Raw genomic sequence first — 125,268 nt, 5'->3', positions numbered from 1 at the left:
AATAAATATTTTGTTTGTGCTAAAATAAAAATAAGAAGTGTAACAATACATATATTAGCGACAATTGTGGCAAGCGTAAGTAAGTAGTGAAATGGGAACAAGATTGTACACTTGACGTTTGTGCGTGCTTAGAAAAGCTTTTAAAAGTACCTGAAGATACTAGAAAATAGTAATACAATATAATTTTTTTTCACTCATATTTTCTAGAGATACCGGTTATAAGTAAAATGTGATTTTGGCGATTTTTGAAGTTAGCCTCCACTAGAAGAAAACTTCGGAAGAAAAACATGCATATTTATTTATAGAGTTTTCAAAATTAAAAGCGACTCTTTCTAAAAGCCTCTTCGCACAGAAGCTAATTGATCAATTAACCGGCCTTTGCTCGATTAAAGCGCTGATTTAGATCGATTTACCATAGGAAATAAAAAATCTAATTTTTTTACATTAATTTTTAATCGAATTATAATCGAGTTGAAATTCAACTCTGCGACAAAGAACAAATTACAAATACATTCCTTGTCTGTTAGTTGTTGTTCAGGCTCTCGACGGTAGATGTCGCTGCTAGATATACATCATCGAATAGCAATAATCTGATGAAACTTATCAACTTCTTCTTAAGAAAAGCAAAAGCAAAAATGTGTATCAACTGATCGATTAAATAATAATAAATTTTAATTGATCAATTAATTAGACTGTGCGAAAAGGCTATAATATGATAATTCAATTTGGCACCTTGAACTCTGTTATTTCAGATGATATTGCCTTACAAAAAATAATCATCTCTCTAAGTGAAGATTACAAACATAACTAAAAACATCTAATATATAACTAAACTCGTTTGATTAGTTCAGAGGGTGAGGTGTTGGAGTAGTTTTTTAATTTGAAATTGACTTAATTGCAATTGAAAGAAGTTCGAAAATAAAACACTCATAAAGTCAACGAACATTTTTCGTAAGTATCTTAGGCATATGCGAAGATGATAATAAAACCCGCTCCACCGACCGATGGTTCTATGTAACCGAAACCTACACTGATTTTATTTTATAATATTTTTTATGCCGCCACAACGATAACAGAAATACAATTCAATAAAACATGTAAGGAAGGGCTAAGTTCGGCTGTAACCGAGCATTTTATACTCTTGCAGTTTATTTATTTGGTGTTATTATGATTACAGACAAATCGTTCTGTATAAACGGCATGTATTAACTAGAATAACAAAAACCATTATATTGTAGTATAAGGGGGCTGGAGTAATTACTAACTTATTTTCAGCAACATGCAGTATATCTAGGACTATACGTTCACTTCGTTTAGCAAAGGTATTACACATATTAACCGATATACGCTTTATAAAGCCCACCGGAAGTTTGATAAACCGAATATAAGGTATATGGGGGCTAGGAAAAGTTATACCCCGAATTTAACTGTTTTTGTGCAGAGACACACTAGAAGAAAAATATTTCCTCTGAATTACATTAAAATACCGATTTTTCCGGTAAAAATTTGTCTTGGGCAACGAGTTCTTCATACTCAATATCTGGGGTCTTGAAAAGTTATAGTTCGAAGGTTATTATTGAAGGTTGTCAAGTAGTTAAGTAGATTTAGAAACTACGAATATAATAAGTACTACTTAAAGTTACTTAAAAGACGGGTCTTCCATTTGGATAGGAAACTATTAACATAGGTTAAATTGTGTTGATAGATCTAATAATGGAATGATCGGATTATTTCGGATTTCCAAAAATTAATATTAATTGCTACATCGATATGTTTGGAGGAACTAAATAAATATTTTTGAAGTGAAAACCTCTCTAAAATTATTTAAATCTAAAACACCATTGTTGAATAATATTTGTTAGAGTAGAGATGGCTTAAATAAAATACATGAAAACAATATCAATTTTAACCAACTAATCGTATCGTATGAGTATATATTTTGCGTATCAACTAAAAACATAACGAATTCAGGGAAAGCCTACACTCCAACTATTTAATATTCAAAATTTCCATTTCTTTTTTCAATTCCACAATCTGGCCACTAAAGAACTGCTAAAAACTGCTGTTTAACCAAACATTTGTGGTGGCTTTCAATATTTGTTTGTGAAAGCCACAGCAGTGAGCACTATATGCATGCAAGAAAACGTTAAAAAAACTACACACAAAGTAAAAAAAAGCTTTCAAAATGTAACGAAAAAGCGTTACTGCACTGCAATGAAAACAAAAGAGTTTACTAGTACTCCGCGCGTCCAGCAAAAACTGCGAGTGCATAAAGGGAGTACCCAATTTCACTTTGGTCGCATGGAAATTGGCGCATGCATGAATACCCACTGCTTCCTCGCACTGTTTTTGTGGGCATATGAAAGCGTGGGAGTAAATGCAGCACTTCCAAAAGTAATTGCTGCAAAAAATTTGGCGTTTTAGCCGCTGGTTGCAGCGGTTATATTTAACTTGCCTCTTTTCCTTTGTGGTTTTGCGGCACTTAGAAGTGAAAACAAAGGGAAACGTATACATATATCAGTATACATAAATGTGCTGTGATTTTGTCATGTATAAAATAACTCTCCAAAATGAATACCTGAAAAGAATAATAAATTTAATGAATATATTATTAAAGCTTGAATAGACCTGCTTTAAATTGTAAAAAAATAATTTGTGTTTAATAATTGTTAATTATCGAAACACACTGCAGTTTTTGTTCAAGTATTCAAGTATTTTCTATTTTATATTAATATTGTTTATAACTGCATAAAATGTTTACTGTTGCCAGCTCACAAACAGACAAACATTACATTTTGTTGGTTCTTGCAAATATTTGCTGTCATTTATTAACTCATTTTAATCTAGGGAATAAAATTTTAAACAGTTTAATACTTTTTCACAACAGAAACAATTCGAAAATTAACAAGAAAGGTAGAGCTAAGTTCGGGTGTAACCGAACATTTTATACTCTCGTAATTTATTTATGTAATGTATAGGGTCTGGCTGGAGAATTATGCGAAAAGCTCATGACCTACATTCTTGAAAGTTTCCATTGACGCAAGAACTGAAGCCGCTTGACCACCGGAATCGTCGTATGTTGGGCTGAGCAAACAACATAAAAATGATCCGGATTTTCATTGAAAAATAATCTTCAGCGATGAGGCTCATTTCTGGCTAAATGGCTTCGTCAATAAGCAAAATATGAGTTATTGGCCAGGCGCAATCCACACGTATCTACTCGATGAGGGACCATTGCATCCCGAAAAAATTACGGTTTGGTGTGGTTTGTAGGTCGGCGGCGTCATTGGGCCGTACTTCTTCCAAATACTTCGAATATTTTCGGCCCGAATTGGATGGTTTGGACTTGGACTATATATGTGGTTCCAACAGGATGGCGCCACAAGACACACAGCGAATGTTATAATTAAGTTGTTGAAAACCAAGTTTTGTGAACGTGTTATCTCACGAAATGGCCTAGTCAATTGGCCGCCTGGGTCGTGCGATTTGACGCTGACAAGTCTATAATCTATGCCAACAAGCCAGTGACGATTGATGAACTTGCAGTAATATCGGTCGATTTATGCTTGAAAACCGTCGAAAATTGGGTTTAGCGTTTAGGACTTCTGCAAACGTACCCGTTGTGGTCATGCAAAAGAAATCGAGTTCGAATGTATTATACTTTCACGGGAATAAAGAATATTAAGAAAAACTTAAAAGAAAGAAATTATTTAAAAAGCCTTATTGAAAGCGCTCTTATTGAAAAATCCATTATATGCAACATGTTGCGAGAGTATAAAATTATTAATTATTTTTTTATCATAGTGTGCATTTCACCTGTTGGTTTAGCCATAAAGTCAACAGAGAAAAATGGTATTCTTTTTTTTCTAGCCAAACATTTGCTAAGCGCGTAGTTATTATGTACCATATTATATTAATGAATAGCGTTTTAGTTAATTATGGTAAACAAGATAAAATAATAAATTATACTAAAAAATCGAGGGGAATAAAATGTTGAAAATAAAAAGACACATTATTTACTTTAGCTTAATTGCTGTCCAAAAAAGTGTGTTAAAAACGCTCATCAGGGCATATAAGTAATAAACCAGCTTCATATTAACAAACCAAACAAAACAAAAAAGTGCATAACAATAAACAATATTTAATACACAATTTATAACAGTAACTGTAACTGTTATAGTTGTTTAAAAACTAATAACTCATATTTTTTAATGCGAATAATTAATGTATTGCCGTAGCAATTGAAGCATACAATTTCCTTAATTGAGAACAATATTATATTTAAATTGTATATTAATGGCTGCAATAAATTATATGTGATTATTAATTCGTTTTTTATTATTTTTTATTGTTACTAAATTATAAATGCTTATACATTTTTTTTTTTCGAACTTGATCAGTCCTGGTTTCCCGGTTACGAAATCATTATAACGGGTGATTTTTTTGAGGTTAGGATTTTCATGCATTAGTATTTGACAGATCACGTGGGATTTCAGACATGGTGTCAAAGAGAAAGATGCTCAGTATGCTTTGACATTTCATCATGAATAGACTTACTAACGAGCAACGCTTGCAAATCATTGAATTTTATTACCAAAATCAGTGTTCGGTTCGAAATGTGTTTCGCGCTTTACGTCCGATTTATGGTCTACATAATCGACCAAGTGAGCAAACAATTAATGCGATTGTGACCAAGTTTCGCACTCAGTTTACTTTATTGGACATTAAACCAACCACACGAATGCGTACAGTGCGTACAGAAGAGAATATTGCGTCTGTTTCTGAGAGTGTGGCTGAAGACCGTGAAATGTCGATTCGTCGCCGTTCGCAGCAATTGGGTTTGTGTTATTCGACCACATGGAAGATTTTACGCAAAGATCTTGGTGTAAAACCGTATAAAATACAGCTCGTGCAAGAACTGAAGCCGAACGATCTGCCACAACGTCGAATTTTCAGTGAATGGGCCCTAGAAAAGTTGGCAGAAAATCCGCTTTTTTATCGACAAATTTTGTTCAGCGATGAGGCTCATTTCTGGTTGAATGGCTACGTAAATAAGCAAAATTGCTGCATTTGGGGTGAAGAGCAACCAGAAGCCGTTCAAGAACTGCCCATGCATCCCGAAAAATGCACTGTTTGGTGTGGTTTGTACGCTGGTGGAATCATTGGACCGTATTTTTTCAAAGATGCTGTTGGACGCAACGTTACGGTGAATGGCGATCGCTATCGTTCGATGCTAACAAACTTTTTGTTGCCAAAAATGGAAGAACTGAACTTGGTTGACATGTGGTTTCAACAAGATGGCGCTACATGCCACACAGCTCGCGATTCTATGGCCATTTTGAGGGAAAACTTCGGAGAACAATTCATCTCAAGAAATGGACCCGTAAGTTGGCCACCAAGATCATGCGATTTAACGCCTTTAGACTATTTTTTGTGGGGCTACGTCAAGTCTAAAGTCTACAGAAATAAGCCAGCAACTATTCCAGCTTTGGAAGACAACATTTCCGAAGAAATTCGGGCTATTCCGGCCGAAATGCTCGAAAAAGTTGCCCAAAATTGGACTTTCCGAATGGACCACCTAAGACGCAGCCGCGGTCAACATTTAAATGAAATTATCTTCAAAAAGTAAATGTCATGAACCAATCTAACGTTTCAAATAAAGAACCGATGAGATTTTGCAAATTTTATGCGTTTTTTTTTTTAAAAAAGTTATCAAGCTCTTAAAAAATCACCCTTTATAATTAACATGTTTCTAGGAGGTTATATGTACTTTTACATGAAAAAATTAGTCGTATTTCAATGGTTTTGTTGTAAAAAAACTAATATTTAATTATTTTTCTTGCCTTAAAGTACGCAATTAATGAGAGATCATTGAAATTATTAAAGAAAATATGAAAATCTCTTCGTTTAAGTGAAGATAAACTGTGCTAAAGACTTGTCTAAATTTTCATCAATATTGGTTAAGCAGTTCACGAGAAATAAGAAAAAAACTAGCTTGATTGGAATAAAAAGTTGTATGGATCGCTCAACTTCCTCCGACTGAATCTCTGAAACTAGTACTCGGATCAAATGAATATTTTTTTTGAAACCGTGAAACACTTGTAACATCTATCTCTCTCTCTATTTTTGCTAAGTTAACTGTAGTAGTGATATTTAATAAATGTTTATTTGGGACACTGTAGCAATCCTTGATTTAATTGAGAGCAATGACTTTACTGTATCCAGCAAAAAATATTTTAATTATTCATATTCATTTATGTAGATCTCTCTTGTTCAACAAGGCATGTTTGTAATATAATATATATTTATAGGATTAAATGATGCCATGTGATTCATCAGAAATTAACAAAAATATATTTTTTTAATTTCTCTACATTTTTTGTCGCAATTTAATAATTTCTTAGTTGTTAATCCAACAATTAAAGCAACACAGTGAAAATATTATTATAAACGAATTCACTAACAACAATGTGATTCATTACTTTACGCAGATTGGTTGACAAAAGGAGTACACAAGAAATGTATGCAAATAAATGTAAAATTATGCCGGTGTTTAACGGATAGTCAACCAAAACTATAAAAACTGAAGTCGTTGACAAAACATGTTTTTAAATTCTTGTTTTTCTAACTTTAAACACGAACAAAATATTGTACATATTGAAATAGATTGCACTGCAAAAATGATATTATATTTAATGTTTTTAGAAAACATTATTGCTGTAGGTTTATTTTACTTATTATTATATGAAAGTGCAACATTTGAAGGATACTTAAAAAAAGTTTTATCGAAAAATAGCGAGGAATAACGGATTTATCGTCGATCTCTGCAGGCACCTCGAAAAGAAGTTGTTGTGCGGTGACCAGCCTACAGCATCACTGGATCTTCCGAAACCAAAAAATCAAAATGCTTTCTTTAGTTTATTAGTTTATCTTTCAATTGACGTCGAGTTTTTTTAATTTTTCAATTTTTCAATTTTTGGTACCATTTTCAAGCCAAAATGACGATTTTAGACGAATAAATCGACCTATTTGTTATTGTAAAATTTTTAGTAATTAAAATTTTTGGAAAAACTCGACGTCATTCGAGAGATATATGTAGAATATTTGTTCAAAATTTCATGATGCAGTAGTTTTTTCTGTAGGCTGGTCACATATTTGGGAAACTCGATTCAAAGTTTTGTACACTCAGCGCAGGTAGCTGGAGGTACCGCTATTCAACCTGCTGTAACTTCGTTAGTTTTTCTCCGAATGACCTAAACCTGCACACAATATTCTTGAGATGTTGATGGTTCAGAAATAAAATAAAAAAAAATTGTCAAACCTTACCCACAACCCCCTCCCCCCGCTTAAAGCTCAGCATAGTCGGAAGAACGAGGTGACAAAGTACATACCGCTCATTTACTTGAATAGTGTCACAACTCAAAAAACACGATTTTTGAGTTGAGTATGCAGAAATTTGCGCAATTTCAGCGTCCATATTGTATAAAAATTTCATTGCGATAATATTGTTCGGCTAAGATAAGTTGATTTCAATTACAGTTAATATAAAAGCTTCACGTAATCTATACTACTATTATAAAGAGGAACGATTTGTATGTATGTTTGTAATGAATAAACTAAAAACTACTGTACCGATTTCAAAAATTCTTTCACCATTGGAAAGCTATATTCACCCGAGTACCATATAGGCTTTATTTATTGCTAGAATCTCAAATTTCTAGAAATAGTTCCCAGGTGAGGGTATCAAAAAGACTCCGTGATGGAGAATCTTAATCTGAAACTGAAAATCGACCTGAAAATCATTCTCTTCGCATCGCAATCGCGTGCCAGGGATTATAAATATATTTAAAAGCTCGCACTAGGCCGTCGAAATCTGAGCATTCCCAACGCCTTGTTGTGTGTAAAAACTTATAACTTTTGAAATTGTTGTTTAAGCCCGTGCAAAACCGTAGTGGTCTGCTAGTACCTTTATATAGATAAAAAACTAAAAAAAATTATTTTAAATTATTAATTTGAACACGATTTTTATTGTGTAAATCATTTTAAGAAATTATATATTTTTCAATTGAATGCAATACCTTTTCTCAACTTTCGGGGAAGAGATTGATTCCATGCTCATACAATTTTTGATCATTGCAGGTAAAAACCTGTTCAAATTAGTTTTTGACGTCCAGATTTAAGACTGGAGGTGAACACTCTCCCATGCAAGATATTTTGCAGAGACCGGAACAAGTAATAATCCAAAGGTGTCATATCTGGAGAATATGGTGAGTATGGTTGAACAACCCTTTCAAGCTGCAAAAGTTTTTGATGAACCATTAAATTTGTATGAGTTCTTGCAATATCCTGGTGAAACACTACAATATAACCTTTTTTTGAAGTGATTTGAGATGATTCATCGTTTTTAGACCATAATCTGTTGCGATTTAAATACTTTTAAACATGCCAACCTTCGACATTAGTAAGAATTTCACATCGAATGAAATTGAAACCTTACAAGAACGCAACAGAGCGCTGTGGATTACTATTTAACTGCGAATATATTCGAAACGTGTTTTGTAGTATTTTTAGATAAACATGAGCTGCTTCTAAGCATTTCATATTCAAATTTAAACGAAATACTTCTTTTCCAATTTTTCTTGCATACTTACCTTATTTTCGAATAAAAAAAAATAATAATAAATTTCCATTTCTTCACAATATTCTGCAATTTTATTTCAATCTCATTTTCATCCAGTATTACACCACTATAAATACATACACTTTTTTTTGCAAAGCATAAAATTAATTTGCTTTGAATTTTAACAACGTCTGTTATTTACATGATTTATTCTACATATTTGTATAGAATTCTCACAAGCACGCTCTATCGTTGTTCTCTTCTTTCATTATTTTTCAGCTCAGCTTTATTAATGCTATTTGTGTTGAGATTATTTCAACTATTTTTCATTTGCTTAGCTAATTAAGACGAGTATTTTTGTGGTTGGTAGTACCTTTGTCGGTAGTTATTTATACATATTTGTTGTTTTATTTAGTTTGATATACTTTTATTTACAAGTCTGCTGTGTTCTTAATGCTAAGGTTTTTATTACATTTGCTTGTAAATGATTACACTAATAAATGCATGTAAGCCGCACTTCAATGGGGTTAAATTGAAATTGCAAAGAAAATTAAATATGTATTTATAATATTTAATAAAGGTATTTAAAAATATATATATATATTAAATGTATCATATACTATAACTTTGCCGCTTAAAATGGAATGTGGTACAGCGGGGCGTATGAGTAATGAAATAGTAGGTGCGTTGTAATCTTTGTCATTAAAATAATCATACCAGTTGTGCATTTACAGCGGGTTGGGGTCATATGTGGAAGTTCACGTAGGCGAGGAAAGTTCTTGATTGCCATTCACTTGAGAGTGGCCAGGAACGACTCTTTTGCATATGACTCACGCAGTTCACGACTTCCGGTTTTAGACCAAGTATTCCCTGAGTAGCCAACTGACCGTTTGGAGGCGAAACCCGATGGGTTTGGCACCTATCACATAAAAAAAAACCACGTTGTACGGATGGATGAAAACGCTCCAACTCTGAAAGTGTTCGATGCAGTACCCGCTGGAGGAAGCCGCGTAAGAGAGACTATAATCGCATACAGCGTTTCTACGCCGAATATATATACATATATATAAACATGTACATAAGAACATGAATATTTTTCTGATAAGCAATTAATAACAATAATGATAAGCAATTAACTATAATAAGATTATATTGATTACTAGATACTGATATATATATTTATATATATAAAACATTACCCTAGTAAACGGTAAAGCAAAACTTTTTTTTGCAAAATTCTAATAAAAATTTAGATATTTTACTGAAATGGAAGTCGGACCATTTACATGACCATAAGTAGACATGTAGACATGTAGTATGGGTCGAATTGCGCGTTACCTAGATAAAATTTCAAAATAAAATTGCGAGTATTTCAATTATTCTGTTACAACCGAACTTAGTCTTTCCTCACTTGCTTTGTTTTGAGTTAAGGGTTAGCCACAAAAAATCGATTTTTTTTTTGTTTTTTTTTGCTTATTGGAAAGTTTATATACATCCCGCGTAGCGGTAAGGTCGTATCTTGAATAGTTTTTGAATGTCAGCTTTCTAAAGATCGATCGCTCGATGGTTTAAACCGCTATAGTCAAAACTTTAAACACGTTTTTCTCGAAACGACATTTTTCAAAATTGTTGACATCATAACTCAAGGAGAAATTGACCGATCTACTCAGATCAAATTGAAACTGATTATTCCTGAATATATCACTATACAATGACCTACCATCTTATTTTGGTGAAAAATTGTAAATTTGGCATTAAAAATATTAGTCCATTTTTTACTTGATATTGTTTTTTTAGTACAACGCCATTTTGTTTATTCTTGATATAGGAAATACCTTAAACTTTAATAACTGCTTGATTTTTTTTTTGTTTCAGCTACTCATTCGTCCGGAATCATGTCAGCAGTTGGGGAACTAAAATAAAAAAAAAAAATTAAAAATAAAATAAAATAAAATTAAATTAAATTAAATTAAAATTAAATTAAATTAAATTATATTAAAATAAATTAAATTAAATTAAATTAAATTAAATAGGTGTGGGTCTGTATATACATATGTATGAATATTTAACACAACCAACATTACAATGAAGTGTTTTATTTACAAATTTGGATTTAAAACAAAGATAGAGACTGACCTATATACATTAATGCTCTTGTCTCAAACTTCCAAGGTCTAAGTATACGGATATATTTACTTAAAAATACATGATTTTGTCACTTTGTCACTGCATAAATTTTTTTTTACCTACAGTAGTATTTTTCAAACTTCAAGTTGACTTAATTAAATTATATTCACGTCACATATTCTTGCAATTTTTCATTGAAAATAATTGAGTTATCGCTTGTTAGTAATTTTTTTTTTTACAATTATTTTTATTATTTTGGTCGTTGTATTTAAAATTTCACATACAGTGTGCGACAAAACTAAAGCGCGGAATCCACCTTGTCGATATTTTTATGTGAAAAATTCCAAAATTTTGGTGCGACAAAACTAAAGCACAAAATGATTTTTGGAAAAATTTTTATATTTGTATAATTTTGTATAAATCATTCAATGTTCAATTCATGATTTTATTCATATAAATACCGACAGGGTGGATTCCGTGCTTTAGTTTTGTCGCACACTGTATATATTATCAATGTAATATTAATATAATATCTTTGGCGATATGCGCTGCATGGGCGTGGCAAATTTTGCTTGTCATAAATTTGTCTTAATTGAATTATAAATAATTTTTATTTTTATTTTTTTATTAATTTTAATTTTTGTTTATATTTAAACTCTCTTGCTGTTATAATTTTGAATTAAAAACAGTGCAAAAATGCTTAAACTACAAATAAGTCTTAAGCATTGCCTTTAATTTACTTCCATTCATTTTTACACTAAATAATATTTGCATTTTTTTTTTGCTTTTTTAAGCTCGCCAAAGCTAAACTACTTAATTTTAAAATACTTTTAACATTTTTAATTTTGTTTTTCATTAATTTTCCTGTTTTTATAATAAACTCAGCAATAGCTTTAACAATTATGTATTAAGGTATTTTACCGGAGATACACAGCACAGCAACAGCTACATATACAATGTACACGTAGTAATTATTTGTTATACTAATGAATAATGATAATTCATTAGCGTTTTAATATTTATATACATTCGTGCTTTGCTTATGAGCACCTAAAAAGCCTAAAACTATACACAATATGCGGACTAGCATGCACTCAACACTGAGTTTTTTGTTTATTAGCTTTAATTTAATCTATACACACGCTTGATTTAATCAATTTATTATTAATTATGTTTGTTATTTAATTATTTTACAATTAACTTGCAAAAAAATAGGTTATTTTTTAACCTACACTGTTTAGAGAATTTTGCTTCAAATTAAATTTCTATAAATAGTTTCCCTTATTTTCTAAGCGCTTAATATGTAATAATATGGCAAGCTCATTTTTATGTATTTTTAATTTTTTTGTTTTAATTTTTACCATTAATTTCAATTAAATACCAATTAATTTAGCTTAATAATTAATTTACAGTATTTGGTCTGCAGCCTGTTTTTAATTTACTCTATTTTCTTTTCCAGCTATTATAGGCATAGTAGCTGCTACACTCGCACACTAAATATGAGAAATATCGCGATGGAAACATAATTTAGCAGCGCATGCGTATTTGCTGTTCTACACGCTGCATCATGGCTGGCATCGTCGGTATCTGTTAGTGAGTCGGCATCGTGTTTGCTCGTCGCTGACTTTGTATCACTGCGGTAGTTACTGTGATCGGAAGCTGAAAAGATAAAATATAAATTTTTAATATCTTAATTTTTATTTAAAGAGCTTTCTTAGTTCTCTATAGTTAGGAAAATTTGTATTTATGGATTCAATAATTTTTTAGTATACTCGTATTACAATATTAAGGACTATCTGAGCGTAAAAATAATATTTTTAGTTCATCGATGTTAATATTAGGTATTCAAATAATAGCAGCAATTTCAGATTATACTAATAGCCTTTTCACAGCCTAGTTAATTGATCAATTACAATTTTAATTGAGAAACCAATTCGCACTGCAGGCTACTCGATAATCGATCAGCTGTTAAACATTTTTGTTTTTGCTTTTCATAAAAATTTGGTAAGTTTCCAGCAGCGACATCTACCCTCGAGTGGCGTGAATAACTACTAGCAGATGAAGAATTCAAATACGTTTTTTGCCGCAAAGTTATAGCCTTTTCATATATTAGCTGAATAAATTGTTCAATTTTAATTTTCACACTGCCGTTTACTCGATAATAGATCAATTGTTAGACATTTTTGTTTTTACTTTTCATAAGAAGTTGGCAAGTTTTATCAGCTGATTGCTATTTGATTATTTATTTCCAGCAGCGACATCTACCGTTGAGTAGCGTGAACAAGAACTCGCAGACAAAGAATTCAAATACGTTTTTTGTCGCAGAGTTGCATTGTATTTTCAACTCGATTATAATTCGATTAAAAACTAATGTAGAAAAACAAGATTTTTATTTTGTATGGTAAATCGATCCAAATCAACGCTTTAATTGAGCAAAGGCCGGCTGAAAAGGCTAAAAGTATGTCAACTGGATTTATTTTTATTTTTCTAGGAAATTAACAAATTTAATACCCCATATAAAATTACAGCTTGTTGTAACTAATATCTTACGAGAACCACAAAAAATTACTAAGTACTTAAAAAAATGTGAAATATTGGCGATTTTTTATGCAACATAGTGTATTGTATAATCCTAAAGCATCTGAAAAATATGTGCTTTGGCGGTCCGTAAGGTAAATCAACGGTCTGCGACATCCTTGTCATTATACTGACAATTTTATTCGCTAAATAAATACTGCAAGTGTGGAAATAAAAACGTCGTACAATGAAGAAAACTGTGTTTGGGACAGCAGCCCAATTCCAATTTATTTTTCTAATTCGACCATGTAGACCAATAGGAAACAAGTTCATTGTTTCAGATTTCGGCTACGCTTTGATCTCTGGTGTGCTCAAATGCATACCAGAATTAAAAAAATTACACCGAAAACCCTTGGGTAAAGTATTCTTATGAATGGGCTTGTAGTCCGTGGTGAACAATTGAGTTGCAAAAATAATATTTCATAATGTATACGGTCTGAGCTATCTGGTATTCCAATACAAGATCTAGACTTTTGTTATTTTATAAGCCATGGTTACCGTTTTCAAAGCACCTACAGCAAAGAAATTGAGTTAAGAATCATTTAAATTTTTAAATTTTCACACCAATGACACCTTTTATTATACTCTCGCAACAAATGTTGCTAAAGAGAGTATTATAGTTTTGTTCACATAACGGTTGTTTGTAACACCCAAAACTAAACGAGTTAGATATAGGGTTATATATACCAAAGTGATCAGGGTGAAGAGTGGAGTTCAAATCCGAATGTCTGTCTGTCCGTCCGTCCGTCCGTCCGTCCGTCTGTGCAAGCTGTAACTTGAGTAAAAATTAAGATATCTTGAGCAATGATGATAATGAGCAAAATCGGACCACTGCCACGCCCACAAAATGGCGAAAACCGAAAACACATAAAGTGCCAAAACTAAGCCATAAATAAAGCTATGGAAATAAAATTTGGTATGAAGGATCGTACTATGAAGAGGCATATTTGGATGTAATTTTTTTGGGGAAGTGGGCGTGGGCCCGCCCCCTACTAAGTTTTTTATACATATCTCGCAAACCAATAGAGCTATATAAACCAAACTTTCTGCAGTAGTTTTCTTTAGCCACTTCCTAATACAGCCCAAAAATGAAAGAAATCGGATCATAACCACGCCCACCTCCCATACGAAAGTTAGGTTGAAAATTACTAAAAGTGGGTTAACTCACTAACGAAAAACGTCAGAAACACTAAATTTCACATAAGAAATGGCAGATGGAAGCTGCACTCAGATTTTTTTACAAAATGGAAAATAAGCGTGGCATCGCCCACTTATGGGTCAAAAACCATATCTCAGGAACTACTCGACCGATTTCAATGAAACTTGGTTTGTAATAGTTTCCTTACCTCCCAATAATATGTTGTGAAAATTGGCCAAATCGCTTCACAACCACGCCTACTTCCTATATACCAGAACTTTGAAGACAATCTGAATCGTTTACTTTACAATATATGACGTAAGTACTAGTAAAGATATCGGTGCAGAACTTTGCACAAATACTATGTTAATAGTGTGGCAGCCCCATTCAAAAAATCGCCGAAATCGGACCATAGGTTTTTAAGGCCCCACATATCGAACACAGGACCTCGGTGCTTCTAACCTAATATTATGGTTTCGAACTTTCAATGGACTTTATACAATATATATGACGAATATGTGGGTCAAATTGTGTATTATATAATATAAATAAAGTTAAATAAATAAATTGCGAGAGTATAAAATGTTCGGTTACACCCGAACTTAGCTCTTCCTTACTTGTTTTTTTATTAATTTCATAATATAAAATAATGAAAAACAAAATAAATTAATTTAAGCTAAGGAAATGTGGAAAAAATAAAAATGACCTTTCCTTATATAAACTCAACAAACTACTATCTTACATCACGAAAATCACAACTTCATTAAATATTTTCCTGCAATTTTCTCTCACAATGCTTTATTTGGCTGTGCGACCTTGTCTTGCATATTTGATAATCGAAAGAGTTGACAGGCTGTAAAGCAAACTTACACACATACATTTATATATGTATAAATATACAACAGCATTACCTTGGGTATACAAATATTAACTTATATCATTGAGCAACACTTGTTGGGCCACAATTACTGCCAACAGTCAAAAAAGAACACACACTGTGTAAATATTATGATATGAAACCCATAATAATATACTTCCGTCAACAATCACGACATCAACAGACACACCAGCATCCCTTTAGTACATAATTTTTAATGTGCACACAAGTGAATTTAACCATGAAAGCTCAATTGCACATACGAGCGAACACACACTGCCGAGTTTACACACATTGTTGGCTCCCTCAGAGTAAATGATCTGTCAGTCATTTGAGTGATTGCTGCTCACATCACAATTTTCCTGCGGCATCGACAGTTCTTTGAAATTCAAGTTTATTGTAAGTGCTGTCAGCTTATGTGAAATATATGTATAGTTGTGGAAGTGTGCGCATGACATTAAATAGAGCTGAACAAATTATGTGAAACGTTTAAAATTATGACATTATTACTCTGTGGGGTTTTATGTGGCTGGACGAGAAAGATAAATCCTTGAAACTTTCACTGATGGGAAACATTGTCATTATTATTTGTTAATTATTAAATATGCTTAAATTCAGATAATTTAAAGTAATTTTTGCAAGAGTATAAAATATTCTGTTACAACCGAACTTAGTTTTTAGTTTTTTAATCATTTATTTTATTACTTTCAAAGAAAGAGTAACAGATAATTTTTAGTGCTCTAGACTGGCTTAACTCCTTGATTGACTACTCTCATACAGCACTTTTCAAGTATCTCCGCAATTCAATAAAACGCAATTTCACTTCACACAAATCCCAGCTGCCGCATGTGGCAACAGTCAATTGCCAAAAATTCAATGACAACGCCAGCCAACGTCCGATTGCAGGAATCAAGTGAAAATGACATGCAATCAACCGTTCGCCAGATTGCCTTCCACGCGAAGGCGATGACAATGGATGCTGTAGCAACATATAACGACCTCGGCCAACAGCAGCAAATAACAATAATTGAGCGACTTCAACGGAAGTGCGAAAGCATGGAAATGGCGAAGGGAATGAATATACACATTTATGTACACATACTATGTATTTACATATGAACATATGAAGAAGCCAAGGAAAAGCGCATGAATGAATGTATACAAACTGCACTCTGCGAAAAAGTAAATAAATAAATAAAGAAATAAAATAAAATAAATGAAAAAACGCTTCTCTCCATTCAAGCGAACCCTTCTGACTTGCCATTTTATTTCGCTGTATATTCATGTGTTATCTGAGGATATAAGCGAGTATCTCTGTGTTTGAGTGTGCGCATGTTTTCGTTGGAAATGAAAAAGTTTTATTTTTCACTTTCAACATGACCATTTTGATCAGTTCGTTGCGTAGATACGGCAGCAAGTGGCGCACTTTTCAGTGTTATTGTAATATGTTATTTTTGTAGTTGTTCTTTTTATAGCTGAAATTATTTATTTTGTAACATTGTTTTTTATTTTCGTTGATTTTTGTGTACTGAGTTTTTGGTGGATTTGCTTGCAGTTCTCTTTGTTTTCGCCACTCAATTGCTTGGCACTTATTAAAAGTGGTTTGAGTGTAGGGACTGCTCTTATGTCTGTATACATGCATGTGTGTTTATGTGAATTCATCAATGGGTTCATATGCTTGTATCTACCAATTTGTTAGTTTCTAGTTTATTTACAGTCTTAGTTTGAAATCATAAATCATAACGTGAGTTTAACTAAATATTTAGCAAACTAATAACTAAGCGGAATCTGACTACGCCAGACATATTTGGTATCGCTTTATAAATCGACTAAAGTTAATAAGTCTCTAAGTTTTCTGTTATATGAAAAATATTCCTCATACAAGAAAGTTCTTTTAACTAAAATTCATGCTAAATAATACATTTTGAATCACTAATTTGTTCCTTAATTAATTTAATTTAATAGCTTAGTTATTACTTATAACTGCAACTACACGCAACACCTTAAACATCTATACGGATGGCTCTAAAATGGATGATGGAGTTGGTGCAGGGATATACTGTCCGGAGTTAGCACTGCAGTATGTTTCAAGCAGAGATCTTTGCATTGTTAAACGTGCAGATCTAGCCTCCAATGCACCAAATCGATACTCTAAAGTGAATGTCTACGTCTACGTCTGGCTGCCCAGGCAGCAATCTAGGCAATAACCTCTTTTCGAATATCGGCCAAAAGTGTTTTGAGTAGAACGGCAGCAGTGAAAAGTGTCGCCTGGAATATGCGACTACACTTCTACTGGGTGTCAGACCATAAAGACATCGAGGGTAACGAAATCGTAGACGGGATTGTTAAGAGTGGTGTACAGCTCTCACCCCAAAACATGATTCACATTTGTAAATCCATGCACTGTCTATACGACGACATGATAAGAAAAATCAAAGCGCGCTAGAAGGATCTACCGGGTTTTGAAACCACAAAGGTCATGTGCAAAGCGGTAGATCGAAAATATTCGATCGAGACGAATGCAGGAAGTGTCAAGAGCGGGGCACCGTGGAAACAATGGAGCATCTCTTGTGCGATTGTCCTACTTTGGCTAGACAACGATTCAGCTATTTACTATAAGTTGGAGAAGATATTTGTCAGTGAGGCTTCATAATCTCTAAAAATTCACGTCAAGCGCAGGCATTATCGTTTAGTTGACTACTACTCTGGGAATAAGTGAAGGCAGTCCATTTGGTATCGCTAAAGACCATAACTGGTCTATGCGTGGCCTACAGGCCTACCAGACCAACCTATAGCACTTATTATATGTAGTCACTACTCTCGTTTACATAAAGCTTCCATTTTGAGTTATATAAATAGCTTTAAGCAATTTCAAGAAAAACAAATAAGGAAAGGCTAAGTTCGGGTGCAACCGAACATTTTATACTCTCGCAATTTATTCAGAGGTTTACCTATAATTCGGTGAAAAATTACCCTTAGGCACTGAGTTCTTCATGTTTGATATCAGGGGCCTTGAAAATTCATGGTTCGATTTTGATAATTTTTCCACAAGTGATGTCAAATACAGTATTTGTGTAAAGTTTTATTTCGCTATCTTTATCGGTTCCTTATGTATGCATTATATAGTGAAAGAATCAGAAGGATTCAAAATTCAGTTATATGGGAAGTAGAAGTAGTTGTGAACCGATTTCGCCCATATTCCACCAGTGTCATCAGGATGTCAAGAAAATATTTTGTACCGAATTTCATTGAAATCTATCGAGTATTTCTTGAGATATGGTTTTTGACCAATAAGTGGGCGACGCCACGCCCATTTTCCATTTTGTAAAAAAATCTTAGTGCAGCTTCCTTCTGCCATTTCTTATGTAAATTTTGGTGTTTCTGACGATTCTCGTTAGTGAGTTAACGCACTTTTAGTCATTTTTAACCTAACCTTTGTATGGGAGGTGGGCGTGGTTATTATCCGATTTCTTTCATTTTTGGACTGTATAAGGAAACGGCTAAAAGAAACGACTGCAGAAAGTTTGGTTTATATAGCTTTATTGGTTTGCAAGATATATACAAAAAACCTATTTGGGGGCGGGGTCACACCCACTTTTCCAAAAAAATAACCATTTATCTAACTCGTTTAGTTTTAGGACTTACAAACAACCGTTATGTGGACAAAACTAAAATACTCTCTTAGCAACTTTTGTTGCGAGAGTATAAAAATAATAATAATCTAGTGTTAAATCACAATGATTGGAGCAACAGAAAACAAAAAAAATATTATTTAAATGGCGAATGTCTGGAAAAAGCCATTATTGCAACATTCTCCGATTTTTCCAAACTTTTAAAATAGTAAAAATCAAAAGTTGGGGACGATGTTTCATGATGAAGTTTGGCTTCAAATTTGGATGTAAAAATTTTGAATTTCGAAAAATCTTCTGTTGGTCATATTCTTAAATAGCTATATATACACCAAAGTACACACTTAAACTATTAGTTTTACAAGTTTTGTTGACTATACATATGTATATATGTATATGTTTGTCATTTTACCGAACCCAAATCACATCTACTTCCATTTCAGTATAAATGTATGTGTGAAATGTTTCCTTTCCTTCAACCTCTTGGGAACAATCGTTACAAATTTTTATTGCTTAGATGTCTCTAAGGTCCTTCTGAATGGCCACCAGCGTATTTGCGCAACTCGTTTAACATTTGGCAACCCGCGCTTACACCACCATCCTTTAGCACTATTTTTATTTTGATAAGATATCAGATGTTTGCCACTTTCAAACATTTGAGGCAAGCAATTTTTGCACCGTCTTCAATTTCTTTTCTATTGGTTACGAATAGACGTATGTATGTATGTGCGTTTGATATATAACAAATTGCGTCAAAAGTATTGCATTTCAATTTAATGGTAACTATCACTGCAATGTTTTCCAGAAAAAGCAATCAATTATTGGTTGGTCATTTGTTTGCTGTGCTCAAAAACTTTCATTTTACGCTAGTCAATGTATGTATTTTATTAGCTCGTGCAGCAATGTGGCATAACTGCTGTTGTAACATACAAAATCGAATCAATATAACATTCCTGGTAACATTTGATTATGACAAGAACAGAGAGCGTTGGAAGAAATCACTAAGATCAAATTCAATTGGCGAGCTAGTTTGTTCTTATGAAATTCCCTCTAGAAGACTACATTTCACGTAAATTAGGACACACAGCAAAATGACATCACTGATGAAGTGAGACAAAACTATTCTGAGTAAAGAGTTTGACTAGAAGAACCTGTTCGACAGTTCTATTTAATTTTCTTGAAACAGATATCAATACCAGTCTCTTTGATTTTTTACTAAAAAGCAATTTTTTGTTGGTTCATTTCGAGGTATATTGCTTTTAAACAACTAAAAATTATGTTTTATAGCGAAATTCCCAATTCACAATATTTATGGTTAGTTAATATTCAAGCAAAATTCAAATCACTAAAATCAAACCATAACATATCAAAGTGGTAACATTCAGAACAACCAAATAAAAACAAAGCGAACTCCAGAGATAACCAAAAAAGCGCAACGCCAATCAATGTGCGCCAAAATCCAATCGACAACGATAGTGTGTGATTGCCAACGGCTGGCAGACGGTGTTCGAGCGCAACTAAGCGCCGTAACGCTTCATTGCTGCCACATGGCGCAGGAAGTGCAGTTATGCTTTGACAGTCAAAGCTGTCATCACTAAGCGACGAAGCATTGTCGGGGAAGTGCAACATGATTCGGCAAAAAAAAAAAAAAAAAAACAGTTGCGAAAAAGTGTGAAAAAGAGCATAGTGCAGCAAGAAAAAAGAGAATATATGTACATACATGTATATGTTGGTATTGTTTTCGTTTCGCTCGTAGTATGCTATAAATCCGACGCACCATTGCCACATATCGATTAACGCTAAACCTACACTACGGCAGTTCAAGCGACAGCTGAAAATCTAATCACCAGAAAAGAAAAATTGTCGGAAAAGCGAAAAAAAGTGTGAAACACTTTTTGGTACTTGTATCTAAGTGAAAATGGCTTCGCTTTGTTGATATGCATGTATGTATGTGCGGCATGCAAATTGCGCCAATAAAAAAATGGAATGCAATCGAAATTTTTCAGCTACCGAAAATTTTCAATTTTTAGAAACCCAATGTGGGCAATACACTTTTGTGTATATATTTTCTTAACCCAATAAACGATAATAACATTTTCGCACAGCCAAACTAATTTAATATAATGAGATTATAATTGAGAGATCATTATTTGCAGATTAACTCGATTAACGATCAGCTGTTATACATTCTTGTTCTTGCTGTAAATTTCATCAGCTGATTGTTATTTTATCATAACCACAATGAATTTTCCAGCATGGGCACAACGTGCAGAATTGAATTTCAGTTTAAACTCAATTTGTATTCGATTAAGTCTTAATGTAGAAAATTTATATTTTTTATTGTATGTCAAATTGATCTAAATTAGTGCTTTAATTGAGCAAAGGACATTTAATTGATCAATTAATTCCCGCACGAAATTAATTTATAGAATACTAGTAAAGAGGCGACTGCATCATCTTATTGCATAATGTGAAAACATTGCTCTAGCTCATTTGAACTATATAATTTATATATTTTAGAATATCAACCAAGTAATAATATAAACCAAGTAAAGTTTAGTGACATGTTAATTTAAATAATTTAATTGAAATTAGTCATATTTTGGTCAACTCTACATGCCTCACTAATCACATTGTAGCATGAAAATAGGTAACTGTTAGCACGCTTATAGGAGGATATGCGTAACAGCCAAAATAATTGATCAATTAAAATTTTGATTGAGAAACTAGTTTTCACACTCGATAACCGATTAGCCGTTATACAATTTTGTTATTGCTTTTCATGAGAAGTTGGTTAGTTTCATCAGCTGATTGTTATTTTCAGCAGCGACATCTACCATCGTGTAGCGTGAACAACAACAAGCAGACACAGAACGTATATATAAATACAAAAACGGTCTTTGTCGCAGAGTTGCATTTCATTTTCAAGTCGATTAAAATACAATCAAAAATTAATGTAAACTTTTATTTTGTATGGTAAATCGATCTTAATCAGCGCTTTAATAGAGCAGAGGCCGGTTAATTGATCAATTAGCTACTGTGTGAAAAGGCTATATATCGCTTTTTGTAACATTTTAAAAAATTTTCGACTCAATTACAACTTTGTTCGCTGGGTTACATGAGTGAAAACAATTAACAGACAGTTATATGCAACTCGAAAAAATTCTATCTGCCTATAAATGTCAAAGCCTATAAATCTAAAACTACGCCCATCGACGAACCAATAATTGAAAAGAGCAAATAGTGTACAATAGGATTACTATTGCACACAACATTGCGGCATTGTTGCGTACAAAATGAAAAATCAGAAAAAAAGTAATAAATCTATACATATGTTTGGTTCACCACTATGATTCCAACTTAATCCCATAGAAAAACAACTATATTACAGAAATTTTAATATTTTTATACTCTCGCAACCTGTTGTACAGAGCACATAACGGTTGTTTGTGTCACCAAGAAATAAAAGAGTCAGATATGGGGTTATATATATATAAATGATCAGGATGACGAGTGGAGTTGAAATCCGGATGTCTGTCCGTCCGTCTTTCCGTCCGTCCGTGCAAGCTGTAACTTGAGTAAAAATTAAGACATCTTAATGAAACTTGGAACACATATTCCTTGGGACAATGAGAGGGTTGCTTTCGAAAATGGGCAAAATCGGTCCACTGCCACGCCCACAAAATGGCGAAAACCAAAAACACATAAAGTGTCATAACTTATCCATGAATAAAGTTATAACAGTAAAATTTGGAATAAAGGATCGCATTAGGAAGGGGCATATTTGGATGTAATTTGTTTGGGGAAGCGGGCGTGGCCCCGTCCCTACTAAGTTTTTTGTACATATCTCGCAAACCAATAGAGCCATATAAACCAAACTTTCTGCAGTCGATTCTCTTACATACCCCACCACACACCATGAAAATAGTTGAAATCGGATAATGACCACACCCACCTCCCATTCAAAGGTTAGGTTGAAAATTACTAAAAGTGGGTTAACTCACTAACGAAAAACGTCAGAAACACTAAATCACATAAGAAATGGCAGATGGAAGCTGCACTCAGATTTTGTTACAAAATGTAAAATGGGCGTGGCGTCGCCCACTTATGGGTCAAAAACCATATCTCAGGAACTACTCGACCGATTTCAATGAAACTTGGTTTGTAATAGTTTCCTTACCTCCCAATAATTGGCCAAATCGCTTCACAGCCACGCCTACTTCCTATATACCAGAACTTTGAAGACGATCTGAGTTGTTTACTTTACAATATATAAAGTAAGCACTAGTGAAGATATCGGTGCAGAACTTTGCACAAATACTACGTTTATAGTGTGGCAGCCCCATAAAAATCGCCAAAATCGGACCATATGTTTTCAAGGCCCCATATATCGAACATGAGGACCTCGGTGCTTCTAACCTAATATTAGGGTTTCCAAATTTCAATGGACTTTATATAACATATATAACGAATATGTGGGTCAAATTGTGTATTATATAATATAAATAAAGTTAAATAAATAAATTGCGAGAGTATAAAATGTTCGGTTACACCCGAACTTAGGCCTTCCTTACTTGTTGTTTATTAAAATCTTTAGAATTATTTTTTTCTGTCGTTCATATTCGTCGATCAAGAACGTACGAAGGTATCGGAATAAAACGTTGCACTAATATCACATTGGAGGTGTAGCATAACTCATTTAAAAATTGTCGAAAGCAAATTTTCAAAGTTCAAATATCGAACATGAAGATCTCAGTGTCAATCGATAATGTTAAGGAAGATACCGGGAAATGTCTTAGATATTTTAAAAGAAATTCAGGGGGAATCTTTTTCTTCCTATAATATGTCGCTGTACCGATAATTGATGACATTTGGTCACAGCTTTCCTTAGATACCACATATCTAATATTAGGAATTTGCGGTAGTATTAAATGTTACACCCGAATTTAGCGCTTGCTTTCTTGTTAGTAATATCATTCCTATGAAGTACGATGATAATATATTTTCAGCCCTTCCATTGTAATGTCTAATTCAACAAAATCATATGAGAGTATGAATTTTAATTCCTAGAGCAATGTTTACTAATGTTCTGTTATTATAGTAAAAAGCGGATATATGCTCTGCCTTCCGATTATCAATCAACCTCATTTACGGGCGGAACTCCCTGTTTGACAATAAGAAGGCTAGGTTAAAACAAACACTCATCCAAATAACTACCCTTTGGAATGAAAAATAGGGCCAGATTCGGAGCACGGATAATTTGCTCACACTAAGGAACTTCACGTCTAGATCAAGAGAAAAGGGTTTATTGTGAAATTGAAGTTAAATTCCTACACATGTGGGAAAAAGCTATGCGTCCTGAAGCTTTGTATTTTATCAAAGTTGACACAGAATACCAAAAAATTTATTTCGTGATAAAACTTTGAAAAAATTAAAAATATTTTATAAATTTGTGAAGTGCACAGAATACTATTTATTTAAGGTATACTTTTTCTTCAAAAGGAATAGATTATTAATATATTGTAAATATATAATATATTTCACCGTACCATGATTCCACCGTAACCGAATTCCTATTGCGTTCATAATAATATGTATTGCAATAGAATATTAAAATAAAGTAATACTTGTTTCTGACTGAAAATCCTGAAGATTCTCGGTACCGTATGCTTTTCCGCATAAGCCGAAATCGCAAATCCATTTTGCAAGAATTATTTTAATGCATTTAATGCAGAACTAAATTCTTGATAAAATAAAGAGCTTAGGAGAATTTTCGGAAAATGTCTGAAGAATTGAGAAAAGCAAAACTGGAAATCTACGGAAATAGTATCAAAGCTTACGTACATACATAAGTGGTGTATGTTGAAGTGAAGCTGTGAATCCATATGTATCGAGGGATAAGCCGAGAACGAATGGATGCTGCGTGAGCGAATGCATATGGTGAAAACACAGAACAAGCAAGAACGGGCTAAAAAAAACCAGCAAAGGCATTTGAAATCAATAAAAAAATAAACAAAGTTTTCCTTATTCACTTATCCTTGCAGAAATTCTTTGAATATTAGAATAACGACAACTTGTATTTGTGTGCCGGGTTGCATTGACAGCAGGGTGCTACTATAACTTGTCACCTAAGCCAGCTAACAGGCAAGACATCTACATTAGCTAGGCAATGCATATGCGCCAGAAATGCAAATCGAAAAGGAAATAAGCTGTTAACCCATCCACTTAGACAATATAAAAATTACATATATAATTTTGATTTCTCCGTTAGAAATATATTTCTCATAAGTCTGCTGACAGTCTAATTATCTAAGTGTCGCCCGGCATTACCCGCATGGAAATGCATTTCCTTAGTTATCGATGTTGTAACTGACAGTTTGCTAACAACAATTTGAAGTGTTGAGCGTGCGACGCTGATTAAAGAGAACAAGTGCCAGCTGTTAACAACATTCAATTGACATAATCGTTTGTCATATTGGCATGACTGAAAGTGTCACGTCTTTGTTGAATGCAAATCATGCGGAAAGGCTTTGAAACTAAATATGTCGGAATAAAATATATTTATTTTAAATTGAAAATCGGCTCAGTCGGCTCATAATCGACTAAAAGTTCTTGGATAAAATCAAACAAAATAAGAATTTCTTAAAATAGTTGTATTGTATTATTTTCAGTTGCGGATAAATTTTATTTATTCATGTACTATATAAATATTCTCAGAACCTTTGCTTAAAATTTATATATTGTAATAACTTCCCTCTTATAGCCTTTTCACACACCCAAATTAATTGATCAATTAAAATTTTGATTGAGAAAGCAGTTTTTGCGCTTCACACTGCCGGCTACTCGATAATCGAACATCTGTTATACAGTTTTGTTTTTGCTTTTCATAAGAAGTTGGTAAGTTTCTACAGTGGATTGCTATTTCGGCAACGACATATACCGTCGCGTAGCGTGCACAACAACTCGCAGACAAAGAACCTATATGTAATTATAAATACGGTATTTGTCACAGAGTTGCATATCATTTTCAAGTCAATTAAAATTCAATTAAAAAGCAATTTAAATTTTTATTTTGTATGGTAAATCGATTTAAATTGAAATTGTGCAAAGGTCGGTTAATTGATCAATTAGCTCCTGTGTGAAAAGTCTTATAGTATATACTCACATTGATGATGCTCTCTCCCCGTATTATGTTCCTGCGAATTCCATAAGCTCGATGTGGCGCCAATATAAACATTATTCAATGACGAAGACGATGAAATATCGGCGACATTGGATTTTGTGCGATGAACTTTTTTGCTAAAACGTTGATCTGCTTTGTCCCATCACATGTAGAGTTGTTGGTGGTTTGTAAAGAAATAAGATAGATATATGTAATAAGCAACATTATTGAAAAACATACATATATTATAAGCATATTGATTTAGTTTTGATGTCTCCTGCTTAAATCTTAGTTATCCTATTCTGCGTTTCATGCACTGCACTCATCTAAAGACTAGAAATATATGTATTGATACATCTGGGGGATTTTTTCAGGATGTTAAGGATACTGATATAACTATTTATGTATATCTAATAGCTTGTTGTGAGGAGGAGAGTATGCGAGGGGTTTAGGAGCAGCAAAATCATGTGTAAAAAATTGTGTTTAAGTTAACTTATATTTTGCCGTCTATAACAATGGTACGCACCTTTGTTGTTGTACTTCGCAATTACCACCGGCACGGTATTGAGTGCCACCGTCGGTGCTATCGTAGTTATTGTCGTCGTGTGCGGAATGTCTGCAATGAAAAAAGTGAAAATATAGGAGTGTAGAGGAGAGCGAAGTAGAAAAGAGAGTCCAGAAAATGCTAATCATGATAATGTAAAAATTAAATAGAAATAAATTTCTGTTACTCTGTTCGATATCGAAAAAAATTAATAAAATATTTATTTAACTGATATGTAGTTTTTGTAGGAAATTAAAGTTTAGATTCGCACTTTCCTCCTCATAACAATAAAATTCAACCAATTGGGAATTGTATAAATATTTTGTTTTAATGCAGTATTTAACTTAATGCAATTTGAGTTTCCACTTAGATATTAAAAAAATTATACTTATATATGTCAGAAAAATTTTACATTCCAAATGAGATTAAAAAAATGCATGAAATGGAATAGTTTGTCTCCGACAGTATATCTGCAATGAAGATCATTTCACAAAACCCTTTAACTCTTTGGAGGTGTCTCAAAAACTTGTAAAGCTCTTAATTCTTTGATTAAAAATGAGGTCAATGAACATAATGTGAAGATGAGCAGACAAAATCTCAATTCTCTAATTAACCAAAAAAATTTGATTATGGCTTGAGTATAATAATATCTGAATTGATAATCCACTCACTCATTACCCAAATATTTTACCCTATCACACTCATAATATATATATATATTATCCTATCACACTTATAATACACATATATAAGTATTTCTAGATTCAATTAATTGCGAACCGAAATCTTTTGATTTAATTTCTAACACCAAATTAATATTTAATACAAGTTTTCAATTCACAAACTGGTCAGCCATACAAACAACTTGACTGTTGACCCGAGAGATTTTGATTTTTAACTATTATATTTTGCAATGAGTTCTACTTGAGCTCTTAAACTTATGTTTTGTACTTTCGTATACACTTTGGTATATGTATATATGTACCAAATTCCATTACAATTAGTGCCACATTAATTATGCAATACTTCTCGGTTGTTGGCAGCTAAGCTACAACCAAGTAAATGTAGTGCTAAAGGACTTTAGAAATTGACCAAAAGCCACAATAATGCAAGTATGCTAAGACACTATAGTTGCCAGGCATTCACATATTCAATTCTACATTTTGTAATTACTCGAAAAGGAAGCTTACTATAAGTTACTTAACTAAAGCTTTAGCTTGAAGCAATAAATTTACAAATAATACATTTATTTGCAAGTTTGCTTTCAAGAAGGAGAACAATTGAATTAATATTATTTTGGTATTTTGGTGTTCGGTGTGGCTTGCTTATAGGTTCTCTGTTTATTTTACCTCGCTTATTTATCCACCTCGGAAGTTATTGTGTGTAATTAATCACTTAGTGTAAAATATACCAACATTTGCCTTATATGGGAGACAATGAGGATTAATTAAACATATGCATGTTTATTCAATTGGCGATTTGATGATGCTCCTTTAAAGACTTCCAGTTGATTTCCTAAGATCAGAAATGGTTTATAGTGACTACAGACTGTGAAGTCCAAACGGCATAATATAAATTAGTTACCCTAAATAAATAGATTTCTTTATTTGATTTGCTCTAGTAGAAGAGATTTTTTCAACTAAAAAAGAAAAAATTATTATTTATTTTCAGTATGTATTGCAATCGCGCTAAGGTATACGGTCGTTTAAAACATATGAACGGTTTCTGAAGTTCAAAGCTTGAATAAACGATTACAAAGACCTCATTAATTCACAAATATATGGCAGTGACTCATCTCAGTTGAAGAGTATTGGCCGGTCTGATCATTTAGGTTTCCATTTCACCACAAAAAAGTTGCGACTTTGAAATGTTGATTTTATTTTAATATAAAAGTATTAACATTGTATTATTAAGTTGTAACTGTACATTCGATCAGCATCTTTCCGAAATATGTTCGAAAGAAAGCAGGCCCGACGATTGAAATCTAAGTGTACTCTGCCCTATCCACAAAAAAAGAAACCCCACAATATGCGCCAACTACTGTGGGATAAGTCTCCATAACAACGCGTATAAGGTTCTATTGAGCGTACTATGTGAAAGCCTAAAGCCCACCGTCAACAAACTGATTGGACCTTGTCAGTGCAAAACCAATACGGCTGTGTAAGCTGACGTTGAGCAACATCAAAAGCTCCGTCAGGATCGGGAAGGACCTCTCCGAGCCGTTCGATACCAAACGAGGTTTCAATCAGGGTGACTCACTATCGTGCGACTTCTTCAATATATTGCTGGAAAAAATAGTACGAGCCGCAGAGCTAAACACAGAAGGTACAATCTTCTATAAGAGTGTACAGCTACTGGCGTATGCCGATGATATTGATATCATTGGAAACAACACACGCGCCTTTTGTTCTGATTTTTCTCGCCTGGATAAGGAAGCGAAGCGTATGGGTCTCCTGTCATCAAACAAACAGTCAGCGCATTCGCGTCTTGGCTCCCACGTCACTGTTGACAGCCATTACTTTGAAGTTGTAGATAATTTCGTCTATCTGGGAACCAGCATTAACAGAAATAATAATGTTAGCTAGGAAATCCAACGCAGAATTACTATTGTCAACAGATGCTACTTTGGACTGAGTAGGCAATTGAAAAGTAAAGTCTTCTCTCGGCGAAAAAAACTAAACTCTACAAGTCCCTCATCATTCCCGTCCTACTTTATGGTGCAGAGCATCGACGATGTCAACATCCGATGAGGCGACGCTAAGAGTTTTCCAGAAAAAGGTTTTGCGGAAGATTTATGGTCCCTTAAACATTGGTAACGGCGAATACCGACGACGATGGAGTGATGAGCTGTACGATTTATACGACGACATTGACATAGTTAAGCGATTAAAGAGATAGCGGCTACGCTGGTTAGGACATATTGTTCGAATGGATGAAAACATTCCAGCTCTGAAAGTGTGCGATGCAGTACCCGCTGGTGGAAGCAGAGGAAGAGGGAGACCTCCACTCCGATGGAAGGAGCAGGTGGAGAAGGACATGGCTTCACTTGGTATTACCAATTGGCGCCCAACTGCCAAAAGAAGAGATGCGTGGCGCGCTGTTGTGGACTCGGCTATAACCACGTAAGCGGTGTCTACGCCAGTCAAGAAGAAGAACTGTACATTCGAACTATAAAATATTGTATTTACTAGTTCACTTATCCAGCTTGCTACAGCAGCTTCATTGATCATTATTAATTAAGGAATTTATTTTACTAGAGGCTTTAGTTTATCCTAGACTCCCAAACAACAATTTCTTTCAATACCAACTTATATTATTTGGTATACCCACTCATTTTAAAATTGCCTAATTAGTCAAACACTCAAAATTACAACTTTCACAACTATCACAACATCCATTCAAAGAAATACCCACAGCTTACTTCTGCATACAAACATTTTCAAAATATCATTTTGCGAATTTAATATAAAAAGTCCTATAAATTTTAGTATATAAATCAAGTTAAAACCTTTGCTTCAAATCATGTCAGAAACTCATATATTTCATTTATAAAATGGTATAGGTGCTCTTATTCATATATATATATGTATATATGTATGTATAAAGATACAGTAAGTTATTCCTCATTCACTTACGATAGAGTTTAATTGTACCATCTGTATCGCCTAGTGAGTTCTTCGCCACACAACGATATGAACCGAAATCCGCTATGTTAACATCGTTTATGGTTAATCGCATTGTTATTCTGTAGCCAGTCTCAATGATGTCGGATGCAAAATGTTCACCTGCAAAATGCAATGGAAGTGTGAGAAGTAAGTTAAAAGGGGCATTTATATGTGGGAAGAAATGGATGTAATTAAATTTTTTATAATTTCTTATATATGTGTTTGTAATTAATTACCCCACAGTTGGTGTGTTTTTCTTCGGTTTATATATAATAATGTTCGAATAAAGCCAAAGTAAAACCAGTTAACTTATACCCATTTAATTCACGTAAGTATTATTTTATTCGACCACTATTGATGTTTGGTGTTTTCTGCATCATTATCAATTCAATATATATGTATCTGTATATGTGTATTTATTTAGTGTGATAGTATTTTTCATTAATTTCCTGTTTGTTTATCCAAATGAAGTATCTCGTTTACAACGCACATTCTGATGCTTTTACGAATTGGGTGGAAGCTTTTAAATAATTGCATCGCTCAATGATGGACTGTCTACATACCTGTCTCTGTCTGTTCTGTTTATATTTGTCAACTCTAGTATGAAAAGTGCGTATATACTGTAGCTGTCACTTGTTTGATGACTTTTATCTCACTTAACTTTCACTACTAACTGCTGTTTTTACGAATATTTACACGGTTGTATAGCAAGAGTTATTTCTGGGAACGTATGAGTTGTTTTTGCTATTCTTCATATATGTGAGTGTGGTTAAAAAATGGCTGACAAATGTTAATTAAACGTCTCTTGTACTTTCTGTTACTTTAGTTGACTATGATATACTTCATATTTATTTATATTTAATTTATACTCTTTATATTCATATTTATATATATACACTAGCAGACCCGACCACACGTTGTTGTTGCTAAGATATACATTAAATTAAGTTGGTCCAATCTTGGCTTCGGCGACGATATTGATTACTCGAGGTCGATTTATGTTACGCAGCATGATGACAACTCACATTACTTTTAATCGCAAAGTGAGTGGTGATAGTACAGGCAATTTTAAATAGTTTGGGATAATTGATTACGTCATCCTGATTCGTCAACTGTGCTGTGTCAACTCTCCTGGACCGAAATTCTAAATTGTCGCATTAAGATCATCGATTACTTTGTTTTTTTACCACCAATATAGGTCATTCAATCAGTCATTTCATGGTTATCATATATCAGGAAAACTTCTCTTTCAAGTCAATGAAGTGACAGAAATCTGTTGGAAATGCTATTAATCCATCGAGGCGTCAACTGCCAACTGCTTCTACAATCGTAATTTGATATTGTTGCAAAAACACTCATATGTTAGTTGTTAATTGGCGATACTTTATGTGTCGCCACAAATTAAATGACTTTAGGCATGCGATTAGCCCGTCAGTAACAGTTGATCCAGGAATAATTGGAAGAGTCTGGCTTAAATCACCTGTTAACAGAATCCTGGCTCCACCAAAAACGTTTATCGACAATAAAGATCTTTTAAAGTCCTGTCCAGCGACTTCTTGAATATTTGGAAAATCTTCGTTATAGCGTTATTTTTGGCCGAATGTGCCGTTTGTTTGCCTACTAACAGGTGCCTATTCCCGTTAACCATGGAAATCTTGGAACCTTGGCGAAAATGAGTGATATTGGTTCTGGAATTACATCAGCCCTCATATACTATATATGGTGTAAAATGTTCGGTTGGACGTGAACTTAGCCTTTCCTTATTTGTTACAAATTGTTCTGGGCTTTGACATTACAATTGATCAATAACAAAAATAGTTTAACAAAGCAACAATGACAACCTTCAAAATACTTTTTTTTTTGTTTTCTCTTTTTATATTTTTCTTGTCAACTCGAATAAAATTCTCTTATTGATATCTTCCTCGCAATTTTTCCATATTTACTCTCTTTCTAATCTTTTTCTGGCCTTCCACGAATATTTCAAGACTAAAATTAGCAAGGAGGATGGAGTCATATGTAGAAGTTCACGTAAGTGAGGAAAGTTTCTGACTGTCATTCACTTGGGAGTGGCCAGAAACGATTCTTTTACATGTGGCTCAAGCAGCTCACGACTTCCGGTCTTAGACCAAGTATCCTCTGGGTAGCTAACAGACATCCGTTTGGAGGCGAGCTAAAGTGAGAAGGCGAAACCCGCCTATGCGGTTGTGCGTAGGGTTTGGGACCCACCACATAAAAACACCCCCCAATGAAAAAGAAAAAACAGCCTCGGATGAGAGACCCCAATTTTGATGACGACTACTGCAAACGTTTAAAGGACTACGAAATAAGGGCATGCATCTGGAATGTCCGGACCCTTAATTGGGAAGGTGCCCCTGCCCAGCTGGTTGATGTCCTCGTAAGAGTAAAGGCTGACATCACCGCAATCCAAGAAATGCGATGGACGGGACAAGGGCGGAAGAAGGTGGGTCCTTGTGACATCTACTACAGCGGCCATATAAAGGAGCGCAAATTCGGTGTGGGATTCGTGGTGGGAGAGAGACTCCGTCGTCGAGTCCTGGCATTCACTCCGGTGGATGAACGTCTAGCCACAATCCGCATCAAAGCGAGGTTCTTCAACATATCGCTGATTTGCGCCCACGCCCCGACGGAAGAGAAGGACGAAGTGATCAAAGATACCTTCTATGAGCGCCTAGAACGTACCTAGGAGCGCTGCCCCCTCCACGATGTCAAAATCGTGCTTGGCGATTTCAACGCTAGGGTGGGTAAAGAAGGTGTCTTTGGCACAACAGTCGGAAAATTCAGCCTCCAGGACGAAACATCACCAAACGGTCTGAGGCTGATCGACTTCGCCGGGGCCCGAAATATGGTCGTCTGTAGTACTAGATTCCAGCATAAGAAAATCCATGAAGCTACTTGGCTGTCCCCGGATCGAATCACTCGCAACCAGATCGATCATGTTGTGATAGATGGACGACATGTCTCCAGTGTTTTTGATGTGCGTACGCTTCGTGGTCCCAACATCGACTCGGACCACTATCTTGTAGCAGCTAAGATACGCACCCGCCTCTGTGTAGAAAAGCGCACACATCAACAAACACAAGGAAGGTTCGACATCGAGAAGCTGCAATCACAACCGACAGCCGAACTATTTTCTACTCGACTTGCACTCCTGCTCTCTGAGAGCACTCATCAGCATCTCGGTATAAGGGAGCTGTGGGACGGCATATCAAACTCCTTACGTACAGCTGCAACCGAAACCATTGGTTTTCGGAAAAGTCAAAAAAACAGCTGGTATGATGAGGATTATCGTGTCGCAGTGGAGAGAAAACAGACTGCCTACCTCGCAATGTTGCGATCGACCGCAACACGAGCGGGATGGGAAAGATACCGAGAGCTGAAGAGGGAAGCGAGACGCATTTGCAGACAAAAAAAGAAAGAGGCCGAAATGCATGAGTATGAAGAGCTTGACAAGCTGGCCGACAGGGGTAATGCTCGAAAATTTTACGAAAAGATACGGCGACTAACTGAAGGTTTCAAGACCGGAGCACACTCCTGTAGGACCCCCAGAGGTGATCTAGTTATTGATGACCAGAGTATACTGAGTTTGTGGAGGGAACACTTCTCCAGCCTGCTGAATGGCAGTGAAAGTACAACACCAGGATATGGCGAACCCGATTCCCCAATCGACGACGATGGAGCAGATGTTCCATTGCCCGACCGTGAAGAAATTCGAATAGCAATTACCCGCTTGAAGAACAATAAGGCGGCGGGTGCCGATGGATTACCGGCCGAGCTATTCAAATACGGCGGCGAAGAGCTGATAAGGTGCTTGCATCAGCTTCTTTGCAGAATATGGTCGGAAGAAAGCATGCCTGACGATTGGAATCTCAGTGTACTCTGCCCAATACACAAAAAGGGAGACCCCACAATTTGCGCCAATTACCGTGGGATAAGCCTCCTCAACATCGCGTATAAGGTTCTGTCGAACGTATTGTGTGAAAGACTAAAGCCCACCGTCAACAAACTGATTGGACCTTATCAGTGTGGCTTTAGACCTGGAAAATCAACAACGGACCAGATATTCACCATGCGCCAAATTTTGGAGAAGACCCGTGAAAATAGGATCGACACACACCATCTCTTTGTCGACTTTAAAGCTGCTTTCGACAGCACGAAAAGAAGCTGCCTTTATGCCGCGATGTCTGAATTTGGTATCCCCGCAAAACTAATACGGCTGTGTAAGCTGACGTTGAGCAACACCAAAAGCTCCGTCAGGATCGGGAAGGTCCTCTCCGAGCCGTTCGATACCAGACGAGGTTTCAGACAAGGTGACTCACTCTCGTGTGATTTCTTTAACCTGATGCTGGAGAAAATAATACGAGCTGCAGAGCTAAACAGAGAAGGTACAATCTTCTATAAGAGTGTACAGCGTACGCCGATGATATCGATATCATTGGAAACAACACCCGCGCCGTTAGTTCTGCTTTCTCCAGACTGGATAAGGAAGCGAAGCGTATGGGTCTGGTGATGAACGAGGACAGGACGAAATATCTCCTGTCGTGAAACAAACAGTCAGCGCATTTGCGTCTTGCGTCTTGCGTCTACTTTGAAGTTGTAGATAATTTCGTCTACCTGGGAACCAGCATTAACAGCAATAACAATGTCAGCCTGGAAATCCAACGCAGAATCACTCTTGCCAACAGGTGCTACTATGGACTAAGTTGGCAATTGAAAAGTAAAGTCCTCTCTCGACGAACCAAAACCAAACTCTACATGTCTCTCATCATTCCCGTCCTACTTTACGGTGCAGAAGTGTGGACGATGTCAACATCCGATGAGATGGCACTAGGAGTTTTCGAGAGAAAGGTTTTGCGGAAGATTTATGGTCCCTTAAGAATTGGCAACGGCGAATACCGCAGACGATGGAACGATGAGCTGTATGTGTTATTCGACGACATAGACATAGTCCAGCGAATAAAAAAACAGCGGCTATGCTGGCTATGACATGTTGTTCGAATGGATGAAGGTGCTCTAGCTCTGAAAGTATTCGATGCAGTACCCGCTGGTGGAAGCAGAGGAAGAGGGAGACCTCCACTCCGATGGAAGGACCAGGTGGAGAGGGACCTGGCTTCGCTTGGAATAACCAATTGGCGCCAAACTGCCAGAAGGAGAAATGCGTGGCGCGCTGTTTTGGACTCGCCTATAACCGCGTAAGCGGTGTCTACGCCAGTCAAGAAGAAGAAGAAGAAAATTAGCAAGATCGGTTTGAACTTCAACAACCAATAACTTCCCGATTTTAGAAAATTTTTAAGTTTCTTCGCGGAAAATTAAATAAATATTGTGGTGGACCACCCTTAACATTTAGGAGGATGAAAAATAGATGTTGTCCGATTCTCCACCCTAGCCGATATGCACGCTAAGATTCACGAAAATCGGTCGAGCGGTTTCAGAGGAGTTCAATAACGTACACCGTGACACGAGAATTTTATATATTAGATTATCTTGCAGAGAATTGTTTTGGTGGTTGACTTAGCAGAGTTAAAATGTGTTTCCTCTTTTAATTTATGAAAGGTTTTAAATAATATTTCTCTTAATAGAAATTGCCATAAACCCATTCACTATTATAATAATTCATATCAAAGTAGTTGAAAATCATTTTGTTTTAAATGGGTCCTTTGAAGTCTAGAGTGTAAGTAGTATTATAATATAAATAAAACATTTTTTTTTAAATCTTCTTCCTAACAATCACCATTTTAACTACAATATAATAAGCTTGTTTGTAGGTATGTGTCCAATTTTATAAAAAATTATTTAATATACTCTCATTTCTCACTTACCCGGCACAATGATCGTGTCATTTTTCGTCCAATAATTAATTGACTTCGGATATGCTTCTGACTGACATTCGAGTGTTATATTTTGTCCAGTGGCAGCACCAACTAGCTGATTTTGTATCCAAATCATTGGAGGGACTGCAAATAAAATCATAAAAACATAAATATATAATTAAAACTTAGTACTTAAAAGGCAGTTTGACAAAATATTTGAGTCTGTGTCCTGTTCTCTAATAACAATACTAACAACAATATTGTGGCAAAGCTATTAATTATGTCATATAAATCATAAAACCAAGCGATAACACTAAATTCAATTATAGTGAAATCGCAACTGTGAGTGAGAACCTATATCAAAGACTCTTGATAGTCGTAATTTCCCTGAAAAAGACTATCTCTACCGAATTTTAAATTGAAAACATTTTTTTTTCTTTTATTAATCTCTTTCATTAAATCTTTTGAAAAATTAATTAAAATTTAAGCCTGACTATAAATACTTGTTTAGCAACTAATCATACTGTCGACCGCACATTTGTGATTCCATTGTTTTACGATTATGGAGACCTTCGTTTCTGTTTGTTATTTAATGCAAAAACAATTTGATGCTTTGATAGCACCACCACTTTATAACTCTACATTACTTTACTATTTCACATTTACTACATTACTTGACAATTTTCACAGTTAAGGTGTATTTATAATAAGTCTCAGGCAAAAAGTTGGCGCGTAATATTCTTGTGCTTCGTCACGGTTGCACTCACTTTAATAGTAAGCCTGTGGCTGCAGGAAAAATTCAACTGTGAAAACACAGTTAGATGCAAAAACTTGCAACGCGCCGTTGGCTGTCAGCTGCCAACCACTTTTTATTTCTATATAAGTTGTGCAACAACTTGACGTCAAAAATTTTAAATTGAAATGTACACTAATACAAAGCATACATTTAGGAGCATTTGTAGGCAACTATAAACGTGCTTCTTCTTGGTTCCATTGCTACATATGTACTTGTACAATTACGGAACGGAAAATCAACATGAAAAAATTGAATTAAAACTGAATTAAAAAATTAACTCTTTGTATGACATATTTACATTAAATATAGTTACTTACAGTGCACAATTAGCATTACGCGCTTGCTGACCGATGGTGGTATGCCATTTGAGGCGATGCATAAATATGCGCCCATATTGAGGCGTTGTACCTTAGTGATCGTGAGGAAGGAGCCGTTGTAGGCGATGACTAGAAACAAAGAGAGGAGAAATTGTAAATATGACAAGAGCTATTAAAAGTGTAGTATGTAGTATCAAAGTAATTTTTGAAATTATGTAGATATATGAAAGTATGATATGTATTAAAAATATAAAATTTATTAAATTTGTTACCGATTTCATGTACATATGTTTAACATTACTAATTATTCTGACGAGATACATTTTTTCTTCAATTACTTTCTCATTGTACATGTCGTATGAGTAATAATTAATTTATTATCAATACTGACTTATGATATACAAATGTATAAAAGCGCATATATTTGATTAAATTAAGGGGTTAGGGGTAATCAGGATTTTCAAAAACTCACTTTGTTTTGCATTTTCGTTAAGTGTAATATCTTAAAAATATTCTCTGAAAATTTGAAATTGATCCGATAGTAACTATTCGAGCTATTTGTCTTCGTGCCAAAAATGCGTGAAATCCTGTCATAACTATCCATATACTTAATATTAGGGTTTTCAAAGTTTCAAAGGATTTTATACTATACATATATGCCGAAAATGTGAGTCAAATTGATTATTCTGTTAATTAAAAAAAAAAAATAAATAAATTGCTCGCACATCTAGAAAAAAATTTTCTGAGGCTGCAATATTGTTAATATTTGATTATCAATTTTTTGTTTTATTTGATTGAATATGATTGTCTATTTATAAAAGTTATTTTTCTTTTCAGTTAGATTTTAGATGATTCTCAAAGGACTTATGATAGTCACCGCAAGGACCTTTTTTTGGAAATTTTCAAATTTTCGTGACTTCAAGTCAAAACATTGTATAATAATGTCTTATTATTACTTTTGTAAAATAACATGATTTAAAAGCAAAAAAAAATAAGTGATAATTCCCACTTTTTAAAATAAAATTGTATTCAAAAGATAATTAATTTATTATGCACTCAAGAAACTTATTTTATATTTAATGCCAGGTAAAACTTAGTCAGTTAGTTTAGATAGTTATTTCCAACTATGTACTATATAATATTTTAGTGATATATGTTTGCGGAGTGGACAATAGAAGATAGACAATATTAAAGATAATTTCTCAATAAAATACGAATCACTTTATTTTGTTTATATATTGTCTATTTTTTCTTGAATAAAAAAAGATAATATTTTGAACTAATAATGAGTTTATATCTGAAATAGTTTCTGTTTTACAAAATATTAAAATTCTATCAATAAGAAGCTTTTCTCCTTCCCTTTTTTTGGGAAAGATTTATTCAAAGTTTCAAAAGAACTGTCCTCTAACACCGTTCCCAAAGTCATTCCAAGATAGATAGAAATACAATTAATTTAAATCATAAACTGTACATTTAATCTGGATAAAATTAAATCTATTTGTTATTAAACAAAAGAACTGCAACATTATTGACAAATATTATTAGGGTAATTTAGTAATTAATTGTGTATTTCACAAATGTGAGTTAGCCACACCATTACTACTATTGGTTTCATTGTGACCTCAATATTAAATTGTTTACTGTCACAAGTGAATTTAATTATTGCATAACCTATTATGCCCATTTTTCATGTTTAGCAAACGCTGTCAACTGCTTCTGATCCTTATAGTGTTTCCAATTCAATTGACTTGTCTCAAGTGTCTGAGATAGTATTCACATTGTTGTATTATGCTTATTGCTGCTTTGTTGTAGTGTGTCTAACCTCATAATGAGCAATGTGCAATATGCAATTAAAAGCTACTGTCTCTGTAAACGTCAGTGCATTGATTGAATTCAATACGCTGCTGTGCGCCATAAGAAACCGCGACACCTGCCGAGGCTTTTAACAGGCTCTTGATGTAATTAAATTGAGAGCAGGGTAGCTTGTCAGAGTAATACTTGTTACCATTACATAGGTCACAGTTGTGAGTTCGTTTTATTCACATGATGATAAGATGTTTTCATATCTCTTGAAGGAGATATTCTACAAGTATATCAACTATCACAATCGGTATCCGAAATCGCAATCTAAGAACCATTCATGCGAACTTAAAATAAAATATAGATTTACCCACAGTCTTAGTTATTTACTTCGCAATAAAGTTTTATTTAAATACATTAAAACTTGTGTTCGCCTACATATATAGGAACCAGTTTAAAATTTTTCCTTAATAGTAAAATTTTAAATTTTGTATTATGCCCTGGTCAAAAACATCGATTTATATAAGGAAATTTGTAAGAAATTTTACTTCTATCGTCATGGAGATCTTCGACTTATAGATGTTCGAGTTATGAAAGTTCCACAGAATTTTTTAATTAAATACGCTTATCATTCACTCACCTTCAGTATTATTGGGTAGCGGTATGGGTTCGCCACCTTCACGTCGCCACGTTATGGTCGGTGTTGGTGAGCCAACTGCTGCACATTTCAGTGTTACATTGGAACCTTCGCGTACTACCATATCGGTGCTGGTTGGATAATCGAGGATATCAGGTGGCACTGCTTGCGAGAACAACAGCAAAAATAACAATGAAAGGGATGTTGTTGTAATATTGTAAAGATTTTGTTGATGTTGTAAAGTTGATGTGTATAACGTTGCCGTTATGTTCACAGTCATTGTTATGTTGTCCAACAAAGTCATCATTGTTGACATCACCATGTTGCAGCAGCACGTTTTGATGTGGTGGATGAGCAGCAGCAATAGCGTTGAAATATTATCATTTGTGAAAGATACAGAAAGGAGAAAATCATTTTGTTAGTTAATTAAATATGTTTAGGATATGAAGACAACAATACTAAAATTTAATTCTAATAATATTTTTCACTAACAAGATTAATTGATTGATGGAATAATATAGTAAATAAAATACAAGATAAAAAAGGTCGGAGTTTCAGAGAGAATAGAAAAACAATACAAATAACGAGCGATATGCTCGATTTATAAAAGCTAAATAATTGATTGATTTTTTCTCCTGAAAAAATTTATTTTTTTAGTTATGGCATTCTTTATGTAAATGAAGATATATCGCTTACGAATACCGATCATTATAATAATTTCACATCGTTCTCATAACCCCTTGATTCACCAAATTTTTTTTTTAAAGATGCGTGTTCTAGAAGAATGTTACTTCTAAGAGATTTTGTAGATATAAGGCAACGCACTGCCTTCTTTGTCAATTCAGGTACTACAGTGCGTATAAGTAACATGAATGTTTTCACGTTTCAATATCGTGCGCTGAAAATCGATAGAATGTTTCCTTTTGGATTTTGGTGCACAAACAAAGTGGGACTACAGTAAAAAAGTCAGCAATGAATGCATGAAAGCAGACACGCAACTATCGGTAGATTGATACTCGCTTTAGTGCTTGAAAATGATTTCAGTCAGGATTAAAATGAAAATACAAACACAGGTGAGTATAAGTTAGTGCTTTCACATAGTCATACATATGCGTTTACATGCTGCCGTTTATGTGAGAATGCTTCTGTTATATATTGTGTATACATATGAGAGGACGTACGTGTACGCGCATATGATGTTTGAAGCAATTTGCAGACTAACTTATGTACATACATATATATATGTGATGATTGAGTGTACTTTCAGTAAATTGAGTGCAAAGCTAAGTGTACTTGCCGTTAACAAGATATATACTCATATATGGAGATATGAACAATTCTCTCCATTTCAGGCATTTAAATTGACAATTGCTAACCAAGTTGGTTTCCATTCATTCTGCAAGCTTATTTCCTCCACTCTACATAGTACCACTTTAAATATAATTTTATTTATTTAATAATTTTTTATTTTCCTATTTGCACACTACTAATACAAGTCTGTAATCTGTAATCATTTTCTTTATTTTTTTATAAGTTTACTGTCGTTGATAATAAACATAAACTTGAAATAATTAATTTAAATATGAAATTTAATAATTTCAATTTATTTAAACACCAGTGCAGCACTCAGCCGGTGTCATAGTGCAAAGAGTAAACATGTTAAACATGCACAATATCATTGTTTGAGTAGTGCAGTGTCACGCAAACATATCCCCAATGAGTTTTAAAATACCATTGATGGTGGTTTGTGTAGACGAGACGGTTGTATGCGATGTCATGTGTGTTACTCTGAGGTAGATAAGTTCATCACACCACACCCACGACTATGTAGCCATTCCAGCTGACGTTCCTCCGTCCGAGGATCATCGAAATATCAATTATACAATTCTGGTTCTTCCAAATAAGACTTATTTTCATCCGTAAAAACAACATAGTGCCAATTAGACTTCGATCTCTGATAAATGTAATCGTGAATCTCTATGCAACTTATAGCTTATTTATTTTACCCAAATTAAATAAAATAGAGCATTTGAGCAGTACAATTGGTCTCAATAACTGTCCAAACTCCGAAGATAAATAGAAAACAAATTGGATGTATCGAACTGATGACCAAAAATATAACATACTTTTCGGCTAAAAATAAGGGTAATAGAAAAAACCATATAACGGGACACTTGTAGGGCTTGTTCTTTTAACCAGAGACTGTTCATACAGAGATTAAAAAAATGAAAAAAAAACAAAGTAGCTTTAAGTTAAAAAATAAAATCAGAAGCAATTATATTAGTCTGGTGAAGGAGTGCTAACCTGGTGACGCGGGTTGTATTTTTTCCCGTCTTACATGATGGTTAAAGATGTTCTACATATAACGCGAATGAAATAATATTCGAACTGTAGTCAGTGGCGGTGTATGGCGTATACGCCACATTTAAAATATATATTATGATCCGAACTAGGAGGTTACGTATACAACGTGGTGTACCATAGTTTTCTTCATCTTTAATGCAATACTCCTTCAGTAGTTTGAGTCTTTATTTCCTTTCTTCTTTTCATTAGTTTCCCAATTAATACCAAACAAAACGGATAGCATAACAAAAACAATAGTTGTCAAATCATAGTAGTTCAGTATCATAGTTTCGAAAGAAAACTTTGCTTTAATTGCCACCACTTACAACATTGTTGATTTCAACCGTTTCGACACCAAAACCAAGAGAGAAAGCATAACACAGCATGGACGTGAAAATTTAGTTGCGCGTAAAAAGGCTAAAATCTAGCAGTAAATAAGGCGGTGTGTACGTGACACACGTGTAGTATATGTACGTAACCTCGTCAACTAATGATATCAGCATGTATGTATATGACAACTTGCGGGAAACTGCTTGCTTCTCTAATTGAACGCGGGAGCTCAACAAAAATTTATCGAAAAACAATACGCGCATTTTTGTTGTTATCTGCTTCTACTAAATTAGTCGCATTTGGCGTTATTTATTGTTGTTACTACTATTTGTTTACACAATGTTGTACCGTTTATTGTGCTGATGAATACTATAGCTACTTGCTGCTACTTTCATTTAGTTTTTTTTTGTTGCTTAAATGTGAAAAGCACAAAAGTTTTTGGCAACATTTGTTGCCAATTAGTTTTAATTTATCTGGTGTGATTAATGTGCTAGTTACTCGTACTCTTCGCATTTGCAGCTAAAAGCATGCTTTATTTACACGCATACATTCATGTTGCACGCCATGTTACCTAAAGCTGAACTAACACTATTTGATACGTTTCGCTTGCGCAAGCAACTTTTATCTCCACAATTGCTGAATTTAACGCACATTAGCACACATATTCATTACAGAAATATTATACATTTACTTATGTGCTTAACCTCATGTGTGTTCCAATTTTTATTCCCTGAACAGACAGGGTATATTAAGTTTGTCACGATGTTTGTAACACCCAGAAGGAAGCGTCGGAGACCATATAAAGTATATATATAAATGATCAGTATGTTAAGCTGAGTCGACATAGCCATGTCCGTCTGTCTGTCCGTCTGTATATATACGAACTAGTCCTTCAGTTTTTAGAATATCGTTTTGAAATTTTACAGATGTTATTTTCTCTTCAAGAAGCTGCACATACAAACTGCCATACAAACTGAACGTTCGGAATCAATGGCTTGTATGGAAAACTTCCGCATTTTACTACATATCTTCACGAAATTTGGTGTGAGTAATTGTTCATAGAAATAATTTAATTTCCGGCTTCGCACTGGTTTAAACAAACATTTCAAAAGTTATATGTTTTTACACATATTCACTTGCATAGGGTTGTATAAAAAAAGCAAAATGAGGAAAATTCGAACATGAAATTTAATTTTTTTTTGTAATGAGCTAAAACTTGATTACGGTCTTTAGTCTGAAATGTCCGTTGTCTTTCTCTCTGATTATGAAGGCGTTGGAAACGCTCAGAGTTCGACTCATTAGTGCGAGTTTGTATATTTCTAATACGCTCCTTACCCGACACGCAAGCCAAATTTTGTTCCTCTACCCTTTGGCACGTAATTGCGATGCGAAGAGAATGACTTGCATGACGATTTTCAGTTTCAAAATAAGATTCTTTGTCACGGAGTCTTTTTGATATCCTCGCCTGGGGACTATTTCCAGAAATTTGAGATCTAGTTAAACTGCCTTGTTTCCATCATCAATGATATCCGCAGCGCATTAGGGCACTTATTTTACGCTTTGAATTATGTTAGTTAACTTTTAATAAGGATACCTAATTCTTTCAAGCTCTAGCAATAAATATAGCCTATGTTACTCGGGGTGAATGTAGCTTTCCAATGCTGTAAGAATTTTTCATAGTAGTTTTTGAGTTTATTCATTGCAAACATACATACAAATCTTTCCTCCTTATAATAGTAGTATAGGTATAGCGAATAGCAATTAACCGCTTAAAGAACAATAAGGCGGCGGGGGCCGATGGATTACCGGCCGAGCTATTCAAATACGGCGGCGAAGAGCTAATAAGGTGCTTGCATCAGCTTCTTTGCAGAATATGGTCGGAAGAAAGCATGCCTGACGATTGGAATCTCAGTGTACTCTGCCCAATACACAAAAAGGGAGACCCCACAATTTGCCCCAATTACCGTGCCATAAGCCTCCTCAACATCGCGTATAAGGTTCTGTCGAGCGTACTGTGTGAAAGACTAAAGCCCACCGTCAATAAACTGATTGGACCTTATCAGTGTGGCTTTAGACCTGGAAAATCAACAACAGACCAGATATTCACCATGCGCCAAATTTTGGAGAAGACCCATGAAAATAGGATCGACACACACCATCTCTTTGTTGATTTTAAAGCTGCTTTCGACAGCACGAAAAGGAGCTGCCTTTATGCCGCGATGTCTGAATTTGGTATCCCCGCAAAACTAATACGGCTGTGTAAGCTGACGTTGAGCAACACAAAAAGCTCCGTCATGATTGGGAAGGACCTCTCCGAGCCGTTCGATACTAGACGAGGTTTCAGACAAGGTGACTCACTCTCGTGTGATGTCTTTAACCTGATGCTGGAGAAAATTATACGAGCTGCAGAGCTAAATAGAGAAGGTACAATTTTGAATAAGAGTGTACAGATACTGGCGTACGCCGATGATATCGATATCATCGGAGGCAACACCCGTGCCGTTAGTTCTGCTTTTTCCAGACTGGATAAGGAAGCGAAGCGTATGGGTCTGGTGGTGAACGAGGACAAGACGAAATATCTCCTGTCGTCAAACAAACAGTCAGCGCATTCACATCTTGGCTCCCACGTCACTTTTGACAGTCATAACTTTGAAGTTGTAGATAATCCAGTAGAACCCGAATTAACAGCAATAACAATGTCAGCCTGGAAATCCTACGCAGAATGTTTTATTCGACGACATAGACATAGTCCAGCGAATAAAAAAACAGCGACTACGCTGGCTAGGTCATGTTATTCGAATGGATGAAAGTGCTCCACCTCTGAAAGTATTCGATGCAGTACCCGCTATTGGAAGCCGAGGAAGAGGGAGACCTCCACTCCGAAGGAAAGTTTTAACATAAAATACATAAAGGGTAAATTTTTCTAAATAGGAGATTATACAAAGAATTACTAGTAAATCAATAGCAGTGTAGAATGAGTAGTTGCGAACTAGTAAGATTCGACCCATTATATAATTTAAATTCCTATAAACTTATCGATTTGAGTATTTTTCTGTAATGACGAATGATATAACATAAGTTTAAGCGCATGATTGTCAGAGCTTCAACAAATCGTTATAACTAAATAATTACATATAGTTATTTCGATTTGTACATTATATCACTTAGCTTAAAGCTCAACGAGGAACATATTGACAAAGTAATTGCTGCTTATGAGCACTAAAGTAATGTCTTATTGGCTTATATAATTAATTCGACTCAAAAAAGCATGTCTTACTCACCCACAACATCCAGGTAACCAACTTGACTCTTCATCGGATCCGTATTGATCTGACACATATACCAGCCTTTATCCGCTTCCTTGACATCACGTATCCGCAATATCCAAGCACGTTTCTCCGAGTGAGTTATGCTCATACGATGATTTTTCGTTATAACGTGATTTTGTATTGTTAGTATTGTTTGTGTATCGACGCGTAGCCACGCAATCTACATAGTAGATGAAATAATTACGGGTATATAGCACACGAAGGTTTTAGTGTGTGTGTATGCGTATTCATAATGAGAGACGTGTCAACCCGTTCGGCACAACCCATTCATTTTCATATTATCATTTAGTATGGTATGCCGCATACACGTTCATTCATTAGTTTATTTTTTGTTTATTTGTTTGCGTGCGTTTCCATTTTCATAGGTGAGTGAAGGTAGACATGCGTGCAACCAACATGTTTGTTTATTTATTCGACGTGATTGTAGTTGTGTTGAATTTTCCATGAAGTTCCGCAGCACATGTGTAAAAGGAAATAGAGAAGAAAATTCATATGAAAATCATTTGTTAACCTTTAGTTTAAGAGTTTCACAATTTGTTGAGCCGTGTTTATCGGTGCCTGCAGATAGATATACAAACATATATTGTTCTCTATATGGCTTTATTTATAAATCTCTATATTCGCTTGATTGCTTATGGCCATTGTTGGATCACGCATGAATTAGTGAAGGTAAAGTTCGATAGGTTTTTTGTGGGATGAAGCCAATAATGGAGTCGAACTGGTTTATTAAGATGAATGGTTTAGTTCTAGTGTACGATTAGTATGTTGTTATATGTAAACATATACTATGTATAACTAGAAATTTCTAGGCAATAATTTGGATACGTTTGTTTTGCATTATTTGCGTGCTATCAAAAGGTCACGCACGTATTAGGGAATGTTTGTTAGCAGTTTAACCTATTTGTAGTCTAACCTGTGTATTTAGGAGTAAGAATTAAATATTTATATGACTCTATGAAGAATTGGCCTATTGAAATGTTGTGCCAAGGTATAAATATATTAGAGTACAGAAATTTAGTTGACAAAAAAACAAAAAAAAAAAAGTCAGAAATATGTACTTTAATGCGAATATGTCTTGTTTAACGTATTCTTTAAAAGTTTAATGCAGCACATATATGGATCAGGAAAGATTGTTTGTGTTTGTTTACTTGCATAGACAACCCACGAATTCTTCTGATTTAAAATCATATTTCGCCAAAACTTTGCTCTTTTAGCACAGCTAAATTAATTGATCAATTAAAATTTTAATTGAGAAACCAGTTTTTGCCCTTCGAACTGCAATAAACAATTTAATTTTCGATTATTTTCAATTTTAAAGGTTTTATTTACACTTCACTGCATTTTATAATTTCACATATCTTTATTTTTGGAAATAGGTAATAGGCTTTTCGCAGAGCAAAATTAATTAATCAATTAATATTTTATTTGAAAAAAAAAAACAGTTTTTGCGCTTCGCACTGCCGGCTACTCGATAATCAATCAGCTGTTACACATTTTTGTTTCTGCTTTTCATAAGAACTTTCGTCAGCTGATCGCTATTTTATTATTTATATCCAGTAGCGACATCTACCGTCGAGTAGCGTGAACAACAAAGGCACAGCATAATTAATTGTTCAATTAAAAGTTTAATTGAGAAACCAGTGTTTTGCTTTCGCACTGCTATAAAAGCCTTTTCACACAGCCAAATTAATTGAACAACTGTGATCACATATACGTTCTTTGACGAAGAGTTGCATTTCATTTTCAAGTCAATTAAAATTCAATCAAACAACTAAGGAAGGGCTAAGTTCGGGTGTAACCGAACATTTTATACTCTCGCAATTTATTTATTTAACTTTATTTATATTATATAATACACAATTTGACCCACATATTCGTCATATATATTGTATAAAGTCCATTGAAAGTTGGAAACCATAATATTAGGTTAGAAGCACCCAGGTCCTCGTGTTCGATATATGGGGCCTTAAAAACCTATGGTCCGATTTCGGTGAATTTTAGAATGGTGCTGCCACACTATTAACATAGTATTTATGCAAAGTTCTGCACCGATATCTTCACTAGTGATTACTTTATATATTGTATGTAAAGTAAACGATTCAGATTATCTTCAAAGTTCCGGTATGTATTAAGTAGGCGTGGTTGTGAAGCGATTTGGCCTATTTTCACAACATATCATTGGGATGTAAGGAAACTATTACAAACCAAGTATCATTGAAATCGGTCGAGTAGTTCCTGAGATATGGTTTTAACCCATAAGTGGGCGACGACACGCCCATTTTCCATTTTGTAAAAAAATATGAGTGCAGCTTTGATCAGCCATTTCTTATGGGAAATTTAGTGTTTCTGACGTTTTTCGTTAGCGAGTTAACCCACTTTTAGTAATTTTCAACCTAACTTTTGTATGGGAGGTGGGCGTGGTTATGATCCGATTTCTTTCATTTTTGGACTGTATTAGGAAGTGGCTAAAAAAAAAACGACTGAAGAAAGTTTGGTTTATATAGCTCTATTGGTTTGCGAGATATGTACAAAAAACTTAGTAGGGGGCGGGGCCACGCCCACCTCCCCAAAAAAATTACATCCAAATATGCCCCTTCATAGTGCGATCCTTCATACCAAATTTTATTTCCATAGCTTTATTTATGGCTTAGTTATGGCACTTTATGTGTTTTCGATTTTCGCCATTTTGTGGGCGTGGCAGTGGTCCGATTTTTTCATTTTCGAAAGCAACCTTCCTATGGTCTAATTGTGCCAAGTTTCATCAAGATATCTTAATATTTACTCAAGTTACAGCTTGCACAGACGGACGGACATTTGTTGCGAGAGTATAAAAATAATGTAGAAAAATTAGATTTTTTTTTTGTATGGTAAATCGATCTAAACCAGCGCTTTAATCGAGTAAAGGATGGTTAATTGATCAATTAGCTGCTGTGCGAAAATGATATTAGGATGATATTAAAAATTTTTGATTGTGAAAGTTGAGATAAGAATTTTATGCTTTTTTTAAAGAATGTACATCTCAAAAAATTCTTAGAGGAAATATAGTAAATGCTCATTTGACCACAACTTGTGGAGATTCATATGAAACTTTGAGAGGTGAGGTGCTAAAGACAACTTAAACCCATTTCACTTTAATGCTCAAACTATTTAATTTAGTATATTAAATTCAACTGCCATTAAAACTTCTCGTACAAAAAATTATGAACTTTACAACTTTATTTTCTGTGGCAAAGAAATATAGTTGCTCATACATAATTCTTTTTGAAATGCCAAGTATATAAATACATATGTGCTTTTTTGCAGTAACTCAGTGCTTCAAACCCAATTTATCCAACCAAACTATACGCAACTACGCAAAAGAGAAAACTTACAATTTATGCTGACGAAAATTTATATTCCAACCCTCATTGCATAAGCAGACAACGTGAAAGGAAAAATGCTACGAAAGTGTAGACGGCAAAAAATAAACTTATTCACTTTCTCAACATTGTTGAGGCAAACTAACTTTCTCGCCTTGCCGCAATAATAATAATAATAATCGTAACAATATCACGCTCGTTACTGACGGGTGTTGCGTATGATTTGCTGATATCATGACAAGTTGAAAAGACTTTATGGCATACACACAGGCGTTTAAGGAGCGCATAATATGAATCACTTACATGCGTGTCAAGTAAAATGTGATTATGTGTGGGCGTTATACAAAGGTGAAAAGTGTAAGTGCTGAGAGTGAACATTTGGGCGGCAACAACTACAAAGGAAAGGCAGGTTTGTGTGTGAAATAAAATGGTAATAGTTACAAAATGGATTAGGAAGTTCATAATGCCCATATCATCACATGAAACACATATACACGCAACAACTGTATTAGATGAGTTAAGCGAGTTTGCATGTATGAATTGTAAAGACTTTTGTTAGGCTAATGTGGATGAGCCAGCGGAAATAACTGACGCTTCTGTCAAAGTGTTTAACTGGCTACAGGGCATAGCAAAACCTATAATCATGAATGCTAAAGTGTGTGGCCTTGCAGAGTCTCTTGATTTGGTGAATATATTATTGGATAATAGTTACTATACTTCTTTTTCCAAAATATTTCTTTGCCATATACTTAGAACGCACAAAAAGAGCTTTACATATGCATATATCAATTGGTTATATTCGATCATAAATATATAAGAATAGTAACATGATTTGATATAAAGTTTGAAGACTGATTAACGATAACCAAGTGCGCATTAAGCGGAAAATATAAAAGCAAATATCATATGAATAGGCGACTGTTGGTTGTGTCTGAATATTTGTGGTCTTTTTTATTTTTGGGGATTTCGGCTTCCGTCTGAAAAAAGGTCTCAGAAAAGCAAACATTTTTTCGCCTGCCCAAATACAGACAAATCGCACTATTCAAACAATCTACAGCAGCCTTATTGCATATGGCTGAGAGCGAGGCTAAGTTGAGTAAAGGAAAATGGTTGTGGTTAAAAGTGATTTCCCACAACCACAGCAACCTACAGCGGATTCTTGTTTGCTACATTGAAAGGTAAAAATGCCTGCAGTCATCTACTAAGTGAGTGCCTAAGTATTTAACTTTCTTGAAAGCGAAAATCATTCGAGTGTGTAATTTGTGTCATAGTTTTCGGAGTGCCAATAAAATGATTTGTTTATGTAGTTTTTTCAGCGATGAACAGATAAGTGATTCTCAGTTTGTATTGAAGCATAAGCATCTGAAGTGTATGTATATATATATATTTGTGATTTTATTTTTTTAACGACTTACTTTGTAGGTCTGCAGATTATCGACAACACATTGCATTACCGCCTCTCGTCCCACTGGTATGGTGACATTTTGTAAAGGTTCGCCAAATTTTGGTAAATCTAGAAGTGAATGAGAAAAGAAAATATTGTCTTAGTTAAAAGCATACATTTAGGCTCTCAAACAAAATTAAACTTGGAACACGTGTTCCTTGGCACCATAAGAAGGTTAAGTTCGAAGATGGGCGGAATCGGACCACTGCCACGCCCACAAAATGGCGATAACCGAAAAACGTGGCCCACCGCCCCTACTAAGTTTTTTGTATATATCTCGTAAACTACTAACGGTATATTAACGAAACTCAGGAGTCGTTTTCTTTAGGCATTTCCTTATATAGTCCAAAAATGGAGGAAATCTGATTATAACCACGCCCTCCTCCCATACAAAGGTTATGTTGAAAACTACTAAAAATGCTATCATTCAGTAAGGAAAACCAACAGAAACCTAAAATTTCATTATAAAGAAGGTACAGAAGACCTGCACTCAAAAAGGTATACAAAATTTTAAATGAGCGTGGTTCCGACCACTTATGGGTCAAAAACCATGTCTCCGAAACTACTCGACCAATTTCAATGAAATCCGGTGTGCAATATTTTCGTTGCATCCCAATGAAATGTTGGGAAATAGGCCAAATCGGTTCACAACCACGCCTACTTCCGATATACCAGAACTTTGAAGACGATCCGAATTGTTTACTTTACAATATGTAAACTAATTACTAGTGAAGATATCGGAACAGAACTTTGCACAAATACTGTATTTAAAGTGTGGCATCGCCCTTCTAAAAATCGTCGAAATCGGACCATAAATGTTAAAGGCACTATATATCGAACATAAGACCAAAGTGCTTCTGATTTTTTTTTACCGAAAATATATGGTAAGTCTCTCAGATATTTTGAAGAAATTCGGAGGGAATATCTTTCTTTTAATAATATGTCTATGTGCCTGAAATACGTGAAATCGGGTCATAACTTCACCTAACTCCCATATACTAAATATTAGGGTTTTCAAACCTTCAATGGACTTTATACCATATATATGCCGAATATGTGGGTCAAAGTGTGTGTTATATTAATGAAATTAAATAAATAAATTTCGAGAGCATTAAATGTTCGGTTACACCCGAACTTAGCAATTCCTTACTTGTTTTTCGATAGTTTATATTTTCAAAAATATCCTGTGAATGCGTTAAGGTCGTATCTTGACTAGTTTTTGAATGGCAGCGTTCTAAATAGCGACCGCTGGCAGGTTAAAATATATATAACCGAAATTTTAAACGCCAATTCCTCAAAATTGTTGACATCATAACTTAACCAAAATTTGACCGATCGACTTCAAATTCATACTGAGTATTATTGAATGAATATATTTACTATAAAATGACCTGATCTATTTGATTTGTTTAAGGTTGTCAATATGGCATTAAAAATACTGTAATTTTTACCTAAAAACACGAAATTTATATCTGAATTACGCCATTTTGTTAATTTTTGATATGTGTCAAAAACCGTAGATCAGTAGGGTATAGGAAATACCTTCAACTTTAATAACGGGTTTGATTTTTTTTGTTTCAGGTAGGCATTCGAACGCAATTATGTCAGCAGTTTGGGATCTTTTTTTTTTGGCACCTCCAAAGACAGCATATAACGCCGTTATTTTCCAATATTTTTGTAATAGAAAATTAAAATAGCTAAAAATATACCATGTTATGTGCAAGCAACTTCAAAATACTCGACCGAGTACTTTCTTTTAACAAAATTCACGAAAATCGCATAATTTTTCTTGGGTTACACTGGTATACCTCCTTAATGACATTTATTGCCTTCATTTCCTAAAAAATATTTTTTATTAAAAATAAGTTAAGAATGAATCGCTCGATTAAATTAGAAAACAATTCAGCGGATTGACAATTCGGACTGACACGTGAGGGATTTTGCAATAATCATAACAAAACTTTTTGTGGATATTCACGGGATAGTGATGCTGAAAATTTAACAAGCATTTAACTCCGTGACTTTTAAGTCCACACTACTTTGCACAAAAATTGCTGAAAACACAGACAAACACTTTAAGGTGTACGTGGTGTCACCGACTAAAAGTACTCTGTCTCATTGTATGTTTTGCATAACATCACCGTAGCAATGTCAGCGCGTAGAGATAAATCTTACATACATCCGTTAAATATACCACAAAAACATGTGTACACATTTGTCAACCCATGCGAATGATAGACCACGTGAGCGCACAACACCAAGGATACAAGCACACACAACTTTATATACATACAAGCTTGAATATATGCGCAAAGCTTGGCAGCGAAAAGCCTGAGTTGTACGCTGAGTATTGCGAAAGTCTGCAAAAGCAATGCTGGTGGTAGAAGAGTTGACGATAAGAGTGAAAAGTGATTTACGAAAGCGTAAAGGCTTACGATAAGATAAAGTACAGTCATTTGTAAATGATTGTCAGCGTGCAGTCACAGACAAAGTGACAATACAAATGGCTACGTACATACGTATAATAGGCGGGAAAAATGTTTCGGTTTATGTGTTTGTTCACTGTTTGTACTGTTTGTGCTGTCAAATGTCTTCATTTCTCGATTTGATACCAAAAGTTTGATGTGAAGTATTTTTCTGATATTAATTGGTATGGTTTTCACACGACCGCAAGTGGTAGGTATTATATTTACAAGCTTGGGCTGTTGCTTTAAAATATATTTGTCACATAGAAAACTATGTATCGACAACTTAAAACTGTTCCACTAATCATGTGTTCTAATTACTTGAAATCCGAAATTCACATAAAAAATGAAAATTAACTTTTTGATGTCATTGGATTTGTCATTGCAAAAATAAAACTCTTAAATTATTATCTGAGAAATGACATGAGAGCTTCATGAGCATATTTGTTTACCCATTTATTGTCACATTCACCTCTAGTTGACAAGCTAAACATAATTTTATCTATTGCCTTTCAAGGGATAACAACTTTTCCAAGCGATTGATTTGCGGCACATGAGAATTTGAGTTGTTGTTCTTGTCATTGTCAACAAGAAAAATACAGCAACGAAATAAGCTACTCACTAACTGGCTAAGCAGCATTTTTATATTTGTTGTTCTTGTTATTACTGCGATTATTGCTCTGACAACAGTTGATACATGACACGTTCAAGTTGTATGGCGCAAATATATAGATATGTGTGTAGGTGCTAAGGATTCTTTGGAAATGTTTATCAATTTGTGCAGATTAGAAGTGATTTGTATTGCTGTGTACTGTGTACAAAACTGTTGTTTATTTATATATTTTTAGCCAGATGTGCTTTTGTAGACATTTGATGTGTGACTAAGACTAAGTCAAATTTTATTTTCTAAGCCACTTGTCAGGCAGCATGTAAACGATAATAATCACTTGTTTAGGTAGAGTTGACAATGTTGACACATACTTAGTGAAATGTCAGGATGTTTGGACTGGATTAAATTGAAAAGTGAGTTACCAATAAAGTATATATTTGACTGGTGTAATACAGCATTTTTCGGCCAAGCTTATGTTTCTGATGATATAAGAGCGATAGTCAGATTTTCCAAATATTAAAGTTCTGAGTTTTTTTCGAAAATTTTAAAATTTAGCTTTGCGTCCATATAGCATCTGTATATAAACTTCACCGAAAAATTTTAGACATTGTGGAATTAAGAAGAAAAGGTAAATTATATTCATATATTTCACTTTTAATAACTACATTCTGTACTTAATAATAATATTCTCAATAAGCCTATTCGATGAAAAATATTTCGATTTTGTTGGCTAACTCAAAAAAAAAAAAAAAACGAGAAATTACTTTTCAATCTTCTGAAACAGGTCGGATAAGAAAACTGTAGCATAATTTATTTTTCGTATTAAACTGAAACAATGTGGAACTAGTTTGAAAAGGAGAACAATTAAACTTCTTAAGTAAGGCTTTATACTTTCATATAAGGACTTACATATGAGCATGATGAAGTTCTTACTAAGTTCGAACTAGTTTTGAGAGGTAATTGCATTAAAAACAAGATGGAAATCCATTTTAAACACTTTGTGTTTATTTCCTTTCATATTATATCTTTACAGTTATTCAAATGAAAACAAATCAAATTACACATTTTTATACTCTCGCAACAAAAGTTGCTAAAGTGAGTATTATAGTTTTGTTCACATAATGGTTGTTTGTAACACCCAAAACTAAACGAGTTAGATATAGGGTTATATATACCAAAGTGATCAGGGTGAAGAGTGGAGTTGAAATCCGAATGTCTGTCTGTCCGTCCGTCAGCCCGTCTGTGCAAGCTGTAACTAGAGTAAAAATTAAGATATCTTGGCACACTTATTTCTTGGCACAGTAGGAAGGTTGCTTTCGAAAACGAGCAAAATCGGACCACTGCCACGTCCACAAAATGGCGAAAACCGACACCGAAACCGAAAACACATAACGTACCATAACTAAGCCATAAATAAAGCTATTTTTTGGGGAAGTGGGCGTGGCCCCGCCCCCTACTAAGTTTTTTATACATATCTCGCAAACCAATAAAGCTATATAAACCAAACTTTCTGCAGTCGTTTTTTTAGCCACTTCCTAATGTAATCCAAAAATGGAGGAAATCGGATCATAACCACGCCCACCTCCCATACAAAAGTTAGGTTGAAAATTACTAAAAGTGGGATAACTCATTAACGAAAAACGTCAGAAACACTAAATTTCACATAAGAAATGGCAGTTTTTTTTACAAAATGGAAAATGGGCGTGGCGTCGCCCACTTATGGGTCAAAAACCATATCTCAGGAACTACTCGACCGATTTCAATGAAACTTGGTTTGTAATAGTTTCCTTACATCCCAATGATATGTTGCGAAATCGCTTCACAACCACGCCTACTTCCCATATACCAGAACTTTGAAGACAATCTGAATCGTTTACTTTACAATATATAAAGTAAGCACTAGTGAAGATATCGGAGCAGAACTTTGCACAAATACTATGTTAATAGTGTGGCAGCCCCATTCTAAAAATCGCCGAAATCGGACCATAGGTTTTTAGGGCCCCATATATCGAGCATGAGGACCTCGGTGCTTCTAACCTAATATTAGGGTTTCCAACTTCCAATGGGCTTTATACAATATATATGACGAATATGTGGGTCAAATTGTGTATTATATAATATAAATAAAGTTAAATAAATAAATTGTGAGAGTATAAAATGTTCGGTTACACCCGAACTTAGCCATTCCTTACTTGTTATATAATATATTTCAATATATACGTGTTTTGGTATGTGTATTGTCATATTAAATGGCACACTGTGAACACATAGGAAATTTTGAAAATAATCTATTCAAGCGCGACTTATACACATAAGCACATACTAATCGGATACAATGATTAAGCCACCTTAACTGCCTCGCTGACTGCCTGCTGTCGGATAAATCAACACGCGAATTTACCTGTCAGCGTTGTTGCTTCGTTATTATAGCAGAGCGTTAGCAGGCAACATTGGAAACACACAGCACGCCACTTTCAATGTTGTGCCTATTTTCTCTCATTATATAACTGTATGTATATAGAAAATTATTTCAGTACACAGCAGTAAGTTAATACCGTGACTGAAAACGCAAACGAAGTAAGTAAAACAAATAAATAAATTTATGTGGAAGTATCACTTGGTAAAAAGGAAAATACTTTTTCGTAGGCATGCTGTGGTTTTAAAACAGTATAATCAGCGATAATTTTTTCCGAAAAAAGATCTGTCTAAAATCTAATTGAATTTTTTTTTCCGACTAACCAGTTTTTTCTGACGTGTTGTTTTCAATGCGGCAATAAATTTTTCGTAGTTGGTTTTTTTGACAGCTGCTACTTAATTTATACACAGTTTGGTTATGTGCCATTTCAAAATGAACATGAACTTACTCCAAAAAAAGGTTTTTGTGGTACAGCCCTAATTGCTGCAAGAGGTGGTCGAAAATTCGCCTAATAAAAAATAATAAAAAATAATTCTTTGTAAAAAAATTAAATTATATGTATTTTATTTATTCTTGAAAGCCACATGTCTAAAACACCACACTTGAATCTAATACCAAAAACCCTGTGTGTTACTTTTACTATTTTAACTTAAGAAGATCCTTTATGAAGATATGTTGTCAACGCATAGGCACCTTTTTCCAAGGACTCGCTGGGAAATGACGCCACATTTTCATAGTATTTATTATTTTTCTTTAAAAATTTCGTTATTCATCATCATTATTTTTTAATGATAAATATAAATTTAAGTGACGTCAGAAATATACTCCTAGATATGTTGCAAAATAAATTTTTTTTCATGATATTTTTTTTTTAATTTTATGAAATATTTTATTTTTTTGCTCCTGTTTATTATATTTAACTCACCTTTTTCAGGTATGAAATTCCCAGCTGCATCATCTCGAATATCATCTAGCATTTCTTCTTGATTTTTCATTTCTATGACGTATACATTCAGCAATGTGGGGTGAATTTAAATCAGTCAAGTCATGACAGCAGCATCGTGGCGAGGCCATATATTAGTTGTCATAAACAGGCAATTTTAAGGTGAATATTGAAGTTAAGCCGCAAGTTTATACGATTTATTTACAAAGAAGGTAGCAGTTGTCCCAGTTGATGACGTCGATCAAATACCATGAAATTGAAGAAATATAAAAGGATATTTATTAGTGAATTCGTATTAAACATTTATTTAAATTCTGTAGAATAGAATGAGACACGATCTTCTTTTTTACTTTAGTTGTAAGTATCAAGCTAAAGCAATGGAAAATTTCTCAGTTTAACAAAATATTTTCTATCAATTTTTAGTACAAGTTTATTAAGAATATCATCTATATTTAGGACAAACGTGTATAGAAAAGATAGCAGAAATAAGAATTAAAAAAAAACATTGAACATACACTCGTGAACAACACCCTATAGCTATTTCAGCGGCTTTGCCATGCTTCAATGGATACATTTAGCTTACTGCCACTCATATCAGCCAGTAGCAAATGTATACTCGTAACTATAGTCACGAATGGAGGCGAAAATGCTCGCAGTGACAGGGATGCAATAAAGACGGTTGGGGTGTCGTGTGAAGCAAAACACACAAAACAAACGTGCCACTTGCTGGTTCAACCTTACAAATGGAGTCGAATGTATAAGCAAAACATTGTGCATAACACAGATGCGAATGCGGCGTGTTTTCCTCTTTTTGTGATGCTTCTAGTAAAATGGCTATTGTTGGTGTTGTTGTCGCAATTGCTAGGTAATACATTTTATTTCACGCTGCACTTTCCGCATATGAACCCATGTAAACCAACAAATATTGCACGCACTGCTATCATATATATATGTTTGCATACCCCAAGGCGCCCCAACCAACTCTCGGGTTTACTATCACTGGAAATACTGCTGTTACGCAGAAGAAGATTGTACAACGGCTAATGTTTCGAATAGTTGAGTAGAATGCAAATATATGCGTTAGCAATGAGTGCACATAGATTGCATACATAAAGGGGTAACGCCATACGAATTTCCGTCACTAAAAATCACCGACCGATATTGCTATCCTTACATTTTTCCGAAATTCCTGGATATAACCGCTACTGGACACACCTCTACCACATGCAAAAAAAAATTTCTGACTTGGTTCGATAGCAGATTGTAGTTGCATTCGCGCTGCACGCAAACTCTTGCGTGAAATATGACTGTTAGTTTTCATTTTGGCAGCTAAGCAGCTGTGCCATTTTGTAGAAATTATGTACACATGAGCTGCTCCAAAATATGCGCTGCCTCATTAGTCTTCAAATTGAAGTGCTTACAAATAAAATATGAATTTAAGTAAGATATTCAACGAGGCTGATATTTGCAGATATTAATTTTAACAATCTTCCATATATAAGCAACTATATAGTAGTATTACTTTTCATGAGTAAATCTAGCTAAACTTAATTTATTACTATAATTGCTATGTAAAAATTGTACAATAAAATATTTGAAAAAGTCTTTCACTTCTCAAAGAAATAAATCTAATAAATTTTTGTCGGAAATAGTTTTCGCGTTTTTGGAGGTCTCAGGAACAAAATTGCTCTGAACAAAATTGTATCATTAATATTACTCTGTGGTAGATGTCCCTGCTGGAAATAATAGCTGTGGATATAGAGAAAATACAATCAGCTGATGAAACGTACCAGCTTCTTATGAAAAGCAAAAACAACAAGTAAGGAAGGGCTAAGTTCGGATGCAATCGAACATTTTATACTCTCGCAATTTATTGAAGACATTTTATTTACATAACACACAAATTTACATAAATTCGGCATACAGCTCAATAGAATAACGAAAATCGTCATATATAGTATATGAGGGCTGAGATAATTCCTGAACCGATTTCATTCATTTTCACCAGCAAGCTACACTATATCCAAGACTACACGCTCACTTAATTTTGCGAAGATATCTCACATATTAACCAATACATATATGCGGAATAAAGCCCACCGTATTTTTGAAAAACCTATAATCAGGTATATGGGATCTAGGAGATGTTATGACCCGATTTTAATAATTTTTGGAACAGAACAATATTAGAAGAAAACAATTTCCTCTGAACTACATTAAATTATCTAAGAGATTTACCTATATTTTCAGTTAAAATTAATCCTTAGGCGCTGAGTTCAACATATTCGATATCCGGGGCTTTGAAAAGTTGTAGTCCGATTTCGACAACTTTTTCACAAGTGATGCCACAGATCATATATAGTATTTGTGTACAATTCTTTGGTTTCTTATGTATATATTATAAAGTGAAGGAATCAGATGGAATTCAAAATTGAGTCATATGGTAAGTAGGCGTGATTGTGAGTCGATTTCCATTTTCCACACGTGTCATCAGGGTGTCAAGAAAATTTTATTACATATTGAATTTCATTCGAATCGACCGAGTAGTTCCTGAGATATGGTTTTTGACCTATAAGTCGGCGATGCCACGCCCATTTTCCATTTTGTAAAAAATCTGAGTGCAGCATACTTCTGCTATTTCTTCTGTACAATTTAGTGTTTCTAACGTTTTTCGTTAGTAAGTTAACGCACTTTTAGTAATTCAACTATTTTCGTGGTGTGTGGTGGGGTACGACTGCAGAAAGTTTGGTTTATATAGCTTCATTGGTTTACGAGATATATACAAATATCCGATTTGGGGGCGGGGCAACGCCCACTTTTTCAACAAAATTACCTCCAAATATGCCCCTTCCTAGTGCGATCTTTATTCCATATTTTACTGTTATAAGTTTATTTATAGCTTAGTTATGCCACTTTATGTGTTTTTGGTTTTCGCCATTTTGTGGGTGTGGCAATGGTCCGATTTTGCGAACATTTCGAAAACCCACTAACGTTCCAAGGAACATGTGTTCCAAGTTTCATTAATTTTTACTCAAGTTATCGCTTGCACGGACAGACAGACGGACGGACAGACATCCGGAACTCCATTCGTCATCCTGATCATCTATATATATATAACCCCATATCTAACTCTTTTATTTCTTGGTGAAAAAAAACTATAATACTCTCTTAGCAACTTTTGTTGCGAGAGTATAAAAATATATAACAGCTGATCGGTTATCGAGTAGCCGGCAGTATAAAGGACAAAAACTGGTTTCCCAATCAAAATTTTAATTTATCAATTAATTTGGCTGTGTGAAAATTCTATTAGCTAAGTCAATAGCCGAATGTTCTAAATAAATAATCTATTGGAATATCTATTTTTGTACTGTACCACTAGAATATAATGTCGATAATATAGTTAAAAAAAATTCACCAATAGGAATACATCTATTACCAATATACCAGTGTTTATAAATGAAAAAATACTGCAATTAATTAATACTATAGTGTAAATTAAATAAAGTCGAAATAATAAGTTTAGATTGATAAATTAAGTTTTTGGAAATATGTACTAATATAATAAGGCGAGACCTACACATTGCACATTTCAGAGCTAAAATAGTTGAAAACAAGTAAGGAAGGGCTATTATATAATACACAATTTGACCCACATATTCGTCATATATATTGTATAAAGTCCATTGAAAGTTGGAAACCCTAATGTTAGGTTAGAAGCACCGAGTCCTCATGTTCGATATAGGGGGCCTTGACCACACTATTAACATAGTATTTGTGCATAGTTCTGCACCGATATCTTCACTAGTACTTACTTTATATATTGTAAAGTAAACGATTCAGATCGTCTTCAAAGTTCTGGTATATAGGAAGTAGGCGTGGTTGTGAAGCGATTTGGCATATTTTCACAACATATCATTGGGATGAAAGGAAACTATTACAAACCAAGATTCATTGAAATCGGTTGAGTAGTTCCTGAGATATGGTTTTTGACCCATAAGTGGGCGACGCCACGCCCATTTTCCATTTTGTAAAAAAATCTGAGTGCAGCTTCCTTCTGCCATTTCTTATGTGAAATTTAGTGTTTCTGACGTTTTTCGTTAGTGAGTTAACCCACTTTTAGTAATTTTCAACCTAACTTTTGTATGGGAGGTGGGCGTGGTTATGATCCGACTTCTTTCATTTTTAGACTGTATTAGGAAGTGGCTAAAAAAAAGACTGCATAAAGTTTGGTTTATATAGCTCTATTGGTTTGCGAGATATGTACAAAAAACTTAGTAGGGGGCGGGGCCACGCCCACTTCCCCAAAAAAATTGCATTCAAATATGCCCGTTCATAGTGCGATCCTTCATACCAAATTTTATTTCCATAGCTTTATTTATGGCTTAGTTATGGCACTTTATGTGTTTTCGGTTTTCGCCATTTTGTGGGCGTGGCAGTGGTCCGATTTTGCTCATTTTCGAAAGCAACCTTCCTATGGTGCCAAGAAATCAAGATAACTTAATTTTTACTCAAGTTACAGCTTGCACAGACGGACGGACGGACAGACAGACATTCGGATTTGAACTCCACTCTTCACCCTGATCACATTGGTATATATAACCCTATATCTAACTCGTTTAGTTTTGGGTGTTACAAACAACCGTTATGTGAACAAAACTTTAATACTCTCTTTAGCAACATTTGTTGCGAGAGTATAAAAATTAGCTTGTATATATTTAGGATATTTTCAGGAAAAAATAGCCATGGGCACTAAAGTCCTCATTCGATATCTGGGGTCTTGAAACGTTAGATACTGATTTCAGTGTTACAAACAACCGCTAGGTGGACACAACTATTATATTATGTGCAACTTGCTGCTAGAGTATACAAATGATGCAAAGGAAATCAATAATCGTGATTCGGCGAAACCGAGAATGGATACAATTATATTTGGTAGCATAAATTCAATAAATTCATAAATTAAATGTATTCTAAGGTAAAAGAAATAAGATGGGAGAAAACCTATTAATATTTGATGAAAAATGTGCCCTTTGCATTTCAATGAGATATCTTGGATATTACCGTCATAGGTACTGAGATCCTCATATTCGGTACCTGCAAAGTTATAGACCGATTAATGTCAATGCTATATACGGGTATAGTTTATACGTATATAGTTTATAAAATTTTGTTCCGATATCTCCATTTACATTATCTAAGGTGAAAGAATCAGTTCGATTATAAAATTGTTATATGGGAAGTGGGCGTAGTTGTAATACGATTTGGCCAATTTTCAAGCTGTACCATCAGGATGCCAAAACATTGTTACAAACTGAATTTTGTTAAAATTGGTCGAGTAGTTTCGGAGATATGGTTTTTGACACATAAGGGGGCGAAGCCACGCCCATTTAAAAAATTTTATACCAATTTGAGTGTAGCCCTTCTAAGCCATCTTTACCATGAAATCTAACATTTGTGGTGTTTTTCCTTACTGAATTAAAGCTGTTTTAGTAGTTTACAATATAACCTTTGTATGGGAGGTTGGCGTGGTTATGGTCCGATTCCAGAAAGTTTGGTTGATATAGCTCAAGCAGTTTACGAGATATGTACAAAAAACTTAGTAGGGGGCGGGGCCACGCCCACTTATCCAAAAAAGTACATCCAAATATGCCCCTTCATAGTGCGATCCTTTGTACCAAATTTTGTTTTCATAGCTTTATTTATGGCTTAGTTATGGCACTTTATGTGTTTTCGGTTTTCACCATTTTGTGGGCGTGGCAGTGGTCCGATTTAACTCATTTTCGAAAGCAACCTTCCTTTGGTGCCAAGGAACACGTGTTACAAGGAACTCAAGTTACAGCTTGCACAGACGGACGGACGGACAGACAGACATTCAGATTTGAACTCCACTCGTCACCCTGATCACTTTGGTATATATGACTCTATATCTAACTCGTTTAGTTTTAGGTGTTACAAACAACCGTTATGTGAACAAAACTATATTACTCTCTTTGCAACATGTTGCGAGAGTATAATTACTATCGAACAATAAATAATATAAATACAATAATCTCATAGATAAAGCTACTAAAATTTCGCTGTCCTTTCATGTAATAAAATAAATTTTCATTTCAATAAGTACTTATCGACAACAACACCGAAACCACATCCCCAGTGAACAAAACAACAATTATTCACTAAAATATATGTATTTCAATCGCAATAACTAATGTTTTGAAAAATTAACTGTAGGGAGTGGGCTAAATACACAAGTCAACATATAAGTCCTGATATGCAGTTAAGTGAAGTTCAAACATGTTAATGGTGTTGGTAATTGGCTAATCGCCTAAAAGCATGCTATATTTCTATTAGTATAATTACAGCTTTTGGCATATCAAGAGGACAAAAGTGAAACAACAACAACTGCAATAGTCTGATTTAAATTCTACAAGAGTATTTTTGTATACTCTCGCAACATGTTGTACAGATTATTATAGTTTTAACGGTTGCTTGTATCATCCAGAAATAGAAGATATGGGGTTATTTATATATAAATTACGAGTGAATTCGAAATCCGGTTGTCTCTCCGTCCGTCTGCCTGTCCGTCTGTCCGTTCAAACATTACCTTTAATAAAAATTGAGATATCTTAATGGAACTTGGTACACTTATTCCGGCATCAAATCGTTTATAACGGGCGGTAATGTGTTAATACTGAATAATATGTGGTTTTGAGAAAATATTAAAACGATTTATAATGAGCATACAAATTTTAAGTTATACTAAAACGAAGAATAAATACAAAATATCAGGTGTGTGAACTCTAACCTATATAAAAAAAACGACACTTTCGTGTATCAAAACAAATGTGTCAAATAAGTGTTAATAATGCTGAAAAAGCGCCATAGAAATATTAAAGGTGGAACTAACAAATCGTTGGTAGAAAATAAAAACAACGAATAAACGAAAATAAACAATAATAAATAGCAGATGCCACAATGACAGCAGTAGCTGTTGCAGCGCATGAAAAAGCGAAAAGCACATACAATTTGATATTGATATGTAGTGCTACTGCTATCAACCAAAAATGTAAAAAGCCAAAAACCAAAGCGAATAATTCTCCTCTACAACAACAGCAACAATACAACCACATACTTGAACAGCTGCCACAAAGCTAGAAGTTCAATTTAAAGCAGATGTATTTATTGTATCATATTTCGTTGTAGCTACCTAAAAGTATGCTACACTTTTGGAAAGTGAAATGTATCGAATAGCAGTTGGGAGAAGAAGCAGAAACAGAAACAGAAACAAATTTATAACAGAAACAACTGCAGGAAAACAGGAAGAACGAAACAGCATAATAAAGAATATTACAGACAAACACGTGCATGCTTACGAGTATACTGTTATGATTGTAAGAACTGAATGAAAAAAGGCCAATAAGTACTTATTATTGTCGTAAACTGTGAGGAAAAACTGTTTTGCAGACGCAAAAGTTACGCAGAAACCAACGAAGCATGACAAATGCGTAGAGACAGAAGAAGAAGAAGAAGAGGAAGCTACTGAGAAGCAGCAGCTACAATAAAAGTAAGACTTCTCGGTTTCTTATTTCAATTCAGCAGTTTGTCTATTTTTTACTTTCCAATGAAACCGAAATAATGCCAAATTCTCCAAATATTTGTGTGTGCTAAATGAAAACAGGAAATTCAACCGCATTTGCACAACCACAAGAGAAATCATTGAATAGCAGGCCGGCAGCAATGCCAATCAGTAGACTGCATTGATGATAATTTCGTGAATTTTGTTGTAGAGTAAATATCTATATATAAATGTAGAGTAAATCTCATCATGACGACTCTGCCGTAGCGCAGCTGATTGATGATTAATTTGTGCTTTTGTTATTTTCTGCAGTAGACTTTGAGATTCCCACATTGCCTGCTACAATGTTTTTTGTATATACATCATTAGTGGAGTGGCGCATTGCAGATTGAGAAATATGAATGAATGACTTTTTCAAAAACACAGACTTCTTATTTATTATTTTTCTTGAAATTATAATAACAATACAACATTGAAAATAAATAAATATTAAATATGGCAAAATGTAAAAAATTGTAGTTAAAATTGACAGGCACGGGAAGGAGACAACAATTCTACCAGAAAAATAAGTAAATTTTCTTATGGCAACGAGAAGGGGAGAAACGGTACATCAGCTTTCACTAATAACATTAAATAATGCAAGAGCAGCTCGAATTATTGGTCGTTATAAACATGCACACTTTTGTATGCGAACTTTTAAGTCAGCTATCGTATTTGGATAGCAGAGACTTGCTTTATTTGTATATAAGTAAAATATATCTGTAGAATCCCAATCCAATTCCTCATACTTTGTCGGCTTCTGCATATTTGTAGACATAACTACCTGAAGCACGTTGCTTATATGTTGTCAACGTGATATTCTCGCAATCCCCTCACAAAGCTTTCTGGCTTTTTTTCTGTTTTTTCTGCATAAATTTTTTATACAGAAAAAGTGGAATCGTGTTGATTTATTACTTAATCGCGGACCACCTTGCACCTGTCTTCTCCTCTTATTTATTGAGCTTTATTTATTTTTATTTTACAAATCTGCTATGCTCTGTTCTGCAAATTTTGTTAGTTTTAATATTGCTTTATTTGTGCTGGCAAAGGTGCATGCTTTAAATTGTGTAAACAAGCGAGAGCAGAAATTTTAAATTGTGTCAACAGAAGTGAAAAAATCACATTTATCATCATATATAAATAAAAAAACAAATACAAATTTTTCGAAGAAATTTAAATTGTATTATTCATGCTTTGTTTACAACTGTCAAATATTTTATTTTGTAATTGGTTCTTTTCCTGTTGAAGAAATTTGAATACTTAATTGCGTATTCCACCTTTTGAATACGATACGAATGGATGAGGATATGCTGTCATATATATCACCAATAGTGTTTCCAATTTATTACAAATCTAAACTTGGAATGCAATTACTAATTGGGAAAATAATATGGATGTTCATGATAGTTAACTCGACTAATTATTTATTTATTTCGCTTTTAGTATCTTTCGTATACTTTCTACAGGTTTTCATGAGAAGTTTTAAATTCAAAAACCACCACACTTAATTCACACAATTTACTTCATTTTATTTTGTTAAGAAAAACTCAGTCTTCCAGTGGGACCAATTTAATGAACTGTAAGCTTCAATTTCCAGTATTGTTTACTAAAACAAGCAATGAGCAGCAAAATAAAATATAAGAGGTGGAACACAAGAAAGAGAGAGGCAATACAATAGCAAAACAGTAACAAGTAAGAGAAATGACTTTACTTGGTTGAACTGCTATAAAAGCAATCGTTAATACCGAAGAAGATTCAAAATTGACGTTTAAAATAAACCAAAGCGTTGGTATGGCAATGGAAACTGCAATTTATAGATGAATTTGGTGGTTAATTGTAAAGAAAAGTAAAGACCGCACCTAAGCCGGCATTATAAAATATTTAATCGAAGCAACTAGGTTGGCTTCCATTATATGTGCTCATATCTATGTCTGCGTCTCACTCGTAATTGCATTTAATATGATATACTGATAAACCATTTAGAGATATGAAATAAAGCATCTCATAAATTAAATGGTACTTTCTACTTTTTTTCGCTGCTGAGTAAAGTTTGAACTTTTTAAGTTGCACTGCAATGCTTTTGCCATGGCTGGCCTTCGCGCTTGAGTTTGACTCACGGTAGAGACTTTATTTCAGCCAATGCATTTTTATTTTTATCTGCGTGTCGCCAACTGATCGATAGTCATGGCTACTTAGAAGTTTGAAGCCTTTTCTTTTATCAGAGTGGAATGGTTAGAATGCATGAAAATTCTGTCAAATAAGTACCCGGAAATTCTCAATTTAAAATTTCCCGCTGTGAATATTTCAAAATTTTTGTTCTCAGGTTGGTACAACTGTCAGCCACTATTCTGTCAATTTTTATTGGTATGTGTCATTTAGTTTGTTTGCGGCGTCAATAAGAACAAGTCAACCTTTTGTGTGCGTTGCGATTTTTACTATGGATAAAAATATTGAACAAAGAGTTTGTGTGAAATTATGTGTTTTAAACGGGATTTCTTGTGACAAAACGTTGGAAATGTTGAAAAAAACATTTGGTGATTCAACCATGTCGAAAACTCAAGTATACGATAGGTATAAATTGTTCAAAGAGCGGCGAGAAGAAGCGAACGATTTGCCACGTTCAGGACGGCCTTCGACTGCTTCAGCTGAAGAAAACGTCGACATAATAAAGGAAATGGTGCTCAAAAATCGTCATTATAGTTTGCGAGAGATAGCCCAAATAATGGACTGTCTCATGAGACCGTTCGTCATATGTTGATGCCTTGGGTATGCGGAAAGACGGTGCCAAAAGATCTGAATTTTCTTCAAAAAGTGAATCACACAAGGCGATCATTGTGAACGAGTTTTTGAACAAAAATTCAACATATATCATTGAACAACCACCGTACTCTCCAGATATGACCCCGTGTGACTTTTTCCTGTTTCCAAATCTCAAATTACCACTTCGTGGGACCCGTTTTGAGAGCATTGAAGACATCAAAACCAATTCGTAACGAGAATAAGTAAATTCAATCCGAAATATAGCTTTAAAAAGTATTTCGATGAATGGATTGTTCGTTGGAAGAAGTGTATTGCCTCAGGAGGGGCCTATTTTGAAGGGGATATAATAAATTTAGATGATTGATAAGTTGTTTGTGTTTTATTTCAAATTTCCGGGTACTTATTTGATAGAATGTACATATATCGAAGTTTATATCAGGAAAAATGTATAAGTAAACACCGTAGATATAAAAATGTCAAATATTGAAGAAAAACTTCCGATATTTTCATATTTTACATAAACTCGTAGCAAACTCTTTAAAGAATGTTTTCGTCGATATAACTAAATATTCAGAGTTGCTATTCTCAAAGTTATTCAATCGTTATCTAGTGACCTAAAATGGCCCTGAAAAGTATACGATCTCGTTTTTTGTAAATATAAATCATTGAATACATTAACACCATTGTTGAGCAACCAGCCGACTAGCCATTTTGATAGGACATTGAAATAGGTTGCAGGCATTTTTCAAACCAAAATTTTACTAAATTTAAATTTTATTCAGCAGATTTTAGCACTACTTTTTTATAGCACTTTTTTGTTCTTTTATGATTCACATTTCGCTGCAACCTTTTATGCAGCTATAACACACGCACATATATATGACGATGTGCTTGCCATCGTTTCCACGTGCCGCAGCGGAATTTGTAATTGTTACAATTTCATGGTTCACTCTTTTGCTTTATTCGGCTATACGCCCACGCGTTTAAGTTGATTAATTGTAATTAGTTTGCTGTCGCCTGTGGAGATAGCAAAAATTGGCGGACAAGTGAACAAAATCATGCACATTCGAAAAATTTGCATGGAAATTTTAATTCCGAGAAAAATGTCGGAAAATGTGTTGCCATAACAATGCTTTCGCTTGTAATTTTTGATGAAGCTTGTGTTCGATTTAGAGCGAATAAAATTGAACAAAATAAAAACTATTCGTGAAAATTTAAAAAAAATGTAAGTAATGTTTTCAAACAATTCATCCTGCAGTTATTTTGAAATTCCCCAAAAACAGGCGTCATTCCGCCGTTACCGAATATTAGTGAATTCTCTACTCGCTCCTCTCTCAGCTCATGAAAAATATATCAAAAAGGGGCTAAATTCAGATACCATTAATCTGTGGCAAAACCGCTTAACCGAAGCAATAACAACCATCTAGTAGCCAACAAAAAGTGAGCAACGAATAAACAACCGCAAAAACCACACCAAAAATGGCAAAATGCGGGCGCTTATGTGATACCAAATATCTGACAAAAGCGCAAATATCCGCCTCAAATAATCTCACTTGCTTCCGCACAGCTAAACATGTTAATTTGCGCTTTAGCTCATATGCCATGCAAATAGTGTTCATGTCAAATTTATAATACTACTTTTGGGCATGTTAACTCACCAAAATGATGGGCAATATGATCGCGCTCCTCCGATTCCTCTAGCATACCAGTGGCGCCACCACCATCATGACCAAAGCCATGCGTTTCCATATTTTCCACACTACTACTGCTTCCGTCGCCGGCTCTGCGACCTTCGTCGTAGTGATCGGGGCCGCGCATTTCGATGGTGAACGTGTGTCCGGTGGCAACACCAGCTGTTGCGGTCATGTGCGCGCAGTAGGCAAATGGCAGAGGACCAACACCACTTCCACCGCCATCGCTAGGCCACGAACAGAAGCTGTTAATCCAAATTGCCGCAATTAGCAATGAAATTTCCGGTATTTTACTCTTCCGTTTCATTCGCATTCTGTGCGTTGGTGGCGCTATCCTGTTGGCAGTGGTTATCGCTGTTGTTGTTCTCGTTCTTTTGGCGATTCTCACTGTCGTTCCGCTCGCTTTGGTGCACATTGTTCGCATTCTGCGCTGCGTCGCGGTCAATTTTATGTGGGTCATTCCGATTTTTGTTACGTTGCACGGCTCTTAATGCGCCTAAAATTATGCGTTGTTCCGCGCGTATTTTATAATGTTTGGCATAATTTGCGCGTTAGCGCTATTAGTGGCACAACCATTGCAATTATTGGTATGTATATATAGTATATTCAGTCGTTCTATATATTGGCTTGTAATATATTAAAATTGCTTCTTAATGGGGAATTAGCTTCTGTATTTATGGAAACATATATGAACTATTTAATTTTCATTTCACAGCACCTTGCAATATTTATTATTTTAATAATGGAAAAAAAAATTATATGTAACTGTGGGCTTATGATTTACACTCTTTCTATGGTAAACATTTTATTATTTGTTGTTTTTTTTCATCATATTTCGATTGCTATAGAAATTCGATTTCATTTTCACTCTCGAAGTATATTCATTTAACTATCTCTCACGATTTCTCGGAATCTGAAAGTAAATAAAAACTGTTAGTTAGAATAATTAAATTGAAAAATGTTGGTTTTATATAAATTTGTATACTCAACTATCGGTTATGGCATAATATTCTATTTTGTTATTAGTTTTTAGTTTAATTTTATAATTTATAAATGAAATACTCCTTTGTATAAGGACTAATATCTCAATTTTCTTAATCAAACTTTTCGTAATCACAGATTTCAAAGGCAATATATATATCAGATTTAGCAAACAATGTAAAGTGACTCACGAAATTGATCACGGTATCAATAGGTACACAATCTATGATAAAAAGCACATGTTTCGATGTTTCTTCAATATTTTTTCTTTTTACATAATTCGCCTAATCGGCTGATTTCGCCTGCGAACGATTTTTTAATTTACCTCTCATGTGCTGGATAGGGTTTTAAGTACGAAGATTTAGAGTTTCTCTTTCTGTGTATTTTGAATCATTGTACTGTTGGAAGGCGATATCTGACCCGTTTTCAGCTAAGTCATTGTGCCAAACAATTGACTGTTCAGTATCTCAGACTATGTCGTCATTCGTTGGTCAATTCTACCAACATATTGCTCATATAGGCTTATAGGCTTATGCGTGGTGTGCCTCTAATTTCACACCCTCGCCTCTCAGGGTTTATTCCCGCCCGTCCAATCCCTAACGATATTGGTAACGGTACCTTAAACACCAACCAATAAAAGTATTGTAGTTGAATTTTTATTTGATTGGGTATGTAAGACGGAATCAAAGAAGAAATGGCTATTCAACGGAAGCGTGATCAATTTCGTGAGTTACTGCATATTTCTTAAGTAATACAACAATGTAATATAATTTTATTTAATATTCAATTTGTTGCATAAAGCTTCCATAGATGGTTGATCGAATTGACTCTGATATACAGTGAACAAATATATAAACATTCGCTACTTTAAAGTGATATATGGAATTTTTAGCCACTTTTTTATGGTAAACACCTCTCCTTAAAGTCTAATTTTAATTTTTTATTTTTCCTTCGTCCAAATTTTAGTTTATAGTTTTAAGTGAACAAATATATTTTTATGTTCAGAAAAAGGCTGCAGAATACCACAATAAACTGTATTAATAATCGAGTTGTTGAATATGTGGTAACTGACAATAGAAAATGAATACATCAAAGCAAAAAATAAATATAAATAGTTTTGATAATAAAAGTGTGGAAAACAAGTTTAAGTTTGGAAAATTATTTTTATTAAATTTTGGAATGGGGTGGTTGCTATTTCTATTTCAGCATCAAAATGAAACCAAAACAACAAAACAGGCAGTTGTAGAGTGCCTGTTATTTCGGAAAAAATTATTTTCACAACCCTTATATATAAACCTTTTATTTTTAATATAATCTTTTATATATAAAATATTTGTCTGAAAAATCTCATAAAGTTTAAGAAATGTAGTATAAAGCGTAGCAATTTTATATGTAACTTGCAGTAACTATGCACTTTACTAGTTTCTTAAGCTGCATATAAAATTAACTTCGGTAAGTAGCATAGCTGGCTAATGAAGTTGCAAGATAAACTATTATTCTTTCGCAGGATAAAGAATTACGAGCTAATAAGATTATAAGCATATATTCCCGCTTGGGTGTAGCTATTTTGTAGCAGCTTATCTTTTAAGCTCAATGCAACGCTATGAGAAACAATAAAGTGAAATATTTAGTTAATTAGAGCAACAATTGTGCAAAGTTAAGTAGTTGGCAAGTAGAAGTAAAGGAAATATGTTCATATAAATTTTAGTAACTCGCTAAAAGACGGCATTTAAGTTGATGAAGCTGCTTAGCGGGAACGAAAGTGGCTACTTATGTTCTAAACATTTTAACAGCTTTGCTGTTTTTCTAGTTTGCTTCCACTGCGCGTGAAAAACTTTTCAAACTGTTAATTTCAAGCCTGAAAGCGTAGCCAAAGTTAGCCAGCACTGTGATAGGCGGCATCGCGGTAGAAATGTCAGAAGGGGATTCGACGCATTAGGCTCTCTTAGTTAGAGACTTTACTTTTGCCTCTTTCACTTCCAATTAGCTACGCTTCACACTATTGAACGAGTCAGAAAGTGTATTAACTGGTTCGCTGATATTCAGATTTTTTTGCTTAATTGGTTTAGGTTTATGTCGAGATTGTGGAAAGAAAGTTTTATAGATTTATATTTTAGAAACTATTGAATTATGGAATTAGAGGAATCTTGGAGTTGACTATACAGCCTCTGTTTTCATTTTGAGTAAAGGAGTTTTTGGCTAACAAATTAGATAATATGATTGAGAGGTTTTACATATGGTGTATTTGCCAATTTCTTCTATCAAAGAATATTTATGAAATTATGAATACCGAATTAAGTTATATATTTCTTTTATTTGAATAGCGCACAGTATTATCGAAGAACAGAAATAAAAGTTTACAAATATTAGTTCCAGGTTTGAGCAGACATAAGTGATTCTTCTAATACTCGCAAACATTTTTCGAGCTCCCATAAGGAGATCTTCTGTTATATGACATTGTTGGCTGTTAGAATAATAATCGCTATTAAGATTAATTATGATTAATACGCTCAGAGCAATTACGACTGTAGATCTTCCTCAGCGCAACTTTTGAATATTTTGCCTATAGATTCCATATTACGAGTATAGTAACATCAAATTGGTTGCAATGTTATTGTTTGTCCACCTGTGCTTCAGTAAATAATCTTCCTACGCTGCTTCGTATACTTTTATCAAGCAATAACTCTATTCTTGTTTTTGCATTTTTTTTTACTGTTTCCACGACTTATGTGATTTGTTTCACTTTTGCTTGCCCGTCAATCGGTCGAGTAAACGAGAAAACAATGCAGCGAGTTGACAATATCAACAATATCAACTGGCACGCGAGGTAAATGAATGCAAGGAGCTGTCACTTATATCCTCAGGACTACACTATATTACAAAATTCACCATACTTACTCTCTCCGAGTACAAGCCACTTTCTTGAACGTTTTCATACTTTGCATGGTGTGAAACCATAGAAATGAAAACAAAAGTAAATAAATCATTCAACCTTCCAATGCAAATCCTTTTCAAATTGAGAAAGAGAGAGAAACGCGAATTTTTTGACACAGCAATCATTTATCACTATTAAAACACACAAACGTACATTAAAAATGAACAACAGTGTTTACCTGTCAATGCGGCTAATTTCCAACTAAATGATAAATAAATATAGCAGACAGTCAAATGAACGAAAGAAACAGTTTATTGTTATTTTCTGAATAGGAGTGTGCGAGTTGATTTTGTCACGCTACTATTATTAGAAGCACCTTGATTTACACGCAGATCAATATTTTTACGATTACTTTATTTATATAGTGTTGGCGATATTTTGACAGTTTTTGCGCCCCATTTATATCTTTCTTGATTATATGACATTAAATGCATAGACCGCACGCTATTTCTGCAGCTATTGTTTTATGCTAATTTGTTTACTCGTTTGACTTTTACGTTATGGGGGTAATACGGTATGACAAATGATGGCGCTGAAAATGTGTTAGGTAATTTATCATATCACCACCTCGGAGATAACAAAGTTCATTAGGTTGGATAAAAAAAACAAAACTTATGGTTATGTGATAGCGTGAATATTCTAACATTAAGAAGGACATAAATATTCGGTTTTTTATCAGCTCAAGGAGTGGCTATAAGAAAATACTGCCATAATAAGGTTATTGTTTTCTGCATTTGTATTTGTTTATACTTAATATCTTTCAACGCTTACCAACAATACTCATGTAATATAAAATTTCATTTAAACAAATTTAAATGTTGTTCATCTAAAAACAATAATCTAAAATTATTTCGATAGTATATGGATAAATCTAGTTAATGAAAGGAGGAAATAAGAAAATACTGAAATTTTAATTTTTTACAAAATTTTTACTCATTCATTTGGAATATATTTTTTTAACTGGCTCGAAAAAAGATTTATCAAAAATTAAAATAAGGCTCATTCAATGACTAAATAATGTTATTTTAAAGATGGTTGTAAAATTTTAACAAAATCGCTGCACAACTTTTCGAGAAATCATGTCCACCGACTTGAAAATTGGAGTTTTGAGATAGACGAGTTTAAAGTACTATCTCCCAAAGGATGTGTTTCTTAGAATTATTCGCATTGATTTGATATTTTTGGATAATATTTTAAATATATTACATTATTTAATAGGACAGAAAAAAAATTAAAAATTTTAAACCCACCTACCACATACACGTATGTAAAGGGTGATTTTTTTGAGGTTAGGATTTTCATGCATTAGTATTTGACAGATCACGTGGGATTTCAGACATGGTGTCAAAGAGAAAGATGCTCAGTATGCTTTGACATTTCATCATGAATAGACTTACTAACGAGCAACGCTTGCAAATCATTGAATTTTATTACCAAAATCAGTGTTCGGTTCGAAATGTGTTTATCGACAAATTTTGTTCAGCGATGAGGCTCATTTCTGGTTGAATGGCTACGTAAATAAGCAAAATTGCCGCATTTGGGGTGAAGAGCAACCAGAAGCCGTTCAAGAACTGCCCATGCATCCCGAAAAATGCACTGTTTGGTGTGGTTTGTACGCTGGTGGAATCATTGGACCGTATTTTTTCAAAGATGCTGTTGGACGCAACGTTACGGTGAATGGCGATCGCTATCGTTCGATGCTAACAAACTTTTTGTTGCCAAAAATGGAAGAACTGAACTTGGTTGACATGTGGTTTCAACAAGATGGCGCTACATGCCACACAGCTCGCGATTCTATGGCCATTTTGAGGGAAAACTTCGGAGAACAATTCATCTCAAGAAATGGACCCGTAAGTTGGCCACCAAGATCATGCGATTTAACGCCTTTAGACTATTTTTTGTGGGGCTACGTCAAGTCTAAAGTCTACAGAAATAAGCCAGCAACTATTCCAGCTTTGGAAGACAACATTTCCGAAGAAATTCGGGCTATTCTGGCCGAAATGCTCGAAAAAGTTGCCCAAAATTGGACTTTCCGAATGGACCACCTAAGACGCAGCCGCGGTCAACATTTAAATGAAATTATCTTCAAAAAGTAAATGTCATGAACCAATCTAACGTTTCAAATAAAGAACCGATGAGATTTTGCAAATTTTATGCGTTTTTTTTTTAAAAAAAGTTATCAAGCTCTTAAAAAATCACGCTTTATATACAAGTTCCGCAACTAGTCGTAATAATAAGTTCCATGTAATAACCGACGTGCAAACATATGCACCTATGTACAGTGGTGGCCTTATTATTACAAACGACATTATAGAATTATAATTTTCCTAATTTATTTAAAAAATGCACATTGCCATATTAAAACTATTAATTGGAATTAATATTTGTTATAAAACTTTATCTTAAATAAATCTCAGTTGAGTTTTACTTAAAAAAACAACTACATTAATTAAATTTTAAAGAAAATTATCTAAACTCAAAGAACGCAAAATTCGGTTTGGTCACATAATTAGAAACGATGAGATCAGGAAGCTGCAGAGGCCACGCCAAAACACCAACATTTTTATCCGACAATCAGTTCTCCACTAACCTTGAAGGGTGTTTGGGTCATTGTAGTGATGGAAAATGTAACGGACTGGCATATTCTCAAGGAAATATGATTCCATTACGTTCTTCAGAATATTTTATATTGCTATTGATCCATTATCCGTTGAACATCCACAATTGGTCCAATATAACGACAGGAAAAGACTTCCCAAACCATAAAAGATCCGCCACTATGCTTTACTGTTTTCACAATGTACCTTAGGTTTAGGGCCATGTTTGGAGGACGCCTTACATATGATTGTGCATCGTATAGGAATAATATTAACTCATATTTATCACTCCAGAGAACTCTTCCAGTATTGGGAACTTTGCTGTATCATTTACTTTGGAAATCGTAACCGCTTCTTAATTTTTTTGGTTATTTCTGCAATGCACTTACGAAGTCCCGCGTCTTGTAAGTACCTTCTTATCGCCCGAGCTGAGATTTCTACATTAATTTGATGTTCAACTTCAGCGTTTATTTCACCCGAAGTCATGAAAGGATTGTTTTTGTTCGCCCTACAAATTATTCTGTCTGCTGATAAAGTAGTTTTTCGACGACAAGGCTTCCCGTTATGGGTTTCAAACTTTATTGTTTTATTTGTATACAAATTAATAATTCCAAATACATTTTTTTAGCACCTGTGCACTCTTATATCTCTTATGCGACATATTTCATAGTAGCTTCACGCTCATACTATGTAATGTTCAGCTTCATTTGTAAGTCAAGCTGCCGTGTGAACATTTCACAACTCACTTTATTTTATACACATCCTCACTTTATTTCAACTTCTTTATTTTTCCATGCATTTATTTGCTGCAGACATATATGGTTTTTTCCTTTTTGCTTGTTTTTCAATGTCAGTATTTTAATATTTTGGCATATTAAAATTTTATTCTGCTTCCCATTTCTCGACATGGCGACATGCAAATTAATTTTATTTCGCGTTTGCATTTTATCACAGACACCCATGTGTGTAAACTATATTCACTTCTATATACATACCTATGTATATGTTAATCATATGCATCTATTTCCTTTTGGCTGCTTTCAATTTTAAATAATAAAACTTTTTAAGAGCAAACTCAGCTATGTGTCAGTGAATAAGTTAAAATTCATTAGATTTTAAAGCTATTAAATGCCATCATATGTATATCTATTTCTAATGAAAGTGAAAACTGTGGTAGAAAAAAATAATTTCTAAAAATGTTTAAAATATTTTACAAAGGTTTAAAAATACGTACCAGAGACTAATTCGATTTATTTACTTATTGCAAAAGGTATTAGTTTATTATCAATCGGCCTATAATATTTGATAGTGATCTATATAGAACTAGACTTTAAAAATATCTATGAGTTCATTTACTGAACTAAAGGTGGAAGTTTTCCAGATAATTTTTTGCAGATATTTTTTACAAAAATTAAAATTTATATAAGTTAATAATTTACGGATACACATTGCCCTTATACATTTCTATTATCATTAATAAAATTGAGGATATCATTAATTCTAAAAATAAAGAAATGTCTTTTATAAAAATATGTGTGATATTATTTAAAGTATGACAAAAAATGCAGTTAGCTCAGAGTAAATATAATTAGCCGTAACGTGTGTGGAACCATTGCAAATAACAACTCAGCATTTTTCATATACATAGGTATGTAGGTATGCTACTGAGAGAAAATATACGCGAATGAGTTGCCGTACTCAGCAATAAAAAGCGAACCACATTCACAAATAAAAACGGGGAATATAAGCAGAAAGTGCAGCGTGGAAAATCGCGTAATTAATTGCAACTTTTGGGTGATAATAAAATTGTGGTCACAGTTAGGAGCAACAGTGGGACTTTTTGAAAATGAAAAAAAAAAAAAAACGCTGAAGCGTCGCATGGAAAAGGGGCATAAATGTTTATGAAAATACATAATGGAAACACTTAACTTTAACATGCTTGCGGTGAGAAATTTTTAAGTGGAGATATACAAGTGTATTATATGTATTTACTGGTGGAACGCAATGAAGTGGTATTTATATTATAATTTAATAGGGATGAATTTGCTTATGAAAGAACTAAATTGAACTTATATTATATATAAAATTCTAATATTGAGTTGTTCACTAAGTAATTTTGTTATTTAGTGCAATTTATTGTGTAAAACATTTTATGAAATTATATATTTTGATCCAATACTTTTTGCCATCTTTCGGACAAGATATTGATTCAACGCTAATAAAATGTTGTATACTTGAAAGAAAAAACTTTTTAAGTGGTTTTTGATGTCTTGATTTGAGGTGCAGATTCTTTTATCCAAAAAAGAGAGAGAGAGCCGGAACAAGTAATAGTCCAAAGGTGGCAAGTTTGTAATATGGTTGGTGTGATAGCTCATTATCTCTCATTATCCTGGTAGAACACTACACCATATTCATTGATCCAATTCCGACTTCTTCTGTTTGACTATACCGCTCTTTTTATCAAACTTCTCACAATACACTTCAGAATTAATCGGGGTATTGTCGGACAAAAGCTCAGAATAAACGATCCCTTTGAAATCTCACCAAACGGGCTGGTACCTTCTTTTTAGACCATGAACTCTTGCGACATTCTTGTAAACAACGCGCTTTTTCTCACCATTAAGAATGCGTTTTAAGACTATCAGACGTTTGATAAGCAATTCACAATAGTTAAGGCGAAGAAGCGAATTTCGTACTAAGAGGCCCAACGTCAAGCGAAATTTATTCTATTGATTTATTGTGCTTGTGAACGGTCATGTTAGACCAATTTTATTTTTCACCAATCTCGAGTTGTTATTCGATTATCGGTAAACGACTTTAATTTATTCGCATCGCCTTCAAGAGTCCTTCCAGGACGTGGTGCATCCTTAAGATCGAAATTGCCGGAAACAAATTTTGCTAACCAATTTTGCAAACCAATTTGGCATTCGCGTTCGGTCAACACATCTTCCTCCTACACATGACATAATTTCCGCATGGATCATAATTTTTATCCTTTTGATAGGAAAACATGAAATTTCTCCTCTTCTTCGCAAAATTATCAATAAAACTAGGAATAACACCGCAAATCCAGTTGTATATTATGCGATTAAAAATTAATCTCGCATTTACAAGAAAGGAATTTTGTACGATGTATCGCGTTTCTTAATTACAGATTATCGAATTAAGCGCGTAAATAGAGATAATCTCGCTATATCTAAAAACATACTAATACTATATCAACGGTCATTAACGGTAAAGCGGTTAAGTGTGAAGTTTGTTGCGAAAAAATTTCATAATTTCAGCTGTTGTCATCAAATGAAATTACTTAGTGAATGACCCTATATTAGAACACATTTAAGATAATGAGCCAAACCACTATCCACTAATCACTTCAAATTAACAAAAAGACCAATTTGATACAAAATGTTACTCATACGCACCGGTAGTCAACTTCACTTATACGCTATGCAAGCATACAATTTCCGACAGGGTTTACTGTGTATACACCGTTATTAGCTAGTGTATGTACATATACGTGTATGCTTCCTCATTTGCATTTATTGCTATCAGAGCTGCTGCATTCACAGCATCTAAATTTGCGGTCTAAATTCACACACGTACAATTCTTATCAAATTAGTATGCCACTAACTGAAATACTCGATTCACCATTTTACTGAAATGTATTATACACATTCAAGAGTAAACAAATGTTCACAAATATACATACTTATATCATCTGCACTGAGCACTGTCATTTAGTGTTAATTAAATGTTTTTGTTTCCGCTTTATGCATTTGGAATATATTTGTTTTGCACACATTAGTTTTGTTTCCGGTTGATTGCCGAGAATTAATAAAATTTTATAACATAGTAAAATAGTGTATAGTTATTTGACAATAAGCAAACAGGAATCCATAAAATTTTAAAAAATTTAATTATTGCAATTAATCACACTAATTGCTATACACTTTATTCTCATGTTTTGAATGTTGTTGAACAAAAATATTAGTTTCATGATAAATTCTTAAAAAATTCCAAGCTAACACTGCATTTTAACATGGAATACAACTTCGTGATTCAAGAATAGGAAAGGTAAAAAATGAAAAAAAAAAACTTTTTTTAATCTGATCTGCTTATGTATCTTATTCCATGTCCCGACCGACACTTAATCGCGAGATTTAGGCCGTTGAGTAGATTATCTGACTAATATATTGGAATTAACAAGATTTCGTTATACAAAAATTACACTTGTTAAACTCTTCACCCAGGTTCAAACACTCATAACTTAGGTTTTGATAGTTTCACAGAAGAAATTAGTTAGCAGTATTGGAACACCATCATGTATATAATGTAAACAGCTGATTTATAAATATCCAATGAATGGAGTAGATTAGTGAAGAGATTTAATGTAACATAGTCACTTCAAATTTTTAGTGGGAATATGATATTAATTGGAAAATCTCATCCTATACGGTCCCATTTTCATTACTGCGTTATGCCTAAGTACCAAAATATTGATCTACTACAACTACTCCAATAAATAAAATGGAACGTCATTCAAAATTTCAAAAACCAGTAAAAAACATTTTATAGTATAATTCACTAACTACTCAAGTGAAGAATTTTATATTTTGCTTGTGGAAAATATTTCGTCACGAAAAGCGTGCTCAAAAATGTCGAAGTTTTTGTGTGTAAAAATCTACGAACCAAAGTTTTTTTGACAGCAAGCTAAAGTTTGGTTCAGTTTCATTATAATAAACGCGCTTCAGTTTTCGAGGCAACTTTCAGCTCTAAAAGTTTTCCATATAACTACAAAGCGGAAACTCACTGCACGACTTGTGTGAAACTTTTGCGCCACTTCTTGGTGTTTCAAGCAAATACTTGATGCTTCTCTCAACCTTGGTAGGCAAATATTGAATTTCAACGAAGTTATGTTGCACCAGCAATGACAGCTCCATAAAGTGAGTAGCAGTTGCTGTTAAATTGTCAGAAATAGTCAATAAGGGTTGAGTAGTTGTTGATTGTTGGTGTTAGTATGTGTTTACGTAGATTTCATTAATTGAGGAAGCGATTTGTGGTGTCGAATGGCGAATACGATTTATTTTCTATTCAGAGGAAATTTTCTTCGAAATTGAATTTGATGCAGGGTGCCACCATGCTAATAGATTAATTCGTAAATTTTAATTACACGAATTTGTTATTTTATTATTTTTTTTTTTAGTTTTAATCAATTATGTATTTTACTTAATCTATATTAACTTATTCACCACACACATTTTTACAACCACGTTTTTATTACCTTTCGAAATTTTTAGATTCCTTCAATAAAGATACTTTAAGTTTATAGCGCTTCACACTTTGAACGATAATAATAACATCATTATTTATAACATTTTCATTCTCCATATAACACAACAACGCAACGATAACAGCTGTTTAAGCATATACTTTCAGCATTATCGAATTCGATATTAATATATATTCAACCAAAATACATCTTTCCACCTTCAACTTTGAACTGCGGCACTTTGACCGGCTCCATGCTTGTATTTGCAATTATAGCTATTCACACACTAACAAATGTTAAGCGCGCCTTCGGGAAAAAAATTCACTACCGTTACACAACCGTTAACGACGAACACCGAAATCAAACTAAACTAATTTGTTAACGATGCATACGATTATACATGTGAATCGCACAGGCGAAGTCAGCCTATTGACGAAGTCAACTAAGTTGGCTAACGAAGTATGCAACCATTAGCGACAGGGTTGCTTAACGAAACATGGAAAGTCGTAAACGAAGCATCAATTTACACTGCCACTGTTTACAGCTTTGTGTATGTGTACGGGAGCAATGTTGTTCGCAGCAAACAAGCGACGAATGAAAATTGTCGAAAAAACGATTAGTAAAACCAAATCACGAAGTTGGTGCTTCGTAAGCCGACGTATTCTCACCAACTGACAAGCGGTCGTTGGATTCGTTGCTTGGGACAATGACTTTTTGTTAGTGTAGTTAGCAGTAGCAGTAGTGAGTGTAATTGTTTGATAACAGAGAATATGTTCGGAAGAGTAGAGAGTATATAGAGTGTTTTTGCATTGGAAAAAACAAGTTAACAAACGATTTACACAGAGATTTTCAATCAGGGCAAGGGAAACAAGAAATGTGTACAGAGTATTTTCGAAAAATTCGTAACATTGTCCGAAACGTACAGAGTTTAAGAGAGTTAAGTTAGCGAGAATAATGTGACATCTTCTACAATTGTGGAATTGTCTACTTCTCTCGTACCATCTTTATACTATACATAATATTATTGTCAGGGATATCTCATTGCTACATCATTTATTTAAGCCTTAGAGCAACGATTTTTTCTTTGGTTGAGTAATTAATGGCACCGGTAGTGAGTGTAATTGTTTGATAACAGAGCATATGTTCGAAAAAGTAGAGAGCATGTAGAGACTTTAGCATAAGTAGGAACAAAATAATGTATGACTTTTACAGAGATTTCGTAAAAAAGTTAAAGAAACGAGAAATAAATAAATATATGAAGAGTAATTTCGAATAGTGCCTTAGTGCCTGGCTAAGTATCATCACAGAACTTACCTTTATGTTACGATAACAGTCTTTCCTCCTAATATTATCTAATACTGTTCGACATGCCGTTACGAAGCAGAGGCGTCTGAAGTGACAATATAATTTGGGAAGGTTCTCTTCCCACCATCTCACATATATATTTAAATATATTAAGGTTCAAAACCTATTTTCCATTATGCATGGATGTGAGGATAAATTTTAGGAATATTTTCTTCGAAACTTATAATCGAATTTCTTTAATATCGGATATCAGAAGATTACAATTTCTGCAGAGTTTAAAACCGTCATTTATATCGAGGCAAATGATGAGTTTATATAGAATCTACTCAAAAAGGTAAGTGAGTTACCTTTAAGTTTAATGTAGGTCAGTTTTCAATGAGAGAGCGACTGCACAAATTCGCCGCAAATATCTTTGAATCCTGAACTCAGCAATAAACAGATATTATTCTCAGAGCATAAAATAAGTGAGCGCTCGAGTGAGTAACACGTAGTCTTCTACTCAACGCTTTCGTCAGTAGAAAATGAGTAACTGAGTGAGTAATCGAGACTTTACAAAAAAACTACTGCAAAGGAATCTGAGTGAGAAGTGAGTTTGAGCAGGAAGGAAACTGCATTTCAAAAGCAATGAACCATAGAAATATTGTTCAATTCGTCATGTATTTTTGGGATATTCTACGTTATGATTTTCAACATGCTACTCGTAACTAACACATTCGTAATAGTTGCATCAAAATATGTGGACCCATTTACTTTACGGTATATTTCGTGATTTGAGTTATTGTTTCACTTTGCCTGTATATATGTACATATCAATGAATATGTTGCCTACGGTTTTTATATTTACGATATCATAATTTTCTGCACTCGTTGCCGCCCTTTCTGTGTACTAAAAAACGCACCCATATCGTACAGATATATATTTTTCCCATGCATTGAATGCGGCTAATAAAGCATTTTAATGGTAATACAATTGAATATTTATGTGTTTCGCAGTTAAACTGCGGCAAAAGTTGGGCAAATAATCAAACGCATTTTACGAATCATGTATGAATCATGTATAAAGAGACACTACGAATAGACCATAAATTGCTTCATTGCAGTTCATCCGCCAATTTTATTGCTAATGACGAGGAGTTGGCTAAGTAAATGTTTAAATGCAGCAAATCAAACTGACTTTTTTAAAAGATACACCGTTTTAGATATTGTGGTATTCTAAATATTGATTTCTACAAAAAATTTTAAAATCAATTATTCTTACTTTAACTTTACTTGGTATTGCTTACTTTAAAGAATTTCTTGGTTTCAAAATATTTATATTTTACTGTATTATTAAACTATATAGCATATCTAACATATTGCCTAAACATTTCGATCAACGTAATAGTTATGAAGATATAGTCTGAAAGAGTTTTTCTCAAAACTTGGTTTTCAAAGTCGATTCTCAACACTTCTTGATAACCACTTTACTTTTTTATTCTTGATGAATTTTTACATATTTTCCTTCAGAAATTGCAGTAATATCTCAATAAGACAAAAAAAGATTAACCCAAATGTTTAATCCCTTATGCTACATAAAAAAATATATTGAAAATTCCATTTCCTGAAAAATCTCCTATAAATCCTCAAACATTATTCGAGAGTTCTCTTTCTTCTGTGTTTAAATTCTTAAAATAAAATTTTCCCTCACAGCCCCCGCTTTCCACACACTTCTACGTAAGCATTCCGCCATATGTACATGAATTATAATGGATTGCTAACACCTAAGCCGCTCGATATGTTTGATTAGAACTAGGCACGCAATTATATAATCTTCGACAGAGATTTGAATGACAGCTGTTCAAAAGCTGTCAGTTATATTGCATAAATGTTAGTAATTAACATCATTTAAATGGAAATTCCGCTGGAGTGAATGGCATTTTGACTAGCATGATTTCTGAAAGCTTTGGGGAATGAGTGAGTAAAAATGCTTATTTTAAATTAAAGAATAAAGTTTAGAAACTATCATTAAATTATTTTATAAAAACCAAAACCGTTTAGCTGATTTGTCCTACAAAATGGCGATAACAAAAACTATATAAGGTGTCATAATTAAGTCGTAAATAAAGCTGTAAAAGTAAATTTTGGTATAGAGGATCGCACTAGGGAGGAGTTTTTTATTTAAGTGGGCATAGCCCCGCCTCCAAATAGGTTTTTTTGTATATATCTCGCAAACCAATAAAGCTATAATACATAAACCAAGCTTTCTGCAGTTACTTCTCTTACGTACCCCATCAAACACAATGACACATCACATCAATAGTTGAAATCGGATAATAACCACGCCCACCTCATATACAAAGGTTATGTTGAAGATTACTAAAAGTGGGTTAACTCACTAACGAAAAACGTCAGAAACACCAAATTTCACATAAGAAATTGCAGATGGAAGCTGCACTTAGATTTTTTTTTCAAAATGGGAAATGGGCGTGACGTCGTCCCCTTATGGGTCAAAAACCATATCTCAGAAACTATTCGACCAATTTCAACCAAATTCAGTATATAACACTTTCTTGACACCCTGATGACATGGATGCATAATGGGCGAAAAGACACCTACGTCCCATATAACTTAATTTTGAATTTCATCTGATTCCTTCACTTTATAATATATACATTAGAAACCAATGCAAATAGCAGGATTAAAACCTTACACAAGTACTGTATTTGAGGCGTGACATCTCTTGTGGAAAAATTGTGAAAATCGGACTATAACTTTTCAAAGCCCCTGATATCGAACATGAAGAACTCAGTGCCTTTATGTCGAATATATGAGACAAATTGTGTGTTATCTCAATATAAATAAATTGCGAGAGTATAAAATGTTCGGTCGGTTCGAACACTGCCTTTCCTTACTTGTTTAAAGATATTTTTATTTAAATATACATTTTTTTATATGCAAGGTTTGCACTGATTTTGATGATGACAATGTTTATGACAAAAGCCATTATCAGCTGCTTAAGAAAACAAATTTGTTCAAACATTTTGCCAACAATCCAAATTACAAACCAAATCTGCTGGCAATTCATATGTTTGTTAATTTGACTGAAATTGTTCTCTTTACTTAGTCTGACTATTTCTTTTTTCGTTATTGTAGTACACAACAAAATAGTCGTGCGTGATATCATTTGTGTCTTTTTTATTTTCCACATATTTGCTGCAACTTTTCGCACTTTCGCAATAAGCTCACGCACAATGCGATGCTAACGGCTAAGTTTATTGGCGAACTCACTTAGGATACCAATTCAATGGAAGTCATGCACACACTGAATATATCTCATATACATTTATAAAGAAACTTACATTTGTATAAGTACATGAGAAGCTGCAAGTGCGTATTCATTTGTAATGGAAAGATACAACATTTTGAGACTTGCAAAGAATTTTTTATGCCTTTCCTACGTGCATTCATTGTTTGTGCCTTGTCCCTTACTACTCTCACTGCATTTCGAACGATGTTTCACACAATGAAATGTCGTAGAATCTTCATGCTTTTGAGGTTGAATGCACCCGATATGAACGATGCTAGGGAAAGAATTTTGAAAGCACTTTATTTAGCAGTTATTTTAGTTTTATAGTTCTAATTTTGACAGTGCGGACTTGTCGCCCTAGGGATGAAATTATCATGTAAAAGAAGACACGATTTTGGAATATTGATTTTCTTGTTGGAAAAAGGAAGCAAACCTTTACAGAAAACATTACGGAAAAAAAACAGCTTGAAATAAATCAAGGCAAGGATAGATACATGTCGTTATAAGTCAATGCGTTTGCTGCCAATCACAATAGAAAGGTAAACGCGTTGTCCAATATACGAATATGGGGTTAACAAATAAAGAGATATAAGTATACACGGCGGCTCACTAAGACTATCTAACGAGTTACCATCCTTTGGTTAAAACATAAACGGAAGTCTTTCTCTTTAATTCCTAAATATTTGGCCAGCAATTTACATCTACTATTCCCAGATAGTACTATTTCAGGCGTCCGGAATTCTATTTTTTTGTAATACTTACATCTGTTGATACCTGTCTTCTCGTTGTTACTATTGTGCTGTCGACTGTAGGTACGAGGGCTGCTATATATATTTCTGGCCTAATAATGAAAATAGGAATATTTGTCAAAAAAAAGGTTTTATTGTTTTTCAAAATATTCTCCATCAAGATTTATACACTTTTGTATGTGCTCAAACCAATTTTCGAAGCACTTTTTTTTAGCCTTTTTTGAGCGATTGTCAAATTGTGCGGGATCTAACGAGAAGAAACCTTTTTTACGGCCAGGTGTTCATGCAATATCGAATGTATGCTGGTGGGAGAAATGCATAGGCATGCCCCTATCTGAAGGTATGTTACATGACGGTCTTGCATTATCAGTTCACGTACGGCATCGATGTTTTCTGGCACAACGGCTGTTTTTGGACGACTTTCACGGAATTCGCCTTTTAGCGAGCGTCGGCCACGATTGAATTCGTTGTACCAGTTATTCACAGTGCTAGAGGATGGTGCTTCATAGCCATACAAAGATTTTAGTTCATCGATGCACTATTGTCGCGATAATCCACGTCGAAGGTTGTGAAAAATGATCGCACGAAAATGTTCACGAGTTAATTTAAATTTTTTGGCCGAGATGAATTTTTTAATTCCCTGTAAATAAAACAATTCACGATTAAATGACAAAACGTTCTGAGTGATGTTATGCTAAAAAATGTCAAACTTTCCAATGGAAATGTCAGATTGCACCTGGCAACACTTAGTGATGCCTAGGCCAGAAATATATGTAGTAGCCCTCGTATTTAGCTAAATGTTGTCTCTCTGTTGCGGTTGAAGTAGATGTTACGTTCGCATGTTAACTAGTGCTTCATCAAAAATGGGAAAAATACGAAATTAAACGCATGTGTCTGTGTGTTTGAATGAAATTGTTCAACCACTTGCATGGCGGTATGTGAAAATTGAGTGAGTAAAATGGAAAAAACGATTTTCGAGCTGTTGGCACCGTCGGTGGCTCTACGAGTGGATGTGTTGTTGGTGTTGTGTTTCCACACGCCTTTTTGTACCACTTCGTGGATCGTGGTTGGAAACAGAAAGTTTGTAATTAGTAATTCCTAGTTAAGGAAAAAAAAATAAAAAAAAACAATCTAACATTTCATGGATAGAAGGAAGGGAAAAATGCATGCGGGAGGAAAGCAAATATAATAGAAGAATATATAAGCATAACAAGCAAAATATACAATTATAGGAGGTTAATAGTTATTTATTTATCATATAAAGTGTATGAGAGCTTATGGGGCTTATGTATAAACTTTTAAGTGCGTTGTGTTCTAGAAACACTTTTTAGTTACTACATACCAACAATATGAATCATTGCTGACATAGATCATATAAATATTGTATGTAGCCTTACTTTCAACTACTGAAGGAACGTTTTCCATACTGCTTGTATTTTGTTTCTGTTGCAACTATTAATGACTTGTTGTTATTGTAGCTGTTGGGTTGCACATACATACTCACACAATATTGTATACAATTTATCTTGCATGAGTCATGCTGCCTTTATTCATTTCTTTCGCCCATTCATACTCTTGTCCATACCCATCGTATCTGAACCCATCGTAATGAATGATTCAATATGTCTGTCTGTATATCTTCATACGGCTCTGTTTGCCACTTTGGGCTCATAAATTTAATAATGTTGCATTGCAGTTGTCTGCAATTTACCGACTTTCTACATAGACCTTACATATAAGTAAATGTGCCTGCTGTACTTGCAATCTTTCCAAAAGGAAGAGATCACTCCAATCATCAATTGCATCATTCTTCTGACCTGTTACTGTTGCAATATGCCGTTTGTTTGTCCATTATATTGCTGCAATCACATGCGGTAGCTGCTAGTTTCTGTTGTTGTTAGTCTATGACAGAAAGAGTCTTTTCTCTGTGGCTTTTATGGTTTGTGAGTTGTTTTGCCCTTTCTATTGCACAAAATACTTGCTGCTACTATTTTTCTCAGTTTTCTTGTTAACAAATATGGGAAATTAACCTTAAAATCATCTTGCCTTACTGTTGTAATGAGATTGATTACATTAATTTTGGTTTCATTGAAATTATGTACATGACTTTCGGGAGCTAAAATAATCTTTATTTATTTGCCAAAAACGGGACAAATGGTCGCTTTGTAGAAAAATAGAAATACATATACAGATTAAGTTAAACAAATTATTTTCCAAGTTTTCTTCATTGATTGAATTTTGATTAATTTGAAAGCACTTGAAGTTAGTTTTGAAACAATATTTTACTGAAAAAAATTTGACCAGCAATGGTACTTGCGTCTCTACTATTCCTACCTAGTACCTGGTTTAAAATGATGACTTGAAATACGGTATGCTGGCATCGGTTAACATAAAGCTTGGACAATTTATTTATTTAAGATTTCCAAATATTTTTACATCGACTTACTTAACAAATTTTCATATAAAACGAAAAAAATTATATATCTGTACATCTATATCTAGTAAAAACAAATTCGGGTTGTGATTACTTAAATCACCAACAAATGGAGAAGCCCAGTGCGAGTAAAAGAAAAAAGCGAAAAAACAACAAGAAACTTAATACTGCTACCATTCCTGTAGCACTTGAACCTATGACTCGGTATGCTTGTGCTAATTATTGTAGAAGAAATAGTAATTATTATAATTAATTGAAGCCAATTTAATCACACTGGGTGACCAAGGGCAATGCAAGTCACAGGAACTGGCAAGCAACAAGCGTCAGAATGGTGTTTGCTTACCATGGTAAGAGTTTATGCCAGCAAAGAACTGCTGTGAGATACACGTAGAGACAAAAGCTACAGTTGAATTCCATATGACATACTCGTGCATCGTATATGAACCACAGGCTGTTAATTTATTACTGTCAAAGCCTGTTATAGTTCTTCTATATCAATGAAGCATTGTAAAAAATAAATTTCCGCAAAATATTTGCAGTCCAATGAACAGTAGTTTTTTCAATAAATATCACTATCGGAGAATAAAAATATAATAAATCCTTTCGAATATGCTTATATTGTTTTATGAAATTTATTTGAAAAATATTTGTTTAGGTTTAAAACACAAATACTATATATACTTGTAAACCAACCATCCAAACTACATGTGGTAGTTGTAATAAATAAATTTTTGAAATTTAATTTTAATGCAGTGTACAATTTGTTTATAGTATGTTTGTTCGATATATGTTCATACTGTTTGTTTAAAAAATTTTAATTTTGGAGTTTATAATATCAGTTTCAAACCCAGTATGCTTATATGCCATAAATTATTGCTAAAACTAGTACAAAAGCTGTGCACATACACTTGTTCATGCGACAAAATCTGACAACAATGATGCTATATTCACGCCCAGTGGGATCTTTATGGCCTGCACTGCGTATACGTAATTTATTGGTATACCAAAATGGTGTGCTACTAACAGACTGACCTAGAAAACGATTTATTGAAAATTATTGATCTTATTTTACCAATACGTACATATAACGTTTAAATATATATTAAAAATTATCAAAATTAAAATTTATCTTTGCTGTAGTCAGGTTATATAAGTTATATATTTCTAAGCAGAAATTTTTACTAAAAATTTTACAATGGACCAGGAGTTATTAAAATTCTTCTTTTTTCTGTTCCATTGCTTTTCTGAACTACGTGAAATGTTTATAAGAATGTAATCGATTACTAGCCCGAAAAGCAATTGTCAACAAACATCCAGGTGCAAACACGAAATAAACCAATAAAAAAGAAAGCTACAAATTTACTCCGATTTTGCAAACAAAAAAGTTAAAAAGAAAACAAGGAAAATAAAAAACTAAAAATTCTCAAATATTATAAGGCGCCATAAACTTCCCTTTTTCCAACTTCAACTCTGCGTACTTCTTTACTCCAAAGTGAAATACAACAAATCGCTTGCAAGTTTTCAAGTTACCAAAACGTCCAATACGAAATACCACTTTAAAAATTGTGTAAGCTTTTCAAGTGGATAGAGACATAAATGATGTTATTATTAGCTTTGTTTTCGAGGACCCTTCGCGTTAGCTATACAACAATGTGTTGAATGTCCTTGTTGTTTATATTGCTTAATGTTGTGTTTAATGAAGTGAAAAGTTGTTCATAAATTTTCAATAACGGCATAACTTTCGCTCAACAGTTTCCTAAAGCACACCAACACACATTGAATTTTACAGCACAAGAGGGGATAAGAACATAAATTGGCGACAGAATTTTCAAGGTTTGTTCGAATTTTGTTAAATCAGACATTGAAGGAGGGGAAATCTGTAACAAGTCAAATCAAGCAAAAAGTCAAACACAAAAGATGCTAAATGAATGAGTTGAAAGGTTAATTAAAGTATGGATTTCAACAGTATGGCAATGCAAATGGTGGAGTAAACCTTTTCTTATCCCACTAACTCAGCACTCAATTTTCTATCTGGAATGCTACTAAAATTCCCCTATCTACTTTATTAGAGCTTTAATTTTAATAAGTGATCTAATTTGAATAGGTTGAGCGGAACCCATTTTCATACATTTTTGAGTAAGTTAAGTGTGCATAATATTTTTTTATTAAATAAATTAATAAAGCAATGCGAAAAATTACCAGAAACCTCAAAAAATTATATAAATTTTTTTGGAAATTATTTGAGTTCTATACGCTGTAGATCCGTTTTTATAGTTTCTTGCAAAGCTAATTAAAATTAAAGCTTTCATTCCTTGTTACAAGTTCAATTTAAACTACAACACCAACAAATGTGAGCAGCACTAATAGTATAAAATAACAAAGAGCAAAACTAAACGAAATACTAAATAAAGCAGAGGATATATTATATAAATATATATATATATATATATATATATATATATATATATATATATAACTCAGCAAAGTGCAACGGAATGTGAGAAGAGAAAATCGTAGTAAATTCATTGAGTTTCAGTGCAGTAAAAATATTCACCCTTGTACCTGCCCTCAAATGAAACTACCAACAAACGTATAACCCAGTCAGCCAACAAAACTGTTAAACCGCTGGCATCTACCACACCAAAGGACGTTTGAATGCTTGGATTGAGTCCTTGCTCAATTCGCTTGCAACTCAAGCGTGTGGCAGCAAAACTCGAGGAAACATTAGGTATATAAACCAATTGAAGCTGCATTAAGGCGTAAAATTTTAACAAGCCAACGTATGAAATCGTTTTGAAGTATAGAGTAAATTATGAGTGTTGAGAAAAAATACTGAAGTTGCTGCACATGCCAACACCAGTACGGTTTCGCTTAACACCCACACCGATTAGGTATGCATGTTATGTGCTGAAGTAGCAAAAACACTAAGGCAGTTCAGTTTTCTCAAGTTCATATGTATGTAGTATATATAATTTGCAAAGTGTTCAACCTTGCAACCTTGACTTGTATTTTATATAACTGCTGGAAATTTAATATTACAATAAAAGGAAAATTTGAAATTATTTACAGAAATTAAATGAAAGTTTCTGAAACTAAATTTTTTAGAAGATTTATTGCCTTAAAAAATATTGAAATATTAACTGCACTTTCTTACAAATAAATCCATATATGTACATGGCTTTATTCACACACTTTTATTGAACATTTTTATATTCTCGCAGCATGTTGCACATAGTATAATAGTTTTGTTCACATAACGGTTGTTTGTTTCACTCAGAAATAAAATAATTAGATATGAGGTTATATATATAAATGATCAGGATGACGAGTGGACATGAAATCCGGATGATACCGGGAGACATAAAGGTTTTGTTGAAAATTACTAACAATGCGTTAACTCACTAACGAAAAACGTCAGAAACACTAAATTTTACAGAACAAATTGCAGAGTAGAACTTTACTCAAATCTTTTTAAATGAAAAATGGGCGTGGCGTCACCCACTTATGGGTAAAAAAATCCATATCTCAGGAACTGCTTGACCGATTTCAATGAAATTCGGTGTATAATACTTTTTTACACCTACTTATCATAGAACTCAATATTGAATTCCATCTGATTCCTTCACTTTATAAGATATACATTAGGAACCAATGAAAATAGAGGAATACATATTTACATAAATACTATATGGAGCTGTGACATCACTTGTGGAAAAATAGTCAAAAGCGAACTACAATTTTTCAAGGCCCCCCAAGGGAATTTCTTTCTTATAATAGTTGGTCTCTGTACCAAAAATGGTTAAAATCGGGTCATAACTTTCCCGAGTTCTCATATACTTAATTATAGGGGTTTTAAAAATGCCATGGGTTTTATAACTTACAAATCAGTTAATATGTGATATATATTTGCAAAATAAAGTCAGCGTATATTCTTGATATATTGTATCTTGGTGGTGAAAATAAGTGAAATCGGTTCAGGAATTACCTCAGCCCCCATATGCTATTTATGATGATTTTCGTTATTCTATTGGACTTGATGCCGAATATATGGGTCAAATTGTGTGTTATTTTAATAAAAATATAGCAAGAAATTGGGAGAGTAAAGAATGTTCGGTTGCGCCCGAACTTAGCCCTTCCTTACCTGTCTAAAATGAAATTATTCGCATACTAGTATGGCTTTATTTATAGCTTCTGGAAATTAAAAGTTATTCTTTCAATCGAAAGGGTATTGAATTTCCTGAATCCGAAAATCTATTGCTAATTCGATACTGAGAAAGACAAAGATATTAGTATCACAAATATTAAAAAAATATTTGAATTATTTGTGTATGCAATGAGATTTATGTGAAATTTGAAATTGAAAATTCAAGTGAATGTTAATAAAATATTTGTTGTTTGTTTAAAGTAAATATAATATGCCAATATTTCTATTTATGTTTTGCTCAACAGAATTTAATTGCAGTTCCGATATTAATTTCATTTGAATATATATAACGGAATTTATTTGCATATAATTTAACATGGAACTTTAATTTCAAAGTATTTTAAACTGAAACCTTAAATAAGCATTACTTCTACTTATTTTGTACTCATAACTTCCATAATCATACTATGTACAAGTATAATTTTTTCTCAGAACATACTAATTGGCTTTTATAGTTAATATTTGACTAAAGTACAATAAAAGTGTCTCCAAAACAAAATCCGGAGGAAAACAAAATAAAGAAGCAAAGGAAAGAAAATAGTTATCTATTTCATTATGTTCAGTAAATACAAGCAGATATGGAAAACAACGTGGATAATTATAAGTATGTTTAACTTTTGTAGATAAAAGTTTGCTCCAAAGGAAAAACATTTAAAAGTCATAAATTATGCAGAAAATATTGTCTAAAGTCCCACATTAGTATGCTCTTACAAATACACACTAATACGACAAGGTTGAACTTTTTAAGCTGAGTGGCTTTTGTACCCGATTTGGCAGCAGGCGGGACATGGCCCGAGCTTAATGCCCTTGCAACTTTCACCTTTGCCAGAACGTGTCACCGCTTAAATATGCACACAAGGGCATAAGGAACACACTTGAATTGTAAGTTTGTTGAAAGCAGGTGAATTTTCTGAAAAATTTAAATTCGGTGCGCAGAATACAAAGCCGTGACGACGTTGTTGCGCTTACATCTGGGAATAACTAAAATTGTAGTAGATAAAATAATGATATTTCACTGTAAAATCGCTATTGGATACATTACCATCATCATCATTTCGCTTCACTTTTCAAATTTGGTTGTTTCTCACACACATTTACTTTCTAACAACTTGATGAAGTTCATTTCATCATGTCCGCAGCAAATTCTCAATCATCATTTTGCTGCTTGAGCCAGTTTCTTGCCAGTATTGAGCTATTACCACGGTACCAGAACGTGACTTACAGTAGCAATAGCTCTTTGCTCGAAGGTATGCGAAAATGTTAAAAAAGCTGATAAAGTGGATTTTCAAAGATATTTAAAAATCAAACTTATTTAAACTTTCCTGAACTCTGCATACAGATTACAAAAGTTGACTGGGAGTTGCACATTCTTACCTAAACGCGGGAAATTTCTCAGAAAAATTTCATCACTGTCGTTAGTTTGAACCTTCTTCAGTAGCTTAATAGTTTCGATGTTCGATTCCGGCTATGATATGTGTCATGAAGCAAATCTACCAAACCTGGAGGTAAATTGGTATATATTTTGTTAAAATTGCATCGTTAGTCCAATTAACCTTCAAAATATGCAATAAATAATTAAAATTAAGGATTAATTGAGTTGTGTTTTTGAGTAGATTTTTTGGGAATTCCGTGTTTGCAAGAATTAGTATTTTTATTCTCCGTTGCCGCTCTTTTCTAATTGCCACTTCAACGCTCGAAAAATTATTCCTCATTTGAGCCTTGTATTTAAATTGCAAGAGTGTAAAATGTTCGGTTACAACCTCAACCTCACACTGCAAAGTAGCAGCAGCTAAAATACGCTTATAGCAAGATCAAAAAACCCCTCTCTCTTATTTTTCTTCCTTATTATTAGAAAATTAAATTCTTCTTTAATTACACTGTCCAACAGCATTTTTGGAACAGAATAGCGACCCCATAATTATGAAAGGGTATGTTCAGTAGATCATTTTTGTAGAACAAACTTATGGTCCAGCACGTCTGCTAAATACAGGAAAGCATATTAAGTTTAATCTTTAATCCATTGTCCTACTACTGCTGAAGCAATAAAATAAATATGTACATACTGTAATAAACCACTATTAAAACAAAATTATAATTTTTTTATCAATCGTTAAGAGCTTTATTTACAACAATTTTCCGCCAAACATTTTCGTAGAATATTTTAATCCTTAAATGTCCTTTTTTAAAGGATATTTTTTGATTTTCTCGAAAAAAGGGTCAAATTGACCCATAAAGAAACCAGTTAGAGGGTTAAGATCTTCCACAAAAATAATCCTCATACAATTCCACAATACAACTCTGACCATAAGAATTCTCTCTGACATTAACTTACAACATTTTTTTCATATAGTATAATGCTCCCTTCGACCAAAAAATGAAAACTCAGACGTGCTGGACCATAAGTTTGTTCTACAAAAATGATCTACTCAACATACCCTTTCAGAATTATGGGGTCGCTATTCTGTTCCATTCAAAAAGTCTTCATTTGTTGGACAGTGTTATTAAATTCACTTAATCATTACGAATACTTGCGCATACCATGGTATGAAGCAAAGGTGCGCTATAAAATGGCGTGAAGTGCTGGGTAGTCATGCAGATACTTGAGCTGGTTGAACAGCTGTTGCCGTCGGTGCTAATGTAGAAGGCGTTGTCATTGGCTCTGTTCACATTTTGCAACGACATTATTTTTAACGCCTATACCATCTCATAACCAATAGCGCAGTTATTGTCGTTGGAATCACTTTGTGACTGTTTCGTGAGCATTTCAGTCATTATCATCTTTTACGCTTATTTGCGTTTTGTTAATATAAAAGTTTTTTAAATGCAGGCGTAGACGTGGATGGATATAAAAATATGAGTTCCATTTTTCAAACACCTAACACCTAAATATAAGTTATATATTTTAATTGTATATATTAGCGAGTTAATTTACATTTTCAGCGGTTATTCTATAACAGTTTTGGCGATAGAGTTTGATCAAGTTCAAGATTTATCGAGAAAAAGAGACCATCACGCTGGGAAGGAGTATATTTGGTTTATTTTTTTTTTTTAATATACCATTTCTATATATATATTACATAAACTTCTGAGGCCATATCAAACAAACTTCCGAAAATTATTTCCTCTTTATATAAGATGAAAATGGATAAAATCGGTGTATAACCACGCCAATCTTCTATACAAAGGTTATATCGAAAACTACTAATGCGTTTTAATTCAGTAAGGAAAATCTTCAGAAATCCTTAATTTTGTGGGAAAGATGGATATTTCCACGAATTTCGGCTAGTACTATTTTCTGGGCATCACAGTGATCTGAAATAAGCATACTAGTTTTCTAAATTTATTACTTTCTGAAAGCTTTTTGTCTTTCTAAGAAGAACCTATATGTTACGTATACGCACCGGTGTAAAGATATATGCGTAAAATAAAAGTTTTCTTTTCATTTTAAATTTTTGTGCAACCACAATTGGTATGAAAATTATTTTGGAGTGAATAGTTTAGACCAAAAAGTGCACCAAAAGCAAGCGTTTCATATATTTGGCCACAAGGATATTGTTTGGTTTCATTTAGTATGTAAAAGAAGAACTGTACCGTGTAAGAACTGAATGCAAAGATGAAGAAAAAATAATAAAATTTAAAATAAACTGCAGTGGTGGGTCTTGCTATCGCTAGAGCGCACGTACTGAGTACGAGAGTAAAGAAAGAATTAAGGACACACGTTGAAAAAAAATCAACTTCGAATCATTACATCTTTTGGTCGTTTTATTACGTTTACTTCCTATTTTTCTCTAGATTTTTATATCAACTCTCGGCTCTTTCTTAATCAAATTAATATCACAATTGCTTTATACATAGCACCATTTGTATTCCAAAATTATTTAGAATGATACTAAATTAACTTATAGTCGTTGAGCGGTAAACGTAGCATTAAATTTTCAATTTCACGCAAGGAAAAATGCAAAAGGTAAGCATCAAGAAGTATGCAAAGTAACAAAAGAAATGAAAAATCCATTTGTGTAAAAAGGTTTTGTATTTGGCGTAGTAAATTATCATTAAAACGTCCGGTTTCTACTTTTAGTGCAAATAAAATGGTAAATATTTTATGCTAAGAAAAGTAGAGTTTTGAGAGCTGTATACTTAAGGAGAAGCATACGTTCTTAATGCGTTGCCAGTTCGCTAAAAGCGTCAAGCCAAGTACTTGTCCTCAATCGCTGTTATTAATGTGCTCCCTAATGTGACATTTTTTATTTGCCTCCACTACATTGTACGTGTGCAATGCATGTGATTGCGCAATGCGCTGGTTTTTGCCACACAAGTAGTGAGAAAAATTACGATAATAGCAATCAATATTAAAAAGTAGATTAAGCACAACTACTTTTTATATACTTTGTAGTTGTACTTTGTTGGTGTGGATAGTAATATTGCAGTGTCTGGTGCGCCTATAGATATACTTCATTTTTTTAAATAAAGTGAGATAAGTAGCATTGTCGCATTGCTGGGACTACTTCAACTATGTTAGGTTATACGAAATATTATAAACATCAATTTTGTTTAAAATCGAAAAAATATATTATTCTACCAGTTAATGTTGATGTCAAGCTCATTAAAATCCATTATTTTATTTAAAGAAAGTTCAACAAAACTGTAAGGATAAAAAGAAAATAAAAAAATGCTACTAACTAATGTAAATTCCATTACAAAAACTCGACTATCAGTCAGATATGTGTCAGTATATATGACAAAAATATATATATCACAAAAAATACATAACAAATATCAATCATTGAGAGCGATATGCAGCAACAAACTCTGTTTGATGTTGAATAAATTTAAGTGGAGTTGTGTTAGTTAATGCTTTTTTATAAATGCAAAAATTTTTGTAAAAAACATTTACAATTCCTTCGTACTCTCAAAATACAAAAACTCCTCCCTATGACCAATGCCTACAAAACCTTACCAATATCCATGTGAATGCTAACGATAGAAACAGATGTTCATGTGCCATATGTTATTCAAACAAATTTTATACAAATTTCATTTTGTTAGAAATGCACTTCTACCCAAACATATATATATATTTTATACTCTCAAAATGTATATATATATATGCATACATATGTACGTATATAGAAATTGAGGTATGTTTGAAATGTATTTTTGCTTACAATAACATTAGGCAAATTCAACAAAAAACAAGTAAGGAAGGGCTAAGTTCGGGTGTAACCGAACATTTTATACTCTCGCAATTTATTTATTTAACTTTATTTATATTATATAATACACAATTTGACCCACATATTCGTCATATATATTGTATAAAGTCCATTGAAAGTTGGAAACCCTAATATTAGGTTAGAAGCACCGATGTCCTCATGTTCGATGTATGGGGCCTTGAAAACCTATGGTCCGATTTCGGCGATTTTTAGAATGGGGCTGCCACGCTACAAACATAGTATTTGTGCAAAGTTCTGCATCGATATCTTCACTAGTGCTTACTTTATATATTGTAAAGTAAACGAATCAGATCGTCTTCAAAGTTCTGGTATTTAGGAAGTAGGTGTGGTTGTGAAGCGATTGGACCTATTTTCACAAAACATCATTGGGATGTAAGGAAACTATTACAAACCAAGTTTCGTTGAAATCGGTCGAGTAGTTCCTGAGATATGGTTTTTGATCCATAAGTGGGCGATACCACGGCTATTTTCCATTTTGTAAAAAAAATCTGAGTGTAGCTTCCATCTGCCATTTCGTATGTGAAATTTAGTGTTTCTGGCGATTTTCGTTAGTGAGTTAACCTACTTTTAGTAGTTTTCAACATAACCTTTGTATGGGAGGTGGGCGTGGTTATTATCCGATTTCTGTCATTTTTGGACTGTATAAGGAAATGGCTAAAATAAACGACTCTAGAAAGTTTCCTTGATATAGCTTTAGCAGTTTGCGAGATATGTACAAAAATCTTAGTAGGGGGCGGGGTCACGCCCACTTCCCCATAAAAATTACATCCACATATGCCCCTTCATAGTGCGATCCTTCATACCAAATTTCCTTCCATAGCTTTATTTATAGCTTAGTTACGGCACTTTATGTGTTTTCGGTTTTCGCCATTTTGTGGGCGTGGCAGTGGTCCGATTTTGCTCATTTTTGAAAGCAACCTTCCTATTGTGCCAAGAAATACGGCTTCCAAGTTTCATCAAGATATCTAAATTTTTCCTCAAGTTACAGCTTGCACAGACGGACGGACAGACAGACATCCGGATTTGAACTTTTCTCGTCACCCTGATCATTTTGATATATATAACCCTATATCTAACTCGTTTAGTTTTAGGACTTACAACCAACCGTTATGTGGACACAATTATAATACTATCTTAGCAACTTTTGTTGCGAGAGTATAAAAACAACTTCAGTTGCACTAAAATATTGTAATAGTCGTAAAATAAATTGCGCAAAAAAATACAGCCTGCAAAAAGTCATTACTAAATTAAAATTGAAAGTAATTGAAATCAATCAGAGAATTTGTGTTGTATTTTTTTTTGTTTTTTGGTAAAAGAAAATTTATTTGCAAATGGCTGGGATTTTTTGAAATAAAAAAAATGTACGTTGTGATTTCAATTTCCTACAAATAAATTTTGTGACTTTAAAGGAGGAAAATATTTTTAAAATGAAAGTGAATTAGCTCGTGTAATATTGTTCTCATTTCACTTTTCTATTATTAATATTTGAAATATCAATGTTGGTGGAGTCAGAGGTTTGGCTTAGAATTTCTTTTTCGAAAAAAATTACAAAAATACAATAAATAAAAAAAAATAAATTTTTAGAATATGAAAGATGCTTTCCATCAAAAAATAATATATCAACGATACACATACAGTACAACTGAATTCAGAACATTTCAATATGCTGGCAAGCTTTTTATACTCTCGCAACAAAGTTGCTAAAGAGAGTATAATAGTTCTGTAATATACTTGCACATATGTATACTCTTATATGGAGCGACTTCCTTGTCTATGGAGGGGTATATATTTACACATATGTACATATTTACGTTATTATAGGTGTAGCACACAATGCTTTATAGTCTTTACATGATTGACAAACCTTTTCGGCGTCATAGCTTACAGTTGCCGAATATTGATTGCCAATGCGGCAATGCTATAAAACTAAAAAAACCAACCAAAAAACATAAATCAAGAAAACACTTTCCCTGCTCTAGATTGCCCAGCCGAAATTCAGATGTCCAGCTCTTAGCCACCAATTATCTCCAACGTATATGCACGGATAGCTCGAAATTCCAAGCTGGTGTGCATATTAGCCTACTAAATCAACCGGCAATGCAACTATCCCACTAACAGCAGGGACATGTTCGCAAGCAAACTGTGGTAAACTGCAATGCGCTATGCACATACGGATACACACTCACACTAGCATTTGTCTACAACACCTTCGGGAAATTTAAGTCTGCATATTCTTCATAATATCGTTCACTCTTCTCTTTCCCATTTGCTTTTCGCTTTTTTCTTCCTCTCCCATCCCATTATTGAGGTCATTCATTGTTTTATAGCCTTTCGTGCGGCTTTTCGGACAAGGTATGGTGTATATTCACTTGGTGCATATAATGAATTACGAAAGGGCTTACTCTAAGGGCAGTGTCGTTAAGATAACAGTATTTAGTTAATGATCTTTCATTTTATTTCTCATAAAGTCTAAGGATATGAAAAAATTATGCTTGAGACCACGGGGAGGCATTTTAGAGTTGAATAAATTTGTCAAAGGAAATATTCTCTTGGAAGACAGAACCAGTTTCAAATTATCGATAACTTGAGTAAAAATTTAAATATTTTGATAAAATTTGGTATATATACATGTTCCCTGGCACCATTAGAACAAATCATACCCTTAGCCATATAAGAAACATGCTGTTTTTAGTATCATTAAACTTGTGCTGGCATAATAATTATTATATAAATACCACAAATTGGTAGCATTTTTTCAGAAATATTTCAAGAAATATATTTAACATTAAATGGTTTCTCAGCTGTCACTAGATGCAGTTATAATTGCATCGCTCAATATTTGTTTTGACTTAGATACTTGATATCAACTAAATCCATATAGAGGAATGAAGCTGTGTGAATATAATCATCAATTAATATGTATATTTATGAAATTCGTTTTACACACACATATATATATATATATATATATATATATATATTGATATATATATATATTGATATATATATATATATATATATTGAAAAATTATATATACTTTTTTTTTATATACCAGTCATCAACCTCATAAATAACGCCCGTTCTTTTTTAATACAATCAATTACTTGTAACATAGCCATTCCGGGCAAACTAAATCAAAACGAGTGCAGCGAAAAGTGAATACCAAATAAAAACGCTTATTACTATTATTATTGCCATGGCATTTGCCAACAAAGCCAAACAATAAATCACATTTTATTATGCGCTAGTCAGCGAACAACCGCATGTACATAAATGAACGGCTCTCAACGCCTTTGCACATTTCTAGGCGCGCTTAACACATCATCAAATTCAATCCATATAATTTTTTGCGCTTACCAAATTGTTTTTTTTTTTTTTTGTCTGCAATCACTTAGTTTATGACCCTTTTGTTCGAATTTGTGCCCAATTTATACGTTTCGGCCTACTGCTTTGCACATCGGGTCGCTCCAACAGCGACGTTGTAGCGCCAACACAAAATTTTGGCCGTCATATTTGGGTGAGTTTAAATTGGCCGGCTGTCGGTTTTGTGCACATTTGCACAAATTATTTACTTAGATTTGTGCACTTGTGTGCACTGCATACTCGTGTGAGTTTGTGTGTTTCAGATCATATGAAAGTCTACACATAGTTAAGTACGCTAATAAATTAGTTCGAATTTTATAGAGAAAATAGACATAGAACATATTCACTTAACCAGATTATATAAATTATTTTACAAATACTTATAAATTACAATGCTCTAATAAAAAATTGTATTTCATTACAACCTATAATTTTTCTTTACAATATCCAAGAATACAATATTTGGCAACTATAAAAAATCATTGCAAATTTTCAACTCATAATTATAAAGGGTGATTTTTTAAGAGCTTGATAACTTTTTTTAAAAAAAAAACGCATAAAATTTGCAAAATCTCATCGGTTCTTTATTTGAAACGTTAGATTGGTTCATGGCATTTACTTTTTGAAGATAATTTCATTTAAATGTTGACCGCGGCTGCGTCTTAGGTGGTCCATTCGGAAAGTCCAATTTTGGGCAACTTTTTCGAGCATTTCGGCCGGAATAGCCCGAATTTCTTCGGAAATGTTGTCTTCCAAAGCTGGAATAGTTGCTGGCTTATTTCTGTAGACTTTAGACTTGACGTAGCCCCACAAAAAATAGTCTAAAGGCGTTAAATCGCATGATCTTGGTGGCCAACTTACGGGTCCATTTCTTGAGATGAATTGTTCTCCGAAGTTTTCCCTCAAAATGGCCATAGAATCGCGGGCTGTGTGGCATGTAGCGCCATTTTGTTGAAACCACATGTCAACCAAGTTCAGTTCTTCCATTTTTGGCAACAAAAAGTTTGTTAGCATCGAACGATAGCGATCGCCATTCACCGTAACGTTGCGTCCAACAGCATCTTTGAAAAAATACGGTCCAATGATTCCACCAGCGTACAAACCACACCAAACAGTGCATTTTTCGGGATGCATGGGCAGTTCTTGAACGGCTTCTGGTTGCTCTTCACCCCAAATGCGGCAATTTTGCTTATTTACGTAGCCATTCAACCAGAAATGAGCCTCATCGCTGAACAAAATTTGTCGATAAAAAAGCGGATTTTCTGCCAACTTTTCTAGGGCCCATTCACTGAAAATTCGACGTTGTGGCAGATCGTTCGGCTTCAGTTCTTGCACGAGCTGTATTTTATACGGTTTTACACCAAGATCTTTGCGTAAAATCTTCCATGTGGTCGAATAACACAAACCCAATTGCTGCGAACGGCGACGAATCGACATTTCACGGTCTTCAGCCACACTCTCAGAAACAGACGCAATATTCTCTTCTGTACGCACTGTACGCATTCGTGTGGTTGGTTTAATGTCCAATAAAGTAAACTGAGTGCGAAACTTGGTCACAATCGCATTAATTGTTTGCTCACTTGGTCGATTATGTAGACCATAAATCGGACGTAAAGCGCGAAACACATTTCGAACCGAACACTGATTTTGGTAATAAAATTCAATGATTTGCAAGCGTTGCTCGTTAGTAAGTCTATTCATGATGAAATGTCAAAGCATACTGAGCATCTTTCTCTTTGACACCATGTCTGAAATCCCACGTGATCTGTCAAATACTAATGCATGAAAATCCTAACCTCAAAAAAATCACCCGTTATCATTACTCTACCTAAAAATTTGTAATGATTGTGTGTTTTTGTAGCACTCTGTTTACATTTATTAATATTCAAATTATTTACTGATTACTTTTTATGTAACTTAAAACCCGTTTATAATTATTTAGCTACATAAATTTCCTGTGAAAATTATATTACTGTGAAATATCGAATATAAAATGCAAATTGAGATTTGGCAACACAAATAGATGAGTTGCCGCGTTTATTCTAACAAATTTACATTTATTTATTATTCCATCACATCTGGCAACACGTCAAACTGTGAAGTTTAATTTTTTCTCGGTTCTTGAATTTGTGCTTAAATTTATTAATATAATTAAAGAAAGTTTACTTTTAATAAGTGTAATCTAAAGCTAAGTATTTGTGCTAATTTGCTTTTGTGTTATATTTAAATTTTAATTGTATTTTAACTATTTTCTTAAATTCTGGTGCCGAGTCTTTTAAATCATTTGTTGTTGTTATCAATTATCAATTTTATTTCCTACTTTGCAATTGTTTGTGCGATTGCATATTGTTTTTGTTTTAATTTGCTCTTTTTCTTTTGATTCGTCTTTTTTTTCTTTCATTTTTGCTCACAGCTGTTTGCGTGTTATTTTTAAGTGGCTCAGTGCTTCTCAAACTGCTCACTATTATATTGGTTGTGATCTCGGCTAATTCAGTATAACTATTATTGTTTTTCTATTTACTATTATATCATATTTTAATTTTTATTATTATTTACTATTCTGTTTTTTCCTTCAATTTAAATTTTTTTTTTCATAATGACTTGCAATTTTCCGAATTGTACTATTAAAGGCGATTCTGATCGTTTTGTTTCTTGTTGGCTTTGTGACGGGCTTGCCCATCTTAAATGTGCTGGATTGACAGGTAGAATCTTAGATTCTATTCTCGATGGAAAGGGTCTGCGCTGGTCGTGCTTAAAGTGTAGACCGACAGATATTGAATTATTTAAAGTTTTTAAACAGGCGCGCAATAATTTTAAAGAAATCGGTCGAGAACTTCAAAACCTTACAGAAAAATTTAAGCATTATGAAGTGTTGTTTCAATCATTTAAATGCCTAAATGATCAAGATGATAATGCTAAGCCTTCATCAAAACGTAAACGTCCGTCTAATGAGGAACCTGCCACTTTGTCCGTGAAAAGTATGTCACCGGTGAAATTAGACCTTATTAATCTCTCATCTCCTTGCCCTCAAGGAGAGAAGCCTTCCTCTTCAAAAGTGCTTAATCCTGCGAAAACAATTAACGATAACCTTAAGCGGAAAACTATTCAGGATCCGCCTCCTATTAACTCTGAGTTTGTGGCAAAAAATTTGGTAGTAATACCTCAACGAAAATCTATTTTCGTTTCGAGATTCGGATACCACAATCGAAGATATAAAGTTTTACATCTCGTCGAAATTAAAAATTAACGATATTGATATTGATGTCAGAAAATTTAACTTTAAATACGAAAGAAACATATCTTCTTTCAAGATTGGCGTTTCAGCTGTTAATTTTCAATTGCTACTTGATGAATCATTTTGGCCACCTGGAGCTTTCGTGCGCGAATTCGAGCAAAAGCAACAAAAACAAACTGTAATTGCTCATATTCCAAAAAATGCCGCGGATTCAAAAAACTAATTATAAAAAATTCATTACAAATTCACTATCAAAATGTAAGGGGTTTAAATACAAAATTAAAAGAATTGTATTTGAACAGCACTAATTGTAATTTTAAAGTCATTGCTTTTACTGAAACTTGGCTTAAACCTCATATCTTTGATAACGAAATATTAAATAGTGAATTTCAAATCTTTAGATGCGATCGACTGAACAGAGTCGGGGGGGGGGGGGGTGTACTATTTGCTGTGCATTCTTCAATTCCATCTGAAGAAGTAGAAGTTCCTCATGCGGACTTTATTGAATTTAAGTGCATACGAATTTGTATTAATAAATGTTCTATTTATCTAACTTTATCTTATATTCCGCCTCAATCGGACTTATCTGTATATACGCAGCATGTTTCTTTAATAAATAATGTTTTTTCAATTGCTAAGAATACTGATTACACAATTGTTCTAGGCGATTTCAATTTACCGTGTGTATCTTGCAAATCTGTTGACGATTGCATTACCCCTTTTTGCACTCGTTTAAGCTTTAATGAGTTTTTGGAAGAAATGTCGGGGATGGGTCTTAACCAAATTAACTTAATTCCGAACAAGTTTGGTAAATTCTTAGATTTGGTCTATGTTGATAATACTTCAACAGTTTCTGTGGTCCGATCTGATCCTTTAGTTTTGCCAGAGGACTCTTATCACCCTGCCTTGGAAATTAATATCGAAATCATAGACGAATTACTTGTATGCAACAAACAGGACCTTTGTTCTCGGTTCAACTTTGCGAAAGCTAACTTCAAAAAGATTAATTGTGAACTTTCTAAATTGACTTGGCCTGATTATAGTGGTAATATTGAATTAAATGTATCACATTTTAATGAAACAATTTTTAATATTTTTGAAAGATTTGTTCCGAAATGTTTTATTATCAAAAGAAAAAGTTCAAATTTGTGGTATTCGAATGAGCTATGTAAATTAAAAAATAAAAAAGCTCGTGCTTTTAAACTTTATAAAAGAACTGGAGCTCTTGTTGACTATTTAAAATATTCTAAATTGCGTCGTCAGTTTGAGGAACTTAACAAAAAATGTTATAAAAACTACATAATCAAAGTAAAAAATAATATTATTCGTAATCCGAAATTGTTTTATGGTTTCGTTAACTCCAAACGCAGGATTTCAAATTTTCCGTCCGCGATGAAATATAAATCAACAATGTCATGTGACAATTATATTATTTCTAATATGTTTGCAGAATTCTTCAAATCCAATTATTGTTCAAACTACCCTATGAATGTGCCATATCATCAAGTGTTATGTCCGAGTACTGTAATTAATACACCAATTATTTCTGAAACAGATGTCTTAAATTATTTAGTTACGTTAAAAGATTCGTTTAAATATGGCCCTGATATGATTCCCTCAAGCTTTCTTAAAAATTGCGCAAAATATATCTATCTGCCCTTAACTAAGCTTTTTAACCTATCTCTTAAACAAGGTATTTTTCCGTCAATGTGGAAAAACTCTTTTATATTACCTTTGCATAAAAGTGGAGTTAGATCATCTGTTGAGAACTATAGGGGGATAGCTAAAATGTCAGCTATACCCAAACTTTTTGAAGCTATTGTCACTGACCAAATAACTTTCTTAATCTCTCCTTTAATTTCATTCTCTCAGCATGGATTTTGTAAAGGGAAATCTATAGTAACTAACTTGCTTGAATTTGTAAACCATGTGTCAATGGGTTTTAGGGATAATAAGAATACTGATGTTATATATACAGACTTTAGTAAAGCATTCGATAGAGTAAACCACTCAATTCTTTTGCAAAAACTGAATCTTCTTGGTTTTCAACCAAGACTTCTTGAATGGGTATCCTCATATCTTACTAACAGAAAACAACAAGTTTTATTTAATAATACATTATCCGATTCAATTAGTGTCACTTCAGGGGTTCCACAGGGTAGTCATCTCGGCCCGATTCTGTTCTTGTTGTTCATCAATGATATACCTTCAGTAATTAAGTTTTCAGAAATTTTATTATATGCGGATGATGTAAAACTTTTTAAATCATATACTTCTCATAATGAAAGGACTGAGTTGCAATCGGATTTAAATAATTTAGTTACTTGGTGTCACAAAAATGATATGCCACTGAATCTTAAAAAATGTAAAACGATGTGCTTTTCCCGTAGAACTGTTGATCTTTCCCCCTATGTAATAAATAACTTCAGTTTAGAGCAAGTTTTTAGCTTTGTTGATTTAGGAGTTAATATGGACCCTAAACTAAATTTTAATTCTCATGTAAATTCAATTGTCTTAAAAGCTAAAGGTGCTCTTAGCTTTGTTAAACGTTGGTCTAAAGAATTTAGTGATCCGTATATTACTAAAATTCTTTTTACAACATTGGTAAGGCCTATATTGGAGTATGGTTCTGTGGTATGGAATCCTAGCTATCAATCCCATTCTGATAAGCTTGAGTCCGTTCAAAAACAATTTTTACTTTTTGCTTTAGGTCACTTACATTGGGATTCAAGATTGAATCTTCCCCCGTATACTAGTCGTTTAAAACTTATAAATCTTCCCACACTCACTAGTCGCAGAGAAATGCTAGGTATAATTTTTCTAGTAAAACTTCTGAATGGTTTAGTTTGTAGTTCATTCCTTTTGTCTGATATTAAGTTTAATGTCCCATTGCGTTCATCCAGGCAGTTTAGACCATTATTTCTAAAATCTTCTAGAACAAATTTTGAGTTAAATGAACCATTCTGCCGAATATGTCATGATTTTAATTCGCATTCCAGCACATTTGATCCATCTGACTCAATATTTAGCATCAAAAAAACTATTTTGTCTTCTCTTAATAAATAATATTCAGAAATTTTTAACTTTTTGTTTTTATAAATTTTTAAATCTCAGCTGTTGAAATGTTTCTTTCTGTAGCTGAGCAGTTTGAGAACCGGACGCTTAAAAATCTCTTGCCTTTCTAGACTCGGCAAATTCCGCTCGTATGCGGACTGCGCCCCACGCGTCGGTTGGGCGGGAGGAGGGTAATCGTTTGGGTTAATAATTAAAAAATCCAATGCCAGCAGCAAAAACCAAATGCCAGCACAGAGAATACAATGATAACAAACTAAATTGTAATAAAACAAATAATTGCCTACTTTTCAGCGCTTTGGCTTTTCCAGTCTTTATGCGGCGCTGAATTTTTCATATTTGCAGAGCTTTGCTTCGAATGGAAAGTAATTACGGTCATTTACATAATTTTTTGCGTGTTTCTAATGTGCAAAATTACAACAATTTGCTAAAACCAATCGTAGTTTTTACTCTAAAAGTATAATTTAAATTAATAAATATCGGTTTAGCTAAATACTTGTATTGCACCACGCACTCCTAGATAATGAATCATATATTTAAACTACGAATGAAATGTTTACTTCATCGTAGGCGTGGATTGAATTTCTGTACCCAGCCTTGATTTATGTCATCAGATTTTCTTGTTAATATCACAGATATAGCGGTGATGACAATTAAACTTCAGTAAAATTACACAATACATGTAAGATCAGTAAACTCGACCGTGCGGTTTAGTACGATTTAAAAGCAACCATGCGAAATAAGAATTAATACAACTGTGGCTTGACGAAAAGGAGGACAGCTGAGTTTGAGAGTTGGTTGAGTCCGTACAATAAAAAGTGAACGAAAAATATTAAAACTTAGCGGTTACGCCATTATCAAGGTTTAAAAAAACTATTATTTTTGCTTAATTTCAAAGTCTATATTCTACTGAGTATTTTGTGATGTCTTCGAAAGAAAAGTCTTAATAATAGTTAATAGTTTTTCTCAAAACTACATTTTTCGATACGGTATACTCGAACACTTGAATTGGCAATAGCGTTTAGAAATCAAACTTCATATAAATGTATAGTTAACAGCTTTTTGAAAAATTTATAAATATTTTTTAAATATTTCTATAATTCGAAGTCTCTCTAATTTGAAATTTTTTTGTGGATTATGGTGATTCGAGATAGAGAAGTTCCACTGTAGTTCCCAACAAAGCTTCCGACTAAACTATAACTGTCGATGGTGTTGCCCTGATGGAATACAACTCATCATTATTGGCCTTCGAGATAGATTATTGATTCGAGATAGAGAAGTTCCACTGTAGTTCCCAACAAAGCTTCCGAAAATTGTAACTATAACTGTCGATGGTGTTGCCCTGATGGAATACAACTCATCATTATTGGCCTCCATCGCTTCTGGGAAACTGCTACAACAAGTCCTGCCAACACCTTATCTAAACTAGAAAAAACCTAGTTTACCTCGAAGTCGATTGAGGTAGAGTATGGTAAATTAAAACATAAGTTTGAGTGTAAAGAACTATTAATACTCGAAGGTTTCATCCAATATTTTTTTTATTGCTAACACTTCTAGTCTTCAAGAAATATATTTTATTTCACTACTCAAGTTTACATTATAAGCGATCAAAATTGCCTATACTTACGCCTACATAAAAAGTCAATTTCGACACATCATATAACATCTTTCAAATGCCAATATAGTCAAAACAAAGTCGTAAATCGAATTTTCCACTTGTGCAAATTGTTTATATCCATCAGTATAACATGCAACTTCTTTCCAAATATGCACAGCATGCTCTAGCGCTTTCATACTCCTGTAATTGTTTTCCCTTTTCAGCTGCAATATTATTTAACAACCAGTGACAAATAGTACCCTTTTTTCATACATACGTATTTTCTTGCATATAAATATTTATATGTGCCAGCAATTGTTGTCATATATTCGTGCAGGAAAAACGAATTATTCAGCCAAACATTCCTCCTATGGCAAAACAAGTGAATATTTTTAATATTTTTCTTCGCACCAACACGAAACACACACGGGAAAAAAAAATATTGCAATAAAAAAATTGAGTTTGTTGTTATGTAATTCAAATACACAACACGCTGTGGCCTATCAATAGGAAATAGAAAATTGAATTCCATTCGAACGCTATGAACAGAAATATCAGAAAATTGCATACTAACAGGCGCATAAAATAAGTTTTATAACTTTCTACCCACCCAGCTACGCATTGCCAACAAAATGTGTCACCACTGTAGGAAATATAATAAAAAATATAATTTTTCGCTTTGGCGACACTTGACGACGCCTTTCCGCTTCCTGTCAAACGCCTGCATGTGATTATACAAATAAAAGCAACAAGAGAGATGAAGGCTTCGAACTTTTGGTGGCTTGCTGGCTCTCGCAGTTGCCAAAATTGCTGCCAAAAATGCATTTTTTTCTATATTCAATTTTCTTAGCAAATTCTTTACAATTTCGAGCTGCCACATACTGTCACGCCTTTATTGATATATTCTTTGCTTAGCTGAACTTTGAATTGGGATGGTATAAATGTTTTTATTTTTTTTTCCAAGAACAAAGAAAATATTTCGTTGCATACTGTTAGGCGCCAATGTGCTTGCCCACAGTTTTGCGTTACATCTTGGTACATAACGATTTGCATTTCGTTATTGAATTTTTTTGCAATTTATTATCAACGGGTGTCGCGGCAAAAGCAGTTAAAAAGAGAGTATTTATTTGAAAAATATTTCGGCAAATAAATACTCATACTCGTATTCAATGTAGTAACAATAGAGTGATTTTAAAGGGATTTTCATATATAAAAGGGGTAAACCACACACCTTCTTCAAACTTAAAAATATGGTTGGTAAAGGGATCCTTGAAAAGATCTTGAAATTTAATATATTTTATAATCATAGTTAAATTAACAATGTTTTGAATTTTAATAGTGCTCCAAGTGATTATTTATGTATATCAGTTGGACAATTTGTGCCACTAAATGGCATCTGCTCCGTTAAAAAATGCGTAGCTTTAGCACCTGTAATAGATACCTGCAATACTGAAGTGCTCTAAAACACCAAGAAGTAGGCAAATAGTTTTTTATTGTTAAGTAATAATTGCAAAAAAGTTTGAAAACCTGCTGAAGTACATATATACGTATTTATAAAGAAATGTTTATATAAGTAGATATAGCACTTATTTTGTAGCTTTACCAACACTCCGTAAAACAGTTTATGGCCCATCCTTGATATGCATAAATTCATTTGGCTACTTGACATGATTTTAATTAAGCCAATCATAAACGTCTCTATAAATTCCAAATGCCACTGTACTACCTCAGTCGACGTAGTGTACATATTTATACTTAGACAGAATATAGATAACGTCAGTTAGAATAAAAGGCAATTAACGATATTTGAACTAAAGTGGAACTCACCAGAATAAGAATACTTGCAGATGTAAAAAAAAATTTGGCATTTAAGGGCAAATAAGAAATCAACTGGCATTCCAAGCCAACCCAACACACACAAACCCACCAAGCCGCGCAATAGTATAACGTGTAGATAATTTTAATTTCTTGCATATCTTCACTTAGTAACAATGTTAGATAGTGCTCTACAGCCCTACTTTTCCAACATCATTTCCATTGAAAATACTCACTTGTATATACATGACTTTGACTACAGAAAATTCCAATTTTTATCTGCTTAAAATTCATCAGTAAAGTTGTCAACTCTCCATGGTATTATATATACCCACAATAATTTATTCACAACCCATTCAGCATCATTCACCCAACTAATCTTTTCAATTGGTTGTATGGCAAAGTTGAGTTCTCAGTTAGGCCACCAAATTCCAAATCCTAACGCTTCATTTAAAATACAAACAAGTAAAGAAAGGATAAGTTCGGGTGCAACCGAACATTTTATACTCTCGCAATTTATTACCATAGTTTTATTAAGATATCACACAATTTGACCCATATATTTGGCATATAAAGTCCAATAGCATAAATCCATATGTAGTATATAGGCTGAGGTAAGTCCTGAAGCGATTTCACTAATTTTCACCACCAAGGTTGACTATATCCATGACTATATGCTCATTTATCTTCCTAATATATCGCACATATTAACCGATATATGCGGAATGAAGCCGCATTGAAAAACCTATAATTAGGTACATGGTAGCTAGGGGAATTTATGACCCGATTTTAACCATTTTTGGTACAGAGACACACTATTAGAAGAAAAGTCATCCTTCTGAATTAAATTAAAATATCTGAGAGATTTACCAATATTTTCGGTAAAAAATTACCCTTAGGCGCTGAGTTCTTCCTGTTCGATATTCGGGGCATTGAAAAGTTATAGTCCGATTTCAACAATTTTCCAACAAGTGATGCCACAGCTCAAATTTAGTATTTGTGTAAACACCGGTATCTTCATTGGTTACTAATGTTTATATTATAATATGAACGAATCAGATGGAATTCAAAATTGAGTGATATTTATCCACGTTATCAGGGTGACAAGAAAATATTATATACATAATGTCATTGAGGTCGGTCGAATAGTTCCTGAGATATGGTTTTTGACCCATAAGTCCATTTTTCATATTTCAAAAAGTCTGAGTGAAGCTTTCTTCTGCGTATCTTCTATTCTATTTATTCCATTTTAACCTTTATTTATTTACATTAATTTATTTTGTTATTTTTTAAAAGCCTTTTTGTTTATTCGATAGCCTCGCACTACCACTGAAAGTACCCCCGAAAATGCGCTAATTTTCCAATAAAATGTGCTACCCACTTTTCATACGTTCTGAAACTTCACTGTACCGATTGTTTTGCTAACTTTTCCATTGTAGTCTATGTAAGCAAGCAGCAGCATAAGCAAACGAAGCAACACTTTAGGCAATAAACGCTTGAAATGCATACGAAAGTAGTTTTTCAACAGCTTTTAGCGTTAGTGGTTGTGGTGAGGTCAATCGGTTTTTATAAAAAGTTTTTTCCAAAATCAACAAATCGAAAATAAAATTGCTTAAAAATAAAAGTAAAACTATTATAAAAGGCAGCTCTCATTAACACTTGAATGCAATAAATTACAGCTCATTGCATGTTTGGAATAAAAATTCTCTTTCACATTCAACAACTATTTTCCACCTGACTGAAGCAAATTAAAAGTTTTAAATTCAATCGGACTAAAAAATTAAAAATAAAATATCAAAGCAAAATTTATGGTTCAACTCCTGATTTACAAGCAAAACTAAAAAAACAACTTTAGAAATTTTACTCGTATGCGCAATACAAACCTTGGAAACACTCTCGGTAATATACATTATATTATATACAATAACACTAGTTCACTCACATTCACTAACTAAAGCTTTTACAACAACAACTAGGAAAATTGTGTGTAAACACGCATAGATAACATTAAGGACATTGAAGACTATAAGACAAAGCAGAAAATAACTTGTAGGCACACAGAAACATATGTCAATACATCTTATTCCTCTTGATGGCGTAGACACCGCTTACGCGGTTATAGCCAAGTCCACAACAGTGCGCCACGCATTTCTCATTTTGGCAGTTTGGCACTAATTGGTAATACCAAGTGAAGCCATGTCTTTCTGATCCTTACATCGGAGTGGAAGTCTCCCTCTTCCTCGGCTGCCACCAGCGGTTACTGCATCGAACATTTTCAAAGGTGGTGCTTTCGTCCATTCGAACAACATGACCCAGCCAGCGTGGTCGCTGTCTTTTTATTCGCTGAACTATGTCAATGTCGTGGTATAACTCGTACAGCTCATCGTTCCATCGTCTGCGGTATTCGTCGTTGCCAATGTTTAAGGGACCGTAAATCTTCCGCAAAACTTTTCTCTCGAAAACTCCTAGAGCCGTCTCATCGGATGTTGACATCGTCCTAGCTTCTGCACCATAAAGTAGGACATTGCAACATTGCACAACACTCTCCAAGCCAATCATCAAAAGCATTTCCTACAATCACATTACTTTATAAGGGTAAAATCCAATTGAAATATGATAAGCAATGAAAGAGGGTGAATAATGGGATAGTTTCACGGTTACTTGGTATTTAATATGCATGAGTACCACAATGTTTATTCTGAGTTGGTTGAATATATCGTTATGATAAATATTTTTCAATGTTAATGTTTATGTCAAAAAGTATCCTTACGTTACTACATATGGTTCGTAAGTCTGTATTTGTAGCTCTTCTTAGTTACCAAGTATCAAAGGGTACACTATAAGCTACTGAAGCATTACATACATATATCACGTAAAATAATAAATATATAACTAAAATTTACGAAAACCCACACTTTATATTGAAGAAAATGTTCATTGCTCACGATATGTGCTCAGGATTGCACTTTTAGCTTGTTATACTCTCGCAACCTGTTGCACAGAGTATAATAGTTTTGTTCACATAACAGTTGCTTTCGAAAATGGGCAAAATCGGTCCACTGCCACGCCCACAAAATGGTGGAAACCGAAAACCTATACAGTGTCATAACTAAGCCATAAATAAAGTTATGAAAATGAAATTTCGAACATAGGATCCCATTAGGGAGGGGCACATTTGAATGTAATTTGTTTGGAAAAGTGGGCGTGACCCCGCCCCCAAATAGATTTTTTGTATATAACTCGCATACCAATAAAGCAATATAAGCCAAACTTTCTGCAGTCGTTTCTTTTAGCCATTTCCTTATACAGTCCAAAAACGAAAGAAATCGGATATTAACCACGCCCACCTCCCATACAAAGGTTATGTATTATGTTGTTACTAAAAGTGGGTTAATTCCCTAAATAAAAGTCAGAAAAACCAAATTTTACATAAGAAATGGCAGAAGGAAGCTGCACTGAGATTAAAAAAAAAAAAAAGAAAATGGGCGTGGCGTCGCCTACTTATGGGTCAAAAACCATATCTCAAGAACTATTCGACCGATTTCAATGAAATTCGGTATATTACACTTTCTTGGCACCCTGATGACACGGGTGGAATATGGGCGAAATCGGTTCACAACTACGTCTACTTCCCATATAACTCAATTTTGAATTCCATCTGATGCGTTCACTTTATAATGTATTCATAAATAGCCAATGAAGCTAGCGGAATAAAACTTTACACAAATACTGTATTTGAGCTGTGGCATCACTTGTGGAAAAATTGTCAAAATCGGACCATGACTTTTCAAGGCCCCCGATATCGAACATGAAGAACTCAGTGCCTAAGGTTAATTTTTCACCGAAAATATAGGTAAATCCCTCAGATATTTTAATGGAATTCATTCCCTATGAATTTTTTTCTTATAACAGTTTCTCTCTATACCTGAAATGGTAAAAATCGGGTCATAACTTCCCCCAGATCCCATATACCCAATTATAAGTAATATTAAATTAAGTGAGCATATAGTCTTCGATACATTGTATCTTGGTGGTGAAAAGGAGTGAAATCGGTTTAGGAATTACCTCAATCTCCATATACTATTTATGATGATTTTCGTTATTCTATTGAACTTTATACCAAATATATGGGTCGACTTGTGTTATCTTTATAAAATTACATCATTAAATTGCGAGAGTATAAAATGTTCGGTTACACCCGAACTTAGCCCTTCCTTACTTGTTTTTTTTAAGTGTTTTCAAAGGACAAATCATAAATTTAGTATTTTTATTTCTTCTGAGAATTTTATTTGAGGATGTAATAGCAAAAACGATATTAAAGAAATTTATACAAATTACCTCTTTAATTTTTGTTTACATTTGGAGAAAATTTCTAGTGTCATAACTTAAGAGGCATTTTGATAGAAAATTTAATTTCAATAGAAAGAACTTATTAAATTAGTAAATTAACATTACTACCAAACTTTAGAATAATTAGATTTCTTATTAAATATCTGATTGTATTACTTCATTTTAAACCGATTAATCATAGGCAGTGTCTAGTGGAAGAACAGAAGAAGCAAATGTGCTGCACATTTATAGAAAAATTTACCAAAAAATTATTTCATTGCCACGTTCATCTGTTTGTTCTGTGGGTAAATGTGATGCCAATTAGAGTGCAGAAATAAGACATTTAATAGTTAATAAACTAGCTTCTTCATGAAGGCTAAATCCATGAGAACTGCGTTCAATTTTTGCTATACAAAAACACTCAAAGAAACAACCAATACATGCAAATTAAATCCTATTGTTGCTCATTTTGTTATCAATCCTTACGATTTTCGCAGAATCTGATGTTAATTCGTCGTTCTCTGCGCAAAAGGCAGTAAATAATTGTATTGTTATTGTGCATGCAAGTGCTATTTTGGAAGACAATGGTAAGCTCGAAGCAATTATCACAGACAAACAGTAACAGCAAATGTTTGTCACATACTCTATAATCATACGCTAACCAAAAGGCTTTGGTGTGCGCTGTTAGATGGTACCAGGCAGTCAGCAATTCGATTGAAAAGTGTAAATTTCTAGGAAGTACTTTGTAAGATTTCATTTGAAATGCTGGTACTTTGCGTGAACAAATATAGCGTACACCTTTTGACGGTGTGATAGATACAGAAAGCACGGATTTAAATGCATTTTATTGACTGTGAGTTGCATGCTTTATTACTAAAAGCGTATGTGGGTTTACATGCGCTTTGACACAGCATGGTTAATAGCGCTGGAAATTTATGTTGCAGCAATTGTGTGTTGGCAAGGAGTTAAGCTGGTTAAGCCTACGCTAATTGCATATACGTGGTGGTAATAATATTCTGTGCATCGTAAAATATGAATGCGATTATACATTTAAATGTTGCTTGCATGCCGGTAATTCAAATTAATTAGCACCAAAATAGAAATTCTGCTTAATTGGGGAACGTTAAGAGGTCGATTGTTAGGTATAATGGTCCAAGACCTAGGTGGTCGTAAAACTTTTGATTTGACTCCTGCAAGCAAAACTTGGCTATCATGAATCTGCTATTATAACAGAGTTTTCCATAATTACGAAATAAGCGATCACCTATTGACTATTCAGCACATTAATAGTTGTCGAGTTAGGTCGACGATGAGGCCGATCCGTTTGAAGAAAAGATTAGTGTGTTGAGTAGAGTTTAAACTTTATAATATTTAGGTTTATTTATACGGGTGTGTGTTGACAATATTGTTAATTGTTTTATTAGTTAGAATTTAGTGTTAGTATATCGAAACTATGTATATGACCTGTAGGATAATTCCTTGTGTTGAGTAGTGTTTGACTCCTCTGTGTTGGTTGATCTGTGTTCTGTGTAGATCCCTTCTTCTTTATTTACACTTTGTACGGTTGTGTTTTGTGGGTTTATTGTCTTTTATTTTGTTATGCGTTTTCATTTGTTTTATTGTTTATAAATTTGTGTAAATTTGGGTGTTTTGTTCACTTGTTTTAAAGCGCGGGTATTTTTTCGGGTTTTTGTTATACACTTCACTTTTTCTTTTTTATGTCTCTATACGTTGTTGTGTGTAAAGGGTGATGTATGATAGGTGAAGTTGGGGCGGTTTATCTCCTCTGCATTACCTATCTATTACTTTTTGGAGAGTAATGCAGAGGAGTATTTGTTTGGACTAAACAATAGTGTTGCAATATAGTTTTGAATATTTCAATATTTTGTAGACAACATTACTTTCCTCTTATTAATGTTTGTTGATACTGGACAAACCCTGACACTTATAGTCATTTATGGAAGTAAACTGTCACTGATATGTACATATATTGTCATTCCTCGACTTAAACTATCAAAACAATAACACAAATATTAAAAACAGATTCTAAGTTTCACTACTGAACATCTACTACTTCACTAACAGGTGAAGCAAATATGCATCAACTAACGTGCTCACATAGTCACAGTTCAGTTCACAACGGTAGCCTCATTATACTATAACCTTATTCAGCTTATGTTCCATATGTGCTATGAAAGTGGAATAGTGTGCTTGTATTGCGCACATCTGTTGTACACATACATATGCCTCTCATTATCCTCTAGTGGTCAACTGTAATAATTACTGTCTAGTTCCAGCAGAGTCTAGTCATGTGGGATGTTTGATTGAGTATTTGTACCATAAAGCGACCCCTGCAGAGGAATTTTGAGTTGGGGAAATTAAATACAGGGTAGACATTTATTATTAGAATATGGTTACTTAGAACAAAAATTATACGTAATGACTAAAGAGTTTGATTTTCTGGTTTCTTCTCAATTGATTTTTTAGTAAAAGGCTCTTTTTTATGTACATCTCCCTTACATTTTAGTCCCTTTTTCATATAAATTATTTGCTATCATTACTAGCAGCCAAGTTGTTACAAATTTTGTGTTCGCTCTGATGCTACACACAACATTATTATCAGTTACGATAATAGTGATCTCCTTGTTTGCACAGAAGCCTCCGTGTTGGTGGATCAATTAGTAGTGCAGCTCCCAGCATTACATGCATCGATATTAGCACAGCAGCTGTGAGTACAATTAAAGCCGATATATTCATAATGTAACTCATTAGAGTTGAAGATTTGTTATGGAGCTTTTGTTGTTATTGCTCTAAGTACAGATATGTGAAAAGGGAGCAAAGGTATCTAGGTCTTCTCCAAAGGAGCAACATATTGCATGATATCAAGGTATTATTGAAATCGCCAAGGTAAACATAGTGACTACACACATGAATAAGTTAATACATGTAAATATGTCAAATTACGTAAGGGCATGTTTAAGTACATCATCGGCTGCTGGTAAATGCATTATCTGTGTATTTTGCAGTTAATGGGATACATGTAATTAATTAAAAACAACAACACTTTAGCAAGTGGACAAATTTAATGTCGACTAGGGAGTGTATAATGCAAGGTCACAATGTCAGATGATCTTAAATGTCCATGCAGTCAAATATGAATGTATGATGTATGTAGCTTTTTATGGGGCTATACCAGTGTAACCCATGAAAAATTAGGCGATTTTCGTGGATTTTTTTAAAGAAAGTACTCGACCGAAAGTTTCGAAGTTTTTTGGACATAATAAGGTATGGTTGGTTTGTCGGTTGAAAAGGGAGGCGAAGAGGGCCTACCGAAAGCGGGAGCACTTAGGCCATTATTAGGTCCATTGTGCTCCTCAGTATATTTACTGCTATATTTTAAGATTAATGGGCTGTATTGGGTGGTACCAAAATAAAAAAAAGTTTTCCAACTGCTGACATGATTCCGGCCGAATGAGGCTACAACAAAAAAATTCAAAAAGGTTATTAAAGTTGAATATATTAAAAATTTTGTTTTATTTTGGAAAAAATTTCGGTTTTTAATGTCAAATTGATGTCAGCAATTTTGAGAAATGTCGTTTCGAAAAAATGCGTTTAAAGTTTCGACTATAGCAGCTTATACCTGAGGGTGGTCGCTCTTTAGAACGCTACCATTCAAGATACGATCGTACCGCTTTCACAGGATATTTTTGAAAGAATAAACTATCGAATAAGCAAAAAATAAAATAAAAAATCGATTTTTTGAAAATGTCACACTGCTACATATAGCCCGTTAAGTGTACTTAGTTGAAGCCTTTAGTTAAGTAATGCATTTTAACGAATTTTGAAGTACGGGTAATTCAATTAAGCAAATTTATCCATTTTTCAAAGTCAAAAATTACAGAGCTTATTCTTAAATGTATCTTAATTTGAAGTATAATAAATACATAGTTGTTGATGAAATATTATTTAAATGTCAACGGCTTTATCCACCGCTAACACAAATATTGTTACGTACGGCGTATGATTTAGTATGATTTAGTATTATAAAGGGATCGCATCACCATTATGATTCTAGTTGGTGTAGATACAGAACACAGCTTTTTATTGATGCCAACAATGTCTCTTGGGTAAAGGATAATGCACTCAATCGAATGTACTAGATGTAGTTGCAGGACTTAAATTGCCGTATCGAGAACAAGGACCGCTTTGGCAAACGATTCGAAACATAAGGTGAGCAGCTCAAGTTACAAGTAGTTAAAGCTTTAAATATTTGAGCTAAAGTAATGTTGGAAAACACTTGTAACTACATACATACATTCCTATGTATATACAATGACGACTAAGGGATAGTGGTATGGATTGTATAGCTAGTGTGAATGCAGTTGATGTTGTTTTTGGCTTTAGCCGACGACTGCAAAGTTGGTCGGTGCGTTTTAATATTTAATTATTGGCAAATGCATTGCCAGCACAGCTTACCACTACACTCATACCTACAAACGTGCATAAATTGAAGACAAAGCAACAATTTTAGAAAGGTACAAAATAGACTGAGAACGCTATAGAGTTTTTGAATTTGCTGTTTGCTAACAATCCATGCTTGTGGATTTTGAGACTGAACTTGTGGTAGAATTCCTTTTAACTGCAGAAGCCAAAATCAATATGTATATATGTTAAAATATACAAAGTAAAGGCGTTGGCTTCAATGAGCCGTGAAACAATTTGAACACACAAATGTATATACACCTGGAAAACGATACTCATAAAATTAATTTATGCTTCAATTACATGTGACTCATTGTAGAAGCGAAGAATGGTTACTTTATGTCCACTTAACAGCATAACTCCTAGCAGGATCATCTGAAGTGAAAATTATAAAATATTTAGTTAGATTGGAAATAAGAACGTGGCGAAAAAAATAATTAAAAAAGGAGTTTGGCAGATGTTTTTACAAAAAACCAAATTTTCTTTAATTTAAAATCGGTAAGTGTCTATAATAAATATTAATATGTAACTAATAATCTGAAAATCCATGTATGTTGCATTTATAAAAACTAAACAATTTAATTATTTAAGCTGACAGCTACAAATTATATTGTTAACAAAAATTATTGTGGTTGAAGTATTTGCTGCAAAATTAACTCAAACTCAACCGTGTCATCAACACTACAAACAACCACAAAACCAATAAGAAACCTTGGTCCACCACAATTTCTGTAGATGATTAGTTCCATATATAATATTATGTATGTATTTAATCACTTCACCTTTATTTTACTAAGAAAAATACAAAAATAAATTCATCAAACAAGAAAAACCAAGCCACAAGTACTGCTTCACATACAACTCAATCACATTGTGTTTTATACCTTATGAATATATTAAAACTTTAATATCGGTGGAAGACAACTCTTCAGCTTCAATATCATTACTAAAACGCCTAAAGTGGAATGTCATTAGGACATAATCTGTAAAAATATTGATTTCGAATAAGTATCTATCGCTTAAAATTGATTTAACTGAACTAGGCTTACATGTCGTATGAGTAACATTTGCCTTTATAGTATGTACATTTTACAGCCAGTAAATGTGTCATATTTAAAACGCGATAAAATAATAAATTACAGTTCAATAATAAAGAAATTGCAGAGATAATTATCTTCTGATGGCACTTAAATTATAGTTTCCATTTTTTATATTTATCTCCAAAACTATTAAATCCTTCATGTCATGCAATATGAATATCTTTAGAAACGATAATCCCACCAATATAGATATAGTGTACACCATTCGAAGGGGTTATATCATTTGTGGGTTATAAATTTGTGTTAATACTACACTATTGTTCCACATTCTTCTGAGGAGTGTTCAGATTTTTAATAAAATACGTAAAGAGACTAAACTTATTCTCTCATCTTACAGTAAGCTGGTAAATATAACAAAAACTTCCTCAAAAACTAAATGACATATACAATTTCACGGCCAATCAAACAGCTTTACAGCTTTTTAATACCATCTTTAGATTCGTGGCGACGTGAAAACAACTAGAAAGTAACAACAGCTTTTCAAGCTTTTGTGCTTTCATATTTTTCAAAGTAAGGACAACTTGTGCGCCACGGCATGTACTGACAGTAGGATGAGACTGTAACCTGCATACTAAGGTAGCTGGTTGCAAATAATTCCCCATAAGCTGGGCGCGTAAGCGCCAAAGAGGGACTACAAAAAGGAAATTGGGTATGCAATAGCGGAGCGAGTTGCCTTTCAACGCAGATGCTGCTGGTTTCTCAATTGGAAATCAATAACTTCTACTGAGCGGATGTCTGCCTGCGTATCTAGTTTTCCAAGTGCCAAATGAAATTTCTCGCATGCAAATGCTAATGCATTTCCTTTACTTTCTCTTGCCCCTTTGAGGTGGGCGCGATATTTGCAGGCAGATATACAACTCACAAACTTTGAAACTATTATTCGCAAATCTAAACGTAGTAAATTCTTAATTTTTATACTCTAGCAACAAAAGTTGCTAAGAGAGTATTATAGTTTTGTCCACATAACAGTTGTTTGTAAGTCCTAAAACTAAACGAGTTAGATATAGGGTTATATATACCAAAGTGATCAGGGTGACGAGTAAAGTTCAAATCCGGATGTCTGTCTGTCTGTCCGTCCGTCCGTCTGTCCGTCTGTCCGTCCGTGCAAGCTGTAACTTGAGTAAACATTGAGATATCTTAATGAAACTTGGAACACGTGTTCCTTGGTACCATAAGAAGGTTGAGTTCGAAGATGGGCGGAATCGGACCACTGACACGCCCACAAAATGGCGATAACCAAAAACACATAAAGAGCTATAACTGAGCCATAAATAAAGTTATGAAAATAAAATTTGGAACATAGGATCGCATTAGGGAGGGGCATATTTGAATGTAATTTTTTTGGAAAAGTGGGTGTGACCCCGCCCCCAAGAGGTTTTTTGTATATATCTTGCAAACCAATAAAGCTATATAAACCAAACTTTCTGCAATCGTTTCTTTTAGCCATTTCCTTATACAGTCCAAAATGAAAGAAATTGGATAATAACCACGCCCACCTCCCATACCAAGGTTAGGTTGAAAATGACTAAAAGTGAGTTAACTCACTAACGAGAAACGTCAGAAGCACGAAATTTTACTTAAGAAATGGCAGAAGGAAGCTGCACTGAGATTTTTTTACAAAATGAAAAATGGGCGTGGCGTCGCCCACTTATGGGTCAAAAACCATATCTCAAGAACTACTCGACAGATTTCAATGAAATTCGGTATATAATATATTCTTGACACCCTGATGACACTGGTGGAATATGGGGGAAATCGGTTCACAACTACGTCTACTTCCTATATAACTCAATTTTGAATCCTTCTGATAGCGAATTAAAACTTTACACAAATACTGTAAATTGTCAAAATCGAACCATGATTTTTCAAGGCCCCTGATATCAAACATGAAGAACTCAGTGCCTAAGGGTAATTTTTCACCGAAAATATAGGTAAATCTCTAAATAAATTCTTCTTCTTCTTAACTGGCGTAGAAACCGCTTACGCGGTTATAGCCGAGTCCACAACAGTGCGCCACGCATCTCTCCTTTTGGCGGTTTGGCGCCAATTGGTAATACCAAGTGAAGACAGGTCCTTCTCCACCTGGTCCTTCCAACGGAGTGGAGGTCTCCCTCTTCCTCGGCTTCCACCAGCGGGTACTGCATCGAAAACTTTCAGAGCTGGGGCACTTTCATCCATTCGAACAACATGACCCAGCCAGCGTAGCCGCTGTCTTTTTATTCGCTGGACTATGTCTATGTCGTCGAACAACACATACAGCTCATCATTCCATCTTCTGCGGTATTCGCCGTTGCCAATGTTTAAGGGACCGTAAATCTTCCGCAAAACCTTTCTCTCGAAAACTCCTAGTGCCGTCTCATCGGATGTTGACACCGTCCACGCTTCTGCACCATAAAGTAGGACGGGAATAATGAGGGACTTGTAGAGTTTAGTTTTTGTTCGTCGAGAGAGGACTTTACTTTTCAATTGCCTACTCAGTCCATAGTAGCACCTGTTGGCAAGAGTGATTCTGCGTTGGATTTCAAGGCTGACATTATTATCGGTGTTAATGTTGGTTCCTAGGTATACGAAATTATCTACAACTTCAAAGTTATGACTGTCAACAGTGACGTGGGAGCCAAGACGCGAATGCGCTGACTGTTTGTTTGATGACAGGAGATATTTCGTCTTGTCCTCGTTCACCACCAGACCCATTCGCTTCGCTTCCTTATCCAGGCGGGAAAAAGCAGAACTAACGGCGCGGGTGTTGTTTCCGATGATATCAATATCATCGGCGTACGCCAGGAGCTGTACACTCTTGTAGAAGATTGTACCTTCTCTATTTAGCTCTGCAGCTCTTATAATTTTCTCCAGCATCAAGTTAAAGAAGTCGCACGATAGCGAGTCACCTTGTCTGAAACCTCGTTTGGTATCGAACGGCTCGGAGAGGTAAACCTCGTTTGGTATCGAACGGCTCGGACTAAAGCCTAATGAAAGACTTAATACATTTTAACCTTATCAATTTTGGAAATATTTATAAAGTTCTAAGTTCTCCTTATCTTTTTCTTCAATAATATACTATCATGAACATATTATTTTACTCCACAAATATTTTTACCGCTTTAAATTTACTAACAACATTAAATTTTGATGTCGCACTTTAAATTGTGGCATATCTGCAGCCTGGCCGTTACCGTCTAGCCATCAGGGCTACATGCAACCTATTCAATTTTAAATGAATATGCGAAAACATGCACATTGTCATGGCACGAGTAGGAGAGGGTCATGGAAGTGTAGCCCCAAAGGGTTTCAATATATGTTGGCTGTGGTTAGTCTAATGGCAATATGTTTTATGCGATGTCATGCATGTCATTTTGAAGTATGTCAGCGTCAAAAATGAAAACAATATCAAATTTATACTAAACCAAGATGACGTACAAAGTATAAGATCTGCCGATAATATTTCACATTTCTCTCACATTTCTCTCACATTACTCTTATTAATTTGGTTGTATGAAGTAATTTAGAAGAGTAATTTTATGCAGTTGATTAAGTGCGTGTGGTGGTTTCATACATATATTCCTTTCGCACAGGAGCTAATTGATCAAATAACCAGCCTTTGCTCGTTTTTTAATCGAAATTTAATCGAGTTAAAAATGAAATGCAACTCTTCGACAAAAAACATATTTGTAAGTAATTCTACTCCACGATATCGCTGCTGGAAATAAAAAATAAAATTGCAATTGCTGATGAAACCCAACTACTTATGAAAAGAAAAAACAAAAATGTATAGTAGCTGATCGATTATCAAGGCAACACCTGGCTTCTCAATTAAATTTTTAATTGATCAATTAATTTGACCGTGCGAAAAGGCATATGAAGACATAGTAATTTGATGAAATAATTTTAAATTATTAAAATATCGTTTAAGCATGGGAAATGCTTAGTATTTATATATATATTATTGATATTTACATATAAATATTGTTGACTCTTAGAAGATAATGATAAAATAAGTAGTTTCTGCTTTTGAAAATTTCTGATAACTTTCATCATTACTAACCAACTTGGGTCTTCAACGAATCAATATTTATCTTGTACACATACCAGATTTTGTGCGCTTCCTAGACATTACGAATTCTGAATATACAAACACGGAAGAATATGATTTTGTATGTGGGTAAGTCGTAAAGGAAAACGTGTCAACCCGTTTCAATGCAAATAATACAAATGTTCCTTGGATCGCAATACGCATTTTAACGTTTATTCATTAATTT

At 33.9% G+C, this 125,268-nt stretch overlaps 1 protein-coding gene across 1 annotated transcript; it reads right to left on the bottom strand.

The window, feature by feature from the left end:
• Positions 1 to 10,661: 10,661 nt before the first annotated feature.
• Positions 10,662 to 69,931, bottom strand: LOC105219292 (hemicentin-1). Its single transcript, XM_054227668.1, has 11 exons — positions 68,990 to 69,931; positions 56,939 to 57,010; positions 50,494 to 50,591; positions 45,672 to 45,879; positions 39,721 to 39,879; positions 37,281 to 37,409; positions 36,177 to 36,311; positions 30,310 to 30,459; positions 26,657 to 26,746; positions 26,134 to 26,280; positions 10,662 to 12,406 (listed from the first exon to the last, which is right to left on the bottom strand). The coding sequence occupies exons 1-11, from the start codon at positions 69,480 to 69,482 to the stop codon at positions 12,228 to 12,230; spliced, it is 1,860 nt and encodes a 619-aa protein (XP_054083643.1). The 5' UTR covers positions 69,483 to 69,931; the 3' UTR covers positions 10,662 to 12,227.
• Between the last annotated feature and the right edge of the window lie 55,337 nt (positions 69,932 to 125,268).

The sequence above is a fragment of the Zeugodacus cucurbitae genome, chromosome 3 (genome assembly GCF_028554725.1).
Source record: "Zeugodacus cucurbitae isolate PBARC_wt_2022May chromosome 3, idZeuCucr1.2, whole genome shotgun sequence".
Lineage (NCBI taxonomy): Eukaryota > Metazoa > Arthropoda > Insecta > Diptera > Tephritidae > Zeugodacus > Zeugodacus cucurbitae.
The sequence above is the reverse complement of the archived record's forward strand: the minus strand, read 5'-3'. Positions and strand labels throughout refer to the sequence as shown.

Bases quoted from the DNA above. Each gene is read 5' to 3' on its own strand.
- LOC105219292 (XM_054227668.1), bottom strand. From the start codon at position 69,482: ATGACCCACATAAAATTGACCGCGACGCAGCGCAGAATGCGAACAATG. The intron at 57,011-68,989 runs GTGAGTTAACAT...TATACGTCATAG, and splicing joins TCATATTGCCCATCATTTTG to AAATGAAAAATCAAGAAGAA. The intron at 45,880-50,493 runs GTAAGTCGTTAA...TCTACTATGTAG, and splicing joins ATAATCTGCAGACCTACAAA to ATTGCGTGGCTACGCGTCGA.